The following is a 144,179-nucleotide window of genomic DNA, read 5'->3' on the forward strand; positions in this document are numbered from 1 at the left end:
AATCGGGGGAAGCGGCCGTAATATTTAAGGACCCTTATTTTGACGGGTTTACGGGTCCTCGTAGGTCTGGGATTCTTCACTTCCGGGCAGTTTGTTTCGGTTCTCGGTCCCCTTTAAGGTATGTTTACACTCTCTCTTCCTGGCGTTGTAAATACACGGATTATTTTAGTAATGTGCTTCATTTATAGTTTATAGCGGGGCTGGTGGCGATGGCGTTGTAATAGGTTTCTGGCGGAGTTGCTTTCAGGTACGTTGATGTTTACTACTTAAGCTCTATCGCGGTGTTTGAGGTAATTATTATGTCACATTTAGCAGTAAGAACGCGCTGGCAGATGCGGGTGAACGCTGGCCGGTAAACAGAGCCGCAGCATTGGTTGTGAGTAGCCATGCAGCGCTGCGTTCGATCGTGATTCTGCCTAAACCGTAAGTAACCTCTCCCTTGTTCACATTCGGTGTTCGGGACATTTAGGTTGACTTGTGTCTCTTTGTTGAAGGTGAATGGTGAATGGATTATAGCGGTCATTAATCCATAGTGGAGAACGCTGCACGTGACGCCGCTGCTGTTTTGCTTCCCTTTAGTTTGTTACTGTGTATTTGTGCTGCTGGACTAACGCCTGGTGATTTATCTGGCAGATATGTTGGAAGGCTAGTTTTCTAGCTTTGCGTCTGCCCAGCTGCTTACCCGGGTTATTTTGTTTGTTTATACAGTTTATTTTCTTTTTGTTTTGTTTTGCCGGGTTGTTTTCTATATTGTTTCTTTTGAACTTTGGTTTTGTTTAATAGTGATTTATTTTGTGGTATATCCTGTCCGTGTCATTACTTGTGAGCAGTTTTCTTGTTCATGATTATACTATAAGTTTGTAAATGTTTGTTTTTCTTCATCCCCGGTCCTGTTATTTTTGTGCCACTAGTCACTGAGTGCCAGCTTGAGCGGCGTGAGGCACTATTAGGGGGTGGAGTATTATAGCTGCCATATTTGGTGGCTTTGCTTCAGTTTCTTTTCATTATTTTGTGTATTTTATTTTGATGGTTAATTCGAGTCCCTTTCTTCTCTCTCTCCAGGAGCCAGTGAGGATTTGGCGTGGAACGGGGGAGGCTAGCTGCTTCGTTCAAGTGGCCTGCTATACCGTGTGCTACCCTGGGCTTTACACCGTGTGCTGTGTGTGCTGTCAAGGCTTCCTTTTGGTGTGGGTGTGCGGGTTTGATTTGCTGTGACTTAAGGTGGGTGTGGGACCACCTCTCGACTTGCAGCCGGCCTGCCCTGTTCCCGCCAAGCTTGGCTTGGAGAAGTTATTTGTTACATGTATGAGTCCTGAAAGTGATTTTATTGGTGCTGATCATTTTATAATAAAGTATTTTTTGTATTGCCCCTCACGTCTCCGGTCTTCTGCCTGTACCAAATGGTAAAACTTACCTGTGTGTCTGTTCTTGGGAGTTATTTCCCTGGTGCCCCCAGGGTGGCGTAGTCGGATTCAAATTTGAGATTGACCATACTCTCTGCTGGAGTTACCGCCACATTTGGCGTAGTCGGCAGGGTTTACCGGGTCAGGCATAGATTTAAGTGAGACGAGGGGGTAATTTGGTGTTTAATGTGATATTGGTTGTTGTTTTTTCATTTTTTTTCCTTTTCAGAAGCAAAGCAGCAGCGTGCGTCCCGACCCTTTGGGCAAGCGGTATCTCTTTATCGGTGGCCTTTTTCCATCTTTGGGGTGAGTGTAGCTATGACCAGTATGGAGGATGAGATGCAGGAGTTGCGTGAAATAGTGGCGCAGTTGAGAGCAGATAATGACCGTTTGCGTCGTGAAAGGGAGCAGGGGCCAGGTGAGTTACCTGGTCCTAGCACCGTTCCCGTGGTTGCTCCTGCAGTGGTGCCTGACCCTCCTCAGTCAGTCGGAACTAATTTTGTCGTGCCGGAGCGGCTTGTTTGTGTGCCTAGGGACAGACGATGCCCGAAATTTAGTGGCAAATCCGGCACCGGTGTTGACGAGTGGGTGGAGGAGGCTGAGGCATGCATGCGGATTCGTTATTTGTCTAGAACAGATAAAGCGTTCTTTCTCTTTGACCACTTGGAAGGGGAAGCGCGGGAGGAGATTAGACATCGTTCCAGTGAAGAACGGGGAGATCCGGATAGGGTTATTACGATCTTGCGCGAGTTGTATGGTTGCTCCCAATCCTATGTTGCACTTCAAGAAGCCTTTTTCTCCAGGAGACAGCAGGACGGGGAATCTCTGTTAGAGTTTTCCCTGGGCTTGATGACTCTCCTGGAGAGGGTTAAACAACAATCATCCAATGCCATCCCTAACTCTGAAATTGTGTTGCGCGATCAGTTTGTAGAGTACGTTGCTGATAGCTCCCTCCGCCGGGAACTGAAGCAGTTTGTTCGCCGCCAGCCCGAATCCAGCCTTTTGGTAGTGCGTGGGGAAGCAATTAGGTGGGAGCGGGAGGGAATGCCAGGGGGTGCAAGGGGTAGGAGTCAGTCTGTTCCAATGGCCTACGGTATCCAGTATGGAGTACAGGGGCATTCTCAGTCAGAGTTGAGTGAGCTGCGGGAGATGTTAAAATCACAGCAGAAACAGCTAGATCAACTCACTCAGAGTGTTGCAGGCATGCGTTTTCCCCCGAGTGTTCGTCGACCTTCCCGGACCGAGGCGTTACTCTGTCGTCGGTGTCAACAACCAGGCCATTTTGCCCGCGAATGCGATGGCGAACGTGTACTCCTTCCTCCTTTAGTTCGCCGAGAGTCGCCTCCTAGGACGAGGATGGGTCAGACTTTTTCCCGACCGACGGAAAACTAGGTCCCGCCGAACTGCAGAGTCACAGTTCGGTAGGGAAAGATCGAGACTCCAAGACATTGGGCCCCCTACCCCGATTAATGGCGTCGTGTCCGCACCTGGTTGTTGATATGGGGGGCGTGCGGGTGCCCTGTTTGATTGATACTGGCTCCATGGTGTCTACTGTTACGGAAAGTTGTTTTCTAGAGCAGTTTGCACCACGTGGTCAGGATCATCTCAGGGCATGTCAGTGGTTGCAGCTCCAAGCGGCCAATGGGTCGTTGATACCGTATGTGGGTTATCTTGAGCTGGACGTAGAACTGTGTGGTCAGGTAATTCCAGGGTGTGGCGTGCTGGTTGTCAGAGATCCTCCTGGTGGCACTGGGGCTCAAGTCCCTGGTATTTTGGGGATGAATGTGTTGGGCCGGTGCTATCAGGAACTCTTTGGGCAGCACGGCCCGTCCCTTTTTGATGCACCATCAGTGTCAGAGGCCTCCAGGCCAGTGTTTCAAGCAATGCAACACTGTCACCAGGTGAGGGCTACCCCGCAAGATGGCCAGATAGGCAAGGTTCGGTTGCGGGGTCGTAGGGCATGTCGTATTCCGGGCGGCACCATGAAAGTCGTGGCCGCCACTTGTTCCGGACACTTTGCTGGGGACGCTGTGCTTTTTGAACCTCCAGAAATGGGTTTGCCTGCGGGTCTTTTGGCGTCATCTGCGTTAATGCGGGTAACCCGAGGCACTGTGTATGTACCAGTCGTCAATGTAGGTAAAACTGATATAATGCTTTTTCGTAACTCCGTTTTGGGCACTTTGCACCGGGTATTTATTGTGAGCCTGCCCCAGGGCGTCTCGGAAGTTAAATCTGTTTCGGCGTCAGTGAATCTTCAGATTCCCACACTTCTTCCTTCAGTGCAGGAACAAATCAAGCATTTTGATTTGTCTGTTTTGACAGTGACTGAACAAGAACGGGTGAGGTCTCTGTTGTTAAAGTTTCATATGGTTTTCTCTGCGTACGACGGCGATTTGGGGTGTACCCAACTCCTCTCTCATGATATCCCTTTGATAGATTCGGTCCCAGTCCGACAACGTTACCGGCGGATACCTCCGTCGGAGTATGATGTGGTAAAAACGCATATAAACCAGTTGCTGGATACCAGCATTATTAGAGAGAGTTGTAGTCCTTACGCCTCCCCCATTGTGTTGGCCAAAAAGAAGGATGGTACGTTACGTATGTGCGTGGACTATCGCCAGCTGAACACAAAAACCCGGAAAGATGCTTTTCCTCTGCCGCGAATAGAGGAAACCTTGGACTCACTTACGGGGGCCCGGTGGTTTTCCACCATGGACCTCACCAGTGGGTACAACCAGGTTCCTGTCACGGAGGGTGATAAACACAAGACCGCCTTTTGTACTCCTTTCGGTCTTTTCGAATGGAACCGTATGCCATTCGGACTCTGCAACGCCCCAAGCACCTTCCAGAGGTTGATGGAGAGGTTGTTTGGGGACCAGCAGTGTCAGTCCCTTCTTTTGTACTTGGACGATATAGTGGTGTTTTCATCCTCGGTGGAACAACATCTAGAGCGGTTAGAGGTGGTGTTGAGTCGGTTAGAGCGAGAGGGGTTGAAGGCTAAATTGTCTAAATGTACGTTTTTCCAACAGGAGGTAAGTTATCTAGGACACGTAATTTCGGCCAAGGGAGTATCGACAGACCCAAGCAAGATAGAGGCAGTGAAGCAATGGCCGTGCCCTAAAGGGGTGCCCGAGCTCCGTTCGTTCCTGGGTTTCGCCAGTTATTATAGGCGGTTTGTAGAGGGTTTCGCCAAGTTGGCGGCTCCTCTGCACCGGCTGGTAGCGGAGTTTGCTGGTCGTAAGCCCAGAGCCCGAGCGGAGTTAAGTTTTGGTGCGGCATGGATAGAGCAGTGTCAGGGGAGCTTTGAGGAATTGAAGAGTAGGCTCACCTCTGCCCCGGTCTTGGCCTATGCTGATTTCTCCCTTCCCTTTATTTTGGAAGTAGATGCTAGCCATGGAGGTTTGGGAGCGGTGCTGTCCCAGGAACAGGAAGGGAAGGTGCGGCCCATAGCTTATGCTAGCCGCAGTCTTAGGCCCACGGAGCGAAATATGTCAAACTACAGCTCCATGAAGTTGGAGTTTTTGGCGCTTAAGTGGGCCATGACGGAGAAATTCAGAGAATATCTGCTGGGGCAGAGGTGTGTCGTATTCACTGATAACAACCCCCTCAGCCACCTGACTACCGCCAAGCTCGGGGCCACAGAACAGCGGTGGGCTGCGCAATTAGCGGCCTTTGATTTCGAACTAAGGTATCGCTCTGGAAGGAGCAACCGGAACGCGGATGCTCTCTCCCGGCAGGGCCCCTCCATTCCGAGTGAATTGGAGGGGTTACTTCCTGGTACAGCTCTCCCAGCCATCGTAAGGCAGGCTGAGAAGACCGAGGTGGGTTCGCAAGCCGCCGTTACGGCTCTTCCCGGTCTGACCGTGGACATGCAGTCATTGCAGGAGGAGGACCCCGTTATAAGTGAGGTGGTGAGGTTTTGGAGGCGTGGGGTTCCCCCTAGTGCAGAGGAGCGTCAACGGCTGCCTAAAGCGGTGGTGAACCTGTTGCGCCAGTGGAGTCGGTTGTGTGAGCAGGACGGGGTACTGCATCGCCGAATTTTCCGCTCTGATGGGGGAGAAGAGTCCCTGCAGGTGGTGTTACCAGCACTATTGCATCACGAAGTGCTGATGCTGTTACATCAGGAGCATGGGCACCAGGGGATAGAACGTACGACTGAGTTGGTGCGGCAGCGCTGCTATTGGCCGGGCCTGGCGTCGGATGTAGCACGATGGTGTCAAGAGTGTGAACGGTGCCAGGCCGCTAAAGACACCCAACTCCATCCTAGTAGCTTCATGGGACATCTTTTGGCTTTTAGACCTAATGAAATAGTGGCCATAGACTTCACCGTGTTAGAGCCGACTCGGTCAGGGCTGGAAAACGTGTTGGTTATGACGGACGTCTTCACGAAGTACACCTGGGCTGTGCCTACACGAGATCAACGGGCGGAAACAGTAGCCCAAGTCCTGGTGGTGGAATGGTTTTATAGATTCGGTGTCCCCAGTCGAATCCACTCGGACCAGGGCCGAAATTTTGAGTCCTCCCTAGTACAGCAGCTTTGCGTATTGTATGGGGTGGAAAAGTCTCGTACTACCCCTTATCACCCGGCGGGGAATGGGCAGTGCGAGCGCTTTAATAGGACCTTGCACAATCTTCTCCGTGCCCTGCCTTTGTCCAGGAAAACCGACTGGGCTTTATGTCTCCCACAGGTGCTGTTCTGTTACAACACTACCCCTCATCAGGCGACGGGTGAATCCCCATACCTTTTAATGTTTGGGCAAGAGCCAAGGCTCCCCGTGGACTTCCTCTTAGGTAGAGTACAGGAGGTTGGGGTGGGTAGCGTGCACGAGTGGATGAGGGAACATCAGGCTAGGCTTCATGTGGCTTTTGAGGGGGCACGGGGAAGACTGGAAGCTGCAGCTGGTCGCCGCAAGGCGCAACATGATTCCCATGTCCGTGATGCACCACTGGGGGAGGGCCAGTTAGTATACTTGCGTGAGTATGGCGTTAGAGGGCGTCATAAAATTCAGGACCTGTGGAGCCCGGTGGTGTATCAGGTCGTGAGAGCACCTACAAAGGGTGGTGCGGTATATAGTATTGCACCTGTGGGAGACTTGGGTAAGGTTAAATGCGTTCATCGCTCAGCCTTGAAGGCCCGGATCCAGAGGAATGGCCCGGTCCCAGCTTCCCTAGATCCCCCGGTGGAGGAAGAGGTGCTTCGCCTAGAAGCATCCTCTGAAGATGTTGATCTGGTGATGTTGGTGTCAGAGACCCCTCCGGTAAGTCAGGGCCTGGTGCCTCAGGTTCTGGTGTCTCTGGCTCCCTCTACATCACCGGGTAGACCAGTAGATGCTGAGGAAGGGGCCCCAGTATTGGGGGGTTCTGGGGCTCCTAATTTGGTGTTCGGGGTAGTACCAGTGCCTGATAGTCTACCGGAGAGTCTTCCTGGTACAGAGAATGTCTCCTTGCGGAGAACTGGTCGTACTACTGCAGGCCACCACTCAAATCCGCACCGTTTACCACGGGCCATTGAGGAGGGGGGCTTGAGGGCTGCTGCAATACCAGCCCCTACATCTAATAGGATCTCTATTTTGTTTAGGCCGTGGGATATAGGCCAGGAATAGGGGATTAGTATGCCACTGCCGAGGTGAGGGTCTTTGGGTCATCGTCGGGGCGCCGAAAAAAGAAAACGGGGGTAGAATGTGGCCGGATAAGTGATGTGGCCTGCTGATTGGTCCTTGTTGAGCGGGGCTTGGATACTCCAATCGGGGGAAGCGGCCGTAATATTTAAGGACCCTTATTTTGACGGGTTTACGGGTCCTCGTAGGTCTGGGATTCTTCACTTCCGGGCAGTTTGTTTCGGTTCTCGGTCCCCTTTAAGGTATGTTTACACTCTCTCTTCCTGGCGTTGTAAATACACGGATTATTTTAGTAATGTGCTTCATTTATAGTTTATAGCGGGGCTGGTGGCGATGGCGTTGTAATAGGTTTCTGGCGGAGTTGCTTTCAGGTACGTTGATGTTTACTACTTAAGCTCTATCGCGGTGTTTGAGGTAATTATTATGTCACATTTAGCAGTAAGAACGCGCTGGCAGATGCGGGTGAACGCTGGCCGGTAAACAGAGCCGCAGCATTGGTTGTGAGTAGCCATGCAGCGCTGCGTTCGATCGTGATTCTGCCTAAACCGTAAGTAACCTCTCCCTTGTTCACATTCGGTGTTCGGGACATTTAGGTTGACTTGTGTCTCTTTGTTGAAGGTGAATGGTGAATGGATTATAGCGGTCATTAATCCATAGTGGAGAACGCTGCACGTGACGCCGCTGCTGTTTTGCTTCCCTTTAGTTTGTTACTGTGTATTTGTGCTGCTGGACTAACGCCTGGTGATTTATCTGGCAGATATGTTGGAAGGCTAGTTTTCTAGCTTTGCGTCTGCCCAGCTGCTTACCCGGGTTATTTTGTTTGTTTATACAGTTTATTTTCTTTTTGTTTTGTTTTGCCGGGTTGTTTTCTATATTGTTTCTTTTGAACTTTGGTTTTGTTTAATAGTGATTTATTTTGTGGTATATCCTGTCCGTGTCATTACTTGTGAGCAGTTTTCTTGTTCATGATTATACTATAAGTTTGTAAATGTTTGTTTTTCTTCATCCCCGGTCCTGTTATTTTTGTGCCACTAGTCACTGAGTGCCAGCTTGAGCGGCGTGAGGCACTATTAGGGGGTGGAGTATTATAGCTGCCATATTTGGTGGCTTTGCTTCAGTTTCTTTTCATTATTTTGTGTATTTTATTTTGATGGTTAATTCGAGTCCCTTTCTTCTCTCTCTCCAGGAGCCAGTGAGGATTTGGCGTGGAACGGGGGAGGCTAGCTGCTTCGTTCAAGTGGCCTGCTATACCGTGTGCTACCCTGGGCTTTACACCGTGTGCTGTGTGTGCTGTCAAGGCTTCCTTTTGGTGTGGGTGTGCGGGTTTGATTTGCTGTGACTTAAGGTGGGTGTGGGACCACCTCTCGACTTGCAGCCGGCCTGCCCTGTTCCCGCCAAGCTTGGCTTGGAGAAGTTATTTGTTACATGTATGAGTCCTGAAAGTGATTTTATTGGTGCTGATCATTTTATAATAAAGTATTTTTTGTATTGCCCCTCACGTCTCCGGTCTTCTGCCTGTACCAAATGGTAAAACTTACCTGTGTGTCTGTTCTTGGGAGTTATTTCCCTGGTGCCCCCAGGGTGGCGTAGTCGGATTCAAATTTGAGATTGACCATACTCTCTGCTGGAGTTACCGCCACATTAGGGCAATCCAGAATCATGATCCATAAAACAGGCAATAGGTCAAACACAGGCAAACAATCTAAATAAGCAACAAGGCAGAAAACAGGCAAAAGGGTAATCCAGAACGCAGAGAATCAAAAAACACACAGGAAACCAGGAGTATTTTAGTGTAAACGCAAACAAGACTTCACAAAGTAAGAGTGAATAAACAGGACTTAAAGTCCCCCTGTAGTCAACAATTTTATCCCTTAAAACTCATCTTTGAAGCTTTCCTAGTTTTCTTTTTTTTAAACCCCGGTACACATCATCCACAGACCATAAATGCAGGTTGAATGGCAGGAGGGGGTAGGAGGCTTTTCAAACCTATAATGTCTTGTACTTTGTGATGTTCCTCAGGCCTGTCCAGACTGACACCAGATTGTTGGATGTAAACTGTTTTTTCAGCTTTTCAGAGTACCTTCTTTTAGCCACTCTGATCTCCTTTTTCAGTGTGTTCCTGGCCTGGTTGTACAATATTTTATCCCCACTTCTGTATGCATCTTCTTTGGCAAGATGACACTGTCTGAGTTTTGTTGTAAACCATTGTTTATCATTATTGAATGATAAAGATGTCCTAGTAGGAATGCACATCCTCACAGAAACTGATGTATGATGTTAATCGTTTAGTTTATTGAATAGATAACAAACTGTAGATTACATGTAAAGTGTTATTATATTGTGATAATTGAAATATTATTGCTGGTGAGTACAGAGAGTGATATAGAGTATTAGTATTACTAAAACTAACTGACAGATTAAACTAAATGTGGCACTGACTGACAAGCAAGAAATGCTCACACACAATGAATACAACGAACCAACAATGACAGCACGGTCTCACCCCAAAACGTCATATACTGACGGGTCTTGACCATACGTCAACATACGACGAAAAGGGTCCCCTATAACGTCAATATGAGACGCAGACATAAGCGCACCAGCAGCGCCTCCTAGCGGTACCCTAACGCATACCTAAACCCAACCATACCCGAATCGTCACACATGGACGTTAAAGGGTACCCTTTTCGTCGTATGTTGCCGTATGGTCAAGACCCGTCAGTATGTGACGTTTTGGGGTGAGACTGTGTTAACAATGACATGCAGGGAAAGGAGCACAATGGACTTCACAATTACTTAAAGCTACTGTCACGGGTCAGGGTGTGTCACCGGCACGTCTCTGTTGTTTTGTTTTGTCCTGTCATTTCTGCAGCTCGTGATGTGGGCAATCAGCACAATCACGAGTTGATCTTCCTCACCTGTTGCTCGTTTCCCCTACCCTTTATATTCCCAGCTGTTTCTACCAGTGTTGTCAGTGGATTGTTTCATGTCGGGTGTGCAGTCCTTGTCCGTTGGTGTTCTCTGTGTTGCTTACCTGTGATCTGTGTTCAGGAATCCTAGACGTGGGAGTCGGTGCAGGACTGTTGCCTGCTGGATCCTACTCTAGTCCATTGCTGGACATTCCTGGGATCTCTCTGTCTGTCGGTGGTCTCCTCTTCTCTCTACATCCGTGTGCGGTCTGTGCTCACAGGAACCACCAATAGACTAAACACTTGTTCACTGTGTCACTGAAGTTTATGTTGTTCACTAAGTTTAGTAATAAACTTTTCACTTCTCATCACTGCATTTGAGTCCTCCTCATCTCTTCACATCAGGCCTACTCGACAGCTACACTGTGTAATTTTTTAAGTTGACTCTTAGCAAAAAACACTTTGTTTTTTCAAAAGTATATGTGCTCATTCATGTGTAATTACTTCCACCAAGTATTCTCGTAAGCGTAGAATCTGCCATTTATAATACATGTGAGTGAGTCGCTCGAATGGCGGCAGCCCTGTTGCACATACATCTTGAAAATACATTAGCCAAACAGGGACATACCTTTAAATTCAAGCTTCGCCTTTCTCGTTTTTACACTCAGTGGCACCGTGACGAATGCGAGGGGTAGATTTCTCGCGACTGCCGGCAGATTTGAAAGCCTGTTGAAGATGGAGGATCACGCCTATTCTCGAGGACATGTATCAGAGTCGCTGTAACGGTCACCAGCTGAAGTGCCCTTGAGAGCCACCAGAGGGCACTCCACATCAGACTATTTCCATTCCCCCACAAACTACATCTCCCATAATTCTCTGCCTGGACTCACCAGTACTCATTGTTTTCAGCTGTGTCTCATTACCTCGTTTAGCTCACACTATAATAGCCTGGTTTTCACATTCATTCCCTGCGAAGTCTTGAATTTGTTTCATCTGCATTTCTGAGTGTTTTCCATTGTTTTTCCTTTGTTCCTGTTTTTCGATATCTGCTTGTGCCCTGGTTTTCCCATTCCTGTCTCACCCTCTGTATTTGTTTGGTTGTGTGGACTGTCTGCCTGTGTATGACCCTTGCCTGTATTTGGACCACGTCTTTGGATTACTTTGTTTAAATAAACTGTATTTGGATCCTTTACCTTCGTGTCACAGAGCAGTTCGTGACAGAAGACTTCGCCATTATGGATCCAGCAGTACGACTCATCCGTTTACAACAAGGTAACAAATCACTCGAGGACCACACCCGAGATTTCCTAGACCTTGCGCATTTCACAGACTTTCCTGATTCTGACTTTTTTTGTTATGGACTCAATGAGTTCTATCAAACAAGACTCATCCGTGATGGTCCTCGAGGTTCACTCATCGAATGTATGGACTATGCTCTGTTGTTAGCTGGTTCCTCCTTCACTGTTGGAAAGGTTGAGGAGGACTCTTCCTCTAAACTTTCTTTTGGGGTGGGAAGTTGAACCATGCAGCACGCTCCGATGGCCACCAAGCTTGGCCCATCACAGTCACCAGCATGCCCAGGTCTGATGATTACTAGTCCTGTGTTTTATGTAACTCCCTGTCCTTTGGTTCCCACACCAAAGCCTGAGCTTCTTCACGTCATGCCTGCCGAGCCAGAGACTGTTCACGTCATGCCAGTCGTGCCTGTGTCTCTGGAGAAGATGGCCACTGCGCCTGAGTCAGCTCTGGAAAATACAGCACTCATCATAGTCACCACGGCTATTTTGAGTGTGTGGGCAGCGCACACATCGGCTCCAGCCCGTGAGCCCTCGGCCAAAATGGCTGCCGGCCTTCCAGAGTCTCGTCCCGTCATGGCCGCCGCCACGCCTGTGTCTTCAGAACTTGCTGTATGGTTCAACTTCCCACCCAAAAAAAAAGTTTAGAGGAAGAGTCCTCCTCATGGAGCAGTCCAGGCGAAGGACCGCACATCCCGGCCCTGCTGACGAAGCAATGTCAATCCCGTCTGGAGTGCCAGTCTCTCCTGAGTAGTGCGGGAGGAACAACACGGATACTCATTCTGCTGGGTGCGGCTCTGACTGGACCAACTTATCCACGGTGCCATCTGGTACCCTCTGATAGTTATGACACATTATGATTTCAGATTTCAGTCAGACTTTTTGTGGACTGATATTATTCCACATTTATCAAGAGATCAGAATAAGCCAATTAGATGATGTTCAGCAGGTTGAATCATGCAGGTGGAGTTGCAGTTTAGCCAGCAGTAGATGACTGGCTCATCAATGGCAGCAAACTTTTTACAAAACTACGGTAGTAACCAAGCTATACCCAGGAAACGCTGCAATTCATGCTTCTTAGTTGAGGTGTGTGTGGAAACTCAACAACTGGTTTTACAGGATCAATTTGCTTACCTAAATAAGTGACCACTGCTTTCGCAAATTCACATTTTGCCAGCTTCAATATTAGTGAAGCGTTCGCCAACCATTTAAACACAAGGTAAAGGTATCTTGAATGATGAACACTATCCAAATGATGCTTCCAACTGGACTATTGCAATGCTCTACTGGCAGGTTTTCTAGCCAGAGCGACTAAGCCCCTGCAGATGATCTAGAACGTAGCAGCACGTCTGCTCGTCAATCAACCAAACAGAAACTTCTTCACACTTCTTCTGATCAGATTCCTTCAAGGCACAAAGTAACTCTCCAAAGCCTTCACCCTCACTGGTCGAATGAGCTGCCAACCTCCATCCGATCTGCGACATCACATCTTTCAAGGAAAAGCTAAACATTTTATCATACCACACCCTTAAAGGGATAGTTCCCCCCAAAAATTTAATTCTGTCATTAATTACTCATGTCGTTTGTAAAACATGAGAATAAACCTTGCACGTCAAACAAACATGCTTGAGCTTCTGTTTACAACAACTGATGTGTGTAGTTGATCAATGTTTACGTGTGAATAAAAACCTAAATTCAATCTGTTCATCATATAAAGTGATCATGTCTCTTCAGAAAATTTGGACTAAAACACATCATTTACATGGATTCATTTTACAATATCTTTATGAACTTTTTGAAGTGTCAAAGTGGTAGTTGCGTTGCTGTCAATGGAGGGACAGAACAGAAGTCACTCAGAACAGAAGAACAGAAGAGTTGTGTTCCAAAGATGAACAAAAGTTATACGGGTTTGGAACGACATGAGGGTGAGTAATATACCTTTAAACCTATGCACACACACACACACACACACACACACACACACACACACACACACACACACACACACACACACACACACACACACACACACACACACACACACACACACACACACACACACACACACACACACACACACACACACACACACACACACACACTCACTCACTCACTCACTAATCTAATTATGTGAACTCAAGTCACACATACTTTCTGAGAAACAGTTTCATGGTCTCATATAATATCAGTGTTAAGTTTTTTTCACACCCTCTGATCTGTGAAACGACCAAAATATATCCACATTGTTCTAGTGTTTTTGTATCTTGTACTAGGAGCTCTTCTCAGCAGTTGAGGCCTCTTTACAGCATGCTTGACTTTTTTTGCCATGTAGTTTTAATAATTATTACGTAATGCAGTATGATGATTTACCAAGCGTCAGCCAATTGAAAATATATTCTGACATTTTGTGGAGACCAGAAAGTTTCAAGAGCTTAAAGACAAGCAAAAATATTTTAGATCTTTTAAATAAAGCAAATGCGTGTGGTTTTGCTGGTTAGCTGTCAATCCTTACTGGTGGATGTCGTAACTACACCATTAAAGGGATTAAACACAATTAGCACAATGACAATTAGCGCTTACCATGATCAAGTAAACGCTGGATTTTCAAAAGTATGTGAAGTTTGTGGCTCCATTGTTGCAGTAAACTTGCACAAAATTCTTGAATAAATAATTTATTAGATGCACACTGGTCTGTTATCGTAGCCAGGGACATCGACTTGACATTTTCACGCCCCTAAACGTGGAACAAAACGAACTGTGATTGGTTGCGTACATATCAGTCAGACGTCCTCTTGGATGTTTTTTGGCCAATGAAAGCTGCGATAGAGTCCAGACCGTCTGCCGTCAATAAGCTTGTTTGAGACGAGCAAAAATCTGCGCAGAATCGATCACCGATGATCACCTCGAGGTGCATGCCGGTTATAAATGTGGCCGAGTGTGGTCCGACGTGCTCCGATGTCATGTTTGTGTATGTCAAAAAACTCTCGCGAGTCGCGCCGGCGAGGCAGACTTGTCGGATTCTGCAGTCGAGCGCAGCTGTTAGATACTAACTTGTCCTCATTTCCCTCTAGACAGTAAAATAACACTGACGTGCCAACATTTGCACAAGTTTTATTAGAGAAAATAAAGTTTACACACAGTCCTATTTATAACAGGATCTTCAGACATTATCTATCAAAATGTAGCCTAAATGCTAAAAATGGCTTATGAGAAAAATGGTTATGACAATTGACAGGCTTCTTATGCCTGGTTCAGATTACACGATTTTTTTGTCGGTTACGATAGTCACTGTGTCAGATTACACGATTTTGAATCCTAAAATCTTGTCGTGTCGTGGACAAGAAACATGTCAGACTACACGTTGCTTTCTGACCAGTCATCGCGTGCCGTCGCAGACATTCACTCGCACATATACTATGTCATATACACACGCACTCACTCTCACACGTATACACACACACACACACACTGGGGTGAGGGACAGTCCCGAAGTTTGAAGCTTTGTCCCGCAAGTCATAAGCAGTGTCCCACATTTTAATTTTGTCTGCATCATTTTATGTAATCGTCCTTTTAAATTACAATTATACAAAAAAAAAGTTAATAAGAAAACACTGAACGTGCGCAGCCGTTATTATTGGTTCTAGCCAGAGCGGGAATTCGGGAAAACAAACACTGAGAAAAAAAAAAAAATTCTGCAATAGAAAAATGGATCTATCCGGAGCTCCCGAGAAGAAAAAAGCGTCTTTGTTCGTAAGGAATGGGAGAAAAAAATATATACATGGTTAAAACCAGTTACAGGTGACCCTAAAAAAGGAGATTGCTGTGTAGCCACCGAAGTTTCACCATCACGCATGGAAAAGACACAAAAATAGACTACTGAATCCGGTAAGAACGCATTTAATCTGTAGTCTTTCCTAATGGAATTTGTGTTTATTTGGAAATGTGCTTTTTAGCGATTGGATTATTATTTTCACTTAATTATTTAGATTGAATAGACCCGTGCTGTTAAAATGAGTTTTATATTAGCAGCTAGGCTATTAGTGACGTTCACAGCGCCGGTCAGCGCCGTCATAGACTAACATTTTTATAAAGCTAGCAAAGACATCTAACGTTAATATAAAATCAATATTTATTCACCTATAATAATAGTAAGTTATCTCCCTCGTGTCCCGCGAAATCAGGTCTGACCTGCAACAGAGCAATATAGCCAGGTGGTCACCCTAGCACACACACTCACTAGCACACACTCTGTCTCGCTCGCTCACTCACTCACTCTCGTCGTGGAGGACCGAAAAAAAATCAAACATGCTAGTCTTTTTGTCGTGATGTCGTGAAGCATCGCAGACGCGACGTAGGTTGTCGCCCACTATGACACACTATACGAGATGACACGATCAAATCTTGCGTCCCGACGCCCGTTGTCGTTTACGAATCCCCACGACACCCTGCGTCAAACGAATCGTGCCAAAATCGGACTAAAATCGTGTAATCTGAACCAGGCATTACAAACGTAATTACTGATAATTCAATGATTTTGAATCCTTATGCAGCTTTTAGAGGGTTGTATGTTATTTTTCACAGTTGCTGTTAAACAGCTGTACATTTTTCACCCAATTTTGACTCAGAAATCCCTGTAATTCCTTTAGACTGTTTTTACTGATCGTTTTACTTTCATCTTCTGTTTCTTCTTCGTTTGGGGCCCAATACGCTTGAGAGACCCATGATCCTTCTGCACTGTTGTAACAGCAGAATGCCACCCACATGTAAGAAGGAATGTTCACTCTCTCTTTTAGTTTATTGTTTCCAGGTAATGCTCCAGTCAGCACATGGGCTAAAACTTTATTATTATTGTCATAGCAATGTTTATTCATGATGTCTGAAATTTCTTTTTCCATGTGATTCCAACTGCCGCCATTAAAGCTGATCTTCTGTGGCACAATGTTGGTCAGTGTTAATGTAGATTCAGCAGTGAATTCATCAGCTGCATGACAGCTGGGAAACAAGTGACCGCGATTCAATCCGTATTTGTTTTTGAAGTCTTCATTCATGGCCTGATTTGCATTTGGAACAGTCATCTCATCAACAGCAGGTGCGAGCTACAGAAGTTTAAAAGAAAGGGAAACGGCCATTAAACACTAGGAGACGAACCTTACTCATTTATGGAAAAATTTACTCAAAAATTATAATTTACCCCCTAATGTCATTGCAAACCCTTATGCGGTATGTTTTCATGTAAAACACAAAATTATTTTCCATGGTACAACCATTCATCTATCAAGCTCTTAATAGGATACAATTATTTAAGTAAACTCGACTTGCTATATTTAAAATCTTCTGAAGTTATGTGAAAGTTTTGTGTGAGCTTTTCACTAAAATTCGACAGATCAGAGTTTTCACTTATGACCTGTTGCATAAAAAAAACTGATTCTAATTTTGTGTTCCACAGAAAAATAAAAGCATCGGAACTAAATGAAGTTGAATAAATAATGACAGATTTTTCATTTTTGAGTAAATTATCCCTTTAGACACTAAATTGATAGACTAGATGTAAAATCAGCACTGAATGGCAGATGTATAAACTCTGACATGAATCTAAAACTACATAAAATGATTAAAGGAAAGGAGGTGAAGCACCTTTTTCTGTAAGTGTCTGTAAAACACTTACAGAAAAAAGTAAATGATAGATTATCATTTACGTCCCGTCCTTCGGATGAGACGTTAAACCGAGGTCCTGACTCTCTGTGGTCATTAAAAATCCCAGGATGTCCTTCGAAAAAGAGTAGGGGTGTAACCCCGGCATCCTGGCCAAATTTGCCCCTTGGCCGCTGTCCATCATGGCCTCCTAATCATCCTCCTATATAATTGGCTTCATCACTCTGTCTCCTCTCCACCAGTAAGCTGGTGTGTGGTGGGCGTTCTGGCGCAATATGGCTGCCGTCGCATCATCCAAGTGGATGCTGCACATTGGTGGTGGTTGAGGAGATTCCCCCCTTCTATGTAAAGCGCTTTGAGGTCTCAGATAAAGCGCTATATAAATGTAACGAATTATTATTATTATAATTATTATTACTGGACACTGTGTGTACATTCATTCACACATGATAGCAGACATCTTGGTAACACTTTACAATAAGGGTGCACTAATAAGCATTAATTCATGCTTAACTAATGCACAGATAATACTGAATTAATGTATTACTAATGATTATCTAAGCTATTCATTAATGATTGCCTCATTAGCAACTAATGAAGAGTCTGTCTGGTTAATATATTAGTTAATATATGAATTGTTATTAATTAAATATGTAATTGTGGATTAATTCCATAATCACTTATTTTATTAACTAATAGTGTTCATTAATTTGTTAATTACCACAATGAGCCTAATATGCATTAATACATTATTAATTACAGCATTAGTAGTGTGTCAATTACTTCAATTACTAGATGATGAGTTAATAATGATGTGCCTCAACAAGTAAAGTCACAACATAATGATTGTTAGCTAATGATTAATTAATCATTAATGACCATCACTAGAGTTTATAAAAAGCTGTTTATTAAACACTGGTTTCCAAAAACATTGTAGTAATTGACACACTACTAATGCTGTAATTAATAATGTATTAATGCATATTAGTTTACCTGTATTATCTGGAAGTTGAAATATAAGGCTTTGGCTCATTGTGGTAATTAACAAATTAATTAACACTATTAGTTAATAAAATAAGGTATTATGGAATTAATACACACTTAAATATTTAATTAATAATAATTCATATATGAACTAATATATTAACCAGACAGACTCTTCATTAGTTGCTATTAGGCAATCATTAATGAATAGCTTAGATAATCATTAGTAATACATTCATTCAGTATTATCTGTGCATTAGTTAAGCATGAATTAATGCTTATTAGTGCACCCTTATTGTAAAGTGTTACCGACATCTTGTACAGTTACACTCTCAACATATGTGATAAATGACATTTACTCTTAATCATAAAAAAACAAGATATGAAAATCATCACCTGAGGCTCAACCATCCATGGAATTCTTGGTCTTTTGAATTTTTTTTCTTCCTTAGTATATTTGTAAGCTGAGAAAACAGGGATCCTATTTGTTGTGTCATATAGAGTTGCAAACGTATATCTTGAACCTTCATTTTTGGAACTATATTTTTGACAGATTTTTTTGTAACGATCATCCTCTGAGTGTGGATTCAGGATGCCAGGAATCACCGGTGGCTGTCCTCTAAAGAAAAACTCGCTACATTTATCAAAAGTTTGTAGAACTTCAGACATGACGAATGGATAGCAGAACGCCAGCAGCACAACGAGGACGCTCACGATAAACAGACGCATATTCTGTCAGCATCCTGCCTCCTGTTGTTTGTCTCCGGGCCTCTAGAGGTCACCTGTGTTCCCCTCTGCTTTAGTTCTTCTTGTTAGCGTTATTCAGGTCACCTGTGTCTTGTTTCCCCTAGAGTATTTAAGCTGTGTTTTTTCCCCTTGTTCCTCACTCGGTTTTTGAGTCCTGGCTATGTGTCTCCTTGCTGTGATTTTGAGTCCTTCCAAGTCACCTAAGCTATTCCAAGTAAGCTATTCTGAGTTATTTGATTGTGTTTTTCTCCCCTCGTGGAGTTATTTTATTTCTCTCCTGTTACCTTTTATTTTTGGATTACCTGTTTTTAATACCTCTTTGTGAGAAGAACTTTTGTTGGATTTTTTGGACTTGCAAAGTACCTTTTTTTTTAATAAATCTACTTTGCCTGGAGTTTTGCCTTGAGTGTTTCGTTTGGGTCCAACATTATCACCTCTGTGGCTAAGTGGTAGAACCCTCACTCTCCACACCTGAGACCCGAGTTCGAGCCCAGCTTGTGACAGAAAAACCGAGTCAGCTATGGACCCAGAAACAGTTGTTTCCAAGGACCTTTTGGCGGTGATCGCTCAACATGAGGCATCTTTCCAGCGCCATGAAGCTGTTCTCAGCCGACAAGAAGAGCTGATGGCCAGTCATTCTCAACTCCTGTCTGATATGATGAGTTCCATCCACCAGCTCTTCGAACGCCTCCCTGTTCCTTCACCTTCTTCTGAATCACCCCCGAGTGGTGAAAGGATTTCTCCAGTAACAGAGCCCCGACTACCACCTCCCAAGCCGTTTGCTGGAGATCCAAGTTCCTGCCAGGGTTTCCTCACCCAGTGCTCCCTCACCTTCGAGCTTCAACCCTCAAGTTTTCCCACAGAGCGTTCCAAGATTGCTTACATTATTACCCTTCTTTCGGACAAGGCGCTCTCCTGGGCCTCTGCGGTGTGGCAATCCCAGAATGCCTGTTGTGACTCCTACTTGGAGTTTGTGAGTGAATTCAAGCGGGTGTTTGATCATCCTGTCAGTGGTCGGGAAGCTTCCAAGCGTCTACTCTCTCTCCGCCAGGGTTCCCGCAGCACGGCAGATTTTGCCATTGAATTTCGGACCATAGCAGCTAGGAGTGGATGGAATGATGAAGCACTGAGGGTCTGCTTTCAGGGAGGGTTGTCTGAGCCTCTTCAAGATGAGTTGGCCACCCGAGAACCAGCTTCAGATCTTGAGGCCCTCATAGCATTGGCCATCTGCCTGGACAATCGTCTTAGAGAGCGGAGAGCAGCTCGTCGCCAGGTCTCCCACTCCCAAGTTCCTCTGAGCAGCTCTGTTTCTCCAGTTGGTGTTCCTTCGTTCAGAGCTTCCCCGCCCCCTGAACAACTCCAGGATTCCCCAGAGGATATGCAGTTAGGCCGTTCCAGGCTTTCTCCCAATGAAAGGGAACGTCGCATGAGGGAGCGTCGATGCCTCTACTGTGGGGTTGCCGGCCACTTCCGCTCCACCTGCCCCGAGCTTTCGGGAAACGCCTGTCCCCGCCCGGCTATAGGAGGGCTGTGATGGGGAAAATTAGAGCTCCTCCTACTAACGCTGTCCTAGCTATTCCAGCCACTCTGTCCTGGGAGGGCCACCAACAACAGGTTCAGGCTATGATCGATTCTGGCTCCGCAGGTGATTTCCTTGATCTAACCTTGGCTAAGAAACTTAAGATCCCTACCCAACTACTTCCTCAACCCCAGGCAGTTACTGCCTTGGATGGCAGACCTCTGGAACCAGGCAAAGTTACAGAGGCCACTCAGTCCCTGCGACTTACCATCTTTCAACACCAGCAGGAGGAGACCTTCTATCTCATTGACTCACCAGAATATCCTATTATCCTGGGTCACCCTTGGCTGTGCAGACATAATCCCCAGATCGACTGGCCTACTGGAACAATTCTAAGCTGGGGTTCCACTTGTCAACTCACCTGCATGCTTCAGAGTCCCTCAGCCCCTAGTACCGAGTTTCAAGAGTCGGTCGACCTCTCCCGTGTCCCCAGTGTTTACCATCGGTTCAAGGCAGTGTTCAGCAAGTCCCGGGCTACTTCCTTACCACCTCACCGCACTTACGACTGTGCCATTAATCTACTCCCTGGTTCCTGCCCTCCTAGGGGTCGGGTCTTCTCCTTATCCTCCCCTGAACACTCAGCTATGGATACCTACATTAAGGAGTCCCTGGCAGCCGGCATCATCCGTGCCTCTACTTCCCCAGCTGGGGCGGGCTTCTTTTTTGTAGAAAAGAAAGACGGGGGTCTTAGGCCTTGTATTGATTACCGGGGTCTCAACAAGATCACGGTTCGGAATCGATATCCCCTTCCTCTCATGGCCACTGCTTTTGAATTGCTTCAAGGGGCTTCCATTTTTACTAAACTGGATCTCCGCAATGCTTACCATCTTGTGCGGATCCGGCAAGGAGACGAATGGAAGACGGCCTTCAACACTCCCACGGGTCACTATGAATATCTGGTGATGCCGTTCGGGCTCACTAATGCCCCCGCAGTATTCCAGGCCCTGATTAATGATGTTCTCCGGGACATGCTTAATCTATTTGTCTTTGTATACCTGGACGATATCCTCATCTTCTCAAGGTCACCGAAGGAGCATGAGGGGCATGTTAGCAGGGTTCTCCAGAGACTCCTTGACAACCATCTCTACGTAAAGCCTGAGAAGTGTGATTTTCATGTTTCCCAGACTCAGTTTCTCGGGTTTATCGTCACTCCTGGCCACCTGGAGATGGATCCCAAGAAGGTCAAAGCAGTCCACAAGTGGCCCACCCCTGCCACAGTCAAGGAGGTTCAACGTTTCATTGGCTTTTCTAATTTTTATAGAAAGTTCATTAAGAATTTCAGCTCTGTGGTAGCCCCCTTGACGGCGCTTACCAAGGGAGGAGGGACCAAGATTCACTGGGGTCCAGAGGCAGCAGGAGCCTTTGAGGATCTCAAGCGCCGCTTCACTTCTGCTCCGATCCTGGTTATCCCTGACCCAGAAAGACCTTTCGTGGTTGAGGTGGACGCCTCTGAGGTGGGGGTGGGAGCCGTCCTGTCACAGAGGAGTGAGGATGGAAAATTACACCCTTGTGCCTTCATGTCTCGCCGCTTGTCTGACGCTGAGCGCAACTACCACGTGGGGGATCGAGAATTGCTTGCGGTAAAACTGGCCTTGGAAGAGTGGCGCCACTGGCTTGAGGGGGCTCAGCATCCTTTCCAGGTTCTCACAGACCACAAGAACCTGGAATATCTCCAGCAGGCAAAGCGGTTGAACCCTCGGCAAGCACGATGGTCCCTGTTTTTTAATCGATTCCAGTTTCTCCTGTCTTACAGACCTGGCACCAAGAATGTCAAGCCAGATGCCCTATCTCGAGCCTACTCTCCAGAAATGCAAGAGAAGCCCTTGGCATCGATTATTCCGAGTTCTAGGATCGTCGCACCTCTTCAGTGGGAACTAGAAAGAGTGGTACGAGAGGCCCTTGTCCTTGAGCCAGACCCAGGCGGTGGTCCCGCCGGACGCCTGTACGTTCCTCTCTCTGTTCGAGCCCGGGTCTTGCAGTGGGGTCATGAGTCGCCCTTGACATGCCATCCAGGCAGTGCTCGCACACTGGACTTCCTCCAGCGGCGGTTTTGGTGGCCGTCCATCAAGAAGGATGTTCAGATCTATGTTGAAGCCTGCCCTGTGTGCAACCAGGGAAAGTCTACACGTCAGCGACCCCAGGGATTGCTCCATCCCTTACCTGTTCCTCGCAGGCCGTGGTCACACCTTTCTCTGGACTTTGTCACAGGACTCCCTCCATCCCAGGGCAACACAGTCATCCTAGTGGTTGTAGACCGGTTCTCTAAGGCCGCTCGGTTTATTCCCCTCCCCAAGCTGCCTTCAGCCAAGGAGACTGCTGAGCTCCTCATGAACCATGTTTTCCGGATATTTGGGATTCCCCTGGACATTGTCTCCGATCGAGGTCCCCAGTTCTCGTCCCGGTTCTGGGGAGCCTTCTGCAGGCTTATTGGGGCCACTGCCAGCCTATCGTCTGGGTTCCATCCTGAGTCTAATGGTCAGACGGAAAGGATTAATCAGGATCTGGAAACCACCTTGCGCTGTATGGCAGCCAGTAATCCCATGTCTTGGGCCTCCTATATCGTTTGGGCTGAATATGCCCACAACACCCTCCAGTCCTCGGCCACTGGATTGTCCCCTTTCGAATGCCAGTTTGGATACACCCCTCCATTATTTCCAGAGGAAGAGGTGCAAGTTGGTGTTCCCTCTGCCCAGCGCTTTGTCCTACGCTGTAGGCGGACATGGAAGAAGGCCAGACGTACCCTCCTTCGGACCTCCCAGAGATACCAAAGCCAGGCTAATCGCCGTCGCCGGATGGCCCCTAATTTCCGAGCTGGTCAAAGAGTTTGGTTGGCCACGAAGAACCTGCCCCTCCGGGTTGAATCCAAGAAGCTTTCCCAGAAGTACATTGGCCCTTTTCGCATAGCAAGGAAAGTTAACCCTGTTTCTTATCGTTTGTTTCTCCCTCGCTCCCTCAGAATTAACCCCACTTTTCATGTTTCGTTACTAAAACCTGTCTTGTCTTCTCCTTTTGCCCCCCCACGCAGACCCCCTCCACCTCCCAGGATCATTGACGGCCAGCCAGCCTACACAGTGCGCCGGATACTGGACTCCCGGAGGGTCCAGAACTCTCTGCAGTATCTGGTGGACTGGGAGGGCTACGGGCCAGAGGAGCGCTCCTGGGTTCCAGCCAAGGACATCCTGGACCCAAGTTTGATTCGAGAGTTTCGCACCTGTAAGCCAGGGTGTTCTGGTAGGAACGTCAGGAGCCGTTCCTAGAGGAGGGGGTCCTGTCAGCATCCTGCCTCCTGTTGTTTGTCTCCGGGCCTCTAGAGGTCACCTGTGTTCCCCTCTGCTTTAGTTCTTCTTGTTAGCGTTATTCAGGTCACCTGTGTCTTGTTTCCCCTAGAGTATTTAAGCTGTGTTTTTTCCCCTTGTTCCTCACTCGGTTTTTGAGTCCTGGCTATGTGTCTCCTTGCTGTGATTTTGAGTCCTTCCAAGTCACCTAAGCTATTCCAAGTAAGCTATTCTGAGTTATTTGATTGTGTTTTTCTCCCCTCGTGGAGTTATTTTATTTCTCTCCTGTTACCTTTTATTTTTGGATTACCTGTTTTTAATACCTCTTTGTGAGAAGAACTTTTGTTGGATTTTTTGGACTTGCAAAGTACCTTTTTTTTTAATAAATCTACTTTGCCTGGAGTTTTGCCTTGAGTGTTTCGTTTGGGTCCAACATTATCACCTCTGTGGCTAAGTGGTAGAACCCTCACTCTCCACACCTGAGACCCGAGTTCGAGCCCAGCTTGTGACATATTCACTGGTGTTCACGCAGAGCTAACAAACAAAAATAAAGCTGAAGTGGTTGTAGAAACGTAAATACTTTTTTAAAGCAAACTTAAGTTCCACAAAAAGTCTGGCAGCTCAGTCAGCCTCTGTTCTTGCACGCTTAAATAGTTTAGCAGCCAAGATGATGATCTCTAACACCGATGTTCACACATCTAAACCTGTGAATTCCTACAGACTGTACATGTGTGAGATCTTTCACACATAATACTCCACTACAAGCCCTGCAATATATATTTATACATCATTTGGAGTCACTTCTTAGAATTGTCCTAAGCCCTAGTGTTATTTTGTGACCTGATCTGTGTCTTTTGCAACTAATATTGGCAGTATTTCTAGCATCTTTGGTTCACTACTTGAGTTTGTAAGCCCGTCTATTGGTCCAATTGCGGCATCCGATAGGACGGGTGAAGACTGCGTGTTACTGTCTTTCCTTTTATGCAACACAACAAGATTCAATGAAATACATTTTCTCATCTTCACTAATACAGTCCACTTGACTGAGTGAATAATTTCATAGTTAATTCAGTTAATTTTCGAAGTTAATTGAGATACTGAGGAACACCTGCTGTTACACCGACTGTTGATCAGTAAAAACAGTCACCTGCTCTAGGAACAAGAGGAACAGAAAAAAGATGAAATCAAGATAAAATAAATGAAATCTTAGCAAAAGATCTTAGCAGAGGAGGATTAAACAACTCCACAAAAAGCATTACCAGATTCACTTATTACTAACCTGACTTTATGTACGTCTACAGAAGGACTTATTGAAAGGTGGCAGAGGTTTAGATGTCATTTTATTTTCATTTGATGTTACCATGATGGTGATCAGTGTTTGCTTTAGTTGGACTCTTGACCATTGACCTTTGAACATTAGTTTTCTTTGGCTGTGGTAGCTGTGTCTTTGAAATACATTTGCTATGGCAAAAAAGCTGAAAGAATACAGGATCAGATGATTATGGCTGTTAGTTAATGGTCTCAAACATCACATTCACTTGGTCCCAATTCACTGATCTCATTTGTTGTCTAATGTTATTATTAATGGATTATATTTTTGATTTTGGTGACACTGTAATTTTACAGAATACATTTTTTCAGATATTTGCCATTTAGAAAATATGACTGATTTTAAAAGACTTTATACCAAGAACATTTTGAATTTCCAGATCGGCCAGACACACACAGACATCAAGAATCGGAGTATGAATCTCAACAATGGTGACAATCATAAGTTTTATGCTGCAATGCATGTTGGGTACCAGCATAGTACAAAAAAATATCAGCCATGACTCCCAGCATGCATTGCAGCATGAATAAATTATCCATCTGAATTGTCTGGTTATTTTCTTAAATTTGTACTTTTTACTTTTATTTTTGCTGTTGATTTTGTATTGACTTTTAGAAGCGTATGATGTTCAGATTTTATGTTTTTCTTTTTTGTTGATTGTCACCATTGTTGAGATTCATTGGCTGATTCTTGATGTCTGTGTGTGTCTAACTGAAACCACAGTTCAACATTTTTTAATGAATGATGAGTTTAAAAATCCTTCACAACTGATTGCGTAGCAGTGCTTGGTCTTTTGCTGTAGTTTCACAGTGTAGTAATACTAAATTAAGTTGTATTGATAAAGACATTTTTGATAAGTGATTAGAAACTAATTGAGATCAGTGAGACAAACATTATGTGATGACATAATATTTAAAACATGACCAGCAACACTTGATATCGTTTTTGTTGGCTTTGCTTCTGCCACAGCAAATGTGTCTTATAAATACACAGTTAAAGCAGCCAAATAAAAACTAATGTTAAAGTCAAGGGTCGCCCAACTAAAGCATACACTGATCCCCATAATGGTAATGTCAAATGAAACAAAACAACATCTAAACCTCTGTTAATTCTCAAGGAATTTCAGTAGACGTATGAAAAAATGAATTAAGTCAATCTGGTTAATAATAAGTGAAGCTGGTAATGCTATTTTTTTGTTTTGTTTAATCCTTCTCTGCTGAGATCTTCAGAGATTTCATGTCTTCTGTGGCTGAAGTAAGTTGTAGTTCTTGTGTTTCACTTTTTTATCTTCTTGTTGTTCCTCTGTCCTTGTCAGGTGTTCATCACTAATGCTCAATCATCAGTTAATTAATCACTGAATTATATAATTAACTTCAACACTGCTTCAGTGTTACTCCAACACCCTGTAGTGTGGACACACAAGTGTTCATTTAAAACTGAAGATTTTGCAGTGGGGTTTAAAGGGTTAAATGTGTCAATTAAAAAAAAAAAGAGTGAAGTGTAATTTAACGGTAATCAACTGTAAATTAATTTACGCCATAAAACTGTAGAAAAACAGCATTTTACTGGCAACCCAGCTGCCAGTAAATTACCGTAAAATCAAGGAAAAACAGCAATATTCTGTAAAGTTTAACAGTCAGATTTACTGTACAAAAGAAGTTAATTTCACTGAAATATTAGTAAAAGTTCATAGAAAAAAGTTATGCGAAGTCAATAACTGATAAAGAGAGTAAATATCCAACTGAAGTGTTTTATGTGTTTTGCACAAGATGATACAGGAGAGATATTTTGGTTTAATTCATTAGTTTTGTGGGTCACCATTGTGCAGGAGAGTAGAGCCTGTGCTTCAGTCAAAGATGAGCAGAGTAACACTGATGTTATGCTGCCCGTTGCTTTATTTAAACGCAGGAACTGTGTAGTTGCTGATGCAGTGACAATCTCGTTGCTAAATACTTTAGGATATATATGTGTGCTACTGTTCGCTAAATGCGAATTGCAAAGATTCTAGTTAATGTCATGTTTGTAATTCATTCACGATTACACATTAGATGTTTGCAGTATTATTTTAAGAGATATTCATTTTCAGTGGACTCAAAGTAAGTTCACAGTACTATCAGTATAAATACTCGTTTTTAAACTTGAACTGTTTGAAGCAATCGGTTTCCCAAATGTTACGAGTTACCTTCCATTGTATTTTTACAGTAACATACTGTAAAAAGGAGAGCTGTATAATAACGGTAAAGGGCTGTAAATTAACAGTACTTTGCTGGCACCCCAGCTGCCAGTAAATTACTGTTATTTTACAGCGCAATTTTTTACAGTGTAGTGTAGGCCCTCTGCTTAGTTCCATGGTATTGTTTATTATATTTTCTTTTGTTGGTTGTTTGTTTTGTCTTAATGCTTATGTTTTGTTCCCTTTCGAGAACGGTCACTTCGTATTGTGTAGCTATACGCAGTGGGCAAACTCCTTTCCTCAGATTATTGAAGCTTTTATGTAAAACGCATTGCAGCTGCACAACGAGCACAGAGAATGACTGGCTCACTCATTGGCTGTGCTGCAGCAACTGCACATCCAATGGCGAAGGTGCAGCCACGGCCAATTCGGCGGTCACGCCCAAAGACCGCCGAATTGGGCGTGGCTGCGCCTATAAAAGGAGCCCGAATTCGCCATTATAGCAGATTTTCTCTACTTTAGCGACACTTCACGTCCCTGTCTCCTCTGGAAACATTGAAGCCATCGTCGTAGAAACAAGCCTTATTCTGCCAGAACGAGCCATGATACAGCGGAGCGGACAACACCTTCACTCACCCAGAAGCCGTTTTCTCCTTTTGCCGTTCTCCAGTGGCCATCCGGCAATCGACACGATATCCTTTCTGCTAAACTGTTACGTTATACAGTCGGAAAGAGCAGAGCGAGCATTGTTTCAAATGCCTCGCTCAACATGCGCCACGTGCGGACCCCACCTGCACGAGGGCGACTTGCATGCATGTTTCATGCCTGGGTCCTTCCCATGCTGAAGCTGCACTCTCTGCCGGTGGCTGCTCTCTCTGCGAGAGCATGCCTGTCTCGGTGCAGCGGACGCGGCTAGCTCTCTCCAAAGATGGCGACGCCGCCCCTCCTACTCTTCCTTTTCCCTCTCTACTTTTGCCGAGGAAAAAGAAGCGCCTCAGCCAACGGCAGCCCGAGAGTATGGAGGTAAGCGAGCCCACGCCGGCCATGACCCCGCGTGCCTTGCTTTCTCCTGCTCGAACACCATCACCGGTCCTGTTCTCGCAGACGACCCCCCACCCACTTGGCGGGCCTGGTCTCATTCGGTGCGTAGGACATGACGACAGCCTCTCCATTGCGGCGTCTGAGGAGGAATGGTCAGGCTCTGTCGACCCCACCCTCATCTCTTAGTCGAGTGCCAACGTCTCAGCTACCAGGACCAACTCTGATGCGGAGATGCTGAGAATTCTTACCGCGGCTGTCTCAGAACCACCCCGAAGTCGGCTGGACGGCTGGTTTTTGCCAGGGCGCCAACAGGCCCCTCATCACAGGCCTGCGCCGTTCTTTCCCGAGGTCCATCAGGTCCCCCGCTCCCTATTCTGCATGCACAAGCTCCTCCATGTCTGCAACGCTCTCCTCTGTGGACAGCACGGCGGAAAAGGGCTACGAGTCGCTGCTGCCCCTCGAAGAGGCAATTCACCTCTGCTTGAACACCGCTGGTAGCTGGAGGGCTAGGGCGGTTCACCCGAGCAAGCCTTGCCGAAACACCTCAACTGTCGCTGTACGTGCTTTCGCCACCTCCGGCCAAACTGCTTCGGCCCTGCACACGATGGCCGTGCTGCATGTTTACCAGGCCAAACTCCTCCAGGCGATGGACGAGGCTGGCCTGGACCCCGAGGTCTTCCGCGATCACAGGAGCGCCACGGACCTAGCTTTTCGTGCTACCAATCTAACCCCTGGATCTAACCCCTGTTTCCCGTGTGAGGATCGTGACAGAAGGACTCCATCATGAATAGATCTAGCGGTAAGGTTTTTCGTGGCTCTTCCCCAGCCATCAAGAGGGGGAATTCGAAGGACGAAGAGGTTCCACCGCGGATTAAAATTTTTCTATGGGCCCAAGTCCCCCGAGCCTCCTTCAGTCAGGCATGAACAATCATTTGAAGGAACCCGCCTGGCCAAGTTCTCTGGGAACCGTGGAGGCCGCAGGGGAGGAGGTACTAGAGGCGACTTCCAGCACCACTCTCCGCCTCAGTCCCTCCTCCACCCTGGGCCGGTAATGCTCGACCCAGAGCTCCCTTCACCGTTGTTCCTGTCCCGCCCGGAGCCTACTCCTCGCCATCAGAAACGGGGGAGGAGGAGGAGCTCCAACCACCCCAAAGACCCAGAGGCCGTGCCCGAGCAGGCCGCTGTGTTCCCGGGAGCCGTGCCCGTACAGGCCACTGTCGTCCTAGAGGCCGTTCCCGTGCACCCCGCTGTCGTCCCGGAGGCCGTGCCCGTGCAGCCCGCTGTCGTCCCGGAGCTCGTCCCCGTGCAGCCTGCTGGTGTCCCGGAGGCTGTTCCCGTGCAGCCCGCTGTCGTCCCGGAGGCAGTGCCCGTGCAGCCCGCTGTTGTCCCGGAGCTCGTCCCCGTGCAGCCCGCTGGCGTCCTGAAAGTCGTTCCCGTGCAGTCCACTGTCGTCTCGGAACTGCCCACCATCAGTCCAGCCACAGCCAAGAGGGCGGTGTTCCTCTTTTACACAGTGGCGGTACTGCATGCGTGGAGTAAGCAAAGGACGTCGGCCGTTCAAACTGTTCAGATCACGTCTGCCGATCCAGAGATTGTCCTTGGGCTTGAGCCGGTGTCTGTTCCTGTACAGCCCACTGTGGCCCCGGAGATCCTTCCCGTGCAGCCCGCTATCATCCCTGAGATCGTCTCGGAACTATCCACCATCAGTCCGGCCACGGCCAAGAGGGCTGTCTTCCTCTTTTACGGCATAGATGGCCGCCGCCGAGCCTGTGTCTGTTCCTGAGACTGTCTGCTCCGCCCTGGCAGCCTGATGGACTGTCTGCTCCGCCCTGGCCGCTCGATGGACTGTCTGCTTCACGCTGGTCGCCGGCTAAGCCGTTTTTGACTAAAAACACATCTCTTCGGCCTAGCATACACATAACACATTATAGACTTCTATAATTCAAGGTCAAGGTCAAGGTAACTTTATTATCCCTGAGGGGCAATTTAGATTACAGCCAGCAGTAACAACAAATATATTAATCAAACAACAACAATAAACACAATCACAGAAGAACATAAATTATACTTGAATTCACCGGGTATTGTTAACAATGGTGATAACCGTCGGGATAAATGACCTTTTTAATCTGTTTGTTCTGCATCGCGGCAGACTATATCTGCGCCCGGATGGCAGCAGCATAAATTCATCCCACAAGGGATGACTGGGGTCAGCCAGGATGGCTCTCGCCTTCTTCAAGGATCTGACCTTATACAGGTCATGTAGATCATTGGTTCCCAACCTGGGGTCCGCGCCCCCCTCAGGGGGGCGCCAGAGTTCACAGGGGGGGCGCGGGAGCGGATGCTTTGAGGTGAATAAAGATGCATAAAATGTTCTACTAATAATTTTATATAAAAATAGGAAAAAGGTTGGGAACCACTGATGTAGATCATTTAAGGGTGTGCCAACAATTTTGCTGCATACCTTCACGATACCTTGCATGCGATTTTTCTGTTTAATAGAAAGTGACCCGTGCCAACAGATAAAAGAAAAAGTAAGAACAGATTCAATAAAACAGGAATAAAACATTTCCATAAAAACAGTGTCAACATTACAACTGCGAAGCTTACGAAGAAAATGCATGCGCTGGTGTGCTTTTTTACACACAGCATCAACCTGGGACTCAAAGCACAGTTTACTGTCAATTACAGTCCCAAGATATTTGTACTGCTGCACTAATTCAACTGGCTGATTGTCCAACACAGCAGGGGAAATGACAGTAGGACTCCTTCTAAAGTCGATGCACATCTCTTTCGTTTTTGCCACATTAATATTTAAAAAGGAGGATTTGCACCAATAAAATCATTCACTACGGGACTGTGTTCAGGGTCATCACTAAGGAGGGACACAATGACAGAATCATCCGCAAATTTAATAATGTGGCGCCGTTCATGATGGCTTTGACATTCATTTGTGTATAAAACAAATAAAAGAGGTGTTGTGGCAAAAATTCATCAAACAAACATCACTGCGTAAGGGAGACTCAGAGTCAAATTATAAAATAGAAGTATTTATTCTTGCAAGAATAGGAGCAGTCTAATACACAGTTGTTACCCTGTGCAGAAGAGTGACACCCCCCAGACAGACTGAACCACCTTTTATCTAAGTTTCAAGGTCTTCTTCCACCCCCCAGAGCCATCCTCCCAGTAGTTTTCCATCCAGTAGGTTTCCATAGACAAAGAAGCCATAACACTAGTTTCGATTCGTCACCAGGGCCAACTCCTAAGCCCTCCTTCACCAAATGGCCTTCTGACATCTAGGTCAGAGGTCCTTGTTCGTCTGTTCTCTGGAGTGTCTCTCCCTTCTGCCTCCCCAGGTACATAAAAAGAATCTTCTCTCACTACAAGTGAGAGACACACATGTGACATTCTTTGAATCATCTATATTTTATTAAAGATCAATGAATATCATAAAACTTCCACCACAACTCCTCACTTTTTATCATTATTAATCAAACATAATAATAATAATAACAATAATAATAAATGCAAGTTCAAGTCATTACATCACACATCATAAAAGATCACTCTCCTTGAACCTGTGAAGAAAAAAGTTTAGAATGAAGAAGCATAGGCTGTTTTTGTTGGGGAAAGCCCCCATAATTATTTAGCAAGCAAGTAAACATATTTACTAATGCCGGGCTAAACTGGGAAACTCTGTTCCCGAGCTTCTGACAAGCAGACCCTCAGTCACACTAGTAAGGAATAAATAGTTATAACACAGTAGGAAAACAAACAATGCAATAAAATGCAAATGGTAAAAGCATTAAAAATTTTAAAAATTAAAAACCTCCTTTACATATCAATCGTTCTCAGAAAGAAAAAGAAAACATCAACACATTTAACTGTAATCTCTACTTGAATCATCTGCATAATTTTGTTCATCCCCATCATCCTTCAGATAGACTGTCATTTTCACCAATTGAACAGACATTTCAGTTTTCTCATATTCACCCATGAATAACAAAATTATCAGAATAACACATACAATCATAACTCCTACACATTCAACATTTTCCCCATATCCATTTCCCTTTCCCTTACCATATTTTGTTCTTTTACTTTTAAATCAACCAGGCTTCTACTTCAGTTCTACTTAACAAGCTTCAACAATAATCCCTATAATTTAAATTAATTAATGGATCTTCTCTTCCTCAAAACATTTGCCTTAAATATTTTCTAATGAATCAGTAACCAATCAAATCATTTGTCATATACCAATATCAATACTAAGCCCTATTTTGATTTACTCAAATAAAGTCCTCAAAATCATCACAAAACCACATTCTTAATTCATTAGTTGGTCCACATCCTCCTCCAGGCGTGTTGATCATCTCGTTCGCCCCATGGACTCTAGAGTTCACCACCGCACCCCCAATGGAATGAACCACTTCCTGCTTGCTGTCACCTGTGAATGGAGACTTTAAGTATTTTGTTAGTGACCGCTTGTCTTCCCCTCGTCCCTTTTGGTGTGACCTGTGGAATTTTCAACATCTGTTTACAAACTGAAACATATTATCATTAAACATTTCTTGCTTAATAAAGTCAGAGTCCTTTTCCCCTGAAAAACACATATTCACTTTGCTCCCGTTAACAAGTCAATATTCATACATTTGGAAGCAGAATCAGTTCAGCTTGATGCAATCCATCCTGACATTCTGCAAAGGAAAATTTTAAAGTTGTGCTCTGTACAAGGTGTAGCACTTTTAATTCACAATAACAACCCAGGCCAGGACAGTTAGCCAAATTCATCCGTAGCCATTATTTCATTGGGCCCATTTTGCCCTGTCTCCCAATCCTGCATGCTCTCTGTAAAGCAAAACAAATTTTGAGGTTATTGTCAGTGTGACAATCAGCGGCTGGAGTGCCCGCATGAGCCACTGGAGGGCACTCTCTTCCTGTGTTATTTTCCACCATGGACTCATTATTGTTTAATTATGTTCAGTTGTGTTTGATTACCTGTTATTGAGTTCCTTATTTAAACCTGAGTTTTCCCTGTGTCCTTTGCGAAGTCTTGTTACACTTGTAAGCGTACATCTCTGAGCGTTATTCCTTGTGTTGTTATTCCGTGTTTCCCTGGACTCTTGACCCTTGCCTGTTTTCTGGACTGTTTATGAACCTGTGCTGCCTGCCTCGACCTAAGCCTGTTTTGACCACGAGTTACTGGATTGCCCTTTGTTGAACTGTCTGCTTGAGTTTGTCTTCTTGTGTGTAAATTTAAATAAAGTGCTGCACATGGATCCGACCGCCTCATTCCGTACGTTACAGAAGACTTCGCCAAACGAGGATCCAGCAGACTTTCAGCATCTATCCACCGTGATCAAGACCCAAGCTTCCATGCTAGCCTCTCATCGGTTACAGCTGACGAGACTAACATCTCTCCTCGAGGAACTAGCAAGCTCAACGCAATCCTTGTCTCCGCAGAGCTCAAGCACAGCCGCTAATCAAGCCCAAACTCCCGCTGCACCTGTTCCATTGCAACCCAGTGTGAGTACTGCATCTAGCTATCCTTGTATGTCCCTTCCTGAAAAGTTTAATGGCTCACCTGGGGCGTGTGAAGGATTTCTTCAGCAGTGCAGCTTGTATATTAATCATCAGCCTCAGGTTTACACCTCGGATTACGACCGTGTTTCCTTCATCTGCTCACTGCTCACTGGAAAGGCTCTGGAGTGGGCAGGCGCGTTCTGGGAACCAGGTCGAATTTCGTTCCCCTCTTATGCCGTTTTTGTCACCCGATTCAGAGAGGCTTTTGAACTCCCCGCAGGAGAGGAGGATCCCGAGGAACTGCTCTTGTCCCTGCGCCGGGGAGGTTCGTATGCGGCGGATTTCTCTCTCTCATTCCGCACGCCACTGAAGACTCATATCGCTAAACTGTTTGATCCTCCCTTGATAACCGTCAGAGGGGCTTTCAAATATACCGTTTCTGCCAAACCCGCTCATCGTGTTGGATCCCGCGAGCCCGGATTCCACACTGGTCCTGTTGAGTCTGCTAATCCAGAGACAGCGGAGGTTTCGCCAGCCAAACCGGAGTTTGAGCGCGTGCCAGCCGACTCGAAAGAGTCAAGTGAGTCAACTGAGTCAAGTGCATCCTGTGAGTCAACTGAGTCAAGTGCATCCTGTGAGTCAACTGAGTCAAGTGCATCCTGTGAGTCAACTGAGTCAAGTGCATCCTGTGAGTCAACTGAGTCAAGTGCATCCTGTGAGTCAACTGAGTCAAGTGCATCCTGTGAGTCAACTGAGTCAAGTGCATCCTGTGAGTCAACTGAGTCTAGTGCATCCTGTGAGTCTACTGAGTCTACTGAATCCTGTGAGTCTACTGAGTCTACTGAATCCTGTGAGTCTACTGAGTCTACTGAATCCTGTGAGTCTACTGAGTCTACTGAATCCTGTGAGTCTACTGAGTCTACTGAATCCTGTGAGTCTACTGAGTCTACTGAATCCTGTGAGTCTACTGAATCCTGTGAGTCTACTGAATCCTGTGAGTCTACTGAGTCTACTGAATCCTGTGAGTCTACTGAGTCTACTGAATCCTGTGAGTCTACTGAGTCTACTGAATCCTGTGAGTCTACTGAGTCTACTGAATCCTGTGAGTCAAGTGCATCCTGTAATGAATCAAGCCCAGTGAAGCGCCGTCGCAGAAGGAGGAGGAGGACTCGTTGGGCTCGCCAGGCTCCGGAGGGCGTTCCCAGACTCCTCGCCCTGCCGGCCCCGCCTCTGCGCCTCGCCCTGCCGGCCCCGCCTCTGCGCCTCGCCCTGCCGGCCCCGCCTCTGCGCCTCGCCCTGCCGGCCCCGCCTCTGCGCCTCGCCCTGCCGGCCCCGCCTCTGCGCCTCGCCCTGCCGGCTCCGCCTCTTCGCCTCGTGTTACCTGCGCCTCTTCCTGTGGTGGTTTCCAGCCTGGAGGCTTTAGCCGTAGATTTCCCCAAGTATTTTTTTGGGGGGGGCCGTAGGTACCCTGTGAGGGCCATGGAGGCGACGCCTACATGGACCTTTGCACGTCCACCTTCTCCTGTGTTCATGTCACTGGTCTTGTCCAGCCCTGTGCTCCCCACGCCCTGGTCCCCTGTTAAGTGTGCTCTGCCCTGGTCCCCTGTTAAGTGTGCTCTGCCCTGGTCCCCTGTTAAGTGTGCTCTGCCCTGGTCCCCTGTTAAGTGTGCTCTGCCCTGGTCCTGTGTCAAGTGTGCTCCACCCTGGCTCCCTTCTGAATGTTCTCCGCCCTGGTCGCCCACGCTCCATGGTCCAGGCCCGCCTTGGCTGTGTCCTGGTCCCGTTCCCCTGCACGGGCCTGGCCCTCCATCCCATCCCCCGTTGACCTCCCCCCGGAGCTCTTAAGAGCGTCTGGAAGCCGCTCCTTAGAGGGGGGGTTATGTGACAATCAGCGGCTGGAGTGCCCGCATGAGCCACTGGAGGGCACTCTCTTCCTGTGTTATTTTCCACCATGGACTCATTATTGTTTAATTATGTTCAGTTGTGTTTGATTACCTGTTATTGAGTTCCTTATTTAAACCTGAGTTTTCCCTGTGTCCTTTGCGAAGTCTTGTTACACTTGTAAGCGTACATCTCTGAGCGTTATTCCTTGTGTTGTTATTCCGTGTTTCCCTGGACTCTTGACCCTTGCCTGTTTTCTGGACTGTTTATGAACCTGTGCTGCCTGCCTCGACCTAAGCCTGTTTTGACCACGAGTTACCGGATTGCCCTTTGTTGAACTGTCTGCTTGAGTTTGTCTTCTTGTGTGTAAATTTAAATAAAGTGCTGCACATGGATCCGACCGCCTCATTCCGTACGTTACAGTCAGATAGTAAAGTACGTATTTTCTTTTGTCTGCTGTGCTCCTGTGTCCTTCAATGTCCTGGCGTTTCCTGTTGAAACAATCCAGACAGCAATTTTGTTAGGCAGAAGAATGGCTTCTTTCAGGGCTTTTACCCAATTACCCCTTAATAAACCATATTTGGCAATTGTTATACCATCCCCCTTTTGATGGTCGACACAACTCGATCATCAATTTAACATAACATTTAACATAGTGTCTTCGATAAAGTCTGCCCTCAACACTAACCCAACCATTGTCCTTCAGACAAATTTTCTCCAGACATCTTTCTCTGCCTCTGAAACAAAAATATTACATTCTTCACTTAAAGCCACAATTTAATTTCCTTATCGAAGTATCATCAGTAGTTTCATCTCGTCAGGTCGTGCTGTACAGACTTGGTCAATGTCAGTCAAAAAAAACATTCTCCTCCTGTTTACAATAATCATAAATGGCTCTCTGGATAATTCGATATTGACTTAGCCAATGTCTCACTTTGTTGTTGCCGTCAAATCTATAACCCACGATGGACGACAAAATACTGTACAACTCCACAATTCCAATCTACATAAATACCTAAACTGATCCAGAAGTTAAAGACAAAATATACACACTATTCAGGCGGAATAGCTGCCCTACACTTAACACCTACAAGACATAAAGTGCTGTCACCATCACACACACTCATGCTAGACACACATACAGCATGTTAACTGCTCATTTACAATGTTCGCTTTTTTTTTTTATATTAACTCTAAAAGTATAATATTTAAGGTTTAAATAAGATTTAAACTTCACATTTTTCTGTAGCTTTTATATAATTTAACATCTTTGAAATTTGGCCTCTAAAACCGTTTGAAATGTTCCATCTGTTCATTATTCATTTTTCTTTAGAAAAGTCAACTGGGTTGTTTTGGTTCATTATCATTATTTTGTTTAAGCTTGCCTTACCAGGCCTGATAACAGAAAGACAGACAGAGTACCAAATCCCTTACTCCACTCAGCCGTCTCTCTTACTATACACAAATAAGCTTTTCAAACAGCCTCCTAAGACTGAAACTTAATTAATCATAGTCTAGAACCCTTAATAGTTCACAAATGTTAATATACAAATGTTTAACTCAAATTAGAACCATTACAATAATCTAAAATACATCATGCTATGAGTATTTCTAATGTTATCTTAGTTTGAATACTTGTATAAATTCTCAATTCACCTAACCTTTGTTATCCAAACTCTACAAAAACTGTCTTAATCTTTAGTCAGCACTATGTCTAACCTTCAGGAGTTAAAACCATCCTATAGACACATTAGTTCAAAATCAACTTCTATAATTTTCCTTGCCCATAAGACAACCATCATGTTCCTGATATAAATTAATAAGTTTTGTTACTGTCTCCCCAACAAATAAGGACAATCACCATGGTCTCAGCTGGCTCTTGAAAGCACATTCACATTAGCTCTTTATCTATAATTTCCATCAGACTTGTCACAATTGAAAACAAGCCATACAGTGATTTGCGTTTTTTTCCTGGTGAGTGGTATAGAGGAACACACATTTTCTCGGGTCAGACCGTCGCGATTCCTCACAAAGCATCTGACCTCCCAATGATCTGCTGACCCCAGTTGGCCTCCGGTAATCAGCGCTCAACTTTCATACCTTTCTCACATATTAACACCTCCATTCGGAGGTGTCCAGTGTTATTGCGTGACCTCCCTGCCTTAGGTATAGTCCCCAGGCCAGGAAGATCTGCCCCGTCGTTGGGTAGGCCACTCGTACACACTCTGACCCGCTCTTTCCCAATCAGTTTCTTCAACAGAACTCAGCTGTTTTTCTGGAGCTTAGGAAATGCACATTCAAGAGTCACCTCCATCTGGACTGACAATCACCTAATAGTGTTGAAGGGAGACAGGTTAATAACAACAGTATTTAATCACTCAAATCTGTTAGACATGTCCGAATCAACAAAATCTCAGTGAACTTTATTCACATCGGTCTATTCAGTGTACATCTATAGCCATGGTCATAGGTCCTGTGTCATGGTGAAGGCTATGATCAGACAAAGACGTTACTGGTCCTAAAATAACAAGTACAAAAATGTCACTTCTCAATTCAGGTCTACATTATTATTTTAAAGACTTCTTTAAAGTCATTCCGTTTTTACAAATCTAAAATATTTAAGTACAAATTGCCCTCTGAATGGCAATGACTTCCTTTAACATGATTTCTTTTAACATCTCATTATGCTATAATTTTCAACTGAAACTGTGCTTTACTATAAATAGCTTATCGTCATGACAGGCTAAGATAACAGCCTTCTGACATTGAATGAGAGAGAGACTCTGAGGCCTTCAGGACTTGGTACACTGTTTCTCATCCCTAAACATTCTCTACTTTATCTACTTTATCTTTTAATTCTAGCCCAGTTTAAGGCACCTTTGCTAGAAATTACATACGTTTTCAATATCAAAATAATTTTATAGTTGTCTTTTGCCCATACATCAGGGAATTTAGACATTAAAAATGTTCCACTCATATGGGTCTGCCACACTGGCAGTTTCAGCCAAGTCCCAATCTTATCTTTTGAAACCAAAACATCAGCTTCTAGCTCCTTCATGGTCACCACTACCAAGCTGTTTGTTTAAACAGATCCCTTTCTACACATTTTTACATTTAGTAACTCTAAAACCCAGTGCTACTGCTTCTGCTTATTTGATCTTAAATACAAATAGTTATTCTATTTCTCAATAACGTTTCATTATAACATCTCAATTTTATTTGTCTTTAGTTGTCTTTCTCAATTAATTACCATATCTTACCATATTTTCTCTAGGGGTTTACCAATCTGCAATTAGGATCTTTTTTTCATTAAAAGACAATCATCTTTTTAGTTATCACTATTTTACAAATATTTTGCTTATCTGCAATTTACATCTACTGGTACTTTAGTTCCTTTTCCTTTTAAAAGGATTTCCTTCCGACTTAAATCTTTCAACTTTCTTTTCTCTTCTCATTTACTTGCACATTCTTTTCACTTCCCTTAGCCCTGCATTCACATTCTTGGTTCTTTCTCAGACGAAAACTTTAATATCGTCATTCAAATCCTGTTCTACTTTCAAACCCACATTAATACGTCACTTTCACATTCCATCAACTTTCTTTTCCACCTTTCTGAGTGGGCATTTACAGTTGCTGCTAAATGACCCCACTGACCACAATTAAAACATTCTCTGTCCCCTTCTCCTATAGTTCGATTACCTTGAGCTTTCTAGCAGCTCCAACTTACTGCACACCCTTGTGTCCCAATCAGGAATGTAAACAGAGCTGATAAGCAGTTCTCTGTTCCTCTTACAGTCCACCAGTGGCGGATTCTATCACACTAGCCGAATCATAATCTTCATCATTATTATTGGCAGAAAATCCATTTTCCGCACGGAAATGCATAAATAGTTTCTAAGTTGTTTTCACAAAGTTTCTGTTTAACTTTAACACTTGTCCAGGGAAAATTATCCCCAACCCATAATTTCCTTTATAAAACAGACAATGTCTTTTCTTCAATGACTTAATATCAACAAAATATCCGACATTTTACATTATTGAATTCCAAAATATGTCTTTACATTTCTCTAATTCGGTATTATCATCAACAACACTGATTACAATAGCAAGTACACATTTATCATCCGAAAGCCGGGCTGAATAAGCACGCGCTGTTGCTGTACTCCCAGCATAGCTGGAGTCTTTAGGTTCAAAAGATAACGGTTGTCAAACCAAAAATAAACATAATTTCACTCTTTATTTTACCACTAAAATATAGAATTGTTCCCCATTTTGCTTAATGAAACATTCATTATCTTTATATCATGTTAATCCCTGTTAATCATACTCAATACCTTATCATTATTATCTTTAATCTGAACCTCACTTTTCATACCATTTCTTAATCTGACTTAACAGCTGTTCATAAATAGTTCCATACATTTTATCAGAATTGTTATTTTCATAACATACATTTTCTACAGTTGTTTTCTTCTCAAACTGGTTAGTCTGCAGATTCAACAAGTATTATCATTACTGTCTCAGTCCCACTTATCTCTACTGTTTTTACAGAAACCAAAATATCATATTACTCATATCTCAATCCTTCACAAAGACAGCCTTATTGCTGCTTGCTACTTCAACTCTTGTTACAAACAAAATCTTCTGACATCTAATGTCATGCACCCATCTAATGGATGAAAAATAAAAACCCTTTTATCCGTTATATTCAATCTTACTATATGGAAATACATTCTACATCGATTCCGTTCTCTTTTATCTGCTTCAAGCCAACAACTCATTGTTTTTTCACACTTTTACACACGTTGAACGCAGACACAACAACCTTTGTTTCTCACTGCCCTGTTCAACTGATTCCCGCACCATCTTTAATCTTGTGGCGCTCAATATCATACATTTCTGCCCTTAATTTTATCTCATTTGACAAAACACCGGTGTACCAAATTTCGCAAGCTTGCTTTTGAGACTTCCCCATATTGACCGCTTATCTGTTTTCTGTGGATTTCTCTTTTACGCGCGTTCTCTTTATTTGTCAGGCGTCCCTCGACAAATCCGATTTTTCTTTTAACCCAAATCGGACGGGTTACACTATTAGTGTCCTCCTAATTACGGTTTACCAAAAAAAATCTGTTACGACTTTCTTGGCTCCCCCTAATTAGCCTCAGCACCCAAAAATAATCTGCTCCGTGGTGGAACAATTAAATTTCAGGTACCTATCTGTGTGAAATGTCTTGGTCTGTTACAGTTCTCAATTAATTCCAGATTATTTATCTGCTTGAAATATCTTGTTCTGTCACAGACCTCAATTAATTTCAGATTATTTTCCTTGTATCTGTTTGAAATATCTTGATCTGTACGTAGATCTCAATTAATTTCAGATTACATACCACAGAAACAGTTCTCAGCCAATATGGTTCAATTTCACTCTTCCCCCAATTAAACTGAATGTAAATGACCCTTACCAGAGACGTTGTTTCATGCCACACGCGGGTTCTTTAGATCCCAGTGGTCGACTCTCCCGGGCTCTGACATCGGCCGGCCTCTCTCTCTTAAGTTTCCGAGGTAGAGCTGGAACTTACTCAGTCCAGGTGGCCAAACACCGTCCGATCTCAGGTCCAGGAGGCATCGTCCAAGGAATCCCACTATTCTGACACCAAATTGTTGTGGCAAAAATTCATCAAACAAACATCACTGCGTAAGAGACACTCACAGTCAAATTATAAAATAAAAGTATTTATTCTTGCAAGAATAGGAGCAGTCTAATACACAGCTGTTACCCTGTGCAGAAGAGTGACACCCCCCAGACAGACTGAACCACCTTTTATCTAAGTTTCAAGGTCTTCTTCCCCCCCCAGAGCCATCCTCCCAGTAGTTTTCCATCCAGTAGGTTTCCATAGACAAAGAAGCCATAACACTAGTTTCGATTCATCACCAGGGCCAACTCCTAAGCCCTCCTTCACCAAATGGCCTTCTGACATCTAGGTCAGAGGTCCTTGTTCGTCTGTTCTCTGGAGTGTCTCTCCCTTCTGCCTCCCCAGGTACATAAAAAGAATCTTCTCTCACTACAAGTGAGAGACACACATGTGACATTCTTTGAATCATCTATATTTTACTAAAGATCAATGAATATCATAAAACTTCCACCACAGAGGGGAGAGGACACAGCCCTGGGGGGACCCAGTAGAGGAAAAAAGTGCATCTGATAAAACACTGTTCACTCTCACCCTTTGTGACCTCACTGTTAAAAAAATCCATTAGCCAGCAGATAAGTCCAGTATCAATGTTGTAAGTGTTCTTCAACCTGTCTGCTAAAACATGGGGCTGAATGCAGTTAAAAGCGGAGGAGAAGTCAATAAATAGTAGACGGACAAGGGACTTGGCCCCCTCAAGATGTTTAAAAATCATGTTTAAAAGTGTCCCTATTGCGTCGTCCACTCCTCTGCCCGACCTGTAGGCGAACTGAAAAGGGTCTAACTTATCCTGTACAGTGTCCAAAAGTGCATCCTTCACTAGCCTTTCAAAAGCTTTCATGACAAGAGATGTAAGTGCCACTGGTCTGAAATCATTGAGGGTCTTAGGAGTTTTAATCTTAGGCACAGGAACAATTATTGAGTCTTTCCAAAGACCAGGGACCCTATGCAGCTGTAGAGACAACTGGAAAATGAAACAAAAGATGTCTGCCAACTGGACAGCACAGTTCTTCAGAACACGACCCCCAATCCCATCGGGACCTGGACTTTTCCTTTCTTTTACACCACTAATTCAATGTTAGGCTGCATAGTTTAGAAGAGCCGGGACCGGGAACACTTTCCGTAAATCCTGATGTACTTGGTACATCATAAGAAGGATGGCGTCTACACTAATATTAGTCTCTCTGTCTATCCCGAGGTTTACCGCTGTCAACCGGAACCAGGCCGTATCCAGATCTGATGAAGGACCAGCGCCAGGACACGACGACGCCGCTGACCTGAAGTGTCAATCAGTCTCTCCTCCTCTCCATTCCGACTTCAACCAACCGGAACTGGACAAATACTCTGATTCATTCTGAACTTGACCTGTAATGCTCCTGAATCATAATCATCCACTGTTCGCTCGTTGGCCAGAGGAGAACTGGCCCCCGACTGAGCCTGGGTTCTCCCAAGGTTTTTTCCTCCATTCTGTCACCTGATGGAGTTTTGGTTCCTTGCCGCTGTTGCCTTACCTTCTGGCTTGCTTAGTTGGGGACATTTAATATTCAACAATATTATAGATCTGCCTTAAGGTGGACGATGATGAATTTTTATTATTTTTTTATTATTATTTTCATGTTATCACTGTGAAGCTGCTTGATACAATCTGTATTGTAAAAATCGCTATATAAATAAAGGTGACTACACTTGACTTGACAACTTACTCAATGGTGCCCCAATTTTTGTGAACAGGCCTCATGGAGGTGTAGTGGCAGTTTTTAATGTTTTATTTCTTATTGTGTTTTCTCAGTGATAATATATGAATGCCATATGTTCTGTATTTGGAATTCTCCTGTTGTAACGTTGCTGAGAAGACCCGAGGCTAGGGAGGGGTTGAGGCAACCATGGGGGTTCCTCAGTTCCTGCCCCCTGGGGTGGGTGTTTTAAAGAATGCTTTGATGAGAACATTATAAGACTCTAGAAAGAACACCTATCTTGGTCTCACTCTGCCTGCATACTGGGCTGTTAGGGTTGGTGGGTTTTCACCCTCACCCTGCAGCTGGCCTGTGTGGCTAGACTGGGAACTATTCTGCAGAATAAATGTATATCTTCTTTTAAATACAATTTGAATATTGACGTCTCTTTTGCCTGAGAATGCTGCGTTTGTTAAATATTGTTTTGCCACAACAATTGGTGTCAGAAGTGAGGATTCCTTGGAAGTGACCGCTGGCCCTGAAGAGCAGATGGAAGACTGATCATCCTAAAGCACCAGGCTTTAGTCTTACCTCGCCGAATTGAGAGAGAAAGAGCCAAACTGTTATCAGGGCCAGTGGCACTCCACTGGAATTAAGAAAAGAACGGTGGCAGATGCTTCTCAGGTAAAAAAAGACAATCAAATTATTTTTGTTTTGTGGGGGTAATTTTTGGTATAACTGTGAATGAACCAGGGCGGCTGAAGTCTATTTCCATGGTACGAGTGCTATAACCTAATTTGTATGTGGGCTTAGAACACTCGTTTTGTGAAACTAACTGAGATCTGCAGATCAGATCAAGAAGTGGTTTCAAGTTGATTGGTTGAACTATTTTGGGCAAGACCGGTGCAGATTACCAGTCGGGATTAATCAGATATTAATCTAAAAAGCCATAATTGTTTCAGCATCTGTAGAGAGACGTCTCACAGATTATTAGACGCGCGTCGATTTTGTAAATCCTGGGAAATAGAAATCAGTCAGCACGGGGTCATCTCACAGTAAACTGAATAATACTTTTTAATACACTGGTTGTTTTGTTCTGTAAAATGGGAAAATAATTATGGCCAGAAAAGCATGCAAGAAATTGGGTAACGGATAATTGTAACAAAAGAGTTTTTGTGATCGTGTTCAGCGTGTGTGTAAAACTGTGAACAGACAGAATTGTTGAACTGAAGAAGCAGGTAGAATAAAAGAAGAATTGTTGAATTGAAGATGAAAGAGAAGGAACTGAAACGTAGCAAAGGATAGTAAGATAGAATGTTTGTTTGTTTTTTCTGATGGAAAATTACAAAAGAGTGAGTTGTTGAACTGAATTGTTGGATTGCAGATAAAGAGAACAGATGTAGAAAGAAACTGAAATGTTGGATTGAGAATTGTTGGATTGTGAGCAAACAGTGTTGCTTGAACTGGTTAGATGAAGCAGAGCGAAAAGAAAGTAAAATTAAGTTGAAATGGTCTGAAAAGTGAGTTTTAGATAAAATAAGGCATTGAGTATGATTAACAGGGATTAACATGAGGAATGTTTCATTAAGCAGAATGGGAACATTCTATATGTCAGTGTTAATTATGATGTGAATGTGCTTTATTGTATTAATGTTAGGAAAACAAGGATATTGAAGAATAGATTTCCATATGTTTATAACAGAGTTTATAAAAGATTTGATTGTGCAGGCAGCTATGAGAGATGTCTGTGTAATTTAGGGACTGAGAGATGAATAATTTTGTGATTTCCTTGAAACATTAGAGATAAGTGGGACTGAGGAATAATGTTGAGCAGTCTGCAGATTAAAAATTTTATAAAAGAAAAAAGCTTCCAAACAGTGTTAATGAAATTGATGACATGCTAAATGTCTTTATACTGTATGAACAGTTCTGATAAATAATGTGAGACAAAAGAGAGCAAATGTTGTAACCAGCTGAAGCTCTGACCTTAAAGAGATTTGCAAATGATGGTTTTGTAAAAGTTTGATTCTGATTGTAAAGAAACAATAAACATAGACTGGTTTCAAACAAAGAAATGCCAAAATGATACAAATTTGAAGAAAGCTTCTGTGTTAACATGGATTAGTAAAATAGAGTAATGTTACTATGATTTGGCTATGTAATTGAATTTGCAACTGAGATTGCATTATAGCTCTGTTTTGCATTAGTGAATGGGATGTTGCAGTGAATGGGGAATGTATTTTGAAGGCAGATAGTGAACAGAACAGTGTGACACAGACACAGTGGAAACAAATGGTAAAGAGCCTTTGAACTTTTAGTGTAGGTAATTATCTTCAGGAAAGATAGAGATTATTTAGCCACAAACAAAGAATTTTCAACCTCAGGGAAGTGAGGACAGTAAAAGCCCGAGGGGGAATTTAGAAGACTCAGGGGAATTTAGAATTGTATTCTATTTTACTCCATAGATCTAGTTTACGGGAACTGAGATTGTAAAAGAATACAGAGAATTTCTATTGTGATTGAATTTGCAACTGAGAGATTGTATTGTTATTTGTTTTCCTGAATGGGACAGAACTGCAGTGGGGGTGAATTCGGAGGCTGGTCGTGATCAAACGAAAAAGTGTTTTATTGTGGTCAAGCAGTAGGTTACATCTAAATGATGTGAGAGTGACGTGTATTAATGTAGTGTTAATGAAACGAAAAACTTTTCTTAACTTCTTCAGACATTGTGTGGTGTTAAGCATGTTTATCTTCTGGAATGCATGTCTGTTTTCTTAAGGCTCGCTCATAGCAAAAACACATGCTACTGGGGAACTTCTAACACCTTAAGCCACGGGAAACTTTTCAGTCAGGAAGGCACGGAAAGTAATTTAACCATAAAATGAAGACCCCTAGGTGTGAAAGACAATTTGGCCTAGGAGGGGAGGGTTAGAGATGGTCTTACTAGAATAAACGGAAATTTACAGAGAGATCTGAAGAAGATTAAATGATTGTCTTTTAATGAAACGCTTAAAAAAGGTTCTAGATGATCATAATTGCAGCTTGATAAACTCATAGAAGAGAAAATATGGAAGTCAGACATTATCCTATGGTAATTAAACTTTTTGATTACGTTATTGAGACTGAATAATAATTATTTGATTTCTATAGTAACAGCTGATAAATGTAAAATGTAAAAGGCATTTGAGCTTGTTCGTGTTGATTATGAAAGAACTACAAGCTGATGTGCTGTTTGTAAATAGGATAAAGTTTATGATTTGGTTGAAAACAATTTGATTATCTGAATTTGATGTGTGCTGAAACAGTTTCAGTGCAACAGAGACTCATTCTGAGTAGGAATTTATAATGTCTAAATTCCCTATAGGGGCAAAGGAAAATATAAAAATTATGCTTGAATTGAAAATGCATTTAATTTATGGAAAAGATAACGCAAGATATAGGCTAGAGTTAACAAGATGATAGATGAAGTCTTAAGTTAGTTTATGAAAGTGAAAATATTAGTCAGGAATGGCTCAAAAGTCAAATATGAACGGTTAATAGTCAGGTGTGTGTGTTTGATGATGACTGCAGTTTATGTCTTGATAAGTGTGAGTTTAGGTATAGCTATTCATAGTCTGAATAGTGTGCATAGATGTGTCAATGTTTTATCAATTACAGATGGGCGAATGACAAAATTTGAGAGAAGTTGATAATTCTGAATCGATTTGGTCATTTATGATATACAGTAGATTTGAATGAATTTCTAGATCGGTTTAAATTCTGATGGAAGTTGGAATTGTGGAGTTGTAGATCACCATCCATGGATTGAAATAAAATAGGTTATAGATTTGACGGCAACAATACAGTAAAAATTGGCTAGATCAATATCAAATTATTGAGAGAGCCTTTAACATTTGTGTGAAAAAAGGGCAAGAATGTTGTTCGACTGACAAAAGAAAGGCTGTAAAGAAAGATCTGTAAAGAAAGTAAGAAATGTTTGTAGATGACTAAGGGCCATTTGCATCTTCAGGGTATGTATGTATGCTTCTGCAAAGTTCACACCCAGCATCCTGCCAGGCAGGAAAAGACAGGGGTTATCAAACCAGGGGGGGTCAAGGATCATTATCTTCAGAGGACAGAGGGGTCATTTTGACCATAAGATAACACCTTTGATCTCACAGATGTAAAGACAGTAAAGCCCAAGGAAGGGAAATAGAGTGACAGTTGTATTCAGTTGTTGCAGATGACTGAGAATTGAGATTGAGTTGAGAGACAAACTGTTGAGAGCAGTCTTGAAAAGCAGGATAAGCAAAGAGTGCATTTGCATTTCAAAAAATTTGATAAGAAGTGTTGTGGTTTCAATCTTCCTTGGGAAATGACTTCTCAGAGATCTTTGATGCCAGAAAAGTTAGACTTTATTCACAAACAAAGCCGAGCTCCCTTCTGCAGAAAGAGTCGCTCCAGACATGTGGTCGACTTCACATATATACCCACATCACTTCCAAAAATGGTAATACCTCCTATATATATTTTGGGGCTGAAGTCTCTCACCATGTGACACACACAAATAGAACTATCTGCTGTATCAGCAGCTTGACCGTTCTTCAAGCCCCTAATAGTACATCCAAAGTCACACACTCACACAGGAAATAAATAATAGTGTCTTAATCTGTAACTAAATTACTGATCTTTTAAATAATAAAATCTTCAACATTCCCCTCTCTGGGGCTTACTTAAGCCCCATTTTACTATCCCTTTCCCAGAGTGTAGTTTCACAATCCAGCCCTCTCAGTTATGCTACCTAGTGACTCAATTAAGTCACTCAGTCACCTTTCCAATGACTAGGTTGTGTTACCACACTCTGGCGGAGTATTCGAGCCAAACATCTTTCTCCACACATTTTCTTTCTTTCAGGTGTATTTTCTTTCTTTCAATGGAGAAAGTAAAAGACTTCGAATTCTCCCTAACAAAACAAAAAAGAGTAACACATTGTTATAAGCGTGAGCGTGTAGTTTGTTCTGCCTTGCCTGTGGTTGTCACAGTTATGTAGAATACATCAAACATCAAACCATGCATTATACTATTAAAAGTTTTTCTTGTAGTGTAGATTTTCTCTTCGACCCAGACACTTTACGCATCGTAGAGGGTCACCCTTCGGGGAGAGGTTAGGCTAGCACATACACCCAGGGTCTGGCTCGTCAATCATCTTCTCCTTCCTCACTTGAATCATTGTCCAATGCTTGTAAAATCCAATTTGTTTGGCCTGGGTAATCCTGATAATGTGTACTTTGGTTGCCCTCTAAGTTTATCTTTCCATTCTCTTGATATTTTAGCACCTCCATTTGCTTAACCGTGGTTTTGACAACTAGTGATCTTAATATGGGAAGTACGCAACAGAATAATAATCCTCCTATTAATATTGCAACTCCTAAAAACATTCCTAATTTTGCAAACCATGCCCCCAATGCTCCAAAGTTTAAATCAAACCAGTCCCACATTCCCCCATCTCTTCCGGCATTTGCTTTAACTTCTGCTCTTAAGCCTTTTATCTTAAGCATAGCTTCAGTAAATTTACCTTCTGGAGCGGTATTATTTGGTATAAAAGTACAGCACTGATCTCCAAACATAACACATACACCTCCTTTGTCTGCCAATAGCCACTCAAGTGCTTGTCTATTTTGCCATGTCATTTTACTTGTTTCATGTAATTGTTCTCCTAATGCAGATAATGCATCATCAGTGTAATTAATAAATCTCTGCTGATTATAGTAAATATAATTGATCCATTCGACATTTTTGTTTTGCGTGATCCATATGAATATGGATTCAAACCCTGATTTAATTTCATCTCTAGCTTTAAACTCATTAGGTATTCCTCTAGGCTGACCTATTGAATCTAAGTCTACATTAGGATCGGGTTGATAGGCTCTCTTACTTCTGTTTTTGTCTCCTTTTATTACGTGTTCTGGTTCCATCTGTGCAATAGTAATTTCTTGAATTAGTCTTACTCTAGCGCATATTCCTTTCCATTTTAATGGCAAAGAGGCTAGGAGCTGTTTTTTCCCGCAAGCCCAAAAGAAATCTGCTACAACCATAGTTTGATCTTCATACAGCTCTATTGATGGTAATGCTATAGTCTGATTTTTACATTCTTCATTTGGCTTTATCTTTTTTCCTTTTCTTGTTCCTAGCGCTTGAAGTTCTGGAATTCTTACCGGTATATTTGAATTCCAAGCATTAGTTTTATCTAGGTTCCATATAGTATCGCACTTTCCTTCAAATTCTCCTAAATCATGAGTTCCTGTAGACTTATTAAAGCACTCATATCCTTGGCTGTAGTCTATACTGTACCATTTTGGTATTTCTACTTTTCCTTTTTCTATTTTAATATTTGCATTTACATCCCAATATTGACACCAGGTTCCCCAATGTGCTCTATTAAATTGTTCATGAAATTCAGAATTCCCTGAAAGAGCTAAGCACTCAGCTGAGCAGTAAGGTCTAAAATAGTCATTTGTATGACAAAAGTGACTATTAAACACAGCACATTGTACGTAATCATGTGGGTTTGGAACTACTATTACCTTATTCAAGGGAGATTTGGAACACACTAAGCAGTTGCCCGCACCTATTTCTCTTGCTGTATATGTTGCCCATTTATACCAATCATTATTTTGCGCTGTTTCCCATAAAATATCTTCTTCTCTATCTCCCTCAATTTTTTCTTCGTCAACATTTCTACGTTGTTTTGATAACTTTTTCTCTTCAATCAATTCTGGTTCTGTTGGGCTTATTGTTGAGTTGTCACTAGGTCTATTTGAGGGCTGAGAAATCAATTGTAGGGAAGTCAGGGTGGTCATGTCTGTAGTTTGAACTTGAAAGGAAGTTGGGCTGCTGATGCTTACAGCTTGAGCTTGCAGTATCAGACACAGTAAGTATGTGAGGGTCATTATCAGGCCCATCATCAGACTCATTCCTTTCAGTTTGTTGATTTTCTCTGCTTTGCTCAACAACTTGTTGTCCTGAGCTTTCAATGTTCTGCACCCTTTCGTCCTGATCCTCCGTTTCACGTGTTATTTCTTTTCTCTCTTGTCTTTGCCTTGGGACTCGTGTGCAGTGGTTCAGATGAAACCAGGCAGTCTTTCCTTCCACCTGGACTGCTGTTGGAGTAGCTGTCACTACTTTGTAGGGACCCTCTCTCCTAGGCTCATTCCACTTTCTCCTGAACACCCTCAGATAGACTTGATCACCTGGAACCACTGGACAAGGTGTCTCTGTCTCCTCACTGGGCTGCTTTCTCGATTCCTGTAAATATATAGCTTTATGTATTGCAGTTAGTTTCTTCATATAAGATCTTAATTCCATTTGCAATTGTTCCAATGGAGGTCCTTTATAGGGACCTCTGCAATACGGCACAGGCATGGGTCGACCCGTAAGCATCTCATGCGGTGTTAGATGTGTAATCCTATTAGTTTGCATGCGATAGCTCATTAGTGCAATTGGTAAAGCATCAACCCAATTGAGTTTAGTACTCACACATATTTTGTTAATTTTGGCCTTGAGGGTCAAATTAATCTTCTCAACTATACCTTGTGACTGAGGATGGTAGACACATCCTAGTCTTTGTTTTATTCTTAATTGCTGTAAAACTTGTTTTACAGTCTTCTGTATGAATGCTGACCCATTATCAGAACTTATTTCTGATGGTATTCCAAATCTAGGCATTACTTCTCTTGTCAAGAATTTGATCACTGTTCCTGACCCTTCATCTGCTGATGGTATTGCCTCTACCCATCTGCTAAATCGATCTATTACCACAAGCATGTATCGTTTGCCTTGTACTCGCTTTATCATGTCCACATAGTCCATTACTAAGTGTTTAAATGGCCCTTCTGGTACTGGTATGTGGCCTATAGGTGTTGCTGTTCCTTTCCTAACATTGTTTTTGGCACAAATTTCACATGTGGACAGAAAATTGTCTACCATTGCATACAAATATGGAGACCAATATCCCTGCTGTTTAATCTTCCTAATTACTTCCCCTCTCGCGCAATGGTCAAAACCATGCGCATCTGCAATTAGAATATTTAAAAATGCTGTTGGTGCAACAATCTGTCCTTCATGTGAACGCCAAATATCTTGTGCATCCTTTTTGGCCCCTCTCTGATACCACATAGAGTGTTCATAAGGGCCTGCTTCTTTTTGAATTCTAACAATATCATCCAATTGAGGTTGTGGTTCTATAAGAACTACTGGAGTTAATATTGCCACTTGACATCCTGATGCTTTTTTAGCTTCCAAGTCTGCTACGTTGTTACCTTTAATGACAAAGTCATTTCCTTTTTTATGAGCCTGGCATTTGATGACTGCCAATCGTTTTGGTAGCATCATAGCAGAAATTAATTGACCTATTTGTTCTGCATGGTGGATGGGAGTTCCATCACTCTTTTTGAAACCTCTCTGTTTCCATACTGCACCAAACAGATGACACACACCATGAGCATATGCTGAATCTGTAAAAATATTTGCTGTTAGTCCCTTTGCTAATTGACACGCAGTTGTCAGCGCTTTTAATTCTGCTAATTGAGCAGAACAAGGTTGTACACAATGTTGGGATATTACTGGTACAAATTCATCCTTGTCTTTTCTTACCACTGAATATCCTGTATGATTTCCCAGATAATCTTTAAAACTTGAACCATCTACAAAGTAAATTACATCTACTTCTGGTATTGCCGTAGATTCAAGATCTGGCCTTAGTCTGGTGAAGGCCAGTGAATTGGCCACACAATTATGTTGCTCACCTTCGTAATCCAAAGGAATTAACTCTGCTGGATTTACTGTATCACATCGTTTAATGGTAACATCTGGGTACGTAAGCAATGATGAATATGCCAAAATACGAGCTTGAGTTAACACAAATTTACCTTGTTCTATTAATTCCACAGTCTTATGGTGTGCATAAATAGTTACTGGGTATCCCATAGTTATTGTAGATGCTTTTTCATATGCATAGTATACTGCTGCAAGGCCTTGTTGGTAGCATGGTGGGTAGCCTTGAGCTACATTGTCTAGCTTGGTGCTATAATAAGCTATGGGCTGTTTCTTCCTGCCACTGCAAGTCTCCTGCATCAGAATAGCTGATGCATATCCATCAGTTCTATTTGCAACATATAAATAAAACTGTTTAGTATAATCCGGATTTCCGAGGACAGGTGCCCTCTGTAACTCTTTTTTCATGGATTCAAATGCTATCATTGCATTTGTATTCCATTTCAATGAATTACCTAAATTTTGTAGTCCTGCCTGTTTCATGATTTCTCTCAGTGGAGCTGTTTTTATTGCATACTCTTCTATCCAATCTGCACTGAAGCCAGTCATTCCTAGAAAAGTCATCATTTGTTTTACTGTTTGTGGCAATGGTGTTTTACTTATGCCCTCCAAATGATTTGGAGCTATGGCCTTCGTACCATATGAAATCATTCTTCCTAAATATTCAACCTGTGGCTGGCAATACTGTATTTTATTTTTTGATGCCTTGTGACCTCCTTCTGCTAATTTTACAAGTACTTTTATAGAATCTTTGTGACACTGTTCTCTTGTTGTTGAACAAACGATCAAATCATCTACATATTGTAATAATGTGCTGTTTATCATAAGGTCTTCCAAATCAGCTTTAAGAACTTGATTGAATATGTGTGGAGAATGTTTAAATCCCTGTGGCATTCGAGTGTAAGTATATTGTTTATCAGCATATGAGAATGCAAATAAATATCTACTTTTTTCTTCCACAGGTATGCTGAAGAAGGCATTACATAAATCAATTACTGTGAAATATTTAGCATCAGGTGGTACATTTGTTAACAGCGTATGTGGGTTTGGAACATCAGCTGGCCAATCTTCTGCTATCTCATTAATTGCTCGTAAGTCATGTACCAGGCGCCATTTAGATTTATTTGCTTTAATTACAGGCAAAATTGGAGTGTTACAGTAACTTTTTGTTTCTATTAACACTCCTGCTTCTACCAGACCTTCAATTGTATCCTTTATGCCTGCTTCTGCTTCAGGCTTTAAAGGGTACTGCGATTTACGAGGTAGGCGTACACCTGGCTTGAGTTGTATTGTTATTGGACTAGCTGATTTAACCAATCCCACATCGGTGTCATGTTGAGACCATAACTCAGTTGGTACTTGTTGCTCAACTTCCTTAAATAGTTCATCATCAATAGTCTCTATTGATTTGTTGGTTGTTATCATTTGTTTTTGCATTTTTTGATTAATGACTACTTCCTGAGGCAACCCCATTAATTTCGTTGGATACAAAATTTTAATAAAATTCTTGTCAACTGAATGAAAAATTAACGGATTTATTGTTGGCTCCCACTGGCATTGTTCTGCTTTTTTCATCATTGGCCCTAAATCTTTTGTCTCACAATTTTTTCCTGTATATAAAGACACATGTGGCACGGAGTCTGGTACATTAAACCAATTTTTTATGAATTCATTTTCTATTATAGCCATTGCTGCTCCCTGTTTACTTATTATGATATCTTTCACATGTAGTTCAACTTTTTGGTTTTCTGTTTCTTCTTGCCATAGTTTTTCTATTTTCTCATCTCTCTCAGGGTCATATATCATAGTACAATGAAATTCAGATTTTGGTAACTGTGCCTCAAAAATCTGTGCTTCAATGAACTTTCCCCATGTATCAATTATTTGTCTTACTTCATTTTCTATTTGTCCTATCCAGTATACATTTGCTTTTGGTTCAGAGATCATCATTTGAGATTTTATTCCTTGTTGGTCTATATACACTCCTTCTGGAGAACACCAAATTTGAAGCCCTAATTTACATAATGCATCTCTTCCTAACAAATTAACAGGAGTCTGATTTGATACGAGGACAGGTAGTGTCACACTTTTATTTTTAGTTTGTAGGCAAACTGGAGTAGTCATAGGAATTAGTTGCATTTGTCCCGAGAATCCTATTGTCTTTGCAAATTTTCCAGACAAAGGGAGATGTGAGGCATAATTTGAATTTACACATGTATAAACCGCTCCGGTATCTACTAACATGGGTGTAGTTTTACCTTCTATTTTAATCTTTAACATTGGTTCTTGATCAGCATTATTTGTCAAAATTGGTAGCTGATTATCTCCCATAGGATTCTCTGGGCATCCCTAATATCCCTGATTTGGACCTCCCCAAGGGTTTACTGGGCCTTGACACGGACCCCGAAAAGGGCGTTGCCAACTCTTCCCCCTCCCATTCCTCGGTGACTGTGACCACGGATTGATGGGGCAAATGACTTTATTATGTCCAGGTTGTCCACACCCCCAGCATACGTTTAAAGGGGTATTAATAGGCTTGCCTTTGCCTCTTTGTGTCCCTTGTGGTGGATATGTTGTCCATCTCATTGGCTGCTGCTGTGGAGCATAAACATTGACAGTGGGTGCAGGGATCTGGTGTACATTTGGAGGTGTTGCTACAGGTGGTAGCTGCATTGCTGACTGTGGTGCATTCATAGGAGCCATTACTGTCATTTGTTCTGACTCTTCTCCTTTTACAACAGCTTGAAACTTTTTCTTATGATTGTTTGTCAGCTGTTCAAGCTGTAGCTGAGTTAGCTTTCTCTGTAGATCTTTTTCTTGAATTTTTAATTTCTGTTCATTTTTTCTGTATTGTTCTACAGCATGTGTCACATGATCACAAAACTCTTTGTGTGTTTTGGAGTTTAAACCAACCACATCTTCCAGCTTGCTCTTTACTGTTTGTGGCATAGCATCTACCACAGCATTTCGAAACAATGTAGCCATTAATGGGTCTCCTTCAGGATTCCCTTCAGTCTCTTGCTTCCATCTTTTTAATTGTCTCTGTATATATCCGATTGGGCTTTCTGTATCTCCCAGTTGCTCCCCTTTTAATGCTCTAGGGTCTATTCTGGTTGGATACTCCTCACGCAGTGTCTGCCATACTGCTGGACGGAATGCATCAAAAACAGTCCCATCCATGTAATACGAGTCAACAGCTCTTTCTAAGTCAGCCTCATGGAGGATTTCTTCCATTTTTGATCCACCTATGATTTTTGCCAGAAGTGCTTTAATGTCACCCACAGATAACAATTTGCCCATTGTTTCTTCTTCAAACACTCTAATCCATTTTCCAGCTCCCTCATGAATGTTTGGGAGGCGAGTGACTAACCCTTCAAGGTCCTGTGAGGCCCAGGGCACATATTGACCCTCTGTACCCTTAATTAGAATTGGGAGTTGTTTCGGCAGAGATCTAAGCCTTCCTTTATCTCTTCCTTGTGACCACCTTTCCTCGTCAAATGATAACTCCTGTTCACTTTCTATATCTAACCTGTCCACTAGTCTACTCCTATTTCTGACTAATTTGTCTGTATCTTTTATTAATTGCTCCGTTTCTTTAATTTTCTTATCTATTTCTTCATCAATTATTTGTGTCTCTATTTCAATTTCCCCTTCTTCTTTTTCTACTTGGTGTCCCTCATATTGTGTTTTTATTTTTTCTAATGCTGCTCGTGCTTGTTTATAGCAATCTAAGGGCAAGCTCTTTTTAGACGTTTTATTTTGAGGCATTTTTTGTCTTACATCTGATCCTGTTTGTTTTTGTTTTTCTAATTCCACATGTCCCTCCATTTTCATTTCTCCTATAACTTCTACTAGTCCCTTCAACATTGGAAACTGACCTTCTAGTATTTTTGAAGGTGGTTTGGCAAAGATGTCCTCTTTTCTTTTTGTTTCTTTGTCTATCTCTTTTATTATTTTCCTTGCCTGCTTTATACTTTTCAACATTTCTTCACCCTCTTGTTTAAACAATGCCAGCACTTCACGTTCTTTTTCTCGTTTAGCTTCTCTAGACTTCCTCTTTAGGCTTTTATTCTCTATCTTATAATTTTTTACCAAAGTTTCCATTTCTTCGCACACTGTTACATCAAATGTCCCTTCCTTTGGCCATTTTGTCATCATATTTTGAGTTCTTTTTTGCCATTTACTCGACATTTTATCAATTAATTCCTTACACAATGGGTATTTTAACCCTAGCATTTCCACTGGAGTAGCCATAATTCTCCTCTAATTTTAAGTCTAATATTAAGTATATTCTTAGGAAGCAATTACTTTTGGCTTAAAACAATTTTTGAATATCTAGTTCCAAATATTATTTCACAAAGGGAACTCAATATATTGTTTAACTTTCTTTATCTTTTCCTATCACTTTTATTTGAATGTTTCCTCAGATTCAACTTTTCTCTATTTCTTTTAAATTGCTCCTTACTCAACTACTGTTAATCATTAATAACAGCCACTTTTTATTTATATTATAGTAATTCTCTATTATCTATTATACTTTTCATAAATAGATTAAACAATTATTTAGCACCAATCATCAGGATGTTTCAAATACTTTATTGTATGAATCTATTTAGCAAATCTAGTTTTCTAAATTAGTTTCTCTCACATTCACAGTATTTTCCCATTCACATCACTCACAAAAGTCCTTTATTGAATTGGGACAATTTTTATTCTTTCACTCTTGTTCCTGGGGCTTATTGCGGTTCATCCCCGGACTCATACTTTCATTCCTTTATCTCTCCTCGAGTGGACAGTTAACCCCCCACCACCAGACCACAGTCTGTGTAGGTCAGCAAAGGGTCAAAATCCACAAGAAACAGAGCTTATTTTTAACCGCAAGCACCCAGAGCCCACACACACAAATATTTACTCCACTCCCTGTCAGCTTCCGTAAAACAGTAAAAACAATACACTTTAAAAACTCTTAAACTCTTAAAATATTTTCTTAAACCTCTGCGATTCACTTCCTCAACACAACAGAGTGAAATATCCTAACTTCTTCTGTGTACATGCTATTCTTGTATCATTCAATGCCCACTTACAAGAAAAACACAGATCATTAACTGATATCTTATCAGTACATTTGTCATCCTTCTAGGCCCACTTGACAAGTCCAAAATAAACTTAACTTTTATCCTTATAAATCCTCTGTGTACATGCTTTTTGCATAATCATCCATCAAGGCCCTCTTGATTCGCAAAAACACAGATAAATCAACTGATATCCTTATCAGCCACTGATATCCTTATCAGTAAATACAAATCCTTGCGTACGTACGACAAAACCTTAGCGCAAAACTAATAGTACCAGTGCCCATACAATCCAAACAGGATTGCATAAGAACTGGCAAGTATTACCGGGAGCTCCCCCGCTCTATTTCAAAAAATTTTTTTTATATCCTCAAGCCCTTGATATTAGAATTCACAATGCATGCAATCATTTCTGGAATCAAAGACCCTTTTTCAAAACATTTTCTTAGTTCTTTGAATTTGAAGAAGCTTTTTTAAGTGTCTCACCGTAACGAGCAAACATCTGGGCGAACCACACAAACTTATAAGCAAAAACTGCTTACCTGTGGCCACTTTTAGTTTGTGTCGCTCGTCCAGTCGAGCCCGTCGCGGCTTTGCCACCAGCTTCTAACGGTGCCTTCACGTTGGGCGTCAAATGTTGTGGTTTCAATCTTCCTTGGGAAATGACTTCTCAGAGATCTTTGATGCCAGAAAAGTTAGACTTTATTCACAAACAAAGCCGAGCTCCCTTCTGCAGAAAGAGTCGCTCCAGACATGTGGTCGACTTCACATATATACCCACATCACTTCCAAAAATGGTAATACCTCCTATATATATTTTGGGGCTGAAGTCTCTCACCATGTGACACACACAAATAGAACTATCTGCTGTATCAGCAGCTTGACCGTTCTTCAAGCCCCTAATAGTACATCCAAAGTCACACACTCACACAGGAAATAAATAATAGTGTCTTAATCTGTAACTAAATTACTGATCTTTTAAATAATAAAATCTTCAACAGAAGATGAGATTGTGGCTTGGAGTGAAGAATATAACACTTTGGTTAAGAGACAGAGAAAGATGTCTAGAGGACAGTGTTTAGTTTAATAAATCCAAACACAATTATGTTACATTGATGCACAAGTAAAATTGTGCATAAAAAAGGGGGAAATGGTTTAGAATTTGCTGAAAGCCATCGCACAGGTGGACAAAAGTGTGCTAACAAGAAATGTTTTCAACAGGAAACAGGGAAGATGCAGCAGCATAACAACAAAAGAATTAACTATTTGACATTTGTTTTCCTTTACAGAGGATGCAGACTTTTTGATACACGGCAGACCGTGCAGTAAAATATGCCTATGGATGAATTTGACAAAATATCCTGGCCTGGGTTATTTTTTGTGGCAGAAAGACAGGTGCCACACATGCACAGCGCATAATTAAAACAAAAATTATTTTGCAGGATGTCAGGATGGATTGCATCAAACAGAACTGATTCTGTTCCAAATGTATAAATGTTATTTTGTTATCATGAGCAAAGTGGGTTGAGTGTGTTTCAGGGGAAAAGGACTATGAGTGCAAGAAATGATCTGGTGATAATGTTTCAGGTTGATGATTCCACAGGTCGAATCAAGAGGGACGAGCAGTCACTAACAAAAACACTTTAAGATCTGCATTAACAGGTGACAGCAGCCAGGAAATGGTTCAGTCCTAAAACAAGGTTGGAGATTGTGACAACTGTGTCAAAGCATATTACCTTAAACTACACCAACCAATATCAGCAACCACACATGCCAAAACGAAGTATAAAGTGAGGGATCAAAGGCTTGTGCTAGCAAACAGCCTCCATTACGTACGAGGGAGAAAGATGATTTGACCAACTAATGGTTTAGCAGAAGAATCTGTTTTGTGATGATGTTGATGATTTTATTTGATTGATTCAAACTAGGTATTGATTTGATTGGTGAAAATGTAGAAAATCAATTAATTGATGTGTAATAAGCAAAAAAGACGGTCCATAATGGAAATATTAGAGTCAATTTTGAAAAAAACTACATCGGTTAGAAGGATGAACAAAATTATGCAGACGATTCGAGTAGCGGAAGTTACAGTGAAATGTATTAATTGAGTTAAGATATGTTTTCTTTTGTTTTTCTTTGTTTTGTTTTGTTCTGTTTTTGATTTTCTTTTGTTTTTCTTTCTGAAGACGATGAAATGTAAAAAGTGTTAAAAGCAAGGACAGGATTTGAAATGAGGGGTTTTGTTATAATTTTTATTATTTTGTATGTTTATTCAAATCAACCAGGGGTGTTGAATTGATATGGTTTTCATACTATGACAAAGCGGTGACAGTGCATATCCATTTAACCCTGATTACGGAAAATTGTTTGTTTTGTTTTTCTTTGGATTTACTTTATCACTTAAGTAATCATTTGTCTCAGTTATTTTAAAATGTATGTCAGTATTTCTCATTTTAACTGAAGTACAACTATTTGTATTCTCATTAATGATTTTGAAACTTTTCTGAAACTTATTTGATTTTTGTTTATTTGTATTTTGTCCATTTGACTTGCAACAATATTTTTGGACATGAATTGAATCTCTGTGTTTGATTACACTGAATATTTTGCTGATACTCTTCATGAAATGATGTTTTAAACTAGCAGTTGTTGTTTTGTTGTAATGAAATTTATTTGAGTGTTTCCTGAAACAGTGTAAGAACTTGTAAGATCTTTCTTTTATCATTTCTTGACCATATTTTTTTTAAGTACATCAATTTAAGGGCCTTTTGCCAGAGACTAATTTCAATCTGACCATATCAATCCTCTGACCAATGACAAATGACATGTGTCTGCTTTTGTGTCGTGGTGCTAGATGTTCTTTTAAATCACAGGATCACTGCTACCGAAGTTCATATCCTGTGTTCTGGTTCAGAAAGAGACAGCTGCCAGACTGCTGTCCCACTCGTTTGCTCCCAGATTCAGTGACTGTTCTTGTGCAGGTATTCGATGGATGATTTGCATAACGGTGCAACCCAATTTGATAGAGCCTACTCCTGCAGGGCTGGATGGTGAACAAAGACTGAACAACTGACAAACTGTTAGTGAAACAAGCTTGGACGAAAAGTCTGAAGATTAAACTGTACAAAAAAGGAAGATGGACTGTGTCACCTTTGGACTCCATGTGTGTGGCCAACGGGACCAATGGCAAATTGTAGGATTGAAAATAATCCAAGATATTTGAAATGAACAAAGACATCTGCTTTACTGTTTTTGACAACCTATTTCCATAATGACCATTTGGAGTCTGTAAAGGCACCGAGGTGCTGATAGTGATCAAGGCCTGTAGGCCTAAGATGTGTGTACTTTGGCGGGATGAAATTGTCAAAACATTAGTACAATGGGGAAGTTGTAATTATCTGATTGGTCAGTTTTGAATGTCTCACATTTGGGTTTTAGTCACATGGTCAAGGAAGGGATAAAAAAGGAAGATTGAAATGAAAGATGTAAATATGATGAAATGACTTAAAATTGTTGCATTGATTTAGTTTTCAGAGTATGAAAAACAGGGAGAAGTGTAGTGGCAGTTTTTAATGTTTTATTTCTTATTGTGTTTTCTCAGTGATAATATATGAATGCCATATGTTCTGTATTTGGAATTCTCCTGTTGTAACGTTGCTGAGAAGACCCGAGGCTAGGGAGGGGTTGAGGCAACCATGGGGGTTCCTCAGTTCCTGCCCCCTGGGGTGGGTGTTTTAAAGAATGCTTTGATGAGAACATTATAAGACTCTAGAAAGAACACCTATCTTGGTCTCACTCTGCCTGCATACTGGGCTGTTAGGGTTGGTGGGTTTTCACCCTCACCCTGCAGCTGGCCTGTGTGGCTAGACTGGGAACTATTCTGCAGAATAAATGTATATCTTCTTTTAAATACAATTTGAATATTGACGTCTCTTTTGCCTGAGAATGCTGCGTTTGTTAAATATTGTTTTGCCACAACAGAGGAGAATACATTTCTTTTGAAATACAATTTGAATCTTGATGCTTTATGTGATGCTGTTTGTTTAATTATTGTTTTTGACACAACACCCAGATTTACCTATTTTAGTGCAATGAAATCATCTAGGTAAAATAATCAGTGAAATATAGGTTACATTTAGCTGACAAAATTGTAAATGGCAATAAATAAAGCTTTTCATTAGAAAACAAACCTCACACTCTTACCATTTCTTGTGATGTGCTGTCTGGTCGAGGTCCAAATCTGTTTTGTTTATTTAGCTTTTGGTAAATTCACATTCGTATGCGTGTAGATAGCGACACAAAGTTGTTGTTGAAGCCGCCTAAAAAAGCCAAGTGATGTCCTGCCTCTACAATTTCATGGCCTGAAATTGACCCCATATTTGTTTTGTCCCACATATTGACAATCAGTAATGGTATGGAAGCTTGTTTCCACCATGAAAAAAAAAAGTAATGGCACTACACTCAGTGAACTCAGACATCAGTACCAGAATACTCTCAGAATATTTTATTTTTTCATATTCAAACAGCCTGAGAGCCACAGATACAGAAAGGAAGCAGAAAAGTGTCACTAAGGCTTTAAGGATGAGTCATTCACACAGAGAACCAACCGCACAGTAAATGACATCAAAAACCCCGCTCACATGGATTAATGATACAGCTTAAATGAAAAGATGTGACACTCTTCTCGTAGTCTCAGCACAGTGGTTTGCTGTGCCTCATGTTCTCAGCACACTTTCGGCCCACGTTCGCTCCCTCCATCATCAGGTCTGCCAGCCGGTCCAGGCCGACACACACGGTGAGTGGGGCCAAGAGGCCGTAAAGACCTCCCAGAAAAATACTCAAGGGCCAGCCCACAATCAGCAGCACCAGCAGCCACACGACGGCCCAGAAACACGAGCCACACTCCATCTTCAGCTGCAGGGAGAAAAAGAGCCACTGCATAAACTTCACAAGCAACAGTAGCTAAGTTTCCATCCACTTGTCAATCGAATTATCTAAAGTTCAGTAAAAAAACTCATGCGAATAAAGCTGGTGAAAGTGTGTTTCCATCCAACAGCTTTAAAGCGAATAGAAACCTGTGCGTAATGACATCACATGCTGTTTTGCGATCAAATTGGTATATTGAATTGATTTGAGACATTTTAAGGTGTTTCCATTCATTTTCGCACTGAATCGCACAACATTCAAGCCAACATTTGCGAACAAAGTTTTGCTAGACAAAATGGATTCATTATTTATTCGGCAAATAACGTTTCCATCAGCGTTTATCACATAAGCTGTATATCGATCAAGATAAAATCCGACGAGACCGAACGTATTTTTGAGTCGATATTCATGAAATTCAATCGAATTCTACTGTTTCCATAAGGCATTTTTAATTCGATATCACTTCATTCGGATAAAAACGTGTGGATGGAAACTACTGTTCTCCTGAGAAAGAATCAGCTTTTAATTAGAATGCAAACACAATCGTGCCTTCAGAATATGAATACATCTCTGAAATCATCAGTGCTAATGGGAGCACAATAGTCTGTTATATTATATTATTGTTTATATAGTCTGTTATATTATTGTTTATATAGTCTGTTATATTATTGTTTATATAGTCTGTTATATTATTGTTTATATCAGAATGCATATTAAGTTTTGTCACTGTTAAAAACTAGGCAACGAGTAATATCAAGAAATGGAATGCAGATAATGCTGATTATTCGTCGATGTGTTGGTAATGCCTCGAGGCTTCCGTAGGTGGATCGCGCGCGCGCTTCTCTTCTTCATTCAATACAGACGAGTGAAGGAAAGAGCTGCGTGTGTGTGTTTCTTAAACCTTCTCCCGCTACTTTTTCCCTTTTTAAGGTAGTTACCACTCACAAAGCAATGTAGATATTAACACATGTTTATAATACATTTCGTTATGGTATTATATGAGTAAAATAGACGGTTTTGCATTGTTTAAAGAGTTTCGTGCTAACTGTGAAGCTATGTAACTTTATGCTAGCAGCTGGAGACCTCGTGGTTCCGTCGTGACCGAATCTCGACATATACGCGTGTTTACTGTGTCTTGTGTTTAAGCTAGTTACTACTACGTACACATATTTCTGCTGTAAAGTTTATTGTGTATTTATCACTATAAGGGTGATTTCATGTGATGTTGAGATACTGAATACTGCTGAATACTGTTAAAAGTACAATTAAAGGAGTATTAAAATGTATTTTGATAACTTTGTTTAAAACCATTCACATTTCATATGGTAATTTAGTTAAAAAGATAATTTAGAAAGCATTAAAAAGGTTGTGACTGTTGTCCTGAATCTGATGAGTGCACAAATGTTGAAATGTATGTTTTCTTGCATACATTAGCATTCAATACAGACGAGTGAAGGAAAGAGCTGCGTGTGTGTGTTTCTTAAACCTTCTCCCGCTACTTTTTCCCTTTTTAAGGGTACAACATTTGGAGGCCCCGCTGGGATGTTTGGCTTGAGGATCACCCCTGAGCTGTAAGTGGAGTCCTTGCGTCGATCATCCCCTCAAACAACCCAGGTATCAGAGAAAAGAGTTCAGCAGGGCGGTGGAAGTGGTCTTCGGACGAACCTGGCACCTTGTATCCTGAAGTGAGCAAAACTGACCACTAGGGAGTAGCAAAAAGCCAATTAAGTCAGATTAATCCTCATTTTACTGCTTATGCCCTCACTGATAAAATGGAGTCCGAATTGGAGAAGCTGCAACTGGAGATTAAAGGAGCGTTGTACAAACTGACTATCGAACAGCTGATTAAAGTATGCAATGCACTGCAGATTTCAGGACCAGGGGAAGAACATGTAACTGGTAAAACTCGCAGTCAAGTGATTTCGCATGTAATAAAGTATCTTGAACGGGAAGAATTGGCCGACCTAGAGGATGAGGGTATGTCAGACCTCCTTAGTGTACACGACATAATAGACAAAATCGATACGGCAACAAACGTAAGTGAAAGTGAAATCTCCAGTCAAATCGAGTCACAGGAAAACCTCCAGAAAGAGGTAGAGGCGCTAAGGCTGTCATTGAAAGAAAAAGAGAACGCAATGTATGACCTAATGAAAACAAGCATGAACCCCTCTGCCAGTTCCAGCAAGCCAGAAAAGAATATGGTCCCAGCACCCCCTAATGGCTCCATGTGGCGCAAAGATTTTAAGATATCTGGCCAGATAGGCGAGCCAGGGCAAAAAGATAAGCTGACGTTTTCTAGTCTGGCCAAACAAATTGAAAGGGGGCTCAGCAAAGGCTACCCAGAGTCAGAGATTATTGATGCTGTAATCCGTGCTATCACACCAGGCCTGCAGTTACGAAGTTACCTTGAAGGGAAAGACAAACTAACACTGCCTGCCCTTCGTAGGATCCTCAGGTGTCATTACCAGGAGAGAGGCGCCACAGAGTTATATAAACAACTCACTTCTGAGGTTCAAAACAGTAAAGAGACCCCTCAAAACTTCCTGATAAAGGCAATGGATTTAAGACAAAAAATCCTGTTTGCTTCTCAGGAAGCTGACTCAAGTCTAAAATATGACCCAGTACTAGTCCAGAGTCTGTTTATGCATACAGTTCTAACTGGCCTTCAGAGTGACAATAATAAAGGTGACCTGCAGCCCTACCTTCTCCAGACGGATACCTCAGATGAGCTGCTGTTGGAGAAACTGAACATTTCATGTGCCAATGAAAAAGAGAGGCAGGACAAAAAGAAACATGCTGCCCCATCACGTGTAACTAATGTGAATAAAGTCCAGTCAAGTGAAGCTCCGGTGGAAAAGAAAAGCGCCACCACACAAAGCCAAGCTACACTTTCCCCTGATCTGCTCGCTGAAATCAAAGAAATGCGCTCTGACATAGTGCTATTGAAAGACTTGAAAGCTGAGATCTGTCAAATCAGGGAAACCATCCAAAGACCCACACCTGCACCGCCACAGTACCTCCCACCAAGCAGAGAACCAGCAAGTGTGCCCTCTCCTTACCCAGTGTTTTCACCCCCACAATCCTCACCTTATAAGACTGAGTTAAATGAAATGCAATTTTACCACCAGCAGTCACCCACAGCAGTGCAGGAATATCGACCAGCATTTGGCCCTGGACGGATGAGAGAGACGGCCCAGTTCCAGCAGAGGTTTGCACCGCAGAGGTTTTACCCAGCACGACGCCCTCAGCCAAGGTGTTTCTCATGTACTCAAGCAGGTGAGGAGTACTGTCAGCATTGTTTTAGGTGTGGAAGCAGTGAACACTTCAGAGCAGGTTGTAAAGCACAGAGACCAGTAGAGCCCGCTCGGAGACCTCCTTTAACCCTCTGGGGTCTAAGGTGTTTTTGGGGTCCTTGAGATGTTTTGACATGCCCAGATATTTGTATTTTTTTCAGTTGCTTATAAACATATTAATGGCAAAGGTGTAATTACACTCTATTTAGCATGAACATGGCTAGCATAATATGTGAGCAACATGTATGTACATGTTTGCATTTTTGAGAGAATATTATTTATGCGTGGTTATTCAAAAAACTCAAACTTAAATTTTCTGATATAAGACCACAAACGACCAACTTCACATATTCCCACAATACTTTTGACTAATGGATCTTGTCGGCTAGAGTTTTTACTTCAAAATGATCTGAAAATCATCCGGGCTAATCGTTCAAATTAAACAATAGATTGATTTAAATTTTGTAAGACACTTTTTGTTTGGAAAGGCAATATGCAGGGGGGCGTGAATGATCCAACAAGGTCATGAATAATGTCCTCATTCACACCTGAAGACAAAGAAGACCTGCTAATGCTGCATACTAATGAGCCTTAGGTGTCACTGTGGCTACAAGAAAAAATGCAAAGACAACACACACACATATATACATACATACATACATACATACATACATACATATATATACCGGTATATATATATATATATATATATATACCGGTATATATTTAGCATTACTACAGTATATAGCATTACTACAGAATTGGAAACATCTTGAAAAAAGTGTATTTTTCCACAAACTGTATGCTTGCAAATTGTATAATATCCAAGGTAAACATTTCTAGTAATTGTGCAGTTAATTCTCATTCGTATTTTCAGAAAGTTTTGGATTATGTAGGCTATCCTCTCTCCAAATTTGTCACTAATAAAACACAAAAATAATTTATAGAGAAGGCTTATATTGACCTTTTAAGATTTTGTTTGCACCTTGTAAATTAGGTTTTGATGTGGCAGTAAAAGCTTTATAAATAATCTATCCAAAACGAAATGTTGTCTTTCATATTTCGTCTGTAACATATGGTCTTTTATAATATATATTAGGGCATAAATGTTAATTTGCAGTTTAATATGTTGCTTATACAAATACATTTTATTTCAATGTATTCAGTCGATTTTTACTCATCTCAGTAGGCAATATAGTTTGCTAAAAGCGAAACTCGCGCGAGCTGTAGTAAACAACAGCATGCGCCGTGCATTCATTCAAACACAGAAACGTGATTCAAATGTAAACAGTCTTTTGCGGTTTGCAGACACCATTTCATATCGCGATTAGAACAAAGCACTTACTGATGATCTGCAGCTGGATCCGTTGTTAGGCTACTCCAGCACGTTTGAGGTAAAATTACCAGGATTATCACGATATTATTATTCCTCACAGCGAGTGTGTTCTCCAGCTGTTGTGGGCGTTGACTGGTTTGCATGTGTTGCTTCAGATCTGCGTTTGAATAGCGCGCGCGCTGTCGATGGGCGTGTCACATTAGCAGAGTAATGAGATGGCAGAAAGATAATGAGGACGGCTGATCTCTCGCTCTTTATATATAGATTACATAAACAGAGAATATTTCTTTTAGTTTTGAATTAGATAATTTAAAACTACACACTTAAATGATTATAGAGATATATAGCTCATGTCTGAGTGAATAGTATTCACTGAGTTTTATTTGAGTTTAGAGACAAGCTTTAGAAAAAAAGTTCACGGAGACGGAGAGGCAGAAAGCACTCCCTGTTTACTTTCTTTATTTTACAAAAGCACAATGTTTTATTTCGATTGTAAGTGGACACATAAAAAAGTAGACATTTAACAGCTTATTTTGTCATATTTCTTAAGGCTGTATGACCAAAACTGACTGAGTATTTTAGGTCTATTTTGCTGCTATGTGAAAAAAAACGCGCAAATCACGCCGGCGTGATTGCCGACCCCAGGGGGTTAAACTAAGAGGGGTTGCCCCCACGGGACATGGAGCAACCAGTGATATTGATAAGTTCCAATTCTGTGCAGGCTGTAAAGAAGAGAAAGGAAGTGAAGAACTAGAATGTTGTTCAGTTTGTAAAATCACTCTATACTGCTCAAAGGAGTGTCAGGGAAACCATTGGCCCACACACAAAATACTTTGTAAGCCATATGTATGTTCAGGTATCAAGAAGCAGGCAACTCAGCCACGAGATAAAGTCAAGTGCAAGGAAAATGGTGCTCCAGCGAAAACACCTACCGTAAGTGAGTTAGTAGGAAAGAAGTGTGTCATCAGGTGTTTCCTACACAAACAGAAAACCCAGGCACTTTGGGATACAGGTTCACAAGTTTGTGCGATAGATGAGTTATGGAAAAAAAGCCATTTACCTGATGTTCCTCTCAGAGACGTATCAGAGCTAGTTGACCCTCTTGACCCTTTGCAAATTGAAGCAGCCAATGGAACAGAAATGCCATACGTCGGATGGCTCGAAGTGTCCTTTAAACTAACTGCTAGTGATGATGAGCTGCTAATACCCATGCTAGTTTTAAAAGGCAAACAATAACAATGTCCTATTATTGGCTTTAATGTCATCGAGCGTCTTGTCCTAGATAGCCTGCGAGATCAAACAAAGCACGTGGATAAAGACAACCTTGTGAAGGCAGTAAGAATGGCTTTTCCTCATCTCAGGAAAAACAAAGCAAAAACCTTTATTAATGCAGTGAGTGTAGGACAGACATGTGACCATAATGTGAAGACAGCAAATGAGAGAGTCAGTGTGCCTAAATGTACCTCCATCCAAATCGAGTGTCGAGTACAGGCCCCCCCTTTCAGAGAAGACAAGACTCTTATCTTTGAACCTGACGAGAACCCACGTTGGCCTGAAGGACTAGAGTTTTGTGACACTCTTGTGTCAGTGAAGGCAGGGATGACCCCAAAAATTATCGTCAGTGTGCAAAATCCTACAAGTCATGACATTATGCTGTCAGGAAGGACTGTTATTGGAACTGTACAGTCGGCCAGATCAGTGTATCCTGCCAACATATTTAAAACAGATGACCTACCAACTGCATCCATTCATCATGTCCAGGCTCAGAACTCTAGTGAAAGCACCCCTACCCAAGAACAATGGGAACCTCCTGTTGATTTGACTCACCTTAATGAACACCAGAGGCAGACAGTCAGTTGGATGTTAAGAGAAGAGTCAGAGTCATTCTCCAGGTCTGATAATGACATAGGCTGTGTGGAGAATCTGCAAATGGACATTTCATTAAAAGACGGTGAGCCAGTGTCAAAAACGTACTTCTCTGTTCCAAAACCTTTATATAGAGAGATGAAAGACTATTTACAGGACTTGATAGCACAAGGGTGGGTTGAAAAGTCGACCTCTTCCTACTCCTCTCCAGTTGTTTGTGTCAGAAAAAAAGACGGTACTCTGCGCTTATGCATTGACTACAGAGAGCTCAACAAGAAAACCCATCCAGATCGCCACCCCATCCCCAGAGTGCAGAACATTATGGACACCCTGAGAGGAAACACCCTCTTTTCACTGCTGGATCAGGGTAAGGCGAACCACCAGGGATTCATGGCAAAGGGAAGTAGACGTTTGACAGCTTTTGTTACCCCGTGGGGCCTATATGAGTGGGTTCGGATCCCGTTTGGACTCCTGAATGCACCCGCAGCATTTCAACGTTGCATGGAACAGTGCTTAGAAGGCTTAAGGGACGAAATATGTGTGCCATATCTCGATGATGTTCTTGTGTTTAGCAGAACGTTTGAGGATCATGTCAGTGACGTCAGAAAGGTGCTGCAACGACTGAGGGATCATGGGATAAAACTGAAACCCAGAAAATGTGACCTGTTTAAGACAGAAGTGCGGTACCTTGGGAGAATTGTGTCTGCTGAGGGAAACAAAATGGACCCTGCCGATACTGCTGCGGTAAGAGCCCTGAAAGACAAGCAACCAGGTACTGTTGGCGAGTTGAGAGCAATCTTAGGACTGTTGAGTTATTACCGGCAGTATATCAAGGATTTTTCACGTATTGCCAGCCCCTTGTATGACCTGTTCAAAGCACCTGTCGAGACTGAGACACTGAAAAATAAAAAGAGAAAGTGGCAAACAAAACGAAACAGTAGAGGAGTTCCATCCAACACACCCATTGAGTGGGCTGATGTGCATCAGACCATATTGGAACGGTTGATAGACTGTCTCATTCAGCCTCCTGTTCTAGGTTTCCCAGAATTTTCCCAGCCATTCACCCTCCATACTGACGCTTCCAACCAGGGGCTAGGGCCGGTATTATATCAAAGGCAGAATGGAAAGCTACGTGTGATTGCTTATGGCTCCCGTACTTTGACTGCAGCGGAGAAGAATTATCATTTGCACTCAGGCAAGTTAGAGTTTCTAGCCCTAAAGTGGGCGATCACAGAGAAATTTCGTGATTACCTATACTATGCACCATTCTTCACCGTCTACAGTGACAATAATCCTCTCACCTATGTGCTGTCCACTGCTAGACTGAATGCAACAGGTTGCCGCTGGGTAGCAGAACTGGCCGATTTCCATTTCACAATAAAATACCTCCCTGGTAAAGAAAATATTGATGCCGACAGTTTGTCGAGAATGCCTTTGGATGAGGAGACGTTTATGAAAGAGTGTTCAGAGGAAATGTCATATGATGTGATTGGAGCAGCGACACAGGCAGTGGGAAGTCAGGATGAGTCCAGCGTATCTTGGTCCATGGGTATCTCAGCTAAATGTGCAATGCTAGCTACAGACACATTACTCAGTCCACTAACAGCAGAACAAGTTAAACATGACCAGAGGAATGACCCCACTGTTGGACCCGTGGTTCAGTTCAAACTGAGAGGAGACAAACCATCAGGTCCCGAAATAAGACAGCTCAGTCTACAGATCACATGCCTTCTTAGAGAGTGGGACAAACTGGACATGATTGAAAGTGGAGTATTGTACAGGAAAACTACAAGCAGAAAACAACTGGTGCTTCCAGAAAAATATAAAAGTACTGTGTTAAAGGAGCTTCACGACAAAATGGGCCACCAAGGTGTAGACAGGACTACGTCACTGATACGAGACCGGTTTTACTGGCCCTATATGCAACGAGAAATAGAAGATTATGTTGCAAGGAAATGCACGTCTCAAACACAAGAAGCCAAGCCGTGAGACAAGAGCCCCGCTGACGAGCATCGTCACCACTCAACCGTTCGAACTTGTCTCAGTGGATTTCTTACATCTTGACAAATGTAAAGGTGGCTATGAATATATTCTTGTAATCATTGACCACTTTACACGTTTTGCCCAGGCATACGCCACAACATCAAAATCAGGAAAAACAGCAGCAGACAAAATATTTAATGATTATGCACTGAGATTTGGCTTTCCCACAAGAATACACCACGATCAGGGCGGTGAATTTGAAAACCAACTGTTCACACAACTGAAAAAGTACTGTGGAGTTGCTGGGTCGAGAACTACTCCCTACCACCCCCAAGGGAACGGACAGGTAGAGCGGTTTAACCGAACACTACTTCAGATGTTAAAGACGCTCACAGAGAGACAAAAAAGTAACTGGAAAGACTCACTAAACAAACTGACCTACGCGTACAATTGTACTCGCAGCGAAGTGACCGGGTTTTCCCCCTTTTACTTGCTGTACGGACGCTCCCCACGGTTGCCAGTTGACATGTTATTCAACTTGACCTCAGAACAAGGAAACTGTAATCACCATCACTACATGGAAAAGTGGAAGCAGGGCATGGAAGAAGCCTATGAGATCACAAGAGAGAATGCTCACAAAGCTACGATCAGAAGTAAGAGACATTATGACAGTGAAGTTAAAAGCTCAGTGTTACAGCCTGGAGATCGTGTTCTAATCAGGAACATGACACCTCGTGGTGGTCCAGGAAAACTGAGGAACCATTGGGAGGATACGATCCACACAGTGGTGCGCCAAGTGAGTCTGGATATTCCTGTTTATGAACTCAGACCTGAGAAAGGAAAAGGGAGATCAAGGATTTTACATCGTAATCTTCTCCTGCCATGTGACCACCTGCCACTTGAAACGACAGTGCAGCCACGAGCTAGGAAAAGAAATGTGGAGCAAATCGAGGAAGCAGAGCAGTCAGAAGAAGAGGACGATGGAGATGAGTATTATCCAGTGTCACTTCAGCAGCAATCTGAGCTTTGCCCACCTGAGACAATTAATCCTGTGTGTAGTATACCTCTGGAGCTCGAATGCAAACAGGCTGAGGAAAACATGCCACCTGAGCCAGATAGAGAATAAGGAACGACAAACCAAATGGAAAACTCACTGGAGAGAGAGGACAGTTTTGTAGAGGATATGTCTTTGGAGGAAGCTGTCCCCTTGCTTGTTTCAAGTGACCCCAGTGGTGAGGAGCTTCAGCGGCCCAGACGACAGCACAGACGGCCTAGGGTTTTCACATATGATAGGCTTGGCTCACCAACTTGCCACAACATTAGGACATTACAACAACAAAACTGGATGGTCCCTTGGACATACACTGTGCAGCCACATCACTTCCAATACTTCCGGCACTAAGAACATGAAAGGTATAAACTGAACTGAGTAAATGCATACACATTACACTCGAAATGGACTGTTCAGCACAGAATACACATTCAAATGGACTGTTGAACATAAGATGGACTGTGGTTACACACTACATACACATTTATATGACACTTTTGCAGTCAATCACACCAAACTCATGGACCTATGTTAAAGGAGAGTGTAATAGGCTACGTGCACGTAACTAAGGAGTTCTACTTCCACCGCATTGAGTGTGCGGTCGACCATTTCCGGTTCGCGGCATTGCTATAGCAGTGAGACAGCAGGTTTTGATTGCGAAAGATGGCATATTTCACCCGTTGTCTACAAGGTCTCCCGAAAATTGACGTGAACGACGTCCACAGGATTGTCGACCACTGTTCATCTGCACCCGGTTGCAAGCGTGAAAAAGGATTTAGATTGTACATATCAAGTTACATCCACAACTTTGAAGGTGAGTAGCGATACCTCAGCTATTAGCGGCTATCGTTAGATCAGCTGGACATTGACTAGCTAGCAGCCAAGTATTTTAACTCGCATCAAATCGTGTCAATATTACAACATACTTTATTAGTGTTATTAAATACATTGTTATGTTAATATGATTATTAACTTGTTGTTTGTATTTTTAATTTGGGTTTTGTATTTCCTCTCAGTGTCCAAGAAAGATCCAGTGACAGGAGTAGTGTGTTTGAGGGCGTTATGTCATCCGTCAATGGACAGATCTAAACCACCTCACAGTTTAAGTGTAGGATGAGTGTAGCGTTAAGATGGTTACCCATGTTCCTGGGTTAATCGTGTTCTTTCCTCATGGTTAACCATGTTCATTTGGTTGACCATGTCCCCCATTCACGTTAAAAACGACCAGTGTACACTTAGTGTTACGTTACTAAGTTACTATGTATCACTAATAGCAGTCAGTGGTGTAGTATAGTTTGTTTTTCCAGGTATGCTGAACATCCCAGGTGAAAGGTGAAACACATAAGATAGGTATAGAAGTTTATGTAAACCTGCTAAGTCTAAGTAGGTATACTGCAATCTTAGTACTTTTTAATGGGGATTCTGAGTGTACCTGCAAATCAAATAAACTGACCACATTAAAATAAAAATATTAGTAATCCCTTTACTGACAGTGTTTACAAGAAAAAGTTAAGTTTTTACTAGGTATTTTAACTAGCAGTGTATAAAAGAAATGGTAGCTTACTTGAGAAGTCAATATAAATATGACAAATCAGTTATGCTACTCTTTTTTTAACATCTTGTTACAGGTGGGGCTGAAGGACTCAATCCCTGTTGAGCTGGCCCATCACAGCTGTACATGTGTAGCTGGATCAGTGCTCTGTAACCATTGTGTGGCTCTACTTTTCCAGTCTGCACATTATTCTCAGCTAGACATTCCAGTTGTTCCACCAGTGCTGAGCTGTACGGAGAGTGAACAACAGTGGCACAAGCCAAGAACCCTGGCAAGTCTTGGAATAATGTAACAATAATTTTAATACTACATCTACACACACACATCACATGCACTCATCACTGCTTATGGCCTATATTCACAGGGTGTTAAACCAGGCCCCGTCGAGAAGATGGCTGTGATGTCTGCCAAACCAAAGCAGAGGACCATGGCCGAGGGAGTAAGGTGAGAATTTGGCTAGTAGTTAGTAATCTATTAATTGACCCCTTCAGACCTGAATTATGTTTAAAGTTTCTGAAAAATATAAAAGTACATTTTTCCAGCTCATTAGGCTTCTATAAATGAGACCAAATAAAATAAAATATTTGGCTTTAATTGTAAAATTTGTTTGTCCATTTCACTAGACATCAGGTCAAAACAGGTGTACTTTACAAAAATGTACCAACATAAAATTAAATAATAAACATAAAAATTGTTGGTATATACTTAAAGCTTTTTCTCAAGGTCAAAGACTTTTCAACAGTATACCATTTCAAATTTAATTTTGAGGTTTTTGTTTTACAGATTGCACATTGTTTGTAACAAACTAAATATCTTAAAATTAATCAATATGGTTATTTTCTATGTGCATCTTTCTTTTTTTAGATCAAAAACTTGAACATTACAACATTTCAACTTTAATTGTAAGGTTTTTGCTTTATAGATCGCACATTTGTTTATTCATAACAAAAATAAACCTAGGAATCAATCAATGCATTCACGTTAGAGTAATTTCCTGTGTGCATCTCTGTTAACGATTTTCTTTAGTACACAAGATCAGTACTGTAAACTACCAAAAAGTACTTTACTGTATTTTTTACTGCGTTTCGTAATTTGGTCTGCTTCTGCTGTAATTAATTATATAGTATTGTACTGTATAGTATTATATTATATAGTATTGTACTGTAATATCTATAATATTGATACATTACTGCTAAATATTATAATTTTCTAAATAATTACAAATAATGATAATATAATAATATAATGTAATATGCAGTTATTAGGAAAATATAGGCTATAGTAGGAAAAAATACTATGGAAGTCAATTTATTCATGTTTCTCAATTTGTTTTAAATAGGTCCACACTGTACAAAGCCATCAGTGGAGAGTTGCTGGACCTGTCCATTCTCAGAGTGTCAGAGATCTACAAAGAGTTCACCCCTGTTTCTGCACCAACCATTTGTACAATGGGTATCACCTGTGAGGTGCCCCTAGTGAACTCTGCACTCGGTTTGGTACAAGCAGGCAGTCCCCTGTCATACCAACAACCCAAGGCAAGAAGTCACCCTGTTGCTCACCATGACGCTCCACCATGCCCAGATTTGCCATTGGCTGGCTGCAGACTGGAGACATCATGCAGTATGTTTGTTTTCACTGAGCATCAACAGCTGCACTTCAAGTCACTTGAGGTTACCTAGGAGATGACTAACAAAATAGAGGATGCAACTAGGAGTCAAAGTACATCAGCAGACTGGCATAGACTGAGAAAACCTAGACTCACTTCTTCACATTTTGGGGAAATATGCCATGCTAAACCATGCACCTTAGATAAGATGGCAGACCGGCTGCTCAAAGGGGTCCGTCAGACAGCAGCAATGAAGAGGGGTCTCGAAATGGAAGCTGATGCCATCGAAGAGTACTGCAAGCTCAAGAGGGTGAACTACTACCTTGTGGCTTCATTATACACCCCGACACTCCATGGCTAGGTACATCCCCAGATGGGGTTGTCTTTGACCCAACAGAAAGTACTGAATTCGGCCTTGTGGAAATAAAATGTCCAAAAGTTAAGAGCTATGTGGATTATCCACATCTGAAAATGAAAGACGGCAACCTGGAATTAAAGCAGGGTCATGGCTACTACTGGCAGGTGCAGGGTCAGCTGCTCCTAACAGGGATGGAGTGGTGCGATTTTGTGGTGTTTGCGGAGGAAGACACCCTGATTCAAAGAATATACCGGGACAGTGGTGTGATGCAAAAAATAAGAGAGAGAGCTGACTACTTTTTTTTCTACACATACCTACATAAATATCTGCTGTAATAAAATGAATTATTAGTAAACAATAACTTCTAATAACTGTCTTGTTCTTGTTTATCTCATTATAGTGTGAGGCCTTTAAGTGTGTTATTTTTTTACTTAATTTAAATGTCAAGTTACTAATTAGAAAATATGTGTTAAACAGAGTTGTAACACTTAGGATTGATCGCTTGACTTAAAGCGTACACAGCAAAGGTGAACCCACACCAATGTATTGCTAGATGTTAAACTAATATTCAATGAGGCCCACTTGAGGGGAAATTAAAAACAAAGGGAGACCAAGTTAATATAGATTTCAAATAAATAATTTATTAATTCAAGTCAGTAAATGTAAGCCAAAACTAAATTGTGATGTGAATCAGTATACAGTATTGTTTGTAAAAAAAAAAGAAAAGAAAAAAAGAAGGAAAATGAGGAAGAGCCATGAAGCAGTCAGATTTCTACCTGGCTTTTATGTTCTCTCCAGTCTTTGACCAGAGGTCCATTTTGGTAGTTGCACAAGATACAAGCTACAGTGAAGAAGAGTTGGTTAATGCTCCCTGAAATAGACAAAGGGATTAAAGTGTCAAAAAGTTTGTTCTCCTTAACCCGCCTGATTAGCCTTTCAACATGAACTCGCAGCCGCGCGATTGACTGGGTCTCCAGGACGTCCTGCGCTGCCATTTGTTCCTTGTTGGAGAGGAAGGCAGGCCTGTGAAGTTTTCCTGGCACAAGGTTGTCCACCCTAAAGCCCTTGTCTGCCATCACAGCCATATCAGGGGAAAGGAGAGGTATGATACCCGACAATCTGAAGAGCTCACGGTCACTGATAGAGCCCCCATAGAGTGCAGAAACAAATGTCAGAGGACCATGTGGTGCCATGCCAATCATGGCCTTGAAGGTACAGTGTGATTTGTAGTGTGAGTACACCTCGCTCTGTAGCACAAGTGAGGATGGAGTTTGGCACTGCAGTTCTGTGCAGTCAACAATGACCTGAGTGTCTGCATATTCCTTGAACTCAGGAGGTAGGTTGGCTGTGATTTCTTCAGGTGTCATCCAGATACACACAGCTCCCAGTACACAGTAAAGAAAGTTGGCCCAGGTTGTGATGATCCTGCTGGCTGTTGTCCGATGGATGTTAAATCGGTGGCCAAGCTCTCTCTGTGTGTATCCGGTTGATAGATAATTTAGAAAAAGAAATAACTCATCTATGGGCAGCAACTTAGTTTATCTGTTAGATGTTGTCTTCTCTGCCACAGAGGCCAATGCTTCTCTTGCCACACTTGTCACACGGATCATCCTTGATGTTGCTGGTTCGATGAGCCTCCAAAATGCCCTCAGGTGGTCATAAGAATGGAATCTTTTAAACAAAATACACAAAAATAACGTTAGTCATGGTAGACTAATTTAGATACACATTTGCCTTACATGAAGAAAAGACAATAAAAGGTTGAGTGCTGTATAGCACAAGTTTGGGCCTGATCATATCTTTATGTTAGTCATAAATTACATTACTTTTACTATTTGATGTACACTGAAGGAAAATACTCTTCCTTGTAAGATGGAATTTTAGTGGAGCAACATGTTACATGTGTAGTAGTAGCCCATCTTTACTTTCACTAAAGTACATGACTTGCGTGATTTTTTATCCTACACTGTTAATATGGTACAATACATCAGCTTCCTGCAATTATGACTTACCTGGTATAAAATCGGATGTCCTCGTCCGATCCTGCAAAGTGCTTCAGTCCAAAACAACTCTGCAGCTGGAGAGATTGAATTTGTAGTTCGAGATCCGTTACTTTCTGGCGAAGTGTATTGTTTTCCTCAGCGAACTGATCTGCGACCATTGCTGTTGTAGGAGTAATACAGTAATCATGATCTGGTGCCAGGGTAACCACCTCCATCTCTTCTTCTGAGTCGATGTCATGGACAGGAGGAGGGCTATCCGCTCTGGGTCTCCGCTCCCACACGCTCGCCCTCGGTGCAGGTATTTGAAAATTATTCCAGGAAAAAAAAGCAGGAATGGCCCCTTTCTTCAACTTTCTCAATTTCCCCGGTTTGTTAACAAAATCACCCTTTTGGAAATGCCTGCTGCAAACACGACTCGTCTTGCTTGAGGTGAAGTCGTCCCGCCGAACTCTAAACATCCATTCGGCTCTCACCGACACATCCACTGGAAAGCTATGAAAGCTTATAGTACTGTTGTACCTGGACGAATTCGCACACAGGGGTACACAACAATGGAGTGAGGTCTTTTTCACGCGTTGATACGCCAACCGCCTCTCTTTTACCCGAAATCCACTCATATTGAAACTTTCTACTCAACTACTCAAAACTAGCGCCTCCGGAAAAACTCCACTACAACAACACGACCTACAAGAAGTACTCGACCGCACACTCTGTACACGGAAGTTAACCGGAAGTTCTATTGTGCACGTAGCCTATTGACTTGAACATGTTGGACAAACAGAACTGTTAACAAGGCAGTGATGTGTCTAAGTGGACAAAACAAAGACCAAAAGAGGGAACAAAGACATTAAAGGATATTGGGTATTTACCTGTGCTTGAAGGAATGTATGAAAAGAGTTCCAGTCTGTAATACTGCACTATATAAGATACGATGTAGCAGAAGTGTTGATCTGAAATAACCGAGCATTGTGTGTTGATTAATAGTGTATGGTTTAACCCCTTATTTGCACTAAAGGTCAAAGGTTACATTCGGATGTTGGGGACAACATCTATTTTGAGGGGGAGTATGTGACAAGTGTTCCTAACTCATTATTTAATTTACAATAGTCTGTTATATTATTTTATTGTTATATTAATGGTTATATTATAATACGTTAAGGTTGTCACTGTTAAAAACTAGACGAGTAATATTGAGAAGTGGATTGCAGATAATGCTGATCCTTCTATGGGTTGATTATTCGTCGATGTGTTGGTAATGCCTCGAGGCTTCCGTAGGTGGATCGCGCGCGCAGTGTTGCCAACTTAGCGCTTTTGTCGCTATATTTAGCGAGTATTCAGACCCCTCTAGCGACACATTTTCAAAAAAGCGACTAGCGACAAATCTAACGACTTTTTCTGGTGTTATTGGTGACTTTTGGCGACTCTCTGATGTGAAAGCAAATATCGTTTTCTCAACAGCGTGCTGCCGTGGGTCCCATCCGCGTCCCAAGCACTCACAGGTGGCCCAGTCCTCGCGCAGCAGCCGCTCCCAGCTGCAGTCAGAGCAGGAGATGTTAACCCCTCCGCCACATGAATCGCGCATGTGCGGGATTCATGTACCAACTTAAGCCTTTGTTGCTATTTTTAGCGACTTTTCAGACCCCGACTTTTTTGCTTTCTCCCTGCCGTCACTCACTGTAGCTGCGTCTACCCTGTTCATCTGTTGAGCGCACGGCTGCTGACAGACGTGAATGAGCAGTGTTTTTCCACAGACTTATCACTTATCTGCTTTTCTTTGGGTTTTTATTTAAAGAATTTAGTTGGACCATTTTAAGTTCCTTTCTTTCTTGTGCTTATTACTTAATAGACTATCACTAATATCACAGAGCTTAGTTCATCCGGTTCCCGAACTCTCAATTCAGATAATTTTCCACATATGCCCATAGGCTAATTTTTTTTTTTTTTTGTCATTCACTAGACCTATATCATAGTCGTTCTAGCCTATTGTCTGACAAAAAAATATAGGCTATAGGAAATGAGAACAGCTTTATTTTTCATTTGGCTATATTATATTATATTACAATATATTAAATACAGTAGGCCTATGTGAGCATTAATTTAGAGAGAAAACACATTAGGCAAGCAGAACGCAAGTACGACGCGATGACGTCATGAATATGCTAATGACGTATGACGTCATCTAGCGACATTTAGCGACTTTTAGGGAAGGCGTTAGCTACTTTCCTCTGAAAATAGTTGGCAACACTGCGCGCGCGCGCTTCTCTTCCTTATTCAATACAGACGAGTGAAGGAAAGAGCTGCGTGTGTGTGTTTCTTAAACCTTCTCCCGCTACTTTTTCCCTTTTTAAGGTACTTACCACTCACAAAACAATGTAGATATTAACACATGTTTATAATACATTTCGTTATGGTATTATGGTTTTATATGAGTAAAATAGACGGTTTTGCATTGTTTAAAGAGTTTCGTGCTAACTGTGAAGCTATGTAACTTTATGCTAGCAGCTGGAGACCTCGTGGTTCCGTCGTGACCGAATCTCGACATATACGAGTGTTTACTGTGTCATTTGTGTTTAAGCTAGTTACTACTACGTACACATATTTCTGCTGTAAAGTTTATTGTGTATTTATCACTATAAGGGTGATTTCATGTGATGTTGAGATACTGAATACTGCTGAATACTGTTAAAAGTACAATTAATTTTAGTGTTACTTGAGAACTCATTTAAAAAGGAGTATTAAAATGTATTTTGATAACTTTGTTTAAAACCATTCTCATTTCATATGGTAATTTAGTTAAAAAGATAATTTAGAAAGCATTAAAAAGGTTGTGACTGTTGTCCTGAATCTGATGAGTGCACAAATGTTGAAATGTATGTTTTCTTGTATACATTAGCATTCAATACAGACGAGTGAAGGAAAGAGCTGTGTGTGTGTGTTTATTAAACCTTATCCCGCTACTTTTTCCTTTTTTAAGGGTACAACACCTGGAACTACTTTAGCCGTGCTTTTCCCTGAAAATAATGCACACCTTAGAACGTTCGTCAACCAATCAGATTCAAGCATTCAGCGGCCCTGTAGTATAATTAAATATAATGTAAGCAAATGAGACAACTGTCTATTTGTGCAGATATATTCATCTATATCCATCATTCAAAAAGGGAAACCGACGCTGCAAGCAGTGCGTGCTTAGCGTTTTGAATATCAATTTTGCTAAACACTTTCTTTATTCCACTCTGCTCATGTTAATATTGAAATATTCGCCAAGGAACACGCAGCTAAGATGACGAAACATTAGAACAGCCTTCTATCTGTACCGTTTTCACTTCTTTGCTCGCTTTTTTGCTATTATTCTTGTGTACTATTTACTAAGCCAATCAGAGTTCCCTCTTTCAACGACTGCCCGACGTTGCGCAACGGCCGATTGTCGGCTTGGTGTGTCCCGGGTGGGCTTTGGACTTTTTTTTGTGCCGACGGCCCTCCGTTCACCTCTTCCACCAGCTCTGCCCTGGACTCCAGTTCCACTGCCTCCGCTCTGGTTTTCAAGTCCTCTGGCTAAGCCTGGGTCACCTGCTCCCCATCTCCGGCCAGGGTTTTGATTCCTCTGGCTTCTCCAACAAAGATCTTGTTGTCTTCCCTATCTGCCTTGCCCAAGAGTCCCGTATGGGACAATCTTTGCCCTGTCCCTCTTCCCTCTGTTCCTTTGTCAGAGTTTTATTGTCTTATGCCTGCAACAGACTGTGAGATTTCAGTAATCCTGTAAGATCATCACAAATGTTGCTCAAACCGTAGAGTGTTGGTGTTTGCAACGCCAAGGTCATGGGTTCGATTCCCATGGAAAGCAAAAACTGATAAAAATGTAAAAAGTGTACCTAGAAATGCAGTGTAAGTTGCTTTGGATAAAAGCGTCTGCCAAATGCAGAAATTAAATGAATGAATGAAATTAATTTCAAAATAGTTAGATTTCAGTACAGTGTATTTTCAGTCAGGACTACTTTTGAGAATAATACAATTTCTTGACAATTCTTGGATTTGGCGAAAGGCTTAGGCTCAGCTGCCATATTAGACAGTTTGAGATACATGGGGGGCACGTTGCTCTATTCACCAGAGAAGGTGTGCAACATAATTTTGGCATGTGCCGTCTTGCACAACTTGGCTGAGATAAACCGTGTGCCATTTGACGCGCTGGCCCCAGACCCAGAAGTGCCAGTGGAGCAGTGGGCAGCACCACCGGCTTTGGGAGCTGTTCAGCTCAGACGGGACCTTGTTCAGCGGTTTTAAGGGTAAGTTAAAATAACACAGAATTTGTTTTCATTGTTTTTTGTTTTTTTTTAGTTTTCATTTATTTGCTGTAATGTCGTATTTATTGACACTAATGACTGGTTAATTTCGACCAGTAGTCTACAAATTTCTGACTGTCTTTCCAGGACCTCATCCGTCAGGACCCTTGGCCGTGGCGCACGGGAGGCTGGTGGACGAACCTCGGCTTCCCCCGCTTGCACCTGCTCAGGCTCTGGGTGGGGCGCAAGGATAGGCTCAGGCTCCTGGATGGGCTGAGGGGGAGATGCCTCGAGGGCGCTGGGGCCTGCAGTGCCATCATCTACAAAACAATAACATTTAAATAAAATGAGTTAACTATGGACTTGTGTTTTTTTATTGGTCTATCAAATTTAAGTTTACTTACCATGAATGTCGTCGGTATCTCCCCCACCGGTGATACCTTCTAGAGACGCCGTTCCGATGAGGGCTGCCACCCGCTCCTCGTTCGGTGTCAGCTGGAGGCTTGGATCCGGTGGGCCTCCCCCAGTCTGACTCTGGCTCCTCTTCAGTGCCGAGACACGCCTCTTTGTGGCGATCTTTATATCGGACCACTTTTTTTTCACCTACAATAAACAAGAAAACTCATGCTTAACTTGATCACTATTGGTCTATAATAAGCAATAAAGAAAACTCATGCTTAACTTGATCACTATTGGTCTATATTAAGCAATAAAGAAAACTCATGCTTAACTTGATCACTATTGGTCTATATTAAGCAATAAAGAAAACTCATGCTTAACTTGATCACTATTGGTCTATATGAAGCAATAAAGAAAACTCATGCTTAACTTGATCACTATTGGTCTATATTAAGCAATAAAACATTCTTACCTCTGCTGGACTGGCTTCTCAGCCCCCACACTATTTACAGAACTCGTAATTTGGGTCCATATTTTGTTTTTGTGGGCGCCTTTAATCCCACTCTTTAAACTCCCAAATACATTTTTTTTGTTTATGACGATTGTTTTCAGCCGCGGCATTTATCAAGAGGCAGGTATTGCGTACACCTGAATTTCAAAGGTAAGCACAGCTTCATAAATCAGGCGGTGAGAGGAGTGTAAGCATAATCTTACGCCAACATATACGCCCGTTTCGACTTAAGATTGATAAATGAGGGCCAATGGAAGTAAGCCTGTAACCTGCTCAAAATCTTTAGTTCATCTCTCAAATGTCAGTATTTATGTGAATGAACATACTAGTGGCATCAGAATGAATAGTAGGCTACTTGTGTCATTGTTCACAACAGTCAAAATGATTAGTCATGTTGTCAATATAAAAGTGTAAAGTATTTTCAGATTTAAACTATGGCTTTGATTTATATTTATATTCTTTAAATCACAATGACATACATATGCATTCACATACATATATATACAGTATAATATATACAGTGCAAAATGCAAATGAGTACTGTAGTACAGTAAGTATACAGTATTACAGTACAGAAAATAATGTCTGATTACACACCTGTTCTGTCTAGAAACGTTTGAATGACTGAAGACACTGTTGTTCTCCCAACATCCGGCTGCACCTTTTCACCCACCTCAGTCATTGTAAGGTCATGATTGAGAACATGGTCTGCAATAGTGGCATTTCATTATAAACATGTCCACAATCTTGATCTCTTCCACTATTTTGCCTCCGTACCCTTCCACCACACATCCTTACTCCTCTTCTTCTCACTCTTGCTGTCATTAAAACATGGGAACCAACAACAGCACATACATTTAGGCTATACCCATATTCCTATTTATAACGCAGCCACTTTAAATTCACATAATGTTTCACTTCTGGGTAACAGAAATATATATATTTTTTAAATATAATGAAAATTAATTGCCAACTGACACACAAAGTTGAGAAAAAATACCAAGTAAAACACAAATTAGCAAATATTTGTTTAAATGTTTCTGTATAATGAGCAGTTTTTAGCTTTAAAAAAAAAGAATCATTAGAAAACCATTGTCTAAAAGGAGTAGGGTTGTTTCCAGCCTGCATTTTTTTAAACAAAAAAACTGTAAAAACAGTAATATTGTGAAGTATTATTACACATTAATATAACTGTTTTTTTATTTGAATATATTTGAAAATGAATAGGTTGAACATTAACCAGTAATCTCAATAGAACAGGGCCTTGGCGCCATCTACTGGCGATTTTATATGTATATTTAGTAGTTATATATTTATTTAGCCTCCTTTCATTTTGGCATTTACAACTCGGTTTAAATGAGCTTGCTAGAAGTTCATAGAACGATTTTTTATAACATAGAAATTCTGCATAGCCTATAGTTAAGTAATGTATCCACTTTTATTATTATTGTGGCCTATAGCCCATTTCTTATTCCCATGCATGCTCGTGCATAATTGATATTGTAAGATACATTCAAAGCTTTTTACTGTTGAGATAAGTTTTTTTTTTTTTTTATGTATACAAACCTACTGTAAATAGTATTTCCTTATTATTATTCGAGGATGTTAAAGATATAGGCTAGGCATATGTTAAATAGCTATTAATGTGATTTTCTGGAAAATTCTTCTAGCCCACACTGTTTAAACAGTGTCTCAAATAAGAAAAGTCCATCTTACAAGTAGCTGCATAAAAATACGTGCGCTATTTTGAAATTAGCCAAAGGCATGTTAAGTATTGCGTTCAGACGGGCAGACGTTAAAACGTTCTCCACACGCATGTCACACGCACGTTAACACGTCTTTAAGCTTGGTTAGGAAAGAAATGACACAAAGCAAGCGCCATATAAACTGCTCGCAACCCTGCCCCATAAGGAACCATACCGCCAAAAATAAATTGTGTTCAATAAACTCAAGTAATTTGCCAAAGTGGTCTCGTCTGAACTGTATTAACTATGTCTAGTGCAGCAGGCAATATTAATCGCTCTGCATTTATGTGTGGCGCTTTTTCTTTGGCAACACAATATTAAACTTTATAAGATGATGCGAAGTGCAATTTGTGATTGTGTGTCACTGCTGAGTAACTGAGCTGATGACTGAATTTCTTGAGACTTCCTCTGAAAACAAGATAATGGGTTGTCCACAAGATCTGCATGGCGTGTACTTAAAAATGTCTTTCCAACTTCGCTGGTTTCAAACTTTAATTAGACAACTTTTCACCGCATATTACACACATTGGTATTGCAGCACGGACTGAGTCCAACAATTGACAGACACCCCCCAAAAAAAAAAAAAAAAAAACACCTTTATGCCTATATGGACTTACTCCAGATTTCTGCTTTTTCTTTGCTGGGCAAGTAGGCTTCCTGCTACTCTGTTCACATTCATCGCCTTCGTTATCTTCCCTGCTGATCTCCGCTGTTTGCGGCAGGGTTTGATGGTTGACTACTGATTGCTTTTTGACTTGCTTATGTTCAGCATAAAATAAATTAAATACAGGTCATGCTACAGAAGATTTTGCATCATCTCAGTGGGAAAAAGAAAATGGCTGCATCAACTGCACAAGTTTTTTTTGTGCATGAGCTGATTGATTACATGTACGTGGGTCAGGTGACATGGAGTATTTATTTTGCATGTATTTGAATGTTTTTTCAGTGTACTTCTATTCAAAGTTATTATAAGAAAACAGAATTAATTTTAGTTGCACTTAAAGTCCTCGTGAACCGGAAGTTGCAACCGACTTGACTCAGTGTTGTGACGTATTTCCGAGAGAAACGGAATACTAAATGAGGAAAAATAGTGGGCGTGGCTTTTTTTCCAACTAGCACCTGATTGGATCTAGAAAAGTAGGTTTCATTCAGCCTGTCTACTGTCAGTTGGAGGGGCATGGTTACGGATGTTAAGCAGACACCAAAACCGTCAAACCTACGTCATCAGGGAAGGTCCTCCAATGCAGAGGAGGGGCATTTTTAGATTTTGATTAAAGATTACGAAGCCAAAAAAAATTGTGTGGATTGACTTGCATGGATGAATTGTTCACCACAAAACGATCAATTTAGGCAAACAAAATATGGATAATTTTGATTTCATGTGGACTTTAAAAAAGGTGACCCATTTTTTTTTTATTGGGAAAACGATCAGTTACTCACTTCCGACCAGTCGCCATAGGAATGCGTTAACACAAGCACATGTAGGAACGGGTTACATATGACTATGAAAATTATCAATTTAGTTTTGGCTCATTGTTTATGTGGCAGACATGGGAAAAAAAAAAAAAAAAAACTTAATTACAAATGATAGTATATTCAGCTACTAACCAAATCCTTAAACCTTGCTAAACAATATACGTTTATTTGATTGTCCACAATGCACATGCTTTGATTCAATGCTTTTATTAATTTGAGGAGTGTTTCAGAAAAAGTATTGAGAAGAGATTCAAATTCAGAAGAGATTGGACTTCACTTCAGAATAACATTTTTGTAAAGATAAGATCAGAAAGAGTAAATGTGGCACAAAGTAAATGTGGAGCAGGATGACAGAATATGATCTCACGCGTCCGAAACACAAATATAGTCCATTGAGGTTGAACAGGGTGCATCGTTCCAGCAATGGTTCGCTGTAGGGTGGAATAAAGAAATCAGTTACTCGGATCGTTACAGTGTTCAACTGAAGGCACTTGGTGAAATCCAAACAATTCATTTAACGTTACTGTATGATATGAAATTATAGGATTGCAAATTATAATAATTTTTTTAAAAAAAGTGCACTCACAGGTCCAGTTGATCTCCAAACAGTTCTCAGGAACACCAGCATTGTTCGGTTCTCCAGAGCACCAGTTGGTATAACCATACACAGTTCCATCACTCCACAACCAATCTCCGTCCTAATAAGTGAAGAGAATGAATCCAAAAAGCAGAGGTGGACAGTAACAAAATACAATAACTTGAGTACACTTTGAGTATCTGTACTTGAGTATTATTTTGTCTGGAAAATTTTACTTTAAAGTCACTACATTTGAAAGATAAATATATTTTTATCCACTATTTCTGTCAAGGAAATGGAGTAGAAAGTATATAGTAACGACCAACTGATGTTGGATTCTGACAGCCACCAGATTTTCATTTTCAATGTTGGGTTTTGTCTTCTAAATGTGAATTTTGTCATTGTTTTGGAGCACACTAGCTTATAGATAACAGTAAGGTTAACACTTAAAGCCAAAAAACTTTAAATAGGGCACTACTTGAGGGAACAGCCATTTGGGTGTCCGAAACCATTGTGGACGTTATTGAGTGCACTTGTTCAATCTCGCATTCAATCTCACGACTGGAACTGTGTTCTAGAAATAAATGTGATATTGATATGAGGGTAGGTAGGCAGGCAGAGATTCAGAGGCATAAGGTACTAAAAGTATTACATACAACAATAATAAAACAATGGATTGACGTTTACTTTTGATACTCAAGTAATTAAGTTAAAGTACATAAGTACTAATTTAAGTAAACAAAGTCTTTGCAACTTTTACTTGTAACAGTAATATTTTACCAGTAGTATCTGTACTTTCACTCAAGGAAGGACGTTGTGTACTTTGTCCATCTCTGCCAAAAAGTGCACTACTGTAGTCAGACTTAAGCTAATGAAGTTCAGCTTTAAAGTCAAACTATCTTCATTAGAAACTTTGCCTGATTAAAGCAGATATTTCAGGTTAGACAAACAAATAGGTTTCTTTAGGGCACACCATTTAACTTACTATTTCACCATCATGAGCACCAACCCAAGATCTTGTGGAAGAAGGCAACAGACTGAGCAGGAAATCATTCTCTGGTTGATCATGCACAGATGCGAGATTCGCCTCAAGACTTTGACAGTTTCTCTGAAGAGACAGATTTTTTGTCATTTCAAAATCTAATATTTTTTTAGGAGAAAGCATAAATGACTTTAAACAACATTTTAGTCATATGCAAACAAAGTCTTCTCTGATTGATTATTTGCAGAAGAGCATTTCACTTTTTAAAAAAAAAAAAGCAACATTCCCACTTATTAAGGGTCTTTAATCTGTAGCCTACATTAAAAAAAAAAAAAAAAAAAAAAAAAAAGCCAAGAAATTACTAGAGGTGTAATTAGATCTAGGATTACTCTGTTGACCCAGTGTTAACCCACCCGTAAACCTAACCATAGCATCAAACCTGTCCCACACAAACACACAATAAATACATTGTACCAAACTATTTATTTAGATGTAAAGACACCTAATATAAAGTGTTGTCCAAATAACTTTGTTGTAACTAATACATTACCTCTGCTGTGATCCAGTTAACCGATTGAGAGAAGTACTTGTAGCACCGGAGTCCAAAACTTGTCCATCCATATGGACATCCTAAATCAAGTGTGGATCCGGTGGGGGTGGGTGCTCGAGCAGGCCCTGCCCTATTTCAAAATTAATCAAAAGTGCCGGTCTCAAACATATATTAAATGATAATATTGTGGTCAATAAAACAAAATGCATTTGCTTATAATTAACATGACAATGTGTACAAAACGAAAGTAGCCTAAATTCACGTTAATTTTTACGTTTCTGTCAGTCTGAGGTGTTGTTGCTATAGGGATCTTCGCCGTGACGTCACGACGCGCTCTGGTTAGCAGAAGAACAGTAATGACCGCTTAAAGCGCAGCGCAAACACAGAAGAAAAATGGTTGTATCGTGCTGTGTGATCGGCTGTGTTAACAGGTTCGATAAGAGTAATAACCCCAAGAGCTTCTACCGCGTACCTAAACAGCCTGAATCAAGAAAGAAAGCTTTGAATTTCTGCAATTAGGCGTCTATACCCAGCGGAAAACAATGGGAGCCAGCGGACCACGATCGCGTCTGCTACCTACATTTTGCGTTAAAAATTAAAACTAATTTTGTAAATAAATGTTACTAGTAGGTTCTATCTCATTGATGGGTTAATTAATCAATGAATAACTGTACAAAATACCGCGGAAGACGTGTCAAAGTGTTTGTTTACATAACTTTTTGTGCATGCTGTGACTGAGCAATGGAAGTATAATAACACTGACATACCCTTATAAATGAATGGCAAATTATTGTATTTTTATTCATACATTTTACGTATATGTTAACCAATGTTATATATCAGAGGTAAGATAATTTTGAATATAGCCCATGGATAAATTACACCTGTATTTTTACTCTAGTTGTAACATATTTACCAGTTATCCTTAGTTACAACAAGTAATATTCGTAATTATTACTTAATTTATAGGCATCTAAAGATTTGTAAGCCTTCATCGACTCTCTGGTAAACATAGGGCGTGTCGATGAGATACAGATAGATGTCGCCGAATGTCAAATCTGGCCATGTGTCCGGGCTTTTGCTCCAATTCTCACTCAGGTGATATTGATCAGGTAGAGAACATGAACCCTGGTTATATAAAAGCTTAACCTTATATCTCTTTTTTGGTTCTTCGGACAAATAATTAGCATATGCTGACAAAACACAGGTAGACTGCTGCGAGTCTGCGACATGTTTTGGTTCTTTCTGCCAACCAGTTCGCGACCACGCCCATATCGTGACGTCACATTTGACTCCGGCGAACATCCCTATAACGCGTTGCTATGGGTTGCGTCACTTGTCAAGTTGTGCTTGTGTCTTTCTTCGGTCTTGACTGACGGTCTCCGTTTTCGAGGGTCTAAAACTCCGGAGTAGTGTGTGGACGGCAGGCATAACCGTAGCAAAAGTTAGTTTTAAAATGAAAATGCACTTGTGTAAACGTATCTCACAGTCTGCTTGGGAACCGATCGCTCGAGCCTCTTTTTAGTGAGTATGGCTCGACAGCAGGACAAAAATAAACCAAACAATTGTTAATTTTTTTTATAATAAAAGGTTGTGTCGATTCAAATCCACATAACACATTTTAAAATATTACTTAATTCACTGAAGCCTGTTTGTCATGTATAATACATCGACCAATCGTCATTTGGCACAAGAAGTTCAAATTTTATTGGACAATGTGAAGTGGAGCGTAATTTTTTCCGGTCATTTATAAATAAATCCTTTGAAAATTTCATGGACAGACCAATTTACATTGAAGCGATCTGAATCTCCGTCATTGAACTAATGGATGTTAAAATGACTAAAGCACTGCACAAAACCAGCACCAAAAGTAGCATTAATGGTAAGTATTCAAGTCACTTGTAATGTATTTAGTCTATATTGATTCACCGTTTACCATTAGGAAACTATCATAGTTTGTTAAATGAAGCCCAGGCCTACAGGCATATTATGTAAAGTGTAGGCTGACAACAACACACGAAATGGTGACTATTAATGTTACATTTTTGCACACACATTATTATTTTTTTAAGTCTTATGCGCTTCAAGCTTGCATTTAGGCTATTTGATAATAAAAAAACAGAAAAAAATATATATTACAATTTAAAATAATGGTTTCCTATTTTAATATACTTCTATATATGCCCCTTTTTACATTTGAGCCCCTGCCCCTGAGGAACTCTCTGCACGTCCCGGATCCAGTACATAAATGTTATGGGGATTTTTAGTGTTTACAGCAAAAAAGGTTTTTTATTTTATATACATGTAGCTTATTTCAAGTTTGTGTGTTTATATGCCAAAAACTATGTGTACTTTGACACTGAAAATCCTTCATTAATCATGCAAATATTAGTAAACGGAATCTTGTACATTCCCAAAATGCATTTAAACTAGCAAGGGTTTTGACAATTAAATGTTTTGGTTACCGCCTGGCTGCATTCCCCATGGAGAAGATAACAGAAAGAAGCAGAAGACTTCTCAGCATTGCCATGATGATCCTGAAATGATACATGAATAAGAAAGTTAAATGTCTGCACTCAAATGATGTGGATTCTCGATGTATTTCAAAGACAAAGCAAATGTTATTCAGTAGGTTTCTGTTCCAAAAACTCACCTTGCTTTTCAGATTGTTGCCTTAGGATCTCAGAGGAAGTTTATGTGAAGTTCCAGAAAGAGCCCTGCGTTTATAGCCTACTTTACTTAGATCCGAGCGCAGAAATCATCTTACGACAGGGTTCACGTGTGATTCAGGAAACATTCGAATACAGCCAATCATCGTGCGAGTGATCGGACGTGGATAAATGTGGCGGCTGAAAACAATCGTCATTTGAATATCACCTAAAAATGCACGGTTTAGAAGCCGTAACTTCCTCATTATCTTCACCTGGATCATGTTCCCATGACAACGCAGCACGGTATCCATCAGCTGTTCATCAACAGTTACTATATACTATATACTACTATTTGTGCAGTTATTAATGCAGTTATGAGAGAGAGAGAGAGAGAGAGAGAGAGAGAGAGAGAGAGAGAGAGAGAGAGAGAGAGAGAGAGAGAGAAGCATGTGCGTCAATTTTATTATTTATTTATTAATTCAATTCGTTTTAATTAATTCGTTCATTCTTTTATTCTATTACTGACAGTAGACTAGCCTAATAAATGAAATACAAAGCCCGTTTAACAAGTATAGGCCTATCAATAATTATTTATTTGTTATATTATCTGCAATAATTACGAAAACTAGTGTAGCAGGACTATCCATTTATTTAAATATTCATTTCTCTTACGAGAGGTTCTCTCGTACTGCGTAATATAATTACGCACCGGGTAAAGTCATCTTTGCTCGAGATATGAAGCTAAAATGTATCCTTAAATTTGTATATATTGTCAACGCAGTGCAGCAGCAGGCAGACCTAAAGCAGGCTGACTTGCGTGCCCATTGGCTGCCTCGTGGCAACTGCAGCAACCTACCACCGAGCCGGGCGTGACGTCACGCGCCCTCACGCGTCATAGCCCGCCAAAATGGGAGTGGCTTAGCGTATATAAGATCGCTGGACTCCGAGAGAAGCCAGCGACCAGCAAGCCTAGGAAAGCGTTTGAGGAAGCCGGCCGTCTTTGCCACCTTCAGCCATCCGTGCCTTCTATGCTATCCGGCGACAATCCAGTATCCTTCTTTTAAAAAAAGCTCTCTCCGTGAGTTCACCGCTGCGACTCACGCGTCTAAAAGAGCGAGGCGTTTGTTGCAAAATGCCTCGAATTTCTTGTGGCTCGTACAGAGCTGCGCTCAGCGACGGAGACCGCCACGTGATCTGCGCTCTCTGCCTGGGCCGTGACCATGCATGCCCTTGCTCTCTCTGCGGGAGGCTGCAGCTATTGCGAAGAACTGGCAATGTCGACCCTGTGGGCTCGACTTGCCCTGTTCGACGCCGAAGCTGTCGCTCCGCCTCTCTCCAGTGGCCCGCGGAAGAAGAAGCGCCATGCCCAGAGACCCCCGGAGCCCTCCGTTTGCGAACGCTCGCCGGATAATTCCCTTCGCTTCCTTCAAGAGCTGTTTGACATGGGCAGGTACCCCTCCACGCTCAAAGTATATGTTGCGGCCATCGCAGCGTTCGCTGAGTCGACGCGCGGCCAGCAATAGGAAGGAATGAGCTCGTCATCCACTTCCTAAGAGGAGCCAGAAGGATGAATCCCCCATGGCCCCCATCGGTTCCTATCTGGGATCTTTCCTTGGTCTTGGAGGCCCTGAAAGCACATCCCTTTGAACCGTTGCACTCTGTGGATCTGAAGCACCTTGCGCTCAAAACCGCATTTCTGATCGCCCTGGCATCAGTTAAACGTGTGGGTGACTTTCACGCGTTATCTGTTAACGCCGCGTGTCTCGAGTTCGCCGCGCCTTCAGGCACTCGGAGCAGCTTTTTGTTTCGTTTGGTGGGCGCACCAAGGGTCTCGCCGCCTCGAAACACAGTCTATCCAGATGGATAGTGGACGCTATTGCTGCGGCTTATGCGTCTAAAGACATGCAATGCCCTCTGGGCGTCAGGGCTCATTCCACCAGAGGCATGGCATCCTCGTGGGCTTGGTCCAGCAGGATTTCTATTCATGACATTTGTACGGCGGCAGGCTGGGCCTCCCCCTCTACATTTGTTAGGTTTTAAAACCTGGAAGTTCCCTCCCTGCAGGCTAGACTACTTTCAGTCTAAAGTCTCTTTCGACTGCTGGTTGAGCTGCACTATAGGGTCGATGAGTTCAGTATAGACCGGCGGTGCCGCTCTGTATATGTATCCCCTTCGGTGTTCTTATGTACATGTGCGAGCCCACTATGGTTGTGTGTCCCGGGCTTTAGACTTTTTTTTGTGCCGACGGCCCTCGGTTCACCTCTTCCACCAGCTCTGCCCTGGACTCCAGTTCCACTGCCTCCGCTCTGGTTTTCAAGTCCTTTGGCTAAGCCTGGGTCACCTGCTCCCCAGCTCCAGCCAGGGTTTTGATTCCTCTGGCTTCTCCCCATTCTCCAACAAAGATCTCTGCCCAAGAGTCCCGGTCTGGGACAATCTTTGCCCTGTCCCTCTTCCCTCTGTTCCTTTGAGTTTTATTGTCTTATGCCTGCAACAGACTGTGAGATTTTAGTAATCCTGTAAGATCATCAAAAATGTTGCTCAAACAGTAGAGCGTTGGTGTTTGCAATGCCAAGGTCATGGGTTCGATTCCCATGGAAAGCAAAAACTGATAAGAATGTAAAAAGTGTACCTAGAAATGCAGTGTAAGTTGCTTTGGATAAAAGCGTCTGCCAAATGCAGAAATTAAATGAATGAATGAAATTAATTTCAAAATATTTAGATTTCAGTACAGTGTATTTTCAGTCAGGACCACTTTTGAGAATAATAAAATTTCTTGACAATTCTTGGATTTGGCGAAAGGCTTAGGCTCAGCTGCCATATTAGACAGTTTGAGATACATTTGTGTGGCATAAATCACCCAACACAATAACCAGACCTGCAAACTCCTCAGAGAAAAAAAGGTGACAGCGGGCGGGTGGGGGGGGGGGGGGGGGGTGCGCGCACATGTACCTTATGTCTCTTTTGTACATAAGGTAAATTTGGCATGGCCTATCTACTGATAGTGTATGAGTCTAGCTGTGCTATATACTGTATAATGAGGAGTCCTCATTAAGCTCCCTCATTCTGAAATGAAAAATCACGATAAGCTAGCCGATCTCATCGGTCCAAGGACTGATCTGTTTCGAGATACACGACTACTTGAATTCTGAGCTACAATACAATGTAAAGATTTCAAATGATAGACTTGGATGCAAAATGTAGCCCTTTAAAGAAATTTGCTGTTGGTGTATTACCCTAAAACACACTCGCCAGATTGTTTATCTAAATAGCCCTATGTTGTTAGAAATGCATCCCATGCAACTAGTGTTGTCACGGGACCAAAATTTCAGTATTCGGTACCAATACCGGTGAAAATCCACGGTTCTCGGTACCAATTTCGGTACCAAAGCTTAATTAAATTTACATATATTAAAGTGTATATCACGGTTAGAGATGGAAACTGTAGAATTAAAAACACTTTACAATAAGATTTCATTTGTTAGATAACATTAGCTAAAACGTCCTAACAACAAACAATAGTGTAGCAATTATTTACCTAGGGGTAAATTAAAAATGTAGGCCTACTAATACATTTTTTAAATCAAAAGTGTTATCTGTTCATTATCAATGCACAATGGATGAAGTGAACAAACATGAACAATCAAGTGTTTGTATTAACATTCACAAACATTAATTCATGTTGTAAAAAAGTACTGTTCACTCAATTGATGTTAGATAAGGCATTAAGTAAAGTTAATGAATGGTAGCCTATTGTAGTGTTGCCAAACTACAGGAGATAAAACGTGCTTTATTTGACTTGACTGTACTTTTATTTAATCCAAAACTACGTTCATATTACATTTTTAACGGTCTTTTAAAACTACCCAGATACAACCGCACACGATACCATTTTAGGGGTCGTTCACATATCGCGTTTTGTACGCGTGCTTATTTAAAATGCAGTCGCGCGGCATATAACAGAAGTGACCGGCGCATCGATCATATACAGGCCAGGGTGGCTTTTTATTTCTCATATCCATGAATATATCTAGTAGTAAAGCAATGCAAGGGCTAAAAATAAATTAATTATTTGCTGATACTTCCTCATCATAGCGCAGTTTGCACCGCTTTCTCGTTGCGTCTGTCGTTGCTATGCTACCATTAGGCGCGTCTGGAAAGCGAATTTGCCTATTTTTTAGTCTATGGAATTTGCACGCCCAAAAAACGCGCTATTGTATTGTGAACGGCCCTTTCTGGCAACGTGATAGCCTAATCCAAAATATCTCCACATGTGGCTGTTTCCTCCTTTCTTGTAAACAAGTGGATTCAGAGCCACGCATTATCAGTGCCGCCGGTCGCCACGTCTGCCATGGGCACCGCAGTGCGAGCCTCCGCTGACTGCGCGCGGATCTCCCCAAAGGGACGAGGCATTTACTTGACGCTACTGTTTTAGACTGAAAACCAGATCATACCACCGATTTACACGCGCAAACTGGTTGCCTGTGTGATGAGATGTACTAATATCCATCTGCTCTGGCAGATTCGGCTCAAAGTCGTGCATCATCGGATGCGGAGGCGCGCGATGTGATTCAAGATTCTGACGTAAGTGCTTAGATACCGATTGGCCCAGAGAAATGTCAATTATAAGAATTACCCAATAAAGTTTCGCAATTCTAGCCTGCATGGCATGCAGATGAATGACAGCCTACCCCCCCCCCCCCCCCTCCCTCCAAAACAAAAAACTCTCCGGTTCTACGCGATTCACGTAAATGACCTAATTGAGCAAGAAAACGGCGATTGTCACCGAAAAGCGACAAGTTTGCAGGTATGAATAACGTAGTTCAAAGTCAATGAGTCAGGATTAACCCCTTAAAATCAACAGAGGCAGCGTACCTCAAGAGGGTAGGGAACGCGATTCCCTGAGCTAGTCTTCAGAGTCTGATCATGATCTGAATAGATAAACTATAGAAGCAAGACTCTACTTAAATACGTAGGTTAACTCTGAAATTTATTATCAATCCCCCAAAAAACTGAGTAAGTGGTACATAAGGATGGATTCGCGAGTTCTGTTCATAACAGAGGTTGAGTCTATAAAGTGTGGTGGCTCATGGTTTTCTGGGCTTGCATATGTCGTTACTTCATGGGCAAATGTAGCATTGGAAAGCAGATGTCTATCGTCCCATTCTTTTGAGCATAGGAGAAGGGATGATAGAAGATGCTGTTCTGGCTGCTCCGATTCGGAAGGACTGGGCTGTGTAGAAGTTAGAGGTTAGCGAGACCACAATATTGGCAAAGGAGATGTAGGTGATGTGTGCATCTTGTCATGATGTCTTCTCAACAGTGGCTTGTTGGAATGTGAATGAGCGTGGTAGTTCAGGTGCTGGACAGTGGAAGAGAGAGGACCACATTCTGAATTAGTACGAGATATGGTTACAAACACACCTTTCTTTTCTTTATCTGACTTAGATGAATATGCCATTTCATGCTGCATTTGTATTGGCTAGTCAGAAGATGTAGGTCGTAGCAGCAAACACGCTGTGAGATGATCATGCTAAATTTCTTACACTGTCAGAAAATTATCACAGGCTATCTTTGGTCACAATACCATGACAACGGCCGTCTTTGAACCTCTCTCACTGTAAATAGCGCAGTTCACAGAGCTCCTCCACATAGCTCTTCTCCAGACCTCTGGAGTTGTTTCATCTACAGGAGTAAACATGCAATGCAACCCAGCTGCAGGATCTTTATTGACAGTAGCGGGAAACAGGCAGTAAACAGGTTTATGTCTATTATCTATTTAATGGTCGCGGGTGCGGGGCGGGGCGGGTTGTAAAAATAGATACAGTGGTGCGGGGCGGGATGGGGCGGGCCAAATAATTTAATAAATGCGGGACCCATGGGTTGGGAAAAAAAACGACCCGCGCATCACTAGTAGACTCTATCTCTCTAGCCTACACTTCCATGAGCCTTCAAAGCCCCATAGGTGTTAGAGCCCATTCTACTAGAGGCTTGGCCTCATCATGGGTGTGGTCCAGTGGCGTACCACTTGAAGACATCTGTGCGGCGGCAGGCTGGTCCTCACCGTGCACATTTGTGAGATTTTACAAACTAGAAGTCCCTGCTTGGCAGGCACGGGTACTCTCTATCTAAAGGCTCGCCCCCGAGGGCTCCGATCCTCAGAGACATTTATACCTTTATAATGGGCCCGACTTTGTCCGGTCCTGGGGGGTATTTTGTCTTTCAAACTTTACTATTAGCCTCTTGCCGCATAGCCCCAGGTAATGGTTCAGGGTGAAGTCACCAGCCAATAGCATGGCGTTTTAAAATGGGTTCCCACTGCGTATAGCTATGCAATACGAAGTGAACGTTCTCGAAAGGGAACATACTCGGTTACTAACGTAACCTCGGTTCCCTGAGAGTAAGGAACGAGTATTGTGTAGCCTGCCGTGCTATTATGCTTGGCTCAGGTGCTGTCGATTTAACCTGATTCTATGGCGAAATGGTCTGCTTATATAGGCATAACCCACGCCCATTCTGGCTCTGACCCGCTATGGGCACCAAGCGACCCGATTGCGTCTCAGCCGCTTCACTATAGGTTTGTGCAGTTGCCGTGTTACGACCCTTCTTTGGCTCTTACTAATCTAGGGATTAAGAAGGGGAACACTAAACCAGTCAGCCACCTGTCAACCAATATCACTGAACAAAACTGAGAAACAACGAGAGACACGAGATAGTCAAATTAACTTAATTTTAATAAATGTAAAGTGATAAATATTTTGCATAGAAATAAAGGAAAACAATTTATACAAAGATAGATAAACCGATCAAGAAGCAAAAGGTTAGGAACTGAAGAGAACAAAAGGGGAAACCTGGATTGTGCCAAAGAAAATAAAGTAACATAATCAAAACAAAACTAGCTAAACCATTTCCATCTAAGCCTAAACTAAATTAAAACAAAAGATTTAAAGAAAAAGTCTTCAACGTCCACGACGTCGTAACTAAATTACTCTAACTAACCAAACAAAAATACAGAGAGTGACACAAATCCCTAACCTAGTGTGCATAGACAAAAATCAATCTAAATGTGCAAATGTATGTCACGTGACATGTTTACCTAAACCCCTTCTCCTTCCAGCTCAACCCAGCTTTGAAAGGCTGTTTAAAACTTCCAAAGCCCACACATAGGGAGTTTTTAGGGCAGTCACAATAGGCAACGTTCACATGACTAAACACTTAACAAAACTATATCAAAACAAAACACATCACAAAGCAAAAACAAAACAAAAGGTCTCTCTCTCGAAGTGGCAGTAGCATCTCTCTTAAGTAGCGCTTCCCCAGGTGTAAAGCATCAGGATGATGAGGGGCACGCCCTCACAGGGCACAGCCACGCGTCACGGATGATTGACAGGAAAACAGCAAATCAGCAACAGCCTGTTAGAGTGACAGTAATAGAGAGGCAAAAAGACACCGAAAGAAGAAACACACAAAACACACCCAGAAACACTAAACGTCCTAAGGACGTAACCCGCGCATCACAGCCGATTGCGTCTCAGCCGCTTCACTATAGGTTTGTGCAGTTGCCGCAACACAGCCAATGCTAAGGCGCTTTGTGCTAGCTGTGCAGCTGCATTGCGTTTTAAAATAATGGCTTCAATATTCTCAAAAAAAAGGAGTTTTCCCACTGCCTATAGCTACGCAATTCTCGTTCTCTACTCTCAGGGAACCAAGGTTATGTTAGTAACGCCCTCGTTTTCTTCAATGCGTTTTATCATTGTCGGGAACATAAAGTAGCTTGAGGTTTTGAGTCGCTGCTGCCAGAGTTCGAGTGATTTATGGAAAGCCTGAACTTAAGAATTCGCAATGTCTGAAAATGTTGTCCTCCCGTCCTTGTAGTTTTAGATTCAGTTCGTTTAGAACAGATGTCAGCAAGATAAGACAGGGTTAAAAGCCATTTCTCATCACTGAATGAGCTTGCGAGAGGTGACAGTTTATCACTAAGTAAAGCATGCATTTCATCCCTCAATTCGTACACTCGGCTGAGCAGCCTGCCCTTCGATAGCCATCTCACGTCTGTATGAAAGAGTAAATGTCTGTGCTCGGCTCCCTTTTTAATACACAGGGCCTCGAAAAGTCGGCTATTAAGAGCACTGCCTTTACTGTAGTTCACAACTTTGACAGTGTCTCACATCACTACTTCAAGCTCAGGTGGGATTCCTTTTGATACCAAAGCTACACGATGAATAAAACAATGATACCAAACAATGTTCTGTCCTGCTGCATCCTTAATCCTTCTGACAAATCCACTATTTTTGCCAGTGAGGTTGCTGGTTGCTAGTGATTGCAATTAGCCCAATATAGACCGCATTTTGTTATGAAAGCATAATTGTTCAAAAATATGTGCACCTGACGTGCTAGAAGGCAATGTTAGAAATTCACCTTGCCAAATGTACCGAACATAAACCAGTAACATAGCGCTTGATGCAACGTCAGTGGTCTCATCCAGCTGAATAGCTAAATCCCTCGCTGACTTTAGTCTCACTATGAGCTGTTCTTCTCAATTCTGGGCAATATCCACAATTCGACGTGACACCATATTGTCACTAAGAGGAATTAGTTTTAGCCTTTCAGATGCCTTTTCATCCAGAAATCGAGTGCAGCGTTACTTCAGACAGGCCACGTAGGCATAGGCCACAATCAGCTGACGCGGTCAGCTGTCAATCACTACCATTCTCCTATCAGACCAGGAGGATAGATATATATATATGTATACACACACACGTGGTACTACTGCCCGGGAAATATGCTTAAACTGGCGCTCAAAATTTTCCATTCGGCGACGAGACTGACAAGCACGAAAGATAACACACGTGTATACGTGCATATACGTCTCTGTTTGTTTTATATGGAGACGTACACGCAAATCACGTCAGGTAGACACCTCAATAACGTGTAGCTGTTGATCTATACAGACGTCACTACGGCGTCACGTTAGAAGATAACGTGTGGATTACGTCTGTAAATAGGAACGTCTGGAGAACGTGCGTCTGCCATGCGTGTGGAGAACGTGTGTCACGAACCACACACGGGAAACCGGGGTTAGATCCATACGCAGTTTAATAGGGTAATCCGTAATCATAAACAGTCCAGGCAGGGGCAATACAAAACAGGGAAAAAAAGCAGTACTCGGAAGTGGTGTGATAATAGACAAGGATTCTGTAACAAACACTGAAACAACCAGGGTATATATCAAGCGGCAACCTCCCCGTCTCTCTCTTGAAACCAACACGGAAGTGAATTAAACGGCAATTCGTCGACTGGCCGCTTGAGGCTGGCTGCAGAAGTGAGTCAAATCTGTATCTCCCCCATGTTAAAATGCCCAACTTTACAGCAGAACAAAACATGTTTACAGCCTGGTTCTCTCTTTGGCTTTGGTCTATAAAGCTAACTTTGCCCTTCATAACAACTGTGAGGGGGGTGCATTTTTTTATAACTCGCCCGTGTAGTTGATTAATATTTAAAGTTCTGCAAAATTAAGGGTGTGTCCACTTTTGAGTGACAGGCGGATTCCCGCTGATGTAAATGCTAGCCGGTTAGCAGTCACTTCACTTCAGCAAATTCCAGCTGCTGAATTTGCCATCTCTGCCGTGTTTGTGCTTTTATTCTGGATTATTTCATATAATTTAATACACCCATTACCTCGCCCACGGCTTTAGATTCCGCCGTTTTTCGTCGAGTGTCGTTCGAGAGAACAACCAGCGCTGTATTCCAGTTGTTCTCCTCTGTGAACATGCACTAATGGATGTGATGTCTGACAATTTCGTTGCTTTTTGGAGTTTTCAGATTTAAAAACGTCTATAGATATAAAGGCTACACTCGTTTTGCGGTGCCGTTGCTCTGAGACAGATTATAACATGCTTATGTACTGTCAGATGAAATCCTGCAGGTGTCTGTGTTTCTCCGTCCATGCAATAAATGCACATCCTTGAATGAGCGCGGATTTCTAGCGCATTTACTTGAACTTCATAGGTAATATATCTATGTTTTGACCCATTTGAGAATTGAGATGCGGCCAAAATCAGAATTTAAAATGGACTGAATAATAAAGCTCTCTACGAACTTGACGAGCGATGCCGCGCTGACGGACCATAGACTGTAATAAAAGAGTGACTGACATGTATGCACATAAATCACGGTCACACACACTCTCAGAGTAGCCTAATATTGTAAAGTTACTGCATAATACATTTTCAACAAGCAGAATAACTTAGCTGCACAGAATCGCGATACACAGTCTCACTTGTAGCTATGTCTTTTAACTATTACAATATTTCGAAGGGCAAAAACAGGACCTTTTAATTGCCATTCAGATTTTAATCATCAACCGTCAGTGTCACTTTAGCGCGAGCCCGTGTGCAGTCGCAGACTTGGTACTGTGAGTAGCATATTGCATTAGCTCCCAAGCCTGCTAACTCCATAACGTCGCGCTAGGTGGGTGTGGTTTCAGATAGCCAGGCTCCTCAGCTCCGCCTCTTTGCCCATATTCTGTTATCCGGGAGTGACGAGCGGTGACGCGAGGCCAAGATGGCGACGGCCGGCTCCGCCCACTTTAGGCTTCAAAAATGCTCTTCAGAAACCTACGGGTGACGTCACGGACACTACGTCCATATTTTTTACAGTCTATGGTATATATACACACAGAACTAACAATGAAACAGGGAACAGCTGGGAACAATGATGACCGGGAACAGCTGAGTGCAATGAACAGTGATTGGTACAGATTGTGGGGAATGCAGTTCATAATGTGGATGACACCGTGGGGAAGAGAACCTCTAGTGGACACCAGGAATATACAAACCAGACACTGTGACAGTCTGCACATCTGAACGTCTGTCACGATCTAAGTTTACAAAAGTTCATTGACTTGGAGCTAGGCTCTGCATTGGTTTTAGCCTGAAATTGATATTAACTGTGAACTTATTCCTCAAATCTAATTGGAATTTTACTCCATGATCAAAAAGGATGTTTATTCAGGGATGTTGCAGCCTACCCGATGAAATCATGTTCACCCATTTACTAAATCCCTTGGCACATAGTCTACTGTTTGCCCTTAATGTACTTTTGCAGTTTTTCTCAGTCACTTTGGTACATTTCTTGAATCATCCTTAATATTTTCAAACCAGTAAATGCATTTCTCAAAATAATTCATACTAGCAGCACCACACAATGGAAGTAAGCCTGTAACCTGCTCAAAATCCTTAGTTCATCTCTCAAAAGTCAGTATTTATGTGAATGAACATACTAGTGCCATCAGAATTAATAGTACTTGTGTCATTGTTCACAACAGTCAAAATGATTAGTCATGTTGTCAATATAAAAGTGTAAAGTATTTTCAGATTTAAACTATGGCTTCGATTTATATTTATATTCTTTAAATCACAATGACATACATATACATTCATATACATATATATACAGTATAATATATATACAGTGTAAAATGCAAATTAGTACTGTATACAGTATGTATACAGTATTACAGTACAGAAAATAATGTCTGATTACACACCTGTTCTGTCTAGAAACGTTTGAATGACTGAAGACACTGTTGTTCTCCCAACATCCGGCTGCACCTTTTCACCCACCTCAGTCATTGTAAGGTCATGATTGAGAACATGGTCTGCAATAGTGGCATTTCATTATAAACATGTCCACAATCTTGATCTCTTCCACTATTTTGCCTCCGTACCCTTCCACCACACATCCTTACTCCTCTTCTTCTCCCCGGCTGTTGACCCTGTTTGTTTCCGTCTTGTTCTTCCATTATATACAAGTGTAACACTGAGTTGTGCTCTGTAAATATATGCTTGTCAAATGAAGCTTCATGAGATGCACTCTATGTGAGTTTTTTCTGGTGATCATACACTATGTGTGCTCCGGGCGCGCGCCCTTGGGTCTCTGGTGTCGGATCTCAGCATGCACGGCGTTTTGCACTGGGTTCCCGTAGCGTCTTCGACGCAGTACGAGAGAACTCTCGTAAGAGAACGTACTCGGTTATTAACGTAACCTCGGTTCTCTCTAGAAGAGGAACGAGTACTGTGTCTCTGTGCCTTAAAGTCCTTGTGAACCGGAAGTTGCACGGCCGGATGAAAACGCTAAATTATCAAAATTGACAGAGTGTGTTAAAGATATAAAAGATTGGATGATGCGTAATTTTCTTCTATTAAATCCAGACTAGACAGGGGTACTACTTATCGGTTCAAAAAAACGCCCACAAAACCTCTCACAATACAAATTTAACATAGTAGGATGTCCTGCTACTTTATCCTCTACAGTAAAAGACCTGGGTGTCATACTAGACACTGCAACCTGTCTTTTAAAAATCATATTTCATATGTTACAAAAACTGCCTTTTTCCACCTTAGAAACATTGCTAAGCTACGTAATATGCTATCAGTTTCTGATGCAGAAAAGTTAGTTCATGCATTTATGACCTCGAGACTAGATTACTGTAATGCTCTATTAGCTGGTTGTCCTGCATCCTCAATAAACAAGCTACAGTTAGTCCAAAATGCAGCCGCTAGAGTTCTTACTAGATCAAGAAAATATGATCGTATAACACCGATCTTATCATCACTACATTGGTTACCTATAAAGTTCCGTATTAATTATAAGGTATTGTTATTGACTTATAAAGCCCTAAACCGCTTAGCTCCAATCTATTTAATGGATCTTCTATCGCCCTATAATCCATCGCGCTCTTTAAGATCGCTAAATTCGAGGCTTTTGGTTATACCTAGGATATCTAAGTCCACCAAAGGAGGGAGAGCATTTTCACATTTAGCTCCAAAACTCTGGAATAGCCTTCCTGATACTGTTCGTTGCTCAGACTCGCTCTCCCAGTTCAAAACTAGATTAAAGACGCATCTCTTCAGCCAGGCATTCATATAAATGTTTTAATCTTACAGTTAAATCCGGCCTCTAGTTCATAACCGCCAGAGGAGAACTGGCCCCCGACTGAGCCTGGGTTCTCCCAAGGTTTTTTTTTTCTCCATTAGGTCACCTGATGGAGTTTTAGGTCACCATTAGGTCAGCTGATGGAGTTTTAGGTCACCATTAGGTCAGCTGATGGAGTTTTAGGTCACCATTAGGTCACCTGATGGAGTTTTAGGTCACCTGATGGAGTTTTAGGTCACCATTAGGTCATCTGATGGAGTTTTAGGTCACCATTAGGTCAGCTGATGGAGTTTTAGGTCACCATTAGGTCACCTGATGGAGTTTTAGGTCACCATTAGGTCATCTGATGGAGTTTTAGGTCACCATTGGGTCACCTGATGGGAGTTTTAGGTCACCATTAGGTCAGCTGATGGAGTTTTAGGTCACCATTAGGTCACCTGATGGAGTTTTAGGTCACCATTAGGTCATCTGATGGAGTTTTAGGTAACCATTGGGTCACCTGATGGGAGTTTTAGGTCACCATTAGGTCACCTGGAGTTTTAGGTCACCATTGGGTCACCTGATGGAGTTTTTCATTTCCTTGCCACTGTTGCCTTTGGCTTGCTCAGTTGGGGATATTCAATTTAATGAATCAATCAATAATACTATTGATTACCATTACCAAACATGGACGTTTTATTATTATTTTAATTTAATACTGTGAAGCTGCTTTGGTACAATCTGTATTGTGAAAAGCGCTATACAAATATTCTTGACTTGACTCAGTGTTGTGACGTATTTCCGAGAGAAACGGAATACTAAATGAGGAAAAATAGTGGGCGTGGCTTTTTTTCCAACTAGCACCTGATTGGATCTAGAAAAGTAGGTTTCATTCAGCCTGTCTACTGTCAGTTGGAGGGGCGTGGTTACGGATGTTAAGCAGACACCAAAACCGTCAAACCTACGTCATCAGGGAAGGTCCTCCAATGCAGAGGAGGGGCATTTTCAGATTTTGATTAAAGATTACGAAGCCAAAAAAAATTGTGGGGATTGACTTGCATGGATGAATTGTTCACCACAAAACGATAAATTTAGGCAAACAAAGTAAATATGGATAATTTTGATTTCCTGTGGACTTTAAAAAAGGTGACCCATTTTTTTATTTATTGGGAAAACGATCAGTTACTCACTTCCGACCGGTCGCCATAGGAACGCGTTAACACAAGCACATGTAGGCACGGGTTACATATGACTATGAAAATTATCAATTTAGTTTTGGCTCATTGTTTGTGGCAGACATGGGAAAAAAAATAAAAATACTTAATTACAAATGATAGTATATTCAGCTCCTAACCAAATCCTTAAACCTTGCTAAGCAATATAAGTTTATTTGATTGTCCACAATGCACTTGCTTTGATTCAATGCTTTTATTAATTTGAGGAGTGTTTCAGAAAAAGTATTGAGAAGAGATTCAAATTCAGAAGAGATTGGACTTCACAATAACATTTTTGTAAAGATAAGATCAGAAAGAGTAAATGTGGCACAAAGTAAATGTGGAGCAGGATGACAGAATATGATCTCACGCGTCCAAAACACAAATATAGTCCATTGAGGTTGAACAGGGTGCATCGTTCCAGCAATGGTTCGCTGTAGGGTGGAATAAAGAAATCAGTTACTCGGATCGTTACAGTGTTCAACTGAAGGCACTTGGTGAAATCCAAACAATTCATTTAACGTTACTGTATGATATGAAATTATAGGATTGCAAATTATAATAAAATAAAATAAGTGCACTCACAGGTCCAGTTGATCTCCAAACAGTTCTCAGGAACACCAGCATTGTTCGGTTCTCCAGAGCACCAGTTGGTATAACCATACACAGTTCCATCACTCATGCAGTTGTCAACACTGCATTGGCTGCCTATTAAACATCGTATAAATTTTAAAATATTGCTGATCACTTACAAAGCACTAAATGGTTTAGCTCCGCAGTACTTGAGCGAGCTCTTAACGCATTATAGTCCTTCACGTCTACTGCGATCTCAAAATTCCGGCCAGTTAATAATACCTAGAATATCAAAATCAACTGCTGGCGGTAGATCCTTTTCCTACTTAGCACCAAAACTTTGGAACAGTCTTCCTACCATTGTCCGGGAAGCAGACACACTCTGTCAGTTCAAATCTAGACTAAAAACACATCTCTTCGGCCTAGCATACACATAACACATTATAGACTTATATAATTAGGCTGCATAGTTTAGAACAGCCGGGACCGGGAACACTTCCCGTAATCCTGATGTACTTGGTACATCATAAGAAGGATGGCGTCTACGCTAATATTAGTCTCTCTGTCTATCCCGAGGTTTACTGCTGTCCACCGGAACCAGGCCGTATCCAGATCTGGTGAAGGACCAGCGCCAGGACACGACGACGACGCCGCTGACCTGAAGTGTCAACCAGTCTCTCCTCCTCTCCACTCCAACTTCAGACCAACCGGAACTGGACAAATACTCTTATTCATTCTGAACTTCATACACTGTTCACTCATTGGCCAGAGGAGAACTGGCCCCCGACTGAGCCTGGGTTCTCCCAAGGTTTTTTTCTCCTTTCTGTCACCTGATGGAGTTTTGGTTCCTTGCCACTGTTGCCTTACCTTCTGGCTTGCTTAGTTGGGGACATTTAATATTCAACAATATTATAGATCTGCCTTAAAGGTGGATGATGATGAAATTATTATTTATTTTTTTTGTATTATTTTCATGTTATCACTGTGAAGCTGCTTTGATACAATCTGTATTGTAAAAAGCGCTATATAAATAAAGATGACTTGACTTGACTTGACTCCACAACCAATCTCCGTCCTAATAAGTGAAGAGAATGAATCCCAAAAGCAGAGGTGGACAGTAACAAAATACAATAACGAGTACACTGAGTATCTGTACTTGAGTATTATTTTGTCTGGAAAATTTTACTTTAAAGTCACTACATTTGAAAGATAAATATATTTTTATCCACTACATTTCTGTCAAGGAAATGGAGTAGAACGTATATAGTAACGACCAACTGATGTTGGATTCTGACAGCAACCGGATTTTCATTTTCAATGTTTGGTTTTGTCTTCTAAATGTGAATTTTGTCATTGTTTTGGAGCACACTAGCTTATAGATAACAGTAAGTTTAACACTTAAAGCCAAAAAACCTTAAATAGGGCACTATTTGAGGGAACAGCCATTTGGGTGTCCGAAACCATTGTGGACGTTATTGAGTGCACTTGTTCAATCTCACATTCAATCTCACGACTGGAACTGTGTTCTAGAAATAAATGTGATATTGATATGAGGGTAGGTAGGCAGGCAGAGATTCAGAGGCATAAGGTACTGGAAGTATTACATACAACAATAATAAAACAATGGATTGACGTTTACTTTTGATACTCAAGTAATTAAGTTAAAGTACATAAGTACTAATTTAAGTAAACAAAGTCTTTGCAACTTTTACTTGTAACAGTAATATTTTACCAGTAGTATCTGTACTTTCACTCAAGGAAGGACGTTGTGTATTTTGTCCATCTCTGCCAAAAAGTGCACTACTGTAGTCAGACTTAAGCTAATGAAGTTCATCTTTAAAGTCAAACTATCTTCATTAGAAACTTTGCCTTTGATTAAAGCAGATATTTCAGTTTAGACAAACAAATAGGTTTCTTTAGGGCACACCATTTAACTTACTATTTCACCATCATGAGCACCAACCCAAGATCTTGTGGAAGAAGGCAACAGACTGAGCAGGAAATCATTCTCTGGTTGATCATGCACAGATGCGAGATTCGCCTCAAGACTTTGACAGTTTCTCTGAAGAGACAGATTTTTTGTCATTTCAAAATCTAATATTTTTTTAGGAGAAAGCATAAATGACTTTAAACAACATTTTAGTCCTATGCAAACAAAGTCTTCTCTGATTGATTATTTGCAGAAGAGCATTTCACTTAAAAAAAAAAAAGCAACATTCCCACTTATTAAGGGTCTTTAATCTGTAGCCTACATAAAAAAATAAAATAAAAAAAAGCCAAGAAATTACTAGAGGTGTAATTAGATCTAGGATTACTCTGTTGACCCAGTGTTAACCCACCCGTAAACCTAACCATAGCATCAAACCTGTCCCACACAAACACACAATAAATACATTGTACCAAACTATTTATTTAGATTTAAAGACACTGTAATAACTTGGAGGAGACAAATCCGTTCAAGAAGTAAATTTACTCAGGAAACATCAAGCCAGCAGTACAGGTGATAACAGCCCAGGTGGAATGCATGTGTGTCTAACAGGTTCTTCTTTGCTACTCTTAAGCCAAAGTCGAACAACATTAGATTGCCCCCTACAGGTCAATCTACAAAAGCTCACTCTACAACATCCCCTTCCCCCCAAGTTAACAAAATAATCACAATACTATTAACTTCATTGTACAATCCTGTAACCACAATACCGTTACATACAAATACAAAATCTTTGTTTTTACTTTTTTTTTTTTTTTTTAACTTAATTTCATAATCTTTCAAATGACCAGGCAATCTCCTGGTTCTTTGTGACCTTCTCATAACCCCCACAGGGCTAGCAGACTTGTTAATTTCAGGTATTATCTCAGCAGCTTGAGAAGAATCCCCAGCTGCTTCAAAGGGATTAACGTCCCCAGGAATGTCCTCAGCCCCTGTTTCCTCAGTCTCTTTCGAACCTACAGGCACAGAGTTGTCAAAAAAGTCAAAATCAGGAGATTTACCGTCCATGTCCTCCCCTGAAAGGTCCACAAGCAATTTCTGTCGGCCATGAATTTGATCCACATGTCTTCGGACCACTCTCCCATCGCCCAGCATTACTTTATAAGAAAGTGGTCCAGTCACCGTCTCTATGTCCCCCGGGATCCATCTCGGTCCATAGCTAAAGTTGCGAACCAGTACTGGATCTCCCACACCAAAACTGCGTTCGTGGGCCTTCTTATCATGATATGCTTTTTGCTTCTGTTGTTGTTTCTGAATCTTCCTAGTTAAATCAGGATGCATAAAGTCCAGAGAACACCGCAATTTCCGTCCTTGTAACAGTTCAGCTGGAGAGAGACCGGTGGTGGTCTGAGGAGTAATCCTATAACTGAATAACACTCAGGCCAATTTCGTTGCAATCGTGCCTTCCACACATTTTTTTAGCATGCCTTTAATAATTTGTACAGCCCGTTCCACTAACCCATTACTGGAAGCATGATAAGGTGCAGAAGTAACATGCTGTACTCCATTTTTGTTCAGGAACTCTTTAACTTCAGCACTAACAAAACAAGTAGCATTATCTGATACAATAAGTTCCGGTAGTCCCTGGTTACTGAAACTTGTACGCAAACATTCAATGGTGGCAGCAGATGTGGCTGAGTTCACAGGATACACGTCCATCCATTTTGAATGTGCATCAATCAAGACCAAGAACATTTTTCCCATGAATGGTCCAGCATAATCCACATGCAATCTTTGCCATGGTTTGTCTGGCCAGTTCCATGGATGTAGTGGGGCTACAGCCGGAACGTTCCTATGTTCTTGGCACAGACGACAGGTTTTAACCAGCCTTTCAACATCTTGATCTAACTTAGGCCACCACACATAACTTCGAGCCATAGCTTTCATCCTGGACACTCCTGGATGGCACTGATGCAATTGTTTCAGGACTTCTGGTCTACCCGCACTGGGAATGATGACTCTGGCCCCCCAGAGCACACAACCATCCTGTACACTTAATTCATCTTTTCTTAATGTAAAAGGATCAAACTCTGCTCCAATTAATTCATGCCCACCACGTTGCACCATTTCTCTCACCCTGGATAATACCGGATCTTTTTGCGTCCACCCTCTCACTTGTTCTGCAGTAATCAAGGTTATGTCAGCATTCTCCAGCATCAGGACTCTTTCCTCCTGTTCCATGTCCGATTCCGTTGGCAATGGTAACCGACTTAGAGCGTCTGCGTTTCCATGATCTTTGCCCGGCTTGTAGATGATGTTATATTCGTAGGCTCTTAGCGTCACAGCCCATCGCTGGATCCTAGGAGATGACATTTGGGGAACAGCTTTTAACTCATTAAATAAAGACAGCAAAGGTTTATGGTCCGTAACTATAGTAAACTTCCGACCATACAAATACTTATGGAAGCGTTGTAGGCCGAACATGATGGCCAAACCTTCCTTGTCCAACTGCGAATAATTCCGCTCAGCTTGATTCAAAGTCTGTGACATAAATCCAATAGGTCTTTCCCTACCATCTGGCATCTTATGTGAAAGAACTGCACCTAGGCCATAAGGAGAAGCATCACATGATAAAATCACATCCTTCTGGGGGTCATAGTGGACCAGAACTTGTACTGAGTGGATCAGTTTCTTGGACTTAGCAAAAGCAACCTCTTGTTCCTCCTCCCAGTTCCATTTTTCGTCTTTCCGCAGCAATTTGTGCACAGGGGCTAAGACAGTAGACAAGTTGGGTAAGAACTTATTATAGTAGTTTAACAGTCCCAAATAGGCCTTCAACTCTGTAACATTCTTTGGTGAGGGAGCGTTTTGAATAGCCGTCACTTTTTCTGATACTGGGTGGAGACCAGTCTCATCTACTTTATGACCCAAGAACGTTACCTCTCTTTCCATGAAGGAACATTTGCTCCGTTTCAACCGCAGTCCTGCTTCCTGCAATCTTTCCAATACCCTGGCAAGCGTTTGGAGATGTTCCTCATCATTACGACCGGTCACCAGAATGTCATCCAGAAAAACTGCCACATACGGAAGACCTTGCAGTACTCCCTCAATGGTCCTCTGGAAGATGGCAGGACTAGAAGAAACTCCAAAGGGTAAAACACGGTAAGTAAACAGGCCCTTGTGGGTATTCACTGTGACATATTTCCTGGACTCCGCATCTAATGCAATCTGGTGGTAAGCATGGCTCATATCCAGGTTGGTAAACTTTTGCCCACCTGACAATGTTGCAAACAAATCATCTATTCGAGGGATAGGATATTGTTCCAACTTTGAAACTCGATTTACTGTTAACTTATAGTCACCACATAGTCGTACAGTATTATCCGACTTTAAAACCGGTACTACCGGTGCAGCCCATTCAGAGTGTTTAACAGGTTCTATGATTTTTTCTTTTAACAGGCGTTCTATTTCAGCTTCCACCTTCGTCTTCATTGCATAAGGAACTGGTCTGGCTTTGAAAAATCTGGGGACCGCTTCCTTGTCAACATAAATCTTTGCCGGTGGACCTCTCAATTCACCCAATTCCTCTTTAAACAACGCTGAATGTTGGCTAAGCACCCCAGTCAAGGTTACATTTTCCATCCCTTGAATCCTATGTATGGCCTCCCATTCCATGCCCAAGTCTTTAATCCATCCTCTGCCCAATAGATTGGGTCCTGTTCCAGGTACTACCACTACCGGTAACTCCTTTATGACTCCTTTGTGTCTAACTTCCACTTGCGCAGAACCTAACACTGTTAAAGGTTGGCCAGTATAGGTTTTTAACTTCAAAGAACAGGTCTTTAATTCTGGAATTTGATGCTTTGTCCATAATTTTGAAAAATTTGACCCATTCATCACAGTCACACCACAACCGGTATCAACTTCAAAGGGTATTATTGACTCATTAATAGCCAAGGTGATAGTCAGTGGGGCAACTTTTGGAATCTCGGTTCCTTTCAAACTGTGAACTGTAAAAATACTATCTTCATCAGATGCACTTTTCTCATCTCTGCCCACATAATACGATCTCTGTCCTCCTCTGACAACTCTCTTACATCTTTCTCCCCCTTGTAAGTTTGTGTCTCTGGTGGAACTTTTTGATTTGCATACTTTCATTATGTGACCTTGTTTCCCACATTTGTGACATTTCTCAGAAACAAATCTGCACTCATTGGCCAAATGTTGCAAACTTCCACATCTGTAACATGCTCTGCATTGACTTTCTTCTTGCTTTACTGACGTTTTATGCACTCTCATTGACATAGATGTATCTGAGCGTTTAGCTTGCAAATCCTTCACATCCTTATTGGCCGTTTCCATTGCTTGAGCTACTTTCAAAGCCTTTTCAAAGGTTAGATCCGCTTCTGCCAACAGTCTACGTTGAATACGGTCATCATTTATGCCACATACCAGTCTATCACGAAGCATTTCTGTCAATTTTTCTCCATAGTTACAATCATGAGCCAATTTCCTTAAAACTGCCACATACTCGAGTACAGTTTCCCCCTCTTCTCTTGATCTTGAATTGAATTTAAACCGCTGTACAATTTCACTAGGTTTTGGGTTGAAATGCTCTTTAAGCAATTCTACTAATTCACCAAATGTCTTTGTTCCTGGTTTAACTGGGCTCAGTAAATTCCTCAGTAGACTGTATGTTTGACTTCCTACAGTGCTCAACAATATAGCTCTTTGCTTGACTGCTTCTGTAATTTCATTTGCCTCAAAGAAATGCTCCAAGATTTCACAATATTCTTCCCAAGACTGAGATTGACTGTCAAATGGTGTGACTGTTCCTACCATGTTGGCCATCTTCTTTTCCAAAGCTCCAACTTGTATGGATTAAACTTCTTCACCTTCCAAAACTTGAATTCTCTTCAAGGCGTTTTTCTTCTCTTACTTTCATCCTCGTCGCCAAAATGTAATAACTTGGAGGAGACAAATCCGTTCAAGAAGTAAATTTACTCAGGAAACATCAAGCCAGCAGTACAGGTGATAACAGCCCAGGTGGAATGCATGTGTGTCTAACAGGTTCTTCTTTGCTACTCTTAAGCCAAAGTCGAACAACATTAGATTGCCCCCTACAGGTCAATCTACAAAAGCTCACTCTACAACAGACACCTAATATAAAGTGTTGTCCAAATAACTTTGTTGTTACTAATACATTACCTCTGCTGTGATCCAGTTAACCGATTGAGAGAAGTACTTGTGGCACCGGAGTCCAAAACTTGTCCATCCATATGGACATCCTAAATCAAGTGTGGATCCGGTGGGGGCAGGCCCTGCCCTATTACAAAATTAATCAAAAGTGCCGGTCTCAAACATATATTAAATGATAATATTGTGGTCAATAAAACAAAATGCATTTGCTTATAATTAACATGACAATGTGTACAAAACGAAAGTAGCCTAAATTCACGTTAATTTTTACGTTTCTGTCAGTGTGAGGTGTTGTTGCTATAACGCGTTGCTATGGGTTGCGTCACTTGTCAAGTTGTGCTTGTGTCTTGCTTCGGTCTTGACTGACGGTCTCCGTTTTCGAGGGTCTAAAACTCCGGAGTAGTGTGTGGACGGCAGGCATAACCGTAGCAAAAGTTAGACGTTTTAAAATGAAAATGCACTTGTGTAAACGTATCCCACAGTCTGCTCGGGAACCGATCGCTCTCGAGCCTCTTTTTAGTGAGTATATGGCTCGACGGCAGGACAAAAATAAACCAAACAATTGTTACATTTTTTTATAATAAAAGGTTGTCGATTCAAATCCACATAACACATTTTAAAATATTACTTAATTCACTGAAGCCTGTTTGTCATGTATAATACACCGACCAATCGTCATCTGGCACAAGTAGTTCAAATTTTATTGGACAATGTGAAGTGGAGCGTAATTTTTTCCGGTCATTTATAAATAAATCGTTTGAAAATGTCACGGACAGAACAATTTACATTGAAGCGATCTGAATCTCCGTCATTGAACTGATGGATGTTAAAATGACTAAAGCACTGCACAAAACCAGCACCAAAAGTAGCATTAATGGTAAGTATTCAAGTCACTTGAAATGTATTTAGTCTATATTGATACACCGTTTACCATTAGGAAACTATCATAGTTTGTTAAATGAAGCCCAGGCCTACGTAGGCTACAGGCCTATTATGTAAAGTGTAGGCTGACAACAACACACGAAATGGTGACTATTAATGTTAGATTTTTGCACACACATTATTATTTTTTTAAGTCTTATGCGCTTCAAGCTTGCATTTAGGCTATTTGATAATAAAAAAACAGAAAAAAATATTACAATTTAAAATAATGGTTTCCTATTTTAATATACTTCTATATATGCCCCTTTTTACATTTGAGCCCCTGCCCCTGAGGAACTCTCTGCACGTCCCTGATCCAGTACATAAATGTTATGGGGATTTTTAGTGTTTACAGCAAAAAAGGTTTTTTATTTTATATACATGTAGCTTATTTCAAGTTTGTGTGTTTATATGCCAAAAACTATGTGTACTTTGACACTGAAAATCCTTCACTAATCATGCAAATATTAGTAAACGGAATCTTGTACATTCCCAAAATGCATTTAAACTAGCAAGGGTTTTCACAAGGGTTTTGGTTACCGCCTGGCTGCATTCCCCATGGAGAAGAAAACAGAAAGAAGCAGAAGACTTCTCAGCATTGCCATGATGATCCTGAAATAAACCTAAAAATGAATAAGAAAGTTAAATGTCTGCCCTCAAATGCTGTGGATTCTCGATGTATTTCAAAGACAAAGCAAATGTTATTCAGTAGGTTTCTGTTCCAAAAACTCACCTTGCTTTTCAGATTGTTGCCTTAGAATCTCAGAGAAAGTTTATGTGAAGTTCCAGAAAGATCCCTGCGTTTATAGCCTACTTTACTTAGATCCGAGCGCAGAAATCATCTTACGACAGGGTTCACGTGTGATTCATGAAACATTCGAATACAGCCAATCATCGTGCGAGTGATCGGACGTGGATAATGTGGCGGCTGAAAACAATCGTCATTTGAATATCACCTAAAAATGCACGGTTTAGAAGCCGTAACTTCCTCATTATCTTCACCTGGATCATGTTCGCATGACAACGCACGGTATCCATCAGCTGTTCTTAAGACATAAATGTATTATTATTGCTGTTAACACAACTGTTGCAAATAAATAATACATTTAATTTTTATATATAAAAAGTTTTTAAAATGTGCTTTATGGGCTTTGTGTGTGTGTGTGTGTGTGTGTGTGTGTGTGTGTGTGTGTGTTTAATAGTAAACACATCAAAATTATAGTAATGAGAAACACATCAACACGATATGATGTTAAGAAGGTTTCATCCAATCAGAGCGTTGTTTAATAAATGACGTCAGTCAGTACCTAGTCAGTCAGTCAGTGTTGCCAACTTAGCGCCTTTGTCGCTATATTTAGCGAGTATTCAGACCCCTCTAGCGACACATTTTCAAAAAAGCGACTAGCGACAAATCTAACGACTTTTACTGGTGTTATTGGAGACTTTTAGAGACTTTTTGACGTGAAACCGCATATTGTTTTTACTCTTCTCAACGAGCAGCGGGTGCTGTCGTTTGACCCTCCCTCGTCGCAAAGCACTCACAGGCAGCCCAGTTCTCGCGCACCAGCCCCTCCCCCTCGCCTCCCAGCTGCAGTCAGAGCGCGGAGATGTTCACCCCTCCGTGTCCTGACTGCAAATGAATCGCGCATCATGTGCGTGAAGTCGCGGCTGGCTGATCCCGCCCTGTCTTACATTCAGCAAGGGATTTAAAATGTAAAATGTACTTTGTCTAAAATAATTAAATCACTTAACAAAAATAAATCGCTGCATTTATTTTGACTCACACAGCCTCAGTCACTCTTCTCGTCCACTCATCTCGTCGTGTTTGTGCCTTTCTGTGATATAAGATAAACTAGCTAGCTAGCTCATCATGTCAAAGCTGTACACACAAAAATACAGAAAGGAGTGGGAATCAAACCCTGAATTTAAAGGTTGGTTAAAGCCGTTTATTGGAGACAATACACGGGCATACTGTTTGTATTGTAAGGCTGATTTCTATGCCAAACTTAGCGATGTAAAAAAACACAAAGCAACTCAAAAACACACTCAAAAGGCAAAGCCTTATGATAGTTCCACCCAAAAAAACCTGCCATTTATGGTTCAAAAAATCGACTCTGCTAAAAAGGCTGAGGCCACCATGGCATTAGCTATCGCTGAACACTGTTCCATGCTGGCATGTGACCATATTGGAGAAGCATGTAGAGCTGCTTTCTCAGACTCCACTGCTGCTACCCATTTCAAAATGCACAGGACAAAGTGCACAGAAATGATTAATGGTGTTCTAGCACCATACTTTCTTAAAAAGTTGGTTGCAGATGTGGGTGACCAGCGTTTCAGCCTCCTCCTCGACGAGTCCACAGATATAAGTGTTTCTAAATACCTGGGGGTTGTGATAAGGTACTTCAGTGACACTAAGCAGACAGTTGTTTCAACATTTCTGGGGCTTGTTGAATTGGAGAGAGGAGATGCCAGATCTATTGCCTGTGCTGTCGTGGGTTTCCTCGAGAAGTGTGGTCTAAAAAAAGAGAAACTCCTGGGGATAGGGACTGACAATGCCTCTGTCATGACAGGGATTAACAATGGGGTCCATAAAGTCCTGAAGGAAGAGTATGGCCTTAAAGACCTTGTTCTTATTCGCTGTGTATGCCACTCTCTGCAGCTTGCTGTAAGTCATGCTTCCAATGACACCATCCCCCGTAGCGTGGAATACCTGGTACGGGAGACTTACAACTGGTTTTCAGTGTCTCCAAAGCGTAGGGAGGCCTACAAGGCCATATATGAGACCATTAACTGTGGGGAAAAACCTTTAAACATAACAAAGGTCTGTGCCACACGTTGGCTCTCCATTGAACCTGCGGTTTCACGCATCTTGGACCAGTGGGAGGAGCTGAGGCTGCATTTCTCAGTCACCAAGTCCAGTGAACACTGCTACATGGCTGAGGTGTTGTATTCTATGTATAGCGACCCTCAAAACATTTTGTATCTGACGTTTTTGAAGTCAGTGCTGGGTGAGGTACAGTTGGCCATCAAGGCTTTTGAGGGTGAACAAGTAGATCCTCTTAAGCTACTTGACAGCTTGGTTAGCCTGATAAAGTCTGTGAGTAGCAGGGTGCTGAATCCACTGGCAAAAATTGATGTTCTTAAAGGGCCAATAGATGGATACATCAGTCCCAAACCGTACCTTGGTTACCTTTTTGAATCAAAGGCAGCTGAGCTCCATCTTGTGCCGGAGGATGAAATCAATGTCCGAAAGCGGTGTGTAGCCTTCACCATCTCTCTCACTAATGAGTTGAGGGTGAGACTGCCGGACAACATCGAAGCATTGCAGTACATGTCAGTTTTTAATGTGGAGGAAACTTTAAAGCACAATAAAAGCCCTGGAGAAATAGAAAAAATAGCCAAGCTCCTCGGCTACTCCCCTGCAGACATAGACAAGATTGTCCAGCAATGGCGTGCCATCCACCTTAGTAAATGGAATGAGACAAAAAACACAATGAGTTTCTGGAGTGAGATTAGGAAGTTCAGAGATGCAGCTGATATCAACCCGTTTCAAGAACTTGCCATGGCTGCTGTGTCTGTGTTGTCCTTACCACACTCGAATGCTGAAGTTGAGAGAGTTTTCAGCCAGATGAGTGTGGTAAAAAGCAAGCTCAGAAATCGGATGTCCTTGCAGACCCTTAACTCCATCCTGTACATCCGATATGGACTGAAGCTGTCTGGTGAGGCTTGTTATGAGCACCAGCTCCCAGATAATGTTTTGCAGCTTTTTGGCACATCAGCTGCTTACTCATTCAAGTCAGCTCCCTCAGTTGCTGAACCTGCCATAGAGAGCCTTGTCCAAAATGACGATGAGCCACTCTTTCTGTGAACCAGCACAGCCTGTCTGTATGTGGAGGAGGGTCTGAAAAAAATACAATTAACCTGAATTAGGGCCAGACTAGTTACCATTTTCTCTACTATATCCTATTTTCTTTCTATTATCTCTTTTTGGTCCATTTAGATTGTTAATCTTTTTTTTTGTTACATATTATAGTTAAAAATGTTAATGTTTTACTGTGACTTCTTGTAGGTTCCTAAGTGGACCATAAGGTTAAACCCCAAACTTAAAAAAAAAAAAAAAAAAAAGATTGTATACAAAAAATGTAGTTAAAAATGTTAATGTTTTACTGTGAGTTGTAGGTTCCTAATTGGACCATAAGGTTAAAACCAAAACTTAAGAAAAATAAGATTGTATAAAAAAAAATGTTATGGTTAAAAATGTTAATATTTTAGTGTGACTTGTAATGTTCCTTAGTGGACCATAGGGTTAAAAAACAAACTTAAAAAAAAAAAAATTATACAAAAAAACCTGGTTAAATATGTTAATGTTTTACCGTGACTTATAGGCTCCTAAGTGGACCAGGTAAAAAAAAAAACTTTACAAAAAAATAAAAAATATAAAAAACCTTTACAAAAAAACGAATTAACTCCGCCAGAGTGTCTCTTTTGGGTCACTTTTGCCGGTCCCAAGCCCGGATAAAGGAGGAGGGTTGTGAATCGTAAAAAATAAAATAAAGAATCGACATTAGAAGTTCATTTGTGGTTCTAAACATATTCATGGTGGTTTTTACTCACCTTTTGTCTCTCCAGCGACGTTACTCCTCTCTCTACAGCGTCCATCACAATTACATGCACATGGCCAGTTATGCAAATTAGGTGATGACGTCATTTAGCGCCTTCTAGCTACTTTTAGGACAGCCAATAGCTACTTTCCTTACTGAGGAGTTGGCAACACTGCAGTCAGTATGAGACGAACAAATATGAATGCTCCGATGCAGAAGATTAATATCTTATCTTTCCTTCAGTAGTGGTCTTATGTGAGCGAGTTAGTGACAATAATGTAAGTTGTTTATTTACTTTTATCCTGTGATGTTATATATGCGTGTAAAGCAGATTTGTGTACTTTATTGAGTTAACACGAGCTCGTTATGTTCGCCATCGCGGACGCGGCAGCTCGCGCTAGCGCCTAAGCGCCAAAGTTCACCCTTTATGTTGATATAAGTAATGCCTAAGTACGTTCATAGTGTGAGATATCTCTGGATGGTGATTTATATGGTCATTTGCCTATACTTGTGTGATATTGTGTTATGTGCTGTTTCCTATATCGGCTGTTACTGCCTGTAATGACACTATAATGGCGTCTCACATAACCACTACTCCATGTGCGTCCCTTGAACGCCACCTTGTGGATTAACTAAGAACTGCAATAACTTTAATAATCTAACTGGTTTATTGCCTGTGTGAATGTTATTGATTTAGCTGTATATCTCTAATATTATTGTTATTCTTTACTATTTCAGACCACTCACTGTTACTATTCAACCTGAATCAAGAGTAAACTACAAACTCTGAGTCTTATGTGTTCTTGCCGACACACCAGTGCGGATACAAATCCACCTGCTCCAGCAAATACAGTCCTTAATTAATCCTCCAAACAAATGATTTCTTAAAATATGATAATGACATTTTATTAATTGATAAAACATAAGCAATACATACTTTTCTTTAGATCTAAAGAAAAACATATTTTTCTTTAGACCGCCAGGGCCTTACACTGATTTCCTAAAAGAGTTTGCAGATTTTCTCTCAGATCTGTTGGTCAATGTCGATAAGGCAATAATTGTTGGAGATTTCAACATACACGTTGATAACACAAATGATGCGTTAGGGGCTGCGTTTACAGATTTATTAAACTCCTTTGGGGTCAAGCAAAACGTTAGTGGTCCCACTCATCGTCTTAAAGGATTAGTTCACTTTTTAAAAAACTTTTGCTGATAATTTACTCACCCCCATGTCATCCAAGATGTCCATGTCTTTCTTTCTTCAGTCGAAAAGAAATTAAGGTTTTTGATGAAAACATTCTAGGATTTTTCTCCATGCAATGTAATGTATTGGGTACCAAACGGTTCAAGGTCAAAATCACAGTTTTAGTGCAGCTTCAAATGGCTTTAAACGACACCAGACGATGCATAAGGGTCTTATCTTGCGAAACGATCGCTCATTTAAAAAATAAATAAAAAAAGTTTAAGTTTTATAAGCACAAATGCTCGCCTTGCTCTTTTGTGTGATGCACGTTTGTAACGTCGCGTAATACGCAATTACGTGCAAAAGGTCACGGTTGACGTAGCCGGAAGTAACGGTACAGAGTCAGTGTTTACCAATGTGAGGAAGGAGGAACATATACACATATTCAAATGTCTTTTTGTCAGTTTATTTTTTTAAATGCCCATTTCGTGTGCGTATCCTGGGTGTATTAATATTATAAAGGCTAAAAGAACTTTTTCGTCAGGACAGAAATTAACTTTTCATAGATTTCCTATACACAATCCTGAGCGATTGAAACTGTGGCTGCTCGCGCTGCACTTGGATATCAACACACCTGCACATGCTATAATAAGTAATAGAGTGTGCAGTGATCACTTTTTCAACGATGATTTCAAACCCTCCCAGCAAGGAGATCGCCGTTATCTGAAAATGTCGGCTGTGCCCAGTACGTTTTTACAGCAAACGGAGGTATGCTTTGTTTGTTTTTTTACTATATTAGATGTATTGACGTGTTTTTCTCGTCAATGTGTTTCATAACGTGTGAATGTTTATCACTAATATCTTCTAATATTGACTTAGTTTGCGCGTTCAACTTGTAAACACTGACTCTGTACCGTTACTTCCGGCTACGTCAACCGTGACCTTTTGAACGTAATTGCGTATTACGTGACGTTACTAACGTGCATTACACAACAGAGCAAGGCGAGCATTTGTGCTTATAAAACTTAAACTTTTTTATTTATTTTTTAAATGAGCGATCGTTTCGCAAGATAAGACCCTTATGCATCGTCTGGTGTCGTTTAAAGCCATTTGAAGCTGCACTAAAACTGTCATTTTGACCTTGAACCGTTTGGTACCCAATACATTACATTGCATGGAGAAAAATCCTAGAATGTTTTCATTAAAAACCTTAATTTCTTTTCGACTGAAGAAAGAAAGACATGGACATCTTGGATGACATGGGGGTGAGTAAATTATCAGCAAAAGTTTTTTTAAAAAGTGAACTAATCCTTTAATCATACTTTAGATTTAATTATATCATATGGAACCGATCCAACCGATATAGATATTATACCGCAAAGTGATGATGTCACTGATCATTACATGGTAACTTGCATACTACGTACGGCTGAAATGTGTCATGTTGCGCCGCGTTATCGACCAGGCAGAACAATCCTTCCAACCACTGTAGATAGATTCTTTAATAGCTTACCTGATCTATCTCAGCTTCTCAGTGAACCCAAACAAACAGAGGAACTAGAGGAAATGACTAGCAGTATGAGCACCATTCTCTCTAGTACATTAGAAATTGTTGCACCAATTAGATTAAAAAAGGTTAGAGAGAAAACTAAAGCACCATGGTACAACAGTGCTACGCATGTTATCAAGAGAGAAACTCGTAACTTAGAGCGCAAATGGAAACAAACAAATTTAGAGGTCTTTAGAATCGCGTGGAAAGACAGTATGTCACGTTATAAAAAGGCTCTAAAAGCGGCAAGGGCTGAGCATCTCCGCAAACTAATAGAAAATAACCAAAACAATCCAAGGTTTTTATTTAACACTGTGGCTAGATTAACAAATAAACAGACATCACCTGAACAAAATATTCCGTTACATTTTAATAGTAATGATTTCATGAATTTCTTCACTGAGAAAATAGAAAGCATCAGAAACACAATTATAAATGTACAATCTTTGACAGCGTCTTATGATTCAGCCTCAATTATCGTCCCTCAAGAACAACTACAGCGCTTGTTGTGGAAAATTCTAAGTCTTCAAAGTCTGGTTCAGGTTTCAAAGAAGTTCTAGCAGAGTCGAAGTTTCAGGTCTCAGAAGAAGCAACTTTATTGAGCAGTTTAACAAAGTGAGATGGTAGCAATGCATCTGATTTCTACATGGCTGGTTTACACGGTTATACTTTTTCTTATCTCCAAATGTCCAATTAATGGTCTTCACACTATCTATTAGTGGGTGCTCCTCCTTGCCACCATTAGAAGTTACTACCCACTTGGCCTACTTCTAAGTGTGGGCAACCTTCAGCGCATGCGTTATTTTAAAAAAATCATATGTTTTCTGGGTACTTTCTCAACAATGTCATCTCGGGACAAGCTTCTTCTAGTTACTTTCCACAAGCTTTTAGTTTCTCATCAATGTTATCTCAGGACAAGCTTCTTCTTAGCTACTTTCCAAGGCCGTATTTTCAGAACCAATTCAACTGACCTTTTACCTACATTTCGTTTTTCTCATTTTGCACCATTGAAACTTAGAGCTTATGTATGTGATAGATGGATTTCTCCAACACAACCCCCCTTTGGGACTACCTCTAGTCCCACCTTTAAACAGTAGCACCCAGAATGCATCTTCATGAACGAGCCTCCTGTCAGTATCTATCATATATGGTCAACATAGACCACCCATCTCTACCAATAGGGCCCAATCACAAAGGTGCACTCTGGAGGAGGCATAAGACCAAACATCTCCACCCCCACTTGGCTAGAATGGAGTAAAAGATCTCACCCTCCTGTTAAACATCATGATAGAGGGATGTGCTTTACTCAACTTCCCATAATTCTTCACATAATACATTTCTTCACATTATCATTCTTGTTTGGTCCATCCCACGGTGCCAGAGGAACTGCGCAGGCGCTTCCGGTGGCCTGGAGTGCTATCTGGGTTGCTCCATCGTTGCCAGAGGTGCCCAGGCATTGTCTATGGCGCTATCTGGTGTTGGAGCAGACAGCGGGTTTTTAAACCACCAGTTGAGTCTACTCTTGTTTCTTCAACAAGCAATGACCGCGCTTTGCGAATAATTCCCCTTTTACACTATACTATATACATGTTCCAATGTTTCAATGGGCAGATGCATATGATGTCTCAACTCCTGGGCTTGGTACAATGATTTATAAAACACACTCAAAAAATGATTAAAAATTGATTTAAGTATTATAAAAGTGATAATAAAACATTCAATTCTGGTCCCTTAGTGTCTTGTTGCATTACCTCGTACCACGGGCAATGACCTGCTTCAGACCTTCTTTTCGTCCCCTCTCATGCACATATTAAAAGTAAACAGTTAGTGTGATTATGTTTAAACATTTTCATTATGATTATAAGTATAAAGCATGCAAAAAGTTATATAAGTAATTATCCAGAAAAAAGGGTCCTCATAACACATAAAAGGAATGTAGAAAAATCCCTCTAACTAACTCCCTACTCTATCCAGTGCTTTTAATTGTACTACCTAATTTTACCCCAAATAAAAATACACAGTTGGGCTATCTCCCTTTCTACAGAAAACATAGTCAAAAATAGTATTAAAAGAGATTAGGTACCCTTTTGTCCTTTTGTCTTACAGGAATTCATCCCACTCATCCAGGTCTGGGGCGTTTGGGTACACTCCAGAATTTGTGCACTCAACATCAACTCCTGATCTCTTCACTGATACATTGATCATCTGTTTGGCTGCAGCACTGGCTAGCATGGATCTGAGGAAAGGCACAATACAGCAGAACAACAAAAAGAAACCACCAGTGACTGCAGCTATTATCATGCCCACCTTAATAAGCCACTCTTTCCATGATCCAAATATGGAGTCAATCCAGTGTCCAAAGTTTCTGTCTCTCCCCGCATTTTTAGTGACCTCCTCTTTCAAATCCTTTAGTTTCCTCATGGCCTGAGTAAAGGACCCATCCGGGGCTGTATTATTTGGAATAAAGGTACAACAGTCAGATCCAAACATTTCACATACTCCACCTTTTTCCGCCAGCAACCAATCCAAGGCCTGTCTATTCTGCCAGGTCATTTTGCTAGTGGCTTTCAGTTGTTGGCCTAGTGCTTCAAGCGCCTCGTCTGAGTGATTAATAAATCTCTGCTGATTATAATATATGTAATTTATCCATTCCGTATTTTTGTTAACAGGTATCCACGGAAGTAGTGATTCAAACCCCGACAGTACCTCACTTCTAGCTTTGTACTCATGAGGTATCCCTCTTGGCTGCCCTATTTCAATATAATCGGATAAAATCATCAAAATCATCACAAAACCACATTCTTAAACCATTAGTTGGTCCACATCCTCCTCCAGGCGTGTTGATCATCTCGTTCACCCCATGGACTAATGGGATGGTTGCGGCCTGTTGGTGAGAGGCTTGGACCCAGGTGTCACACTGATCTCCTGAGATCACCACCGCACCCCCACTGGAATGAACCATTTCCTGCTTGCTGTCACCTGTGAATGGAGACTTTAAGTATTTTGTTAGTGACCTCTTGTCTTTCCCTCGTCCCTTTTGGTGTGACCTGTGGACTTTTCACCATCTGTTTACTGAAACATATTATCATTAGACATTTCTTGCTTAATAGCGTCATGGTCCTTTTCCCCTGAAAAACACATATCCACTTTGCTTACATTAACAAGTCAATATTCATACATTTGGAAACAGAATCAGTTCAGCTTGATGCAATCCATCCTGACATTCTGCAAAAGGAAATGTTTTAGTTATGCTCTGTACAAGGTGTAGCACCTTTCTGCCACAATAATAACCCAGGCCAGGACAGTTAGCCCAATCCTGCTTGCTCTCTGTAAAGAAAAACAAATTTCGAGGTTATTGTCAGATAGTAAAGTCTGTGCTGCCACGGCCTTCGATGCCCTGGCGTTTCCTGTTGAAACAACCCAGACAGCAATTTTGTTAGGCAGAAAAATGGCTTCTTTCAGGGCTTTTACCCAATTACCCGTAGTGTTCTCCCAACATTTATTCAGCAAATGTGAACCCCTTAATAAACCATATTTGGCAATTGTTATACCACCCCCCTCTTGATGCTCGACACAACTCAAGCATCAACTTAACATAACATTTAACATAGTGTTTTCGATAAAGTTTGCTATCAACACTAACCCAAACGTTGTCCTTCAGACAAATTTCCTCCAGACATCTTTCTCTGAAAACATCACCCTCTGAAACAAAAATATTACATTCTTCACTTAAAGCCACAATCTCATTTTCTTATCGAAGTATTTGAAGGGCAACGGCCCTCAGTCTCACCGCGTATCCTGCTTTTCAGGTCTGTTGTTTTGTCTCGCAACTCAGTCCTCTACAACCATTTTTAAAGTCATCAAGTTTCGTGCTGTGCAGACTTGGTCAATGTCAGTCAAAAAAACCTTCTCCTCCTGTTTACGATAATCATAAATGGCTCTCTGGATAATTTGATATTGACTTAGCCAATATGTCACTTTGTTGTTGCCATCAAATCTAAAACATCTTTTATTTCAACCCACGATGGACGGCGATCTACAACTCTACAATTCCAATTTACATAAATACCTAAACTGATCCAGAAAGTAATTCAAATCCACATCATAAATGGCAAAAGTAATTACTACCAGACAGAGCGTGATGACCAATCAACTTAAAGCTCGTCCCATGTTCTCTATCATCTTTTCATCAGATTCACTTATTTGCCTTCTTTAAAACTTGTAATTTGCCTTAACCCATCTGTAATGATAAAACACTCTCCAGAGGTTAAAGACACAATATACACACTATTCAGGCGGAATAGCTGCCCTAAACTAACACCTACAAGACATAAAGTGCTGCCCTCATCACAAACACTCATGCTAGACATACATATGTTAACTGCTCATTTCCAATGTTCGCTTTTTTATATTAACTCTAAAAGTATAATATTTAGGGTTGTTTTTTTTGTTTATTATCATTATTTTGTTTAAGCTTGCCTTACCAGGCCTGATAACAGAAAGACAGACAGAATACCAATCCCTCAAGCAGTCTCTCTCACTATACACAAATAATCTTTTCAACAGCCTCCTAAGACTGAAACTTAATTAATCAGTCTCAAACCCTTAATAGTTCACAAATGTTAATATACAAATGTTTAACTCAAATTAGAACCATTACAACAATCTAAAATACATTATGCTGTGAGCATTTATAAGGTTATCTTTAGTTTGAATACTTGTATAAATTCTCAATTCACCTAACCTTTGTTATCCAAACTCTTACAAAAACTGTCTCAATCTTTAGCCATCACCATGTCTAATGACCTTCAGGAGTTAAAACCATCCTATAGACATATTAGTTCAAAATCAACTTCTATAATTTTCCTTGCCCATAAGGCAACCAACATGTTCCTGATATAAATTAATAAGTTATGTTACTGTCTCCCCAACAAATAATGACAATCAGCTCGATGGTCTCAGCTGGCTCTTGAAAGCACATTTCCCATCAGCTCTTCATCTATAATTTCCATCAGACTTGTCAAAATTGAAAACAAGCCATACAGTGAATTGCGGGTTTTTTCTCTCTGATGAGTGATATAGAGGAGCTCACATTTTCTCGGTCAGAGACAGGCCGTGACTCCTCACAGCGAATCCCACCTCCCAATGCTATGCTGACCCCAGTGGCCTCCAGTAATCAGCGCTCAACTCTCATACCTTTCTCACATATAACACCTCCATCCAGAGATGCCCAGTGTTCGGACCCCCTGCGTTAGGCTGTCTCCTGGCCAGGAAAATCATCCCGTCATTGAGTAGTCACTCCCACTGGTGACCCGCTCATTCCCATCACACAATCAGTTTCTTCAACAGAACTCAGCTGTTTTCTGGAGCTTATGAAAGGCACATTCAAGAGTCACCTCCATCTGGACTGCCCATTGTTAAGGGAAACAGGTTAACAACAACAGTATTTAATCACTCAAATCTGTTAGACCTTTCCGAATCAACAAAATCTCAGTGAAATTTATTCACGTCTATTCAATGTACATCTATAGCCATGGTCATAGGTCCTGTGTCATGGTGAAGGCCAAGATCAGACAAAGACGTTACTGGTCCTAAAATAACAAGTACAAAAATGTCTTCTCAATTCAGGTCTACATTATTATCTTAAAGACTTCTTTAAAGTCATTCAGTTTTACTATCTAAAATATTTCAGTACTAATTGCCCTCTGAATGGCAATGATTTCCTTTAACACCTCTGTGTCTATAATTTTCAACTGAAACTGTGCTTTTCTATAAATAGCTTATTGTCATGACAGGCTAAGATAACAGCCTTCTTACATTGAATGAGAGAGAGACTCTGAGGCCTTCAGGACTTGGTACACTTTTTCTTATACTAAACATTCTCAACTTTATCTTTTAATTCTGGCAGCTTAAGGCACCTTTGCCAGAAATTACATACGTTTTCAATATTAAAATAATTTTATAGTTGTCTTTTGCTCTACATCAGGGAATTTAGACACTACAAATTTTCCACTCATATGAGTCTGAATCTTATCTTTTGAAACCAAAACATCAGCTTCTAGCTCCTTCATGGTCAACCAAGCTGTTTGTTTAATCAGATCCCTTTCTACACATTTTTACATTTAGCACTATTAAACCCAGTGCTACTGCTTCTGCTTATTTGATCTTAAATACAAATAGTTATTCTATTTCTCAATAACGTTTCATTATAACATCTAAATTTTAGTTGTCTTTCTCAATTAATTACCATATCTTACCATATTTTCTCTAGGGGTTTACCAATCTGCAATTAGGATCTTCCAAAACCTTTTTTTTTAAGCGTTTCATTAAAAGACAATCATCTTATTAGTTACCAGTATTTTACAAATATTTTGCTTATCTGCAATTTACATCTACTGGTACTTTAGTTCTTTCCTTTTAAAAGGATTTCCTTACAACTTAAATCTTTCAACTTTCTTTTCTCTTTCAATCTACTTACGACTTCCATCTATCAACTTTCCTTTCTCTTCTCATTTACTTGCACATTCTTTTCACTTCCCTTAGCCCTGCATTCACATTCTTGGTTCTTTCTCAGACGAAAACTTTAATATCGTCATTCAAATACTGTTCTACTTTCAAACCCACATTAATACACGTCACTTTCACATTCCATCAACTTTCTTTTACACCTTTCTGAGTGGTCATTTACAGTTACTGCTAAATGACCCCGCTGACCACAATTAAAACACTCTCTGTCCCCTTGCCTATAGTTCGATCCCTGTGAGCTTTCTAACAGCTCCAACTTACTGCACACCCTTGAAGTGTCCCAATCAGGAATGTAAACAGAGCTGATAAGCAGTTCTCTCTATTATTTGATAGTCCACCAGTGGCGGATTCTATCACACTAGCCAAATCATAATCTTTATCATTATTTTTGGCAGAACATTAATTTTCTGCACGGAAATGCATAAATTGTTTTCTAAGCAGGCTTCACAAAGTTTCTGTTTAACTTTAACACTTGTCCAGGGAAAATTATCCCCGACCCATAATTTCCTTTATAAAACCGACAATGTCTTTTTCCCTTAATGACTTAATATCAACAAAATATCCGACATTTTACATTATTGAATTCCAAAATATGTCTTTACATCTCTCTAATTCGGTATTATCATCAACAACACTGATTACAATAGCAAGTACACATTTAACATCCGGAAGCCGGGCTGAATAAGCACGCGCTGTTGCTGTACTCCCAGCTGGAGTCTTTAGGTTCAAAAGATAATGGTTGTCAAACCAAAAATAAACATAATTTCACTCTTTATTTTACCACTAACATATAGAATTGTTCCCCATTTTGCTTAATGAAACATTCATTATCTTTATATCATGTTAATCCCTGTAAATCATACTCAATACCTTATTATTATTATTTTTAATCTGAACCTCACTTTTCATACCATTTCTTAATCTGACTTAACAGCCGTTCATATATAGTTCCATAAATTTGATCAAAAATGTTATTTTCATAACATACATTTTCTACAGTTGTTTTCCTCTCAAGATGGTTAGTCTGCAGATTCAACAAGTATTATCATTACTGTCTCTGTAAAAAATTGTAATAAAAATCCCTCAGTTTCAACCCCTGTCCTTGTACGCCATCTCGTGACACGGATGACTGCTGCTTTTGACCTTCCTTACATATCAATCGTTCTCAGAAAGAAAAGAAAACATCAACACATTTAACTGTAATCTCTACTTGAATCATCTGCATAATTTTGTTCTTTTACTTTTAATTCAATCAGGCAGTGGTTCTACTTAACAAGCTTCAACAATAATCCCTATAATTTACATTAATTAATAGATTTTCTCTTCCTGAAAACATTTGCTATTTGCTCTAATGAATCAGTAACCAATCAAATCATTTGTCATATACCAACATCAATACTAATCCCTACGTTGCTCTTCAGGTATGGGACACACACTGGATCTAATGTTGTTTCGGCTGTGACTAGCAGCTCCTCCAACAGGAGTGATTTGGGGAGGTTAAATTTGTTCAGTTGCGTTCTTAGGGTCTCAAATGTTACTTGACTCTTAATTACATTATGCCAGTCCATGTGTGGCCACTCAGTTTCAAACTGATCGATGTTTGTGATTTTTATCAAATCTCGCAAAAACTCATCTCTTTTTTGTTCTGTCAATTCCTGTCTCTGCCCTCTCTCATCTACGTATTCTTTTTCCAGTCAAAAATGATTTTTTATACCCATAGTCAATTCTGATGCCCTCCTTAATTTTTCTTCCTCTCTCTGTTTCCTCCCCCAGCTCCTCACTACCTGCCTCTGATATGTACTGAGCCCACACCACATTTGTTCTGTTTAGTTTGCAATTCTAGAGAATTCTTAAACTATGTTTGACTTTTCCCTTTTCTCTGATTTTTTGCTGTATATTCGAGATGTATTTTATCACTCACCTCTCATTCACACACCCGGGTTTTCACTCACACACTCTCACTCATTACTTGATGTTTTTTAATGCCACCCAAATTTTGCTTAGTTCTTATCTAGTAGATAACGAGCCTCTTTATCTGGATCACAATATTTGCAGTCTGATGAGTGCCCTAACAACCTACAAAACCAGTTCTTTGGAAGATTTCTCGTTTTCTGATATCTGTATTTTTGTACTTTTTCTTCACTTTTTTGATTCTTATTTTCCATTCAAATTAAAAGATTCTCTTATATTACTTTCTTAATTATTGTTAATCTTTTTATTCTCTTAATTTAGTCTTCTCACATTTTTTCTCACTATTCAACTCCCTCAGCTCAGCTTTATTATCTATCTTTGATACTTTTGTTGACAGTATGCCCAGCTTGGCTGGCCTGTGTGTTTTTTCAGACGGCACCTTTTCTCTGTGTCTAAAGAGTCCTATAATCCTAATTTTATATTTTCATTGACTGCTTTGTTTTTTAGTAATCTAATACACTTTGATGCTTTTTAGTTTTTAGTCAATGTTCTCCTTTCTTTTCCTTTCGTACTCCTTATTGAATAATAATTCAAACATACACTCAGCACATTGCTCACACTTATTCTATCATTCATGCAGGTAATTTTCACAACACCTCTTGTGATCTATCCTCTATAATTCTTTTTATAGATTTTAACTCTACTTTCGTTTAGGTATCTCTTCTTATACCATATCAGTCACACTGGCATAGCACTTCTTATACCGTATCAATCACACTGGTATAGCACTTCTTATACCTTATCAATCACACTGGTATAGCACTTCTTATACCTTATCAATCACACTGGTATAGCACTTCTTATACCTTAGCAATCACACTGGTATAGCACTTCTTATACCTTATCAATCACACTGGTATAGCACTTCTTATACCTTATCAATCACACTGGTATAGCACTTCTTATACCTTAGCAATCACACTGGTATAGCACTTCTTATACCTTATCAATCACACTGGTATAGCACTTCTTATACCTTATCACTCACACTGGTATAGCTCTTCTTATACCTTATCACTCACACTGGTATAGCTCTTCTTATACCTTATCACTCACACTGGTATAGCTCTTCTTATACCTTATCACTCACACTGGTATAGCTCTTCTTATACCTTATCACTCACACTGGTATAGCTCTTCTTATACCTTATCACTCACACTTTTAATCATACGCATGCGGTTTTCTCCCTTTGACCTGAAAATTAGACTCTTTCTTTCGGCAATTCTTAACTGTATTATGTTTTAGGTTCGTTTTACGGCCAGGTTTTATTAACAAAGTAATCAAAGGTTACTGACCACAACGACAGCTCTGTCAGGGACCACACGAAACAAACTTAAGCAAAATTGCTTACCTTTATTTTTGGTCGACCTGTTTGTTTCGTGAGGCCATCGACAGTGGTCGCCGTCGCAGTCGCCGTCCCCGTTCCCGTCTTCGCGGCTCCTGGCTGGCTCGCCAATTATGTTGTGGAAAATTCTAAGTCTTCAAAGTCTGGTTCAGGTTTCAAAGAAGTTCTAGCAGAGTCGAAGTTTCAGGTCTCAGAAGAAGCAACTTTATTGAGCAGTTCAACAAAGTGAGATGGTAGCAATGCATCTGATTTCTACATGGCTGGTTTACACGGTTATACTTTTTCTTATCTCCAAATGTCCAATTAATGGTCTTCACACTATCTATTAGTGGGTGCTCCTCCTTGCCACCATTAGAAGTTACTACCCACTTGGCCTACTTCTAAGTGTGGGCAACCTTCAGCGCATGCGTTATTTTAAAAAAATCATATGTTTTCTGGGTACTTTCTCAACAATGTCATCTCGGGACAAGCTTCTTCTAGTTACTTTCCACAAGCTTTTAGTTTCTCATCAATGTTATCTCAGGACAAGCTTCTTCTTAGCTACTTTCCAAGGCCGTATTTTCAGAACCAATTCAACTGACCTTTTACCTACATTTCGTTTTTCTCATTTTGCACCATTGAAACTTAGAGCTTATGTATGTGATAGATGGATTTCTCCAACACGCTTTACAACTATAGGACAGGAAGAGCTAAATAAACTTATCACTGCATCTAAACCAACAACATGTTTATTAGATCCAATACCCACTAAACTACTGAAAGAAGTGTTACCTGTAGTGGAAGAGCCTCTTCTCAATATCATTAACTCGTCTCTATCTTTAGGACATGTTCCAAAAACGTTCAAGCTGGCAGTTATAAAACCACTCATTAAGAAACCACAATTAGATCCAAATAACCTAGCAAATTACAGACCCATTTCAAATCTTCCATTTATGTCTAAAATACTAGAAAAAGTTGTGTCCGCTCAACTGTGCTCTTTCTTGCAAGAAAACGATATCTATGAAAAATTTCAGTCAGGATTCAGGCCACATCATAGCACAGAAACTGCGCTGGTTAAAATTACAAATGATTTACTTTTAGCTTCTGACCAAGGCTGTATCTCAATACTAGTTTTACTCGATCTTAGTGCTGCGTTCGACACTATAGATCACACAATACTCTTAGATCGACTTCAAAATTACACTGGTGTTCAGGGACAGGCATTAAGCTGGTTTAGATCGTACCTATCAGACCGTTACCATTTTGTCCATTTAAATGGGGAAAAATCAAAGATAACGTCAGTAAATTATGGAGTGCCGCAAGGATCTGTATTAGGCTCCCTGCTATTCTCAATTTATATGCTGCCACTTGGTAATATTATAAGAAAACATGGAATAAGTTTCCACTGTTATGCTGATGACACTCAATTATATATTTCATCAAGACCAGATGATAACACTAAATTATATAAAATGACAGAGTGTGTTAAAGATATAAAATATTGGATGACGTGTAATTTTCTTCTATTAAATTCAGATAAAACGGAGGTATTACTGATTGGTCCAAAAAACTGCCCACAAAACCTCTTACAATACAACCTTAATCTAGATGGACGTCCTGTTACTTTATCCTCTACAGTAAAAGACCTGGGTGTTATACTAGACCGCAACTTGTCTTTTGAAAATCATATTTCAAATGTCACAAGAACAGCCTTTTTCCACCTTAGAAACATTGCTAAGCTACGTAATATGCTATCAGTTTCTGATGCAGAAAAGTTAGTTCATGCATTCATGACCTCGAGACTAGATTACTGTAATGCTTTATTAGCTGGTTGTCCTGCATCCTCCGTAAACAAGCTACAGTTAGTCCAAAATGCAGCTGCTAGAGTTCTTACTAGGTCAAGAAAATATGATCATATAACGCCAATTTTATCATCTCTACACTGGTTACCTATTAAGTTCCGTAACAATTACAAAGTATTGTTACTGACCTATAAAGCCCTAAATGGTTTAGCTCCTGTGTTATTAAGAGATCTTCTATCGCCATATAATCCATCGCGCTCTTTAAGATCGCTAAATTCGAGGCTTCTGGTCGTACCGAGGATAACTAAGTCCACTAAAGGAGGGAGGGCGTTTTCACATCTAGCTCCTAAACTCTGGAATAGCCTTCCTGACATTGTCCGAGGCTCAGACTCGCTCTCCCAGTTTAAAACTAGATTAAAGACGCATCTCTTTAGCCAAGCATTCACATGATGCATCTCATACCTTTTATACTACAGTTAAATCAGATCAAATGCATTCATATTATGAACAGCAGCTACGCTAATTATTTCCCATCTGCCTTTTTTGTTAACTCAAATAGAGTTTGTCAGCTCCAGTTATGTATCCAGCCTCTCATGGAGACTTCAGATGCCCCAACGCCTGTGATGAGACGACTCGACGCCTGTGAAGAGACGACCCAACGCCGGCGATATGTTATGCCCTAAATTTTATGATTAACTAACTGTATTTTTGTATGTATATTTTTGAAATGCATTTTCTGTAAAGCTGCTTTGAAACAATATGTATTGTGAAAAGCGCTATACAAATAAACTTGAATTGAATTGAATTTATCTGATTCATCAGAAACAAATCTCTGAATTGCCTTTACAAAGACTTTAAACAAACCTATTTATTCATGGATTCCGTGGTAAACTGCCCCCTGGATCATTTCATCTTTTAATGGTGGAAGAATCTAAAGAGGATCTTAACCCCACTAATCAGGGACGGACTGGGGCTAAAAAAACAGCCCTGGACTTCCTCCCAAATAGGCCCATCATCCGGTCATTCGCCTCTAGCCATACGCGACAGACACTAGCCAGGATGTCCTGATACTATGCCAGATAATGCCACAATACTGTAGCCTATCAGACAAGGTATTCACAGCAAGTAACATCTCAAAACCAATGATGCAAATTGGGGTTGTGTTTATTAATGAAGCCTCAGCCTTCAAATAAAAACAAAAAATGTGCAATGCCATTACATCTGCTTTGAAAATAAAATACATATAATGAAATGTCACTGGCTACAGAAAGCCCAAATTACACAAACTTGTAATTATAAAACATATAGTTACTATATACTATATACTACTATTTGTGCAGTTATTAATGCAATTATGAGAGAGAGAGAAAGAAGCATGTGCGTCAATTTTATTATTTATTTATTAATACGGCTTGGGGCTGCTTTCACTGATTTTCATCTCTTCAGCGAGCTCTACGCATCGCTGGACTCCGAGAGAAGCCAGCGACCAGCAAGCCTAGGAACGCGTTTGAGGAAGGCGGCCGTCTTCGCCACCTTCAGCCATCCGTGCCTTCTTTGCTATCCGGCGACACTCCAGTATCCTTCTTTTAAAAAAGCTCTCTCCGTGAGTTCGCCGCTGCGACTCACGCGTCTAAAAGAGCGAGGCGTTTGTTGTAAAATGCCTCGAATTTCCTGTGGCTCGTGCAGAGCTGCGCTCAGCAACGGAGACCGCCACGTGATCTGTGCTCTCTGCCTGGGCCGTGACCATGCAGCCCTTGCTCTCTCTGCGGGAGGCTGCACCTATTGTGAACAACTGGCAATGTCGACCCTGCGGGCTTGACTTGCCCTGTTCGATGCCGAAGCTGTCGCTCCGCCTCTCTCCAGTGGCCCGCGGAAGAAGCGCCGTGCCCAGAGACCCCCGGAGCCCTCCGTTTGCGAACGCTCGCCGGATAATTCCCTCCGAGCTTCGTTCCCCCTCACCGCCCCCTCTTCCCGACGCGCAGTTGCCGGCTTCGGCCCTCACTGCCATCGCCCTAGGAGACGAGGCGGAGGACGCCATCGACGACAGCTGTTCTCTCCTGGCGTCTGACAGTGAAGAGTTGTCCGGATCCCTCCGCTCCGCCTCCTCTTCAACGCAGGAATCTGGCCGGGCCCGGTCTAATGTGAACGCGGAATTGCTCCGCCTCCTCACCATGGCCGTCGAACAACTAGGCCTTGAATGGTCTTGGCCCGAGGCGCCCGTGCCTAACAGGCTCGACGGGTGTTTTCTACCTAGCCGCCACCAAGCGCCTGCTTCTAGGTCAGTACCCTTCCTGCCAGAGCTCCACGCTGAGCTTTCGAAATCGTGGAACGCTCCATTCTCCATGATACTCCGCTCTCCTGCCTCTTCGACTCTCTCCCACGTGGACGGGGCCGTTGAGAGAAGGTTACAGCCGGATTCCCCCAGTGGAAGAGGCGGTCGCAGTGCATCTTTGCCCGCCATCTACAAAATGGCGCTAAAAGTCTGCTTTCGCGTCTAAAGCCTGCAGGACCACCTCAGCCCTTGTCAGCCGCGCCTTCACCACCGCTGGACAGGCTGCTTCCGCCCTGCACTCGATGGCAGTCCTCCAAATCATCCAGGCCGACCTCCTCCGCCGTATGGACGAGAAGGGCCCGGTTCAGGACGTCGTCACGGACCTGCGCAGCGCGACGGACCTTTCCCTCCGCGCCACTAAGTCCGCAGTACAGGCTATAGGAAGATGCATGGCTTCGCTCACCGTTACGGAGAGGCACCTCGCGCCGACATGAGCGAATCTGAACGTGCCGTGTTCCTCAACGCCCCGCTCTCTCACGCTGGCCTCTTCGGCCCAGCGGTAAGCGGGATCGTGGACCGTTTTTCGGAGGTTCAGAAAACATCACAGGCCATGAATTTGTTCCTTCCACGGCATTCTAATTCCTCTGCAGGCCGCTCTCAACAGCCTCCTGCACGAAGCTCCACACAGCGCCCGTCTCAGCCTCCGCCATCTTCACAGCGACCCACAGCGGGGAGTGACAATGGGAGTTGTCTCGTACCGAAAAGTTATTTCCGACGGACGCATCCAATTTAGGTTGGGGCGGTCTTTTCGAGGGCAGACCGGTCTTTGGCCTCTGGTCAGACCCGGAGAAGCGCCTCCACATAAACTGTCTAGAGATGATAGCGGTCGAGAACACTTTGAAATATTTCCTCGAGGGGTGTGCATTGGCACTGCCCTCACAATTCGATTCGATTACGATTCACCAGGTAACGATTCGATTCAATTCGATTCTACGATGCATTGCGATGCATCAAAATTCTACTGCACACAACAAGGCAAATTTTTCATCAGTCATGAGGCAATACAAGCAGTCATATATTGAACAACAGATTTTATTGGCTGCTATGCGTGTATTATCACTCTCCTGTATCTTTGACATAAATGTCATTAAACAAAATAAAATTGAATGGTACAGGGTATATGGCATTTTCAAACCTGAAAAAGAAAACATGAATCACTGCTTTCTAGGGCTCTAATCTCCCAGTCGATTGTTGGTCGATACGTTCTGGCTTGACCAAAATTCTAATTGGTCGATTTTTTTTTTTGCCGCGTTCTTCATTTCATCAGTTTTGCCGCGTTCATTTCATCAGTTTTGCCGCGTTCATTTCATTCGTTTTGCCGCGTTCATGTCATCAGGTGGAAAGCACTAGTTGCTAATGGGGGTGTTTTCAGAGCACCCCTGTTTCACAGGTAACAGTCTGTCTTCAGAACACCCCCCTTGTTTTCACTTCTTTTGGATTAGCCCAACCCACCGGAGAAGAGAGACAGATTGAGGAAAGTAGGCTACTAGAAGGTTTGCTGAATATTATTTATTTAATTGAGAGACCGTTTAATTCATAGTCAGTCCTCTTCTACCATGTCAACAAAGACATCGGCAATGTAAGTTAGCAGCATTTTTTTTTTTTAGAAGACGGGGAAAAATTATTGTAGCCCAATGCGCAGTGCCACTGTTTGTATTAGTTTTGAGCCTATGCTTTATTTTTCAGTAATGCACTTTATTTCGTTTTTGCTCTTGATCTGGTTTGTTTAATAAATATATTTTTTTATTCAAATGGACGTGCCTTTTGTGTTTAAGAGTAAAAGCTTTGTTAATAGTCTATTCGTGTCTCAGCCGCGAAGCTGCGCTCCTGTGTTCAGCCTCGTCTTGTCTAACTTAGTTTCCCATTAACTTCGTAGAATCCGAAATGTGCCCAGATGTCCGCTTTTCCAAGCTTTAGGTGCGTCTATCGCGGTCATCTCCCTCCGCCTCAGCCATATTGATTGTTGTTGATGTTATGCCCACGGAAGTAATTGAAACTTCACAACTTCATTGTCCAACTCAAGGCCAGAAAATAAACAGTGACATAATCGATTATGGCACTTTGCCGCATCGATGCTGAATCGTGCATATCCCGCATTGCGATGAATCGCCGAATCGATTATTGTTGACACCACTAATTTCCTCCCATCTCTGCGGGGACACCACGTACTGGTTCGCACGGACAACATGTCGGTGGTGTCATACGTGAACCACCAGGGCGGTGTCAGATCCAGAGCCCTCTGCGATCTGGCGGAATGCCTGCTCGTTTGGGCTCAGCACTCATTGCGCTCGCTCCGAGCCGTGCATGTGCCAGGACGCCTGAACGACGGCCCGGACAGACTGTCCAGAGACAACGTTCCCTCGGGGGAATGGTCCCTGCACCCGCATTCAGTCCAATTACTGTGGCGCCTTTTAGGCAGGGCGAAAGTCGACCTATTTGCGTTTAAAGACAACGCCCACTGGCCAAGGTTCTTTTCGAAGAACGAGGACGCCCTGGCCCAGACATGGCCCAGATGCCTGTTGTATGTGTTCCCCCCGGTCTCAATGTTACCACAGGTAATCAGGAGAATCAGGGAAACGCGTCATTCGATGCTCCTCATAGCCTCCCGATGGGAGAACCAGACTTGGTTCTCGGAGTTGGTGCGGCTGTCAGACTCAGCCTCATGTCCGATCCTGGTGAGGAGAGATCCCTCTACTAGGCGGCTCTATGCGTCCAAATGGTCTGTGTTTACTAAATGGTGCACTGACAAAGGCTTAGAACCACAAACTTGTGGGGTTTCAGGGGTGCTTTGCTTCCTTCAAGAGCTGTTGGACATGGGCAGGTCCCCCTCCACGCTCAAAGTATATGTTGCGGCCATTGCAGCGTTCACTGAGTCGACGCGCGGCCAGGCAATAGGAAGGAATGAGCTCGTCATCCGCTTCTTAAGAGGAGCCAGAAGGATGAATCCCCCATGGCCCCCATCGGTTCCTATCTGGGATCTTTCCTTGGTCTTGGAGGCCCTGAAAGCACATCCCTTTGAACCGTTGCACTCTGTGAATCTGAAGCACCTTGCGCTCAACCTAATTTCTGATCGCCCTGGCATCAGTTAAACGTGTGGGTGACTTTCACGCGTTATCTGTTAACGCCGCGTGTCTCGAGTTCGGACCCAATGACTCTAAAGTCGTCCATAAACCGAGACCTGGATATGTCCCCAAACTGATGGGCACCCCCTTCAGAGCGCAGATCATTTCACTATCAGCTTTGCCTACATCCGGCAGCGAGGTCGGCGCAAACCTCCTTTGCCCTGTCAGAGCGCTGAGAATTTACATCACGTGCTCCGCCGCCTTCAGGCGCTCGGAGCAGCTTTTTGTTTCGTTTGGTGGGCGCACCAAGGGTCTCGCCGCCTCGAAACACAGTCTATCCAGATGGATAGTGGACGCTATTGCTGCGGCTTATGCGTCTAAAAACCTGCAATGCCCTCTGGGCGTCAGGGCTCATTCCACCAGAGGCATGGCATCCTCGTGGGCTTGGTCCAGCGGGATTTCTATTCATGACATTTGTACGGCGGCAGGCTGGGCCTCCCCCTCTACATTTGTTAGGTTTTAAAACCTGGAAGTTCCCGCCCTGCAGGCTAGACTACATTCAGTCTAAAGTCTCTTTCGACTGCTGGTTGAGCTGCACTATAGGGTCGATGAGTTCAGTATAGACCGGCGGTGCCGCTCTGTATATGTATCCCCTTCGGTGTTCTTATGTACATGTGCGAGCCCACTATGTTGGCCGCCTGTTTCTCACTTATCTGTGTCCCCCGGGGCGTTCCCCCCTGGGATTCATGTAGTGAAAGCTTGGCGCGCACGCAGGGCCGGCATAGGCGGAATAGGCAAATGCTAAGGGCGCCGCCCACCCCTTGGGGCGCCCGGGCGCCCAAATTATTATTTTTATGAATATATTTTAATTTTTTTATTACCAATACTACTTAAATATTATGGATTAAAAAAAGCGATCGTCCGATAAAGACAAAACTACAACATTGCTTTCCCGAATCCCGATCCACCCCGGTCCGACTGAGTGACGCATCAATCTCCCCCGCCCCCGCCCTGCTGAAAAAAAAAAAAAACATCCGTTGTGTGTGATTCTATACTGTCTATGGTGTGATTGTGAGTGACACAGATGGCCGAATTCACTGACACTGATAAGTTGTCATTATGTCAAAAAGACCGAAGCCATCTGGTGCCCAGGGATGAAAAAAAAGAAGAGAAGAGGAAGAAAAACGCGAAAAGGACAGATGTAGGTAATGATGATCAGTTTATCTAACTGTTATGTTGCATTAAGTTAGTTCAATGATGCCTGTAACGTTCGCTAATTTGAATTAGCTTATGACATAGTTGAACTTGTGCAGTATTTTATGGTATTTTTATTTGAATTGGCTAAATTAGTAATGTTTATGTTATATGTATTATTTTTTCAGGAGATATTTTACTTTAACTTCGCTACTTCGATACTATTTGAAAGACAAATATCGTACTTTTTACTCCACTACAATTCTGTCAAGGTCCTTGAGTAGAAAGTAGTGACATAAATCTTTATTTAAAATGAATTCTGCATAAAATGTTGTTATATATATGTATTATATGGATTTATTAAAAAAAGCTACATTAAAATTCAATTTAAATAAAGATTTACGTTTCTCCTCTGTTTCATGGTTATAACATCATAAAGTGTAGTTAGTAGGACATTGCTGCCATGCCAGATATACTGGAAAACAAACACTTTCAAAATTAATTTTGAAAATGTAACTACTGTGTGCTAGAGAAGTGCTCAATGAATAGAATTTTGTGCATGAATACCAGATGTAATATTCTTGCTGTTTGTGTGTTTAAGCTATAATGTGGTTTAGGTGCTGCCATATTTTTATAGTTTCACTATCATCAGCTTTTTAATAATAAAATGTAACACCCAATGGTCACATATAATCCTCCTCTTCTCTCTTCAGATGCCCTTTTGAAATATCTGAACCCCGTCCCTGCAAATCCTGGGCCACCTGTTGCAGACATCTCCATCTCAGCACCGCCCAGCGATTCAGCATCAAGCACATCTCTTCCCTCCACTTCAGCAATGTTTCTGTAATATAGTTTTTTCTGCACTAACATAATATAATATTAAACATATTTATATTGTATCTATAATAGGCCTACGTTGTGTGTGTGTTTCCAAAATATTTTCAAAATAAAGAAAAACAAGACAAAGCTGTGCAGTTTGTTTCTGTGTAAGTTTATGAACAAAATTCCAGGGGCACCAAGTGAAATCTTGCCTAGGGCAAATTGGCCAGGGCCGGCCCTGCGCGCACGGCGTTGACAAGGGGTTCCCGGTGCGTAATTTCATTACGCAGTACGAGAGAACTTCTCGTTAGAGAACGTACTCAGTTACTAACGTAACCTCGGTTCTCTTTAGAAGAGGGAACGAGTACTGCGTTCCCTGCCGTGATCGCGCCCCGAGCTCACTTCGCCTCAGGCGATGAAAACCAGTGAAAGCAGCCCCAAGCCAATCTTAAATACGCTAAGCCACTCCCATTTTGGCGGGCTATGACGCGTGAGGGCGCGAAGCCCTCGGTGGTAGGCTGCTGCAGTTGCCGCGAGGCAGCCAATGGGCATGCAAGTCAGCCTGCTCTAGGTCTGCCTGCTGCTGCACTGAGTTGACAATATATACAAATTTAAGGATAAATTTTAGCTTCATATCTCGAGCAAAGATGACTTTACCCGTTGCGTAATTTCATTACGCAGTACTCGTTCCCTCTTCTAGAGGTTACGTTAGTAACCGAGTACGTTTCATTTTCTATTCATTATATATAGGACTATATACTTTATTTATTCAAATTAAACTGCATGTTTCCATTGATTGTGAAGTTGAACATTGAAAATTGCAGATCAAGCGCATGGGGCTGCATGGTTTTTCTTGTTATGAATTGTATCCTATTTTCCGTTATTACAGTTAACTACGCGAAGTGATATGGAACTGTAATGCGGTCAAGACCTGCCTGGAACTACTTTAGCCGTGCGTTTCCCTGAAAATAATGTACACCTTAGAACGTTCGTCAACCAATCAGATTCAAGCATTTAACTGCCCTGTAGTATAATTAAAGGAACACTCCGACTTTTTGGGACTTTAGCCTATTCACCTTATCCCCCAGAGTTAGATAAGTCCATACATACCTTTTTCATCTCCGTGCGTGCTATAAGTCTGTTTGACGCACCCACCGCTAGCCTAGCTTAGCACAAAGTCTGGATGTAAATGGTTGCAGCTAGCATACTAATCCAAATAAGTGACAAAATAACGCAAACATTTTCCTATTTACATGTTGTGATTTGTATAGTCACAGAGTGTACAAAAAAACAGTCACATGAGAGTCACATATTTTAACCGTATAAATACTGGGAACTATATTCTCTGAAGGCGAAGCACTGCTTGGGCGGAGTGATAACCGCAACACCTGAGATGCGCTCTGAACGAACTCTCTGCTCCTCACCACGGCGCGTCTCAGGTGCTGCGGTTATCACTCCGCCCAAGTAGCAGTGCTTCGCCTTCAGAGAATATAGTTCTCAGTATTTATACGGTTAAAATATGTCTGTGTCTCATGTGACTTTGTTTTTTGTACACTCTGTGACTATACAAATCACGACACGTAAATAGGAAAATGTTTGCGTTATTTTGTCACTTATTTGGATTAGTCTGCTAGCTGCAACCATTTACATCCCGTCTTTGTGCTAAGCTAGGCTAGCGGTGGGTGCGTCAAACAGACTTATAGCACGCACGGAGATGAAAAAGGTATGTATGGACTTATCTAACTCTGGGGGATAAGGTGAATAGGCTAAAGTCCCAAAAAGTCGGAGTGTTCCTTTAAATATAATGTAAGCAAATGAGACAACTGTCTATTTGTGCAGATATATTCATCTATATCCGTCATTCAAAAAGGGAAACCGACGCTGCAAGCAGTGTGTGCTTACCGTTTTGAATATCAATTTTGCTAAACACTTTCTTTATTCCACTCTGCTCATGTTAATATTGAAATATTCGCCAAGTAACACGCATTAGAACAGCCTTCTATCTGTACCGTTTTCACTTCTTGCGCAGCGGCCGATTGTCCGCTTGGTGTGTCCCGGGCTTTAGACTTTTTTTTGTGCCGACGGTCCTCCGTTCACCTCTTCCACCAGCTCTGCCCTGGACTCCAGTTCCACTGCCTCCGCTCTGGTTTTCAAGTCCTCTGGCTAAGCCTGGGTCACCTGCTTCCCAGCTCCGGCCAGGGTTTTGATTCCTCTGGCTTCTCCCCATTCTCCAACAAAGATCTCTGCCCAAGAGTCCCGGTCTGGGACAATCTTTGCCCTGTCCCTCTTCCCTCTGTTCCTTTGTCTGAGTTTTATTGTCTTATGCCTGCAACAGACTGTGAGATTTCAGTAATCCTGTAAGATCATCAAAAATGTTGCTCAAACAGTAGAGCGTTGGTGTTTGCAATGCCAAGGTCATGGGTTCGATTCCCATGGAAAGCAAAAACTGATAAGAATGTAAAATGTGTACCTAGAAATGCAGTGTAAGTTGCTTTGGATAAAAGCATCTGCCAAATGCAGAAATTAAATGAATGAATGAAATTAATTTCAAAATAGTTAGATTTCAGTACAGTGTATTTTCAGTCAGGACCACTTTTGAGAATAATAAAATTTCTTGACAATTCTTGGATTTGGCGAAAGGCTTAGGCTCAGCTGCCATATTAGACAGTTTGAGATACATTTGTGTGGCATAAATCACCCTACACAATAACGTAGTTCAAAGTCAATGAGTCAGGATTAACCCCTTAAAATCAACAGAGGCAGCAGCGTACCTCAAAAGGGGAAGGGAACGTGATTCCCTGAGCTAGTCTTCAGAGTCTGATCATGCATGAATAGATGAACTATAGAAGCAAGACTCTACTTAAATACGTAGGTTAACTCTGAAAGTTATCAATCCCCCAAAAAACTGAGTAAGTGGTACATTAGGATTGATTCGCGAGTTCTGTTCATAACAGAGGTTGAGTCTATAAAGTGTGGTGGCTCATGGTTTTCTGGGCTTGCAAATGTCGTTAGTTCATGGGCGAATGTAGCATTGGAAAGCAGATGTCCATCGTCCTATTCTTTTGAGCATAGGAGAAGGGATGATAGAAGATGCTGTTCTGGCTGCTCCGATTCGGAAGGACTGGGCTGTGTAGAAGTTAGAGGTTAGCGAGACCACAATATTGGCAAAGGAGATGTAGGTGATGTGTGCATCTTGTCATGATGTCTTCTCAACAGTGGCTTGTTGGAATGTGAATGAGCGTGGTAGTTCAGGTGCTGGACAGTGGAAGAGAGAGGACCAAATTCTAAATTAGTACGAGATATGGTTACAAACACACCTTTCTTTTATTTATCTGACTTAGATGAATACGCCATTTCATGCTGCATTTGTATTGGCTAGTCAGAAGATGTAGGTCGTAGCAGCAAACACGCTGTGAGATGATCATGCTAAATTTCTTACACTGTCAGAAAATGATCACAGGCTATCTTTGGTCACAATACCATGACAACGGCCGTCTTTGAACCTCTCTCACTGTAAATAGCGCAGTTCACATAGCTCCTCCACATAGCTCTTCTCCAGAACTCTGGAGTTGTTTCATCTACAGGAGTAAACATGTAATGCAACCCAGCTGCAGGATCTTTATTGACAGTAGCGGGAAACAGGCAGTAAACAGGTTTATGTCTATTATCTATTTAATGGTCGCGGGTTCGGGCAGGGTGGGTTGTAAAAAAAAAGATACAGTGGTGCGGGGCGGGATGGGGCGGGCCAAATAATTTCATAAATGCGGGACCCATGGGTTGGGAAAAAAACGACCCGCGCATCACTACTAGACTCTATCTCTCTAGCCTACACTTCCATGGGCCTTCAAAGCCCCATATGTGTTAGAGCCCATTCTACTAGAGGCATGGCCTCATCATGGGCGTGGTCCAGTGGCGTACCACTTGAAGACATCTGTCCGGTCCTGGGGGGTATTTTGTCTTTCAAACTTTACTATTAGCCTCTTGCCGCATAGCCCCAGGTAATGGTTCAGGGTGAAGTCACCAGCCAATAGCATGGCGTTTTAAAATGGCTTCCCACTGCGTATAGCTATGCAATACGAAGTGAACGTTCTCGAAAGGGAACATACTCGGTTACTAACGTAACCTCGGTTCCCTGAGAGTAAGGAACGAGTATTGTGTAGCCTGCCGTGCTATTATGCTTGGCTCAGGTGCTGTCGATTTAACCTGATTCTATGGCGAAATGGTCTGCTTATATAGGCATAACCCACGCCCATTCTGGCTCTGACCCGCTATGGGCGCCAAGCGACCCGATTGCGTCTCAGCCGCTTCACTATAGGTTTGTGCAGTTGCCGCAACACAGCCAATGCTAAGGCGCTTTGTGCTCGCTGTGCAGCTGCATTGCGTTTTAAAATAATGGCTTCAATATTCTCAAAAAAAAAGGAGTTTTCCCACTGCGTATAGCTACGCAATTCTCGTTCTCTACTCTCAGGGAACCAAGGTTATGTTAGTAACGCCCTCGTTTTCTTCAATGCGTTTTATCATTGTCGGGAACATATAGTAGCTTGAGGTTTTGAGTCGCTGCTGCCAGAGTTCGAGTGATTTATGGAAAGCCTGAACTTAAGAATTCGCAATGTCTGAAAATGTTGTCCTCCCGTCCTTGTAGTTTTAGATTCAGTTCGTTTAGAACAGATGTCAGCAAGATAAGACAGGGTTAAAAGTCATTTCTCATCACTGAATGAGCTTGCGAGAGGGTACAGTTTATCACTAAGTAAAGCATGCATTTCATCCCTCAATTCGTACACTCGGCTGAGCAGCCTGCCCTTCGACAGCCATCTCACGTCTGTATGAAAGAGTAAATGTTTGTGCTCGGCTCCCTTTTTAATACACAGGGCCTCGAAAAGTCGGCTATTAAGAGCACTGCCTTTACTGTAGTTCACAACTTTGACAGTGTCTCACATCACTACTTCAAGCTCAGGTAGGATTCCTTTTGATACCAAAGCTACACGATGAATAAAACAATGATACCAAACAATGTTCTGTCCTGCTGCATCCTTAATCCTTCTGACAAATCCACTATTTTTGCCAGTGAGGTTGCTGGTTGCTAGTGATTGCAATTAGCCCAATATAGACCGCATTTTGTTATGAAAGCATAATTGTTCAAAAATATGTGCACCTGACGTGCTAGAAGGCTATGTTAGAAATTCACCTTGCCAAATGTACCGAACATAAACCAGTAACATAGCGCTTGATGCAACGTCAGTGGTCTCATCCAGCTGAATAGCTAAATCCCTCG

The 144,179-nt window shown here is 41.6% G+C and overlaps 3 protein-coding genes and 1 long non-coding RNA gene across 4 annotated transcripts in view; 2 read left to right on the top strand and 2 right to left on the bottom strand.

Annotated features, from left to right (window-relative positions):
- Positions 1-1,369, top strand: part of LOC307008658 — a 1,406-nt gene extending 37 nt beyond the window's left edge. Inside the window, exons 1-2 of the long non-coding RNA XR_013799871.1 lie at positions 1-118; positions 189-1,369. The exon at positions 1-118 is cut by the window's left edge and continues 37 nt beyond it. This is a non-coding gene — a long non-coding RNA (uncharacterized lncRNA). The remainder of the gene's footprint in view (positions 119-188) is intronic.
- Positions 1,370-15,733: 14,364 nt separating this feature from the next.
- Positions 15,734-18,588, bottom strand: LOC307008204 (endonuclease domain-containing 1 protein-like). The gene is made up of 2 exons (XM_079630891.1): positions 18,258-18,588; positions 15,734-16,321 (listed from the first exon to the last, which is right to left on the bottom strand). The coding sequence occupies exons 1-2, from the start codon at positions 18,528-18,530 to the stop codon at positions 15,794-15,796; spliced, it is 801 nt and encodes a 266-aa protein (XP_079487017.1). The 5' UTR covers positions 18,531-18,588; the 3' UTR covers positions 15,734-15,793.
- Positions 18,589-71,661: 53,073 nt separating this feature from the next.
- LOC307007997 (uncharacterized protein) lies at positions 71,662-74,951 on the top strand. Its single transcript, XM_079630555.1, has 6 exons — positions 71,662-71,925; positions 72,128-72,219; positions 72,740-72,934; positions 73,028-73,107; positions 74,003-74,193; positions 74,708-74,951. The coding sequence occupies exons 1-6, from the start codon at positions 71,775-71,777 to the stop codon at positions 74,710-74,712; spliced, it is 714 nt and encodes a 237-aa protein (XP_079486681.1). The 5' UTR covers positions 71,662-71,774; the 3' UTR covers positions 74,713-74,951.
- A 9,908-nt stretch (positions 74,952-84,859) lies between these two features.
- Positions 84,860-89,960, bottom strand: LOC307008450 (ladderlectin-like). The gene is made up of 6 exons (XM_079631244.1): positions 89,801-89,960; positions 89,613-89,684; positions 87,148-87,277; positions 86,601-86,723; positions 85,625-85,736; positions 84,860-85,469 (listed from the first exon to the last, which is right to left on the bottom strand). The coding sequence occupies exons 2-6, from the start codon at positions 89,675-89,677 to the stop codon at positions 85,402-85,404; spliced, it is 498 nt and encodes a 165-aa protein (XP_079487370.1). The 5' UTR covers positions 89,678-89,684; positions 89,801-89,960; the 3' UTR covers positions 84,860-85,401.
- Between the last annotated feature and the right edge of the window lie 54,219 nt (positions 89,961-144,179).

The sequence above is a fragment of the Phoxinus phoxinus genome, assembly GCF_949152265.1.
Source record: "Phoxinus phoxinus genome assembly, chromosome: 12".
Lineage (NCBI taxonomy): Eukaryota > Metazoa > Chordata > Actinopteri > Cypriniformes > Leuciscidae > Phoxinus > Phoxinus phoxinus.

Coding starts and splice junctions, on each gene's coding strand:
- LOC307008204 (XM_079630891.1), bottom strand. CDS start 18,530: ATGTCTGAAGTTCTACAAACTTTTGATAAATGTAGCGAGTTTTTCTTT. Junction 16,322..18,257: donor CATGGATGGTTGAGCCTCAG/GTGATGATTTTC, acceptor AAACTTCTGTAG/CTCGCACCTGCTGTTGATGA.
- LOC307007997 (XM_079630555.1), top strand. CDS start 71,775: ATGGCATATTTCACCCGTTGTCTACAAGGTCTCCCGAAAATTGACGTG. Junction 72,935..73,027: donor GGCACAAGCCAAGAACCCTG/GCAAGTCTTGGA, acceptor CTATATTCACAG/GGTGTTAAACCAGGCCCCGT. Junction 73,108..74,002: donor ACCATGGCCGAGGGAGTAAG/GTGAGAATTTGG, acceptor TGTTTTAAATAG/GTCCACACTGTACAAAGCCA.
- LOC307008450 (XM_079631244.1), bottom strand. CDS start 89,677: ATGGCAATGCTGAGAAGTCTTCTGCTTCTTTCTGTTATCTTCTCCATG. Junction 87,278..89,612: donor ATGGGGAATGCAGCCAGGCG/GTAACCAAAACA, acceptor ATTTTGAAATAG/GGCAGGGCCTGCTCGAGCAC. Junction 85,470..85,624: donor TTTGGAGATCAACTGGACCT/GTGAGTGCACTT, acceptor TCCACCCTACAG/CGAACCATTGCTGGAACGAT.